At 38.6% G+C, this 144179-nt stretch overlaps 1 protein-coding gene across 4 annotated transcripts; it reads left to right on the forward strand.

The window, feature by feature from the left end:
- The first annotated feature begins 25264 nt into the window (after positions 1–25264).
- Positions 25265–96722, forward strand: GPAM (glycerol-3-phosphate acyltransferase, mitochondrial). 4 transcript variants are annotated; one of them, XM_043985130.1, is made up of 22 exons: positions 25265–25529; positions 56287–56341; positions 57294–57424; positions 57751–57873; positions 60163–60236; positions 63222–63335; positions 67531–67680; positions 70745–70841; positions 71264–71400; positions 72525–72624; positions 74444–74656; positions 77757–77870; positions 78965–79050; positions 79944–80062; positions 82719–82789; positions 83641–83905; positions 84673–84815; positions 86844–86921; positions 90134–90274; positions 91331–91520; positions 91869–91927; positions 92802–96722. In XM_043985130.1, the coding sequence occupies exons 3-22, from the start codon at positions 57323–57325 to the stop codon at positions 92916–92918; spliced, it is 2493 nt and encodes an 830-aa protein (XP_043841065.1). In that variant the 5' UTR covers positions 25265–25529; positions 56287–56341; positions 57294–57322; the 3' UTR covers positions 92919–96722. The 4 variants fall into 4 exon arrangements, with proteins under 4 accessions (XP_043841065.1, XP_043841067.1, XP_043841066.1 ...); XM_043985132.1 differs by lacking the exon at positions 25265–25529 and adding an exon at positions 47841–47862; XM_043985131.1 differs by lacking the exon at positions 25265–25529 and adding an exon at positions 53939–54013.
- The last annotated feature ends 47457 nt before the right edge of the window (positions 96723–144179 follow it).

Below are 144179 nucleotides of genomic sequence, written 5' to 3' on the forward strand. Positions count from 1 at the left end.
TCTTTGTTCCTAGTGAATTCACCAACCCCAAATGCGATTTGAGATCGACTGAGCTCCATGATGGATGTGACAATGTCTACCCCAACCTAGGACTTATTTTGCAGATGAAGAAATTGAGACTGAGAAAAGACATGTCAAAGGTAATAGCTGGAAAAAAAGTAATAGCTGGGAACATCTGAGGCAGGATTTTGAACTTAAGTATTCCTGACTCAAAGTCCAAACCCTCTGGTTTGCCACTTCTGCTACTATGCTCAAGGTATCATTCTGCTTGTTGAGGAGACAAAAGATAAGGACTGAATTAATCCATTCATCTCAATAAGCAGAAGGGATGTGATGTGGCAACAAATACAAGGTAACTGTATCAATACAAGGTAATTGGAGAAGAAAAAGAATATGAACAACTTAATGGGGGAAGGAGAGAGAGGGGATTGGGAAAGGCTTCTGAGGAGGCTGTAACACCTGAGCTGAGTCCTGAAGGGAGAAAAGGATTCAGAATGCTGGAGAAGACAATGAAGTTCATGTTAAGTATTGAGAGAATGTTCAGGGTGAGTAGCACTTAACAAGTCCAATTCCAGCAACAGTCATCTGGTTTAACTGGAGCCTGTGAAGTAAAGCTAAGAAAATGAGGTTGGAAGCAGATGGTGCAGAACCTTAAATAAAGACCAAGCTGAAGAATATTTTATCCTAGAGAGATACTAGGGAGCCACTGAAAGTTTTTGAGCTAGGGAATAACATGGTCAGAACTCTGTCTTTGGCAGCTATGTGAACAGGGGAGAGAGTAGAAGGAGGAGGACTACCTGGGGACCTATTACATGGCAAAGGGCTATGCATCTAAGAAATGTTTTCAAATGTTGACTGATTGTTTGTCTTCATAGAATCATAGAATTTCAGAACTGGAAGAAATCCTGGTAATCATCTAATCTGACCTCATTTGGCAAAGGAAGAAAATGAGGTCAAGAGAAGAAGCAACTTACTAGACTTTTTCCACTTGCTAATGACAAAGGCAAGACTAGAACCCATGCCTCCTGACTTTGAGGCCAGAGTTTGTTTCATGTCACTGTATTGTTTGTCAGATTCTTGTCTCCTTGGATAGAGATTATTTAAGAATTTCTGAAATTGGTCCATGGACCCATAACAGAATACAAAATGAAGAATATGCCATTTTAAAAAAACACCAGGTCGGGGGCAGCTAGATGGCGCAGTGGTTAAAGCACCGGCCCTGGATTCAGGAGTACCTGAGTTCAAATCTGGCCTCAGACACTTGACACTTACTAGCTATGTGACTGTGGGCAAGTCACTTAACCCCCATTGCCTAAAAACAAAAAACAAAAAACAAAAAAAACCCCACCAGGTCAGAGCAGCTAGGTGGCGCAGTGGATAGAGCACTGGCCCTGGATTCAGAAAGACCTGAGTTCAAATCTGACCTCAGACACTTAACACTTAGTAGCTGTGTGACCCTGGGCAAGTCACTTAACCCCAATTGCTTCACAAAAAAAGAAAAAGAAAAAGAAAGAAAAAACACCAGATCCAGGCATCAAAGAGTAGTAATGCCTTTCCTAAATTCCAAGGATGTTTGAGAGTCACTGTCCTCACCACCTTAAGTGTTGCTCATAGTGATATCCTTAGTCTGGTGGCAAAATATCTCCTGCGAAAGAGGTTTGTGTTTGAAAAGGACTGAGCATGATTAAGAATGAGGGTACAATTCTGTTCACGTCTCCTCATCGTGATTCCTGATATGACACATCCAATTAGTCAAACTCTGTGGTCGATTTCCAGACTCTGGTAATTGAATGGTTGGCCCCACTTCCTTTTAAGCAGTTGGCCATGTCAGCAGGGTGCCCACAGGCAAGCAGCCAGGCAGGCCAATGTGGTTGTCCAGCAGTCTTTTGGAACTTATCGATTCTGATTATTTACGATTCCAAAAGGCATTATTTGTCATGCCTGGATGGGGCGATATGAATGATTGTGCAATTTCACAATATAACTTTGACCTTGGTCTACCTATTGAGTGGAGAAGGGGGGAATGGACAGTGGAATAAGAAGACAGTTCATGTTGTCAACTCATGTCTTTGTCAGACTAGTTCCAGGCTTCATGGTAGGGTCTAGGACATAGGCTGTTTAACTGAGAGGACGGCTTCTTTGTTCACTTTATATTAGAGGACCAGAGGTCTAAGATCATTGCTCTGTGGATCACTGACTGAGACTCTGTGCCTTGTTGTACTTCTGACCTGTTTAGCCAATGTGCAGAGTCACCCCAGCAGTAGACAGATGTGGGGCAGCCAATGGCTAGACTCTGATTGTGTACCACATTGAGGGATGAGGGTGGGGTAGGGAAAAGAGATAACTGAATGAGAGGAAGGTGTCAAAGTCAGAAAGAAGATAGCAGACAGAAGTTTCTGTAGCTACAATTTGTCAGTCAACTTGCATTTATTAGGCATCTACTATGTACATATGGAATAACTTCCCCCCAAAAAGGCTAGTGAGGACCACAACACACTAAAAGTAGCAAGTTAGACTTGATAAGCATAGCAGGATAATTTAATTCAATAAACTTTAAGCACCTACTAAGGGCTAAATCCTGAGCATACACATAAGAAAAAGATAGTCCCTTCCCTCAAGGAGCTTACAATTTAATGCTCTAGGACAGAAAGCCGGATAGCAAGGAAGGAGAAAGAAAAACTATTACGAGTAGACTCAAGAACTGAAAACATATAACAATTTGGGACCTTTTAGTGTAGGAGCAAACTTTACTGTCCAATAACTATGCCCACTATAGGCATCGCTTTGATAATAAGAATAATTGTCATTTATATAATGCCCTGAGGTTTGTGAAATAAATATTAGAGTATTATTTCCCTCATTTTACTAATTAGGAAATTGAGGCTCACAGAAACTAACTTGTCCATGGCCATATCGTCAATCATCAGTCAATAAAGAATTTTTAACCACCTACTCTATTCTGGTTAGTATGTTAAGCAATGAGGTTACAAAAAAGAGGCAAAAGACAATCCTTGTTCTCAAGGAACTCACCCTCTAATAATGGGGGACACAACTAGTAAACAAATATGTATAATAAACAAGCTATACACAGGATGGTTAGGAAATAAGGGAAGGAAGGCACTAGAATTGAAGGTTGGGAAAGGCTTCCTATGGAAGATGGGATTTTAGGTGGGACTTAAAGGAAACCAGGGTAGCCAGTTGGTGATGAGGAGGGAGAGAATTCCAGGCATGGGGTACAGAAAGAGAAAATGCCCAGAGTCAAGAGATGGAGTGTTTTGTTTGTGGAATAGAGAGGAGGTCAGTGTCATTGGATTGAAGAATATGGTATAGTTTTAAATAATCACATATGCACAAATATATTATATATTTATTTATAACATATATATAATAAACCAGATGTATGATATACTTTTATGATCACATATATGATATATGCATACATACATACATACATATATATACACAGCTAAGTGTTAGAGTTTGGAATAGAATTTAGGTTTCTCTTCTTTCCTGCCTTTCACTATATGATATGTACTTGAAGTCAGGAGTTTTATTTATTTATTTTTTTTTAATTTTTTTTTTTTAGTGAGGCAATTGGAGTTAAGTGACTTGCTCAGGGTCACACAGCTAGTAAGTGTTAAGTGTCTGAGGCCGGATTTGAATTCAGGTCCTCCTGACTCCAGGGCCAGTGCTCTATCCACTGCACCACCTAGCTGCCCCAGGAGTTTTACTTTAAATTCCAGCCCCAGAACTTATAAATTCTGAGGCCTTAGTCAAGTTTCTTCATTTTCCTGAGCCTCAGTTCCCTCATTTATTCATTGGGGATTATATGTATGCTATCTACCTCACAGAGAGTTGTTGAAGAGAAAGTGCTCCATAAACCTTATAAATATGCAGCTGTGCCCAAGTTCAGAGTATTGCTTGGGTCATCACTGTCTACTCAAATTCAAAGCTCTGAGCCCCTATCACTAGTCCAACTGATGCTTCTATATACAAATTTTTAAGTTTTAAAAATTTTTATTTTTATAAATATCTGAATACATTATTTCATCTGAGTCTAATAAAAGTACTTTGAGATAGTTGCTACAGTTAATATCTCCGTTTTCCAGATGAGAAAACTGAAGTCAAAAGAGATTAAAAGGCTTTCCTATGGTCACACAGCTGGTAAATATCAGAACTAGGATTTGAACCTAGGTTATCCTGTGTCCAATTTTGTTGTTCAGTCATTTCAATCATGTATGACTCTGTGACCTCATTTGGTTTTTTTTCCCAAAGATACTGGAGTGGTTTGTCATTTCCTTCCCCAACTCATTTTACAGGTGAAGAAATTGAGGTAAAAATGGATTATATGACTTGCTCAGGATCACATAACTAGTAAGTGTCTGAGGTCAGATTTAAACTCAAGAAAATGAATCTTCCTGACTCCAGGATCCAGCACAGGTGCAAGCTCATCACTCAGTCCACTTTGCTATCCTGCCTCATCAGATGACACATGGATTTAACACAAGAAGCATTTAATGAAATATTATAGCATGTGATATTTAATGAAAGACAATAGCAGGAAAAAACCCCAAGAAACAGAGTCAGATTTTATAGCAAAGGCTATTGATTTCCATGTTTTCAGAGGAGCACTAACATAGTACTACCCTCCATATCCCATCATTAATTCCAGAGTCCCCCAAACCTACCACGTGAAAGGCAGAATTAGTTTAAACTCGTGGCTTTTGTGCTACAATTTAAAGTCCAAAGCTTCACTATCTAACTAGTTTCCCTTTCATCTTTGACTAAATGGGATAGAAATAGGCCAGATATGCTAAAGTTTCTTATTCTGGTGCCACACTCATCATTGAAGACCAGAAATGATGTAGAAGTTAAATTACTTTCCTAGGATCACACAGCTAAGTAAATATCTGAGGCAAGATTTGAATTCAAGTTTTCTTCGATTCCACATCCATCATTCTATTCCCTTTGCTACCCAAAGGCCTCAAGTATGTATTTTATTTGGATTGTTTTTTCTGTAAGCTTTAAAATTTTTTAAATTAAAAATATATACAAAAATAATCACTTGGGTGAAAACAATGGTTAGTTTTTTTAAAAAAGAAGTTTTGATATATTCTGCTATCTAAAGAGATTCTTTCCCTAAAAATTCTTCATAGGCAAGGTTTAACTGTATATGTTAAAGTGCTAAATTGTGTAGCATAGACAATCAGTTACATTGGAATGCAAAGAAGGAAGAATTTAAGGTGGGTTAGAGTTGTTGAACAAGGCTTCCTGAAAGAGATAGTAATTAGGCTGAGCCTTCCTGGATTAATTACATATGTTTATGAATAACTAGAGGACATGATTGACTAAGAATATCTTCAAGCCCTTCTTCCTCCCTGCTGATTTCTCCCCTATTCCCTTAGGATTTAAATTAAAAAATATATTCTTTGTCCTTGGTAAAGAGATGGATGGAATAACTAGGTGGTATAGTGGATAGAGAGCTGGACCTGGAGTTAGGAAGACTCATCTTCTTGAGTTCAAATCGAGCCTCAGATACTTATTAGCTATGTGACCCTAAGAAAGTCACTAAGCAGGGGTAGCTAGGTGGCGCAGTGGATAGAACACTGGCCCTGGAGTCAAGAGGACCTAAGTTCAAATCTGGCCTCGGACACTTAACACTTACTAGCTGTGTGACTCTGGGCAAGTCACTTAACCACAATTGCCTCACCAGAAAAAAAAGAAGAAGAAGAAGAAGACAAGAAAAGAAAAAAAAGAAAGTCACTAATCCCTATTTACTTCCATTTTCTTATCTGTAAAATGAACTGGAGAAGGAAATGGCAAACCACTCTAGTATCTTTGCCAAAAAAACCCAAATGGGGTCATGAAGAGGTGGACACGACTAAAACGACTGAACAACAACGAAAGAGATAGAAGACTAGAAAAATAAAGTAATGGAATTAAGGCAGGTGTGTGTATGTGTGTGGGTGTGGGTGCAGGCACATGCATGTGAGGATAGAGGACAAGGATGTACAAGTCAGACACTAGTTCATAGACTTTTTGACTCCATTCAACCATCTACACTAATGGCATGCTTTTTGTTGCTTTCTGTCATCACTAAGGTCTTGGGATTATTGATTAATGGTACTATTTCTTGATCATAATATGCCTTGGCTTACTCAGGATAGCATGGGGGTAGTGGAAAGTTGGCTGGAGTGCTAGGGTCACAAGGCCTAGGCTTATGACTAGGCTGTTACATTTGCTAGCAGTGTGACCCTGGGCTGGCTTCTGTAAAGTAAAGGTGGTTGAACCAGATGATCTCTAAGTACCTTTTAGTTTGAACAGTCAATGAGGATGGGGAAGAGGAGAAGGAGGAAGAGGAGGAGGAGAAAGACAAGGCATAACTACAAAATGTTCCCACTCCCCACCCTCCCCTCCATGGCTCTGACATTTCTGAGGATGCCAAATGTGGAAAGAAAAAAAATATACCAGCCTAGCCTTCCCAGAATGCAATGGCACAAATTAAACAAACAAATAAATGTGGAAGACAAAAGAACAAAGGCCATTATTCTAGTGGAAAGATCCATAGTCTGAGATTCAGGAAGCTGGGCTTGAAGGCCTCTCTATTCTCCTTAGTAGTTATGTGATCTTGGGCAAATCACTTAATCTCTTTGATACTCATTTTCCACATCTATGAAATGAGAAATATGGCCTAGCTTATTGGTAAGGGCCTTCCTGACTCTAAGATGCTGCGTTTCTGTGACAAGACAGGCCATGGCAAGGTCCCTCTGGTGATCCCTGCCTGGCTCTGCATCAGACAAAACTATTTGCTTGAAGGCAACTGGAAAGTTAGCTTGGCTTCATTTCTCCATCATTCAACAACCAAGGCGCCATCTTGAGACTATGCTGCATTGGAAAAAAATGAAAGAACAGTACTTTAAAAATGTCATTTGGGAAACAAAAGAGTCAAGACCATTTTGCACTTGAGGACAGAAGAGCACAGAGCTCTGCTCTGACGCAAGGTAGAATTGTAAATACTTTCTCTCAGTAGGAAGAGAAAATTGGCAACCAAATATCACTGATGAGGAAAATGCCAACAGAACTTTCATAGTGTAAATAGTTTGAATTATTTTCTTCCGATCCTTCATCTAATGGAATTTTTTTTTCTTAAAAGCTTCCCCCTGGTGTGGAATAATGCATTCTCTGTCAGACACAATTGATGTGTTGATTTTCTTGAATTATTTTTTCCCCTCTTTTTGTTTTTGTTTCTGGTCTTTCTTGTAAGAGATGGGGTAGCGGGGGCTGTGGGAGAATGATATACATATATGTATGTGAAGGTGATGTAGAAATAAAAGATTTCAATAAAAAACATTTATTTTTTAAAGCTCCCTTCAAATTTATAGTGAAAGGTACTGTTCATCTCCAGAGAAAGAACTGGTGGAACCCAAATGCAGATTAAAGATGCTTTTTCTTTCCTTTCCTTATTTTTCTTGCCTGTTTTGTTTGTGTTTTCTTTCATAGCATGACTTTAATGGAAATGTGTTTTGCATGACCATACATGCTCATCTTCCCTATGGGTGGGGAAGAGGGAGGGAGACAATTTGTAGCTCAATATTTGAAAAAAATTAAAATTCTTTTTACATGTAATTGGGGAAAATATTCAATTATTTAAAAAAGTTTCCTTCCACAAAAAGAAGCCCTTCCCCTAATATACAGTCATTTTATCTGACAGTTGTACAGAAATGTAGACTTGCCGTGATACTTTAAAAGAAATATCTCATCTGATCCTTAGGATAACATTATGAGGGAGACAGAATAACTATTATTAGCCCCATTTTAAAGATGAAGAAACTGAGACACAGATGAAATTAATTGATTTGCTTACAGGGGTATCACAGAAATCAGAGTTGGAAGAGAACTCAAACATAGTTTGCCTTCCACCCCCTATCCACAATCCCTACCACAATATATTCAGCAAGTGGTCAGCCAGCCTTGGCTTAAAATCTTCAATGAAGGAGTTAGAAGGGGTTTTTAGGCATATTTTTTGACCTGATAACAACAGAAAGGTCTTCTGTCTTCTAGGTATCCAGAACATCATTAGTCCTCTTTGAGAGTGAAGAACAAACAGCAATATCCAAGATGTGAGTAGAGAAGTCTACAAAACTATTCCAAACAATCTGACTACTATCAAGTACAAATGATCCTGCCAAAAAGAACCTTGAAAGCATTGCCAAATATTTCAAAGTCTTGGGAAAGGAACTGGAGATCATATGGGCATAAGTGGTATTCTCACTGTTGTTGCCAAATGAAGGCTAGGGATATAGACAAGAAAGCAGGTTTTGGAAATGAACAGCTGGTTAAGAGGATGATGCCTGAGAATGGTATTTGGATTTCTAGAGCATGATTTGAAACACTGAATGACAGACTCCTTGTCCGGGATGAAGTGCACTTAATAAGAGATGTTTAAAATGGGGACTTGCAAATCTAAGCTTTAACCTGACAAAGAAGGGATTGGGAGAAAATTGCCTATGTATATTCACCCTAGTGATTAGTTACAATGAAGGAAGAAGAATAGCACACCCAGAAGTTCACAGGAAACAAAAATCCAAGTAAGGAGTAACCATGCGCTTCAGCGTCTATACATACATGTAAAGAATATAGATACCAGAAAAAAATAGATGCAAGCAAGTTGAACTAGAGGCCATAATGTTGTTCAGTTGTTTTTCAGTTGTGTCTGACTCTTCCTGACCCCATTTGAGGTCATGTTGGCAAAGATACTGGAATAGTTTACCATTTCCCTCTCCAGCTCATCTTAATGATGAGGCAAACAGGATTAAGTGATTTGCTCAGGGTCACACAGCTAGTAAGTGTTTGAGGTCAAATTTGAATTCGGGACAATGAGTTTTGTGACTCCAGGCCTGGTACTCTATCCACAGCTTACCTAGCTGCCCAGAGCCCTAATGCAAAGAGGCTAATTAGGCTACATAGGTAACACTGAGGCTTGATGGGATGATACAACCAGAATATAGAGTTGTATAAGTAAACCCATTTCAATATTCTATGGTTAAGATGAGGATAAGTTGGGGTAGCATTATATATTCAAATATATACATTGCCATGTAGGAAATACAGGCATAAGAGGTAGGAAGCATGGTATAAAGCTTGTGTATGAAAATGAATGGAAACAGAAGAAGCTGTTTTGTCAATAACCACTTGACAGAAAGAGGAAATAGATGAGGAAGGAGTTCACAAACCAAATCAGAAGGTTGAAACAGAGATATGATAAAGTAGTGATGGTAGAAAAAGATTTACATAAATAGAACTACCAAAAAAACCCACCATAGAAATAAGGGAAGAGAAAATATTGCAAGGATAAAGACTGCTCATGGCTCATATTAGCCTTTTTTTTTTTTTTTTGGTGAGGCAATTGGGGTTAAGTGATTTGCCCACGGTCACACAGCCAGTAAGTGTTAAGTGTCTGAGGACAGATTTGAACTCAGGTCCTCCTGACTCCAGGGCCAGTGCTCTATACACTGCACCACCTAGCTGCTATTTTTATCATGGCTGTGTTATGCCGACATAAAATTATTACAACCTATTTTATGATGTTTATAATAAAATGCTACCTAAATTAATTTACAGATTCAATGGTATCTCAATCAAATTATTTGTAGAACTATATTAAAATTATAAACTCATTTTGGAAGAAAAAAGTTCTACAATTTCAAAGCAAACCTCACATTATATTATAAAGAAATGCTCATTGGAACCATCTACAACAGGTTATGAAACAGAAAAGTATATAAGGGGGACATGCTAGATAAGCAAGAAATAAATAGAAACCATCAAAAACAATATTCCAATTTTTGGTAAACCCAAGAACATAAATTACTGGGAGGAGTAATTCTCTTTTTGGCAAGAACTGCATGAAAACTAGAAAGCAATTTGGCAAAAATGAGGTTTAGATCATCATATTACACCATCTGCCCCCCCCCATGTCAAAATGAATACATCACCTGAATATAAAAATGTCACATTACTTTTTTTTTAAATGAGAAGAGAACCAAATCAGATACTATTCAAAATATAACTAGTGAAAAAAAAATTCTTACCCAAACAAGGTACAGAAGAGATCACAAAAGATAAAACAATTTGGGCTACATAAAATTAAAATGCTTTTTCACAGATAAAATCAATGAAGACACGAGACCTGACACTATAGCATGATAAAATATTTCTATCCAGTGTTACCTATAAAAGTCTGTTATTTAAAAAATATACAAAATTAACATGAATATGTAAAATCTAGAACTGTTCTCTAAGGTAAGCTATAAAAATATAAGAAAAAACAACTCAAAAAGATCTTAACAAACTAGAACACTAGAAGACCTAATAAAAATAAATGTAATTTTTTACAAAGGTTCAAAGACCAAATTTACAGGTACAAGAGAGGGAAGGCAGCAAACTGCAAAAGAATATGAATCAACAGTAGTATCTGATAGCCCCAAAGCAAATGTGATCTGGGGTTTAAATTAAGAGGTAAATAAGGAGGTGGTGACTAACCACAAAAGTAGGATCACATTCAGTTGTGGGTACCACATTTTAGGAAAGATGTTGACAAATTTAAAAAGCATCTAGTACAAGGTAGCCAGAATGGTGAAGGGCTTCAAATTCATGGCATATGAAAATTGGTTGAGGTAATAGGGAATGTTTAGCCTGAGGAAGACTCATAGGGAAATGATCCTTGTCTTCAAGTATTTGAGAGGTTTTTATGTGGAAGAAGAATGGGAATTACTCTGTTGGGCCCCAGAAAGCAGAACTAGAAACAATGGGTAGAAGTTGCAAAGAGGAAAATTCAGGCTTGAAATAAGATCGGGGAGGAGAGTTGTAACAGTTGCAAGTATCCCAAAGTGGAATGGGCCACCTTGGGAAGGAATGCCACTTACTAAAGTTCTTTAATCCAAGACTGGATGGTTACTTGTTGGTTGAGGGATTCAGGTATGGGTTGGACTAAATGGCTGTTGGGGTCCATTCCAACTCTAAAATTCTGTAATTTTGTAATCTGAAAGGCAAAGATTAGGAAGGAGAACATTTCAGGCATGAATGATAATTTTTGTGTAAATTCAAGGAGATAGGAAAAGCCATGTTAATTTCATGGAATATCTAGTAATTCAATTTGGAGCATGGAATGTATGAAGGAAAATGATAAGAAACAAGGCTACAGTAAGACTGAGATGTTTATTAACATGGTTAATTATTGACTTCAAAACTTTGCTTTCTGTTTGGACCTTCTATTTTGCCTGCTATTCAGGTACTAAAGCACGGGAAACCTAGTTTGCTCAATTTAGCTTTTTTGTGTGAAATGTGAATCACTTTTGTGAGTTAGGGGCCCATATCAACTCCAAAGCTATTTCCTAAAAAGAATTTTTAAAATTTTATTTATTTAATTTTTTATTTTATGGAATAAAACAAACATTTCCATAATATAGTATAATAAAAAAGATGATTATACATGAAGCTGCAAGTCTATTATGTGCAACTTGCTATTTCTTTTAAATATATAATAAACTTATTCTGTAAATTTCTTTTTTTCACTCCTCTCTCGCTCTACTCTAAAGATGGAGACCATTAGACAAATACACATACATATGTGTAAAATCATTCTATACATATTTCTATTTATCAGTTCTTTCTCTGGATGCAGATAGTGCCTTCCTTCCCTTATATGTCCTTTGTAGTTAATTTGAGTATAATAGTTAAAATGACTTAATCAATTACTCAAAGTTACTCTTAAAAACAATATCGCTATACAGTACAACATTCTCTTGGTTCTTCTCATTTCACTCTTCATTATTTCATGTAAGTCTATCCGTGTTCTTTTCTAAGATCATCAAGCTCATTATTTCTTAGAGCACAGTGGTATTCCATCACAACCCCATACCACAACTTGTTCAGCTGTTTTCCAGTTGATGGGCATCCTTGCATTTTCTAGTTCTTTGGTACCACAAAGAGAGCTGCTATAAACATTTTAGAAAATATAGGTTCTTTTCCTTTTTCCCTAATCATTTTCTGGAAATAGACCTCATAGTGGTATTGCTGGGTAAAAGGCATAGACAGTTTAATAACTCTTTGGGCAAAATTTCAGATTGCTCTCCCAAATGGTTGGATCAGTTCACAATTCCACCAACAATTAATTAATGTGAATACATTCAGTATTTTAAAAAATATTTTCTCCAATTACATGTTAAAACAAATTTTAAAATATTTAAAAAATGTTGAGTTCCAAATTCTGTCCCTCCTCTTTTCTAAAAACAAAAACAAAAACCCTCACTTAATCCTTCCATTCCCACTAACTATTGTCCTTTATCTCCTCTGCCCTTTGTAGCTAAACTGCTCAAAAATGTCATTTGTAGTTTATATTACAAAGGCTTGTATTATTTGGACTATTGATTGAACTATTAGTAAATAACATTTTAATTGGTAATAATTAGATAAGAATGATATAAATGATATAGTTTTATATAACACACATTATTTCACTTAATCCTCATAACTCGTGGGAAGCAATTACTACAGATATTATTATCCCCATTTTACAGGTGAGGAAATTGAGGCTGGGAGAGCTTAAGTGACTTGTCTGCAGTCACATCTAGTAAATTACAGAAATGAGATTTGATTGTCAAATCCAACACTTTTACCACTTTTGTCTCTCTAGGTCAAATAAATCTCATGAGCTAAAAAACCCCATCAAATTATCTTACATCTTGAGATCTGGGATCATGCCTACATTGAATTTTGGGTAGATATAGAAAATAATAGCCAATGTTTTGGCACAGAGAATGCCAAAACATTTCACTTTGATGCATCATCTGTCATGGGTTAGAAAAATGCTTAGATGAAAAAAGCATATGGAATCAATAACTTGTCCTTTTCTTTCTTTTTGCATTTTTTTTTCAGGACAATGAGGATTAAATGACTTGCCCAGAGTCACACAGCTAGTAAGTGTCAAGTGTCTGAGCTCAGATTTGAACTCAGGTCCTACTGAATCCAGGGCTGGTGCTCTATCCACTGTGCCACTTAGCTGCCCCCTCGTTTTGCATTTTGACCTAATTTTGACTAAATCATATTTTCTTGTAAATTGTTATTATAACAAAATTGACAAACAGGAACATTCCCTATACAAAGAAGGGAAGAAAAAGATCACTTTAACTTAACTTTAGATTTCTAAACTGGAGTGGGGGTGGGGGGGAGGGACAGCTAGGTGGTGCAGTGGATAAAGCACTGGCCCTGGATTCAAGAGGACCTGAGTTCAAATCCAGCCTCAGACACTTGATACTTACTAGCTATGTGACCCTGGGCAAGTCACTTAACCCTCATTGCCCTGCAAGACCTTGGGCAAGTCACTTAATCCTTATTGCCCCACCAAAAAATAGAATAAAATAAAGCACTGGCCCTGGATTCAGGAGGACCTGAGTTCAAATTTGGCTTCAGACACTTGATACTTACTAGCTATGTGACCCTGGGCAAGTCACTTAACCCTCATTGCCCTGCAAAAATATAAAACAAAACAAAACAAAAAACTTTGCTTCAACAAAACCCAGCATAGTGCTTCGTAAGTGGTAGATACTCAATGTTAAATAAATGAATGTTTTAGAGGACATTCCTGGTCAGCCAAGAGTGGTCCCAGATGACCTCAGAGGCTTCTTTGAACTCTGAGTCCATAGGTGAGTATAGGTGTGAGCCTGCCAAGGGACACAGCTAATTAGTCAACAAGTATTTATTAAGTTCCTATTATGTATCAGGCATTGGGAATACAAAGATAAAAATGAAACAGTTGTTCCCTTCAAGGGACTTCTATTCATTCTTTCAGGATTAAGCTGAGAATGGAGCCCAAATCTTTTGACTAGTTCTACTACATTGGTGGAATAGTTGAAAGTAGTGGCCTAAAAAAGGAAAACTTCAGTCAAACAATTCATTCCTCCCCCCTCTTCAGCTCCCCCCACCCACCTAGGATCCTGAACAACTTGTTTGGCTGAACTTTAACTTTGTTGGCTGGTTTTTGTTGTTGTTCCCAGAAAGTGTTGGTAGTTTTGTATAGTTTAAGTCGGAGCCACTGAAGGTCAGCTCTGAGTCATATTTATCAAGCATCATCGGATATTCATTCTGTCCTAAGATGGCCATTTGTTCTGACTTTTTCAACCTTACAAACCACTGTGCATTTTGTTCTCTGCTTTCAAGATGCCATCAAGAGTGGGAACACATATAGATTTTCTCCCTAAGGTTGGACTGAGTCATCAAAGGCACAGATGTTCTGAAGATCCATTACTATAATTACTTCACTCAATTTCTTCGGTCAACTTCTCTACCTTTGAGGCCAAATCTGATGTACATATTATAAGAGTGCTTCTGACCTAGCTTCCAAGATAGACTTTGATATGGCCTGGGCTCATTTCCAAACTGGAGCCTCTAATACTTCTCTCAAGTGAAGTAAAATTCATTTGTTCACTTGACGATTTTTAAATACGTCCTCTTCAGGGCTCCCACAAAAGTTTTATTCCATCACCTCCCTGTGACAGGGTAGTTGCTCTGAATTTCCAAAGCTGAGGCCTGTAGTTGGCAAGCTCTGGAAAATTTTGCCAAGTTAGACTTGCTTTGAGTAGAGATGCTGCAATAGGTTCTATGTTTGTTGTTCAAGACCCACCCTAGCTCAATATGTAGAGATCAGCCATCAGGTGATGAAACTTTTGGCCCCAGTGACTTGCAGCAGAGAAGGGATATGCTAATTTTGAATAGAAGCTCATTTGCCAAATATCATGCAACAGCAGAATAGAAAATTATGAAAATTATCATCTTACAAAGTAGAGAGAGAAAAGTAATAGAAGAGAAAACTAGCCTGAAGAGAGTGTGGTATGAGATTTAATTAAGACAGATTATCCAAAGAGCATCTATAGAAGAGAATGGGTAGGCAATAAAAATGCAAAATACAGCAAATATTTCCAGATTACTGTAAGACAAATATGCAAAATGGCCCTCAGTACTATGCATCTGATTCTATAGTAACTGGTAGTGGAGGAAGGTCAGAAAATGGAGCAAAGAGGCCTAAGAATTACAATGTTTAAAAGCTAGACAACTAATTTAACCATTGGTAATTTTAACATGATCTTTGTTCAATGATCAATGAGATGCCACATTGCCATATTCACTATAAATGAACTGCAAGGAAGTTGTATCTAAATGAAAGGAGATAACTTGGCTTGCGAGTTCTCAGAGAGAAAGTAGTAGATTAAAGGTCTTAGAAAAGTTGGTTTCATTCTATGCCCAAAGGCACATGAAAAAACTAATTTCATAAGACATTTGGTGATTTCACATTTCAGTGCTTATGAGAAGAACAGCAACAAACAGTTCACCATGGAGATAATTATTGCTTTTGCATAAACAAGTATTCCAGAGGATGAAGAAGTAGAGAAATAATACGAAGAACTTGGCAAGATCTTCCAAACCAAGCCAATATATACCTGGATAACTAAAGACTTCAGTCTAAAGGTGGGCATAAAGGAGGATGATTAAAACAGTATTAGGGTAGCCAGGTGGTATAGTGGATAGAATGCCAGGCCTGGAGTCAGAAAGGCTCATCTTCCTGAGTTCAAATCCAGTCTCGGACACATACTAGCTATGTGACCCTGGGGAAATTACTTAACCCTGTTTGCCTCAGTTTCCTCATTTGTAAAATGAGCTGGAGAAGGAAATGGCAATCCATTCCAGTATCTTTTTTTCCTGAAGGCCAATGAGGGTAAAGTGACTTGCCCAGAGTCACACAGCTAGCAAGTGTCAAATGTCTGAGGCCAGATTTGAACTCAGGTCCTCCTGAATCCAGGGCTGGCACTCTATCCACTACACCACCTAGCTGCCCCCATTCCAGTATCTTTGCCAAGAAAACCCCAAATGGGGTCATGAAGAGTCAGACACAACTGAAAGGACTAGACAACAACAACAAAATAATGTTGGAAAATATGGTTTACATAAAAAAACAAAAGAAGCTAATAGCTTATAACATTCTCAGAAGTCTCACAGTTCGATGTCATGATGTAAAGGGCAGTTGATTGGGTATTCTCACTGTCTTCTGAAGATTGATTGACTGAGGCACAGAAAGGCCAGCCTTGTTAGAAGAACTGGTTTATATATCTCAAGTATATAAAAACAAGTTGAAACACCAGCTTGACCTTTTCAATGTGTTCTTCTCTTCCCTGGACTTCAAGACAGGAGCAAAACAGAGAGGATTTGTGTCATGGAGCAGAGGAGAAGGAATTCTGTGCTCATGTGTAATTTCCTGCCTGTCAGGAGTAGTTAATGGTTGTGGGCAGAAAACATGTCCGGCTTTCTCTACTTACTTACATGGTCTAAGAGAGGAGTTCGTGGACTACAAATTCCTAGCTGCCTCCTGCCTTTCTATTTCCTTTTCTGAGAATAGTCAGTCAGTCAACAAGCATTTAAAGACTAGATTTCCCGAGAATGTATTTTTCTTACCTGAGATATAGCAGCAGCTATAGCATTGATTATGTCTATAGAGGCACATACTAATAGTGGACATGGTTTGCACACTGTCTGAAAGATTCATTGTTGTGGGGAACTCTCAGTATGGAAATTCCTTTCACTGATGCTAATTAGGTATTCTTTTGTGCCTCATAGTCAGAGAGTTTTCTAGTGAGCTAAAAGGTGAAATGACGTGGTCATGCAGCTATTATGATTCAGAATACAGACTTTTTTTTTACTCCAAACCTGGCTCTCTTTGCAATACACAACATTGCTCTCTAAAAGAACTTTAGCCAGTGCAAGAGTATTTGCTACAAACAGGAGGGCAAAAGAGCTCAGAAACTGCCTCAGTCACCAACTATTTAATCTCTTTGTTAAATGGAGTCAGGGAAGTCAAGGAGAGCATAGAAGAATATGAGAAATACAATCTCAGAAAACAGTGAAAATTCAATTCAATAAACAATTATTAAGTACCTACTATGTACCTATGCTAAGCACTGCGGGGTACAAATAAGAAAAATGAATACAGTCCCTGCACTCAAAGAGCTTACAACCTAATGGAAAAGACAATGCACAGAAGGAAGCTTAAAAGTAGAGGGGCAATGCAGGAGTACCTGGTACAGGGGCATCTTATTCTGCAGAGTTGAAATCAGGCAAAGCTGCAGATGTACAATGAAGTGAACTAGAAGTTCAGTTTCTGTGCTCTATAAAGAAAGGCTTTGTGAAGAGTTTACTACTCTGCCCTCTAGTCCCCCAGTCAGAGGGAAGATGAGGAAGGTAGGATCCAATGCTTGGTTGGTGATGAATTTAGAAATGATGAGCTTTTCTTGGGAGGAACATTTTATTCTATGGAGTGAAACCTGACAGCACTGCAGATGCAAAACCTTGGTGTGTGATTAAAGCAAGCTATCATCCCACCAGCATTGTAAATGAAATTGGAACGAAAACAACAAACAAATGCAAAATGGGATTGATTTGTCACTGTTTCTATATTATTTATTTTCATAGTCAATAATAATTGAAGTATCATGTTTGGTATTTACTTAAAGAAAGGATAATGATAAGAAGACATTGTATGCAACTATTGCAACCATACCATGTTGGGTGGATCTTGTATAGAGCACTTATGGAAAGTTGTAGACAAGAATTCCATAGCATGAAAAGGCATGGCAAAGGCTACCCATATCAATGAATAACTGGATCCATCAAAGGTAAGGTATGATTAAATAAGACATCTCCCTTGCTATAAAGGAACTTCTACTATCTTGTAAGAAGAGGTGACAAGACACTCACCTAATGTGTGTGTATGTATATATATATATATATATATATATACACACACACACATATTAACACATAGACTTAGATTATGCATACATAAACATATGCATGAATATGTCACATATACACAAAGTAGTATGCACCCAAGTACATATATACAAACCCTTTAAAAATTCTTACTCTTTCTTCATCTGATCTCTCACGCACTTATATTCTGATTTGTATCATACTTATCTGTGTTTGTGTGTCCTTGCATGTGTGTGCATACACACAATGAAATATACTTACATATGTGTATGCACATACACACATATGGACACTTGAACCGACCCACAGAAGTGCATGTATTTTATGAATTAATTGAGCATTTATGATTTGCTCCTGTGGGAAATAGAACTGGAGGTAGGGGGTAGAGATAAATATCAGTAGTAAGAAATGAGATTGGATTGTGGAAGAGCAATTTGGAACTATGCCCAAAGGGCATACCCTTTGATCCAGCAATACCACTGCTAGGTTTATATCCCAAAGACATACCCCCAAAAGAGAAAAAGACCTATTTGTACAAAAATATTTAGAGCAGCTCTTTTTTTTTTTTTGTGGGGCAATGGCGGTTAAGTGACTTGCCCAGGGTCACACAGCTAGTAAGTGTCAAGTGTCTGAGGCTGGATTTGAACTCAGGAACTCCTGAATCTAGAGCCGGTGCTTTATCCACTGCGCCACCTAGCTGCCCCCCGAGAAGCTCTTTTTGTGGTGGCTAAGAATTGGAAATCAAAGGAATGCCCATCAATTGAGGAATGGCTAAACAAGCTATGGTATATGATGGTGATAGAATATTATTGTTCTATAAGATATGACAAATGTGATGATTTCAGAAAGACCTTGGAAAGACTTGTAGTGAGTGAGTAGAACCAAGAGAATGTTGTGTACAGTGACAGCAATATTGTTCAATGAAGAACTGTGAACTACTAGTCTCAGCAATACGATGATCCAAGACAAAGAAAGAACTGATATTGATGGGACAGACTGAAGTGTGCTTTTTTTTTTAACTTTCTTTCATTTTTTTCTTTTATTCAATTATTTTTATACAAAAAGACTAATATGGTAATGTTTTACATAATTGCACATGTATAACCTATATCTGATTGCTTGCCACCTCAGGAAGGGGGTAAAAGTGTGGGAAGGAGGGATAAAATTTGGAATTCAAAACTTTAAATAAAAATGTTTATTATTTTAAAAAAAGAAAGAAATGGGATTGGGCGGGCTGCTGTCACCTTAGAACATCTATCTGGTTCAAGCTTAACTAATATTGTGCTTTCTCGGCGACTGGAGTATGTTGAGGACAACATAGACACTAAAGTAAGGGGGAAGACTTTATTTTTGGTAGCACGGAGTAGACAAGATCCATGTAATAGGTATAGAAGACTCCATAAAATGAATAATGCTTGGTGAACTTTAACAGCCTGTTAAACACCATTTTTTACTACATTAATCTGATAGAGCTACTATTTCTCTAACTTAGATGAATGGTCAGCATATCTAGCTAGATTCACTGTCCTTGCCTTGGTCCCCTTGGATGGAAAAAATGCAGATGAATCTCATGCCATAGTCCTGGGAACTTCATCCAGCCCAAGGGGGTTTCCATGTCTCCTGAACTCTCCAAACTGGCCTATTAGAATTGAATAGGGAGAGCTTTGCTGTAATCTGTTTGTATCGTTCTTTTTTCCATTTTAGCTGATTCTTTCTCCCCCATGAGGGTGGGGGAGGATGGGACTATGCCTTCTTATTCCTGAATAATTCCCTTGGTACAGTCGGTGCTCAGTCAGTGTCCTAAAAACCTTCCTCCTTTTGTTTGACAGCATTATAATCCCTCTCTGGAAACAAACTAAAGAGGCCTGTCTTCAGATTGTTTTGCATGTGAGCCACAGGATTTAGGGATACACAGGAATCTTAGTAGTCATATATTTCAACTTTCTTGTCTTATAGTTGAGGAAAATGAGCTCAGAGAGGAGAAATTACTAGACCTAAATCACAAAGGTGGTAAGAAAAACCCAAATCCCTTCATTCCTATATTATTTACTGTACCAAGCTGCTGCCTCATACCATACTATGTGTACTTTAGAAGGAAGCATAGTGCAGTGAAAAGAGCTCTCAGCCTCTCTGAACCAAAATATTGGTAATATAGTTTACTATATCACCACTGACAATTGAATTAACTTATCTGAACCTCAGTTTCCTCATCTATAGAATGATAATATATAAGGACCATTCCAATGTTAAATCTATGATCCTAGCCAGCAGGCCTAACTAGGGAAGGGAAAAGTTTGCCTTTATTGATTTCCCCTCTTCCTTTTTACTTCTTAGCTCCCTTTCCCCACTCTTTGGGGGCTCCTTTTCATAGCCCAATTACCACCTAATCATGCTGCCCTCTTGTTGCTTAAAGCTCCATACTGTGGTATCCCATCCAGGCCAGATCTGCTCTACCCCGAAGCACCCTTACTTTTTTTTTTTTTTTTAAGTGAGGCAATTGGGGTTAAGTGACTTGCCTAGGGTCACACAGCTAGTAAGTGTTAAGTGTCTAAGGCCGGATTTGAACTCAGGTACTCCTGAATCCAGGGCCGGTGCTCTATCCACTGCACCACCTAGCTGCCCCCACCCTTACTTTTTTAGGTCAAGTTGTGAAGGAATTTAAAAGTCAAATGGAGAAATTTATATTTGGTCCCATAAGCCTTAGGGAACCACTGAAGTTTCTTGAGTAAGGGATAAGTATGATACACTATACACTATACACTATACACTATACACTGAAGGAAACTCATGTGGAAGATAGATTGAAGTAGAGAGATTTGAGGTAAGGAGAAAAATAAGGAATGCAATACAATCATTTAGGTGATGAGTGATGTAAGTAGACGGAATGGGTCAGTTGTAAGATATGTTGTACCGGTAGAACTGGCAAGATTTGGTAATTGACTGGATATATGAGGTGAGGGATGAGATGTGTAGAACACTGAGATGACAAACCTGTGAGCCTAGAATACCTAGTGGGATCTTCAGCAGAAATAGGTAATTTCCAAGATGGGGGAGTTTGAAGGGAAAAATAATTAGTTCTGTTTTGAAAATATTAAGTTTGAAATAGTTTTGGATACCATGTTTAAATATTCAGTAGCCAGTTGGTGATATGAGCCTGAAGTTCAAGGGAGAAATTGGACCTGGAAAAAAACACAAGCACAATATGCATATGTGCATGTATATACATACATATGTATAGATATGATTATCTGTGAGTCATCTATATAGAAATGATAATTAAACCCATGTGAAGTTCAGTTTCCTCATATCTAAAATGGAGACAACATCTTTATGACTCATCACAAGAATGTTGGTAGAACTTAGTGAAATTTGGGTGGAACCAAAGTTCTATGTAAATTGTAAGCTATTGTTATTCCTCTTCTATGATCTCAGGAAGGAAACAATGTGATCCAATTCATTCACTGATGGGAACTACTGAGAGCCTCCAAACTGTGGAGGTGTAAGCTAAGGGTAGGCTTGGTATATTTTGTTTTATTTTATTTTATTTTTTTTAAGGCAATGGGGGTTAAGTGACTTGCCCATGGTCACACAGCTAGTAAGTGTCAAGTGTCTGAGGCCGGATTTGAACTCAGGTACTCCTGAATCCAGGGCCGGTGCTTTAACCACTGCGCCATCTAGCTGCCCCCGGCTTGGTGTATTTTAAAAGAGAAACTTGGCCCGAATGATTCTTTTCATGGTTACATTTGAGAATGAGTCACAAAATTAAATGTTCAGGCGATGTGGGGAAGGTGTTAATGGGGAGGTGTGTGTGTGTATGTGTGTGTGTGTGTGTGTGTGTGTGTGTGTGTGTGTGTGTGTGTGTGTGTGAGGGTTGGGGGTATCTTCTACCATACTGACCCTTAAACCACACTGCCTCTGGGTAAAAAGGTTTTCTCATTTTAATCCTCAGATTTCTTCAAATTCACTTTGTTTCTTTTGTGACTAATATGGACTGGGAATCAAACCTTAGAGTGGGTGAGAGGGAACAGATTGATATTTCAGTTCGTAAAGAACTGAACTACCTTCATTTCATGCTTCTGATTTGGAGTAGGTGGAAACGTCTCTGGAAGGTTCTCTGGTGTTTCCACTGTCTTGTTTCCCACGTGTCACTTTTGGGGGAAGGGGAGATGAAGGGGTGGAAGAAAGGAAAAAGACATGAACTGTTCCACATGACAAGCCTTGCAAGAAATCCCTCTGAAAAATCTTTCAGTTTTGGTTGTCCTGCTATTGGGAGGATATCCTTTCCTACCCCAACCCCCAACCCCCAAATCTAAGTTCCTTGTTTCTTTGGAGGTACTGGAGCCCTTCACATCCAGTTTCGTCACTGGATGTCTGGTACCCCTATTGCTTTTTACAGAATGAGACTTCTCTTGTGCTTTCCCATGAATTAAACTAAGAAGTTCATTAGGTAGGAATGATATTCTAGTCAGGGATGGCTAGAACAAAGGAAGCTCAAGAAAGGTGAAATATTACTTATATGGGAAGTGACTGGTAGGTACCTGGAATTCACATTGCTTACCATGCTTAAACTTATGATTAAATAAAAATGATCCAGCCCCTGGGATAGGGGGCCAGGCTTTTAATGGAAACAGACTAGAGGCCAATATTAGACAGGCAAAAGAATATTCAGGTGGACCCATTTTTAACAATTCTATTCAGAGTCCAAATTTCTAGTTTTTGTTAGTAGAGGATGGGTAGGAACATTACAAAAGGGTTCAAACAAAGGTTCTTTTGTTTTTGTTTTTGTTTTTTTTTGCAGGGCAACGAGGGTTAAATGACTTGTCCAGGGTCACGTAGCTAGTACGTGTCAAGTGTCAGAGGCCGGATTTGAACTCAGGTCCTCCTGAATTCAGGGCCGGGGCTTTATCCACTGTGTCACCTAGCAGCCCCCAGAATGGTTCCTTTTTAAAATGGAACTTTTCTAATGCACTCAAATTTTTGTTATAGACAACAAATTCCGTGAAGTGAGGCTAGAAAGAAAGAAGAGACCTTGGCTTTTTCTAATTCTCCTCAGTCATTAACACTTTTCTTCTGAAATAACTGTATTACCTTGAATGTACTTTGTATATTATATCCACCCAGTAAAATAGAAGTTTCTTGAAGGTAGTTTTTTTTTTCTTTTTTGACTATCAATACAATTTAATTAGAGCAACTAGGTGGCACAGTGGATAGAGCACCAAGCCTGAAGTCAGGAAGACTCATCTTCCTGAGTTCAAGTCTGGCCTCGGATGCTTACTAGTTGTGTGACCTTGGGCAAGTCACTTAACCCTGTTTGTCTCATTCATAAAATGAGCTGGAGAAGGAAATGGTACTCCACTACAATATGTTTGCCAAGAAAACCCTAAATGGGGTCACAAAGAGTCAGACATGATTGAAATAACTGAACAACAATTTAATTTAACGCAACTCAACAAGCATTAAGCACCTGCTATGTTCCAGGCACTGTACTAAGAACTAGGGATCCAAAGATGAAGCAGTGTCTTGCATTTGGGGAAAAACAACACAAATACAGATTAGCAAATATGTGAAGCAGCATAATACTGTCAGTCCTTATCCTAATTTGCACTCTTTCTGTCAAGGCAGGTCTCCAGAGGGTACATCTCCCTCTCAGTTTTAGGAGTACCTTTAGGCTTTCAGGAGATTCTTCTAATGCTCTTGGCTTGAAACCCCACTACAATGTGTTTTTCTTAAGAACAATTGCTAATTATATTTATCTTCCCTAGATGACCTATCCAATAATTAGTACCACAATGACATTTACGGTTATTCATTGAAAAGATTTAGCAAAAACTATAGCACAAAAACCATTTCCCTTAATACCAGGGCAAACTGCCTTCTCTACCATCTTGGTCTTTGGAGAGAGTAGACTCACATATAAAAGACACTCAATAAATATTTGTTGAAATGAGTTCAGTCCAATGAAGTTGAAAGAATATTGAATTTAAAGCATAAGCATGCATAGAGTATGGGGTGTGCCTGAGTGTGTTGGCATATTTGTACACAGGTAGCATTTATAACTTAGAGCCAAGAAACTTCAGCTCCAGTTATGACTTATTATCAGTGTGATCTAAGGCAATTAAAGTTTCCATTTGGCCATCGATCAAATAAGAATAATGATACTTGGTGGCAACTAGGTGGCGCAGTGGATAAAGCACCGGTCCTGGATTCAGGACTCCCTGAGTTCAAATCCGGCCTCAGACACTTGACACTTACTATCTGTGTGACCCTGGGCAAGTCACTTAACCCCCATTGCCCTGAAAAAAAAAAGAATAATGATACTTGCTTTACCACCCTTGGTTCTTAAAAAAATATATATATATATATATATATATTCTAATTCTGAATTAAAGAGCACCAAAAAAGAGAACATTTCCAGGTAGAACAGAAGATTATACATGAAACCTAAATTCAACATGTTACTTTCAAAGCTATCCTGGTTGTCTGTGTTTCCTCCTAAATTTCCTTTTGTTTCCTTCTGAGTATTTTAAAGATGCATCATTAATTCCTCTATTCTCTTTCTCTTTTTGCCAATACTATTGCTAGCTTTTTCTTTTCTCTAACCCCTCTTTCCATATAAAATGAGAAGGAAACAATCCTTATAACCAATTAGCACAATTTATCCACACTTTTGCCAAGTCTACAAATTTTTGTCTCTTTCTGTACTTTGGGTCCATCACTCCTTTGGCAGGAGGTAGGTAGCTGACTTCATCTTTCCTGCTTTGCTTCTAAGGAATGAATAAGATAATGTGTGTGAATGTGCTTTGCAAATGGAAAACCCAGATAAAAATGTAAAATATTGCTATTAGGGAAGCTTAAAACCCTTGCCTTTTAATGATCAATCTTAAATAAAGATTCAATATCTCTGAAATTATAACACAAGTCAGTGTCGAAAAGGACTCATTTTACACTCAACTTTTCATTGGTACTGTGATACAATGATATAAAATGAAGCTTAGTATTCCCTATGCTTATGCTATCATGACCTGAACACTACCTTATCATACCACTAAAGAGATGCTTCCCTAGCTGCATGAACTCTCTTTCCTCTGATGGGTTTGCTTTTGATAGGCAAGTGTCTGTTGACCCACATGACAATGTTAAGCACGAGGCTCTGATTACTACACTTGGAATTTCACCCAGCCTGGGATGTATGTGAGGGGAAGTAGTAGTGTTTGCCTCAGAAATCTCCCCACCAGGCCAGGCCAGGCCAAACAAAAGTAAAGAAGACACCGCCTGCTGCATCATTAAATTATAACAAGCCCTTGATATTCTTTCCAGAAGCTTTGGGCTTGTTTGCTCTTCCTGGTGGAAGAGCAATTGTGATTGGCCCACCCAGTGAAAGTTATCATGTCTTATCTCTGGCTGGTTATTATTTGATTAAAAGAGCCTTCCTCCTCCTGCTCAGTTTCAAAACAGAGCACTGGTTGGGGCATTTGCGCCTGGTGAGCTTGCAGTTATCAAAGAGACTTTTGCTGGGGTTACTGGAGAACATTACAAATCCCCGATCAGCTGCCCACCAGCCTGACTCCACAAATAAGCTTCTAGAAGAGCAAGGCCCCTGCTTTTAGGCTTTCCCTGGTTAGTGGTGGTCTCTTCAGAGCAGTGGGCTGGCCCGTTGTGAATTAGACGGTTGCCAAACAAACTCCAAACACTCTCCACATCTGAGCAGCCAGGTAACTTTCTATACTGTCCTGTTTTTTCAGTTGTCTCATGTCAGAGAGGGTGAAGACAATTCTGGTTGGGTTCAAAGGGGTGGAGGCGGCACTTTCAGATACTGGGGACTGAATATAGGGAAAAAATAGAAAATAAACATGGAAATGTTAAATTTAGAAGAGCTTTAAAACATTTCTGGCCATCCAGATCCCCCTTTGGGTTCTGAAAATAATAGCAGTCTGTGTCTTTCCTTGACTGTTGTTCACCCCGGGGAAGACAACTAACCAAATAAACTATGGTCAATTAATTAATCTCTGAAAGGCCTTTGCTTACCATTCTCTTGGCCAACAAACTTTTCTATAACTAGGGTTCTTAACCTGGTCTATGAATTTTTATTTTATTTTATTTTTTTTTGTGGGACAATGAGGGTTAAATGACTTGCCCAGGGTCACACAGCTAGTAAGTGTCAAGTGTCTGAGGTTGAATTTGAACTCAGATCCTCCTGAATCCAGGGCCAGTGCTCTATCCACTGCGCCACCTAGCTTCCCCCTTGTGTTTTTTTTTTTAAGAAAAGATTTTGAGAATTTTATTTCAATACAATTGAATTCCTTCATTATCCTATGCATATTATTTTATTCAAAAACTATATTCTGAGGCATCCCTAGGCCTCAGCAGAATATCAGAAAGGTCCATGCCACAAATAAGGTTGGGAACCCTTGTTTTAAGATTACTGATTTTGTACACATTTCTTCTTGATGCTTTCTTTTCATGACTGCATCTCCAAAAGGGAAGAAAAGATATTGGTCCCTAAAGCTATATTTAATTCTTTATACTTCACCTATCTATGAATATGTGTGTGGGGGTGTGCAAATGTAACTGTTTGCCCTTTGCACTTGTTAAAACACAATCTGAAGTCACTCTGGGAAAAGTTCCCACTTCCAAATTCCCTTTTGAAGGTTTGCTTTCCTATTTTGCTTGAGGATTCTATTTTATATGAGATATTTCCTTTTATTTGAACCATATTCTAAGCTTAATAGACTTTTAGTGGATGAGGAAATTGGTTAGAAATGTATGTTAAAGGCTTTTCTCTGTGATGAAAGCTGGAGTCCTTGTGGTGACCTGATAACTATAACTATGCCAAGGAAGGATAAAGGAAAGAGACGAAGGGAGAGATTCCATATTTTTAAAATTGCTTGTTGGGGGAAGAATGCATATTGCAAATATAATGGGAAGGAATTAGGACTTTTATTGGCATCATATGAAGTGAGGCTTTCAACAAATTCCTCATGCTCTGTGAGTAATGAAGCAATTATTCAAATCATTTTTCTTTTGCTTACTTTTTTCTGTCTTAAGTCTTGTTTTTCCTTAATTTTTTTTTCTTGAATTTCTAGTTGCTTTATCTGAGCTCTAACTAGGTTAAGGGACCTGGGCTATTGACCCAGGGTACTGAAATGGAGGGCAAAGGGATTTTATGAACTTCAAGTCCTGTATGCTTATTGCTATTATGACTTGAACACTTCCTATCTCTCCACTAAATCAATGTTTATTTAGCAGGGTGAGCTTTCCCCAATAGTTTTGAGTTTGACAGGCAAAGGCCTGTTGTCCCATGTGACAATATGAGGCATTGGGCTTTGGAGAATAGGGAGACTCATAAGGCATAAGGAATAGGTCATAGTTAAGAGCTTCTGGAGAGATGCTGTTACTTAAGACCAAACACAGTCCTAGAGAGGGGAGCAACACAGACTAAGACAAGTAGTAGGTGGTAGTTCTCTTCCTTGGATAACTTTCTACCCAAGGTTATGGGGTCTTTAAGGGAACTCAATTCTCCAGGGGACCATATACATCTGTGGCCCTCATTTCCCCAGAAGAGAGGGGACTTTCAGGCGGCATCATAACATATTCCTCCCCCATCCTGGGCAGAGAAGGAATCCAGGCTGCTAAGTTGGGGTGCTTCTCTTCCCCCCATTAAGTTCAGAAGGAAGGTAAGCACAGTTATAAGTCAGGCTTGGAACAGGCAATGGGCTGAGAAACAGTTTTTCAAACTATAATCTACCCTCTTTCCTTCCTCTACTGCATTGGCTCCAGCCCCAGCATTTCTAGCTATGATTCTGGCAAACCTATATCATCTGTGCCATTTTTGTTCAGGGAATTTTTTTAGGTAAAAGGATTATTCTTTCTGATGTGAAATGGGGCAGTGCTAATAACAAGCCTCCTTTGCTAGTAGAACCCCCCAAGATTAATAAGACTAGCAGGTCTCATTTGAAACAGCATTTGTTATTGTTATTAATCAGATGTTTTACCACCAGAAATGACACAACCCTTCCATTTTAGTAACTTCTAGAAGCATAAGCTTAAATGGTGTTACATAGAGATATGCTTTTATAGAACTTTAGGGTGGGATGTGACTAAAAATGGTCATTTGGTCTGATCTCCCATCAAGAATGGCATCCTTGGTAGGTGGTTTATTCAGCCTCCACTGGAATAGGTTCAGTGAAATTCTCATCCACACTCTTTTTCTGTAACTTTTGCCCTTTCTTTTTTAGGCTTGCCTTCAGTTACCAACTGCATGCTGTCTCTGGTAATCAGTCAACAAGTATTTATTAAACACTACAACATGCACTGTGCTAGGTTTTGGAAATACAAAGACAAAAATGAAACAGTTCTTGCCCTTAGGGAGGTTATATTCTATCAGGGGAGATAACATTCATAAATGTATAAGAAATATGCACAAGGCAATTTTTTTTGTGGGGGAGTGCATTTATAGCTGGAGGAGGGTGGGGGAGGGAAGGGAAGGCTTCATGTAAAAAGGTTGATGAGTAATTTGAATGAAACAGAAGCAGAGAAGTGATGGGAGTCCATTCTAGGAATGGGGTGACTATTGACCTTTACTACTAATTATATGGACCTGTTTTCTTCACATCAAGGGGAAAGAGGAGTCAATAATGTTGCTCTCTCACTCCCCTCCCCACTTGGATTCTTAGATTTTTCGGGGCTTTTTTGGTTTGTTTCATGGGTACAGTTAACTCATAGTGTGATAACATCCCACTACCGATGAAGATTGTGTGTCATATAAAATATTGGGGGGAAGCCTGTCTCTGTTCTGTTATTGGGGAATTTAGCTGGGGTTTCTAATATATTGCTTCTTGTAAATTAGAAGTTATTGCACCAGTTTTGGCAGCAAGCATTTATTATTAATTTGACCATATGTAAACCGAGCACAGAATCCCAGGAAGGGGAGAGGCTGGGAAGAGCCAGCCCTGGGGCAAGAAGAGGAAGAGAGCAACGGCCCTCTCCCCAAGGATTTTTATCCTCTCTCTGATAGAGGCCGGTCACTGAACATTGATCCAAGCCAATTGGCCAGTAACATTCAATTCCATTGATTGACATGACTGGGGCGGGGGGGGGGGTGTCGCCAAGGTGAGTTTTGTTAAGCTGTAGTCTTTTCCCAAGGTGGGAGTGGGGGGGAAGAGCAGCTTCTAGATTTCTCCTAGAAATCCATTATTAGTAATTATTTTCTCACAATTGGCCACTTGAATTTATCATCTTAGAAAGTTGCCTGGGACACTGGATGACTTAGTGACTTGTCCATGGTCACAGGGCAACTTTCTTCTTCTCCTTCTTTTCCTCCTTCTTCATCATCACTTCACATTTATATAGCACTTTAAAGTTTACAAAGTACTTTCCTCATAACAACCTTGAGAGGTAGGTACTATAAATATTATTCCCATTTTACAGATAAGGAAAGTAAGACTCAGGAAAGTTGTGACTTGCCTATAGTCACTCAACTAGTAAATAATAGAACATACTCTGAAACTAGGCCTTCTGTCTCTAATATTCTTTTGCTTACATATACCACACTATCTCTCTAGGTGTAAATTGACAATGGCTGAAGGTATGATCATTTCCATAGATATTTAATGCACTTTGTAGGGTACTCTTGGAAACCAAACTGGTTTTAGATCCAAGGGGATGAAGATAATGAGTGGGAAATGATAGAGGGGAGGACAGGTTGGCTTAAAACCAAACCAAACAACAACAACCTTGATTTGGAGCCAGGGAACCTATGTTCTCATCATTTCAGTTGTGTCAGTTATTAGCTGTGTGACCTTAGATAAGTTATCTCACTTCTCTGGGTCTGCTTTCCCATTTGTAAAATAAGAAGTTTGGATTACATAATTTCTAAAGTTCCTTCTAGTTCTAACATTCTATAATTTAAATAAAATGTGGGATGCAGGTGGTAAATATGTTGGATATTTGGAGAAGAGTAAGTCTAGTCTTTCCCAGCAGCCCTTGGAGAATGTTTGGAAAACCTTCCTTTGGTAATTCAGGAGTAGTGACATTTGATTTTGTGAATTAAGTAGAAAGAACACTGGCTCTGGAATCAGAGGGCTTGAATTCAAACCTTAATGTCTGATGCATGTTATATGTATGATCTTGGGTAAGTCCCTTAACTGCATTGGGTTTCAGTTTCATCATTTCTAAAATGAAAAGGTTGGATGAGCTTTTCTCTGTGATCCCTTCCAACTCTAAATCTATTATTTGAGATATGCCAGAATGTAAGAAGTGATCTGGAGAAGGAAATGGCAAGTCACTCTAGTATCTTTGCCAAGAAAACCCCAAATGGGGTCACAAAGAGTTGGATAAGACTGAAATGACTCAACAATAAAATGAGAAATAATGGGCCAAAGGAAATCTTTCTCAAGTTCTAAATAGAACATTGAATCCCAAGATTAATTTTTCCAAAGGGGTCATAATGGGAAAGTGAAAATTTGTGTCAAATAGAAATCTCAACCACATCTTATCTATCTCTCATGAACTGTTTTACCTTTAGAGGAAGTTTAGAACCCAGTGTGCCAGGCTCCAGAGTCAGCCTTGGAAGTGAGATGTTTTCTTGGTTTTCACACTGAGTCCCTTCTAATTAAAATCCTCCATCATTGCTCTGATGCTGTTGGAGTAGCACCCCCCATTCCCCAACCCAAGTCAGCAGGAGGACTTAAGTTTTGTTCTCTGCCAGGCTTGGTTGCTTTTACAGCTTTGGATTTGCCATGAACTAGACCTTTTGTGGAACTGAGGTATAATTGTTATTGAAAGGATGTTTTCACATAATTTAATCCGCAGGCATGCTTAGAGATAAAGATTGCCCCAAATAAGCTGGATTTGAAAGAAAACAGCAGCCATCTTTTTCAGGGCTCTTTGTGGAGCAGGGGTCTCTCAGATGAAAAGAAATTCTAGCTCTGCTGGTATGTGCTATGGAACTTTAATTAACCCGGTGTGGGTGTGAGGAGTTGAAGGGCATATCTATAAAGTTTTGATGGATTTTTGGAATGATTACCAAGAGCAGAAGCACACAGAGATGGTAAAGAAAAGCCTGTGGATACTAGTGCTTCAAAGAAAGAGACCTCTATGAAGCAGACAGAGAATTACAAGTAGAAGGAGATGGATCTTAGAGATCACAGTCCATTCCTATCATTAATTTTTTTTTTTTTTTTACAGATGAGAAAGCTGGGTCTGAGAAGCGGGGCATTGAAGTGATTTGCCTAAAGGTCACACAGTTAATAAGTGTATATGGGGATTTTCTTCTTATCAATCGCTTCCTTGGGGTATAAGCTCAGTAATGGAGTCTCTGGTTCAAAGGGCATGAACATTTCAGTCACTTTATTTGTCTAGGTCACTCTCTTTTATAATCTACTGAGTCATTAGCTCTTCTGACTGCAGATAATAAGGAAACTCTTAATGACATTTTTTAAGTGAGGCAATTGGGGTTAAGTAACTTGCCCAGGGTCACACAGGCTAGTAAGTGTTAAGTGTCTGAGGCCGGATTTGAACTCAGGTACTCCTGACTCCAGGGCCGGTGCTCTATCCACTGTGCCACCTAGCCACCCCAGGAAACTCTTCATAATCTCAAAGTGTTCACCCTGTAGCCTTGAGACACACATGTACAGAAACAGGATCTTTGAACCCTGACCTGGTTGACCAGAGCCAGGAATGTCAATTCTGAGATAGTATTCACATGAGATTATTTGTTGTTGTCATTTTTCAGTTGTGTCTGCCTCTTTATGGCTCCATTTTTTGGTTTGTTTTGAGGTGTTGTTGTTGTTGTTCTTTGGCAAAGATACTAGAGTGGTTTGCCATTTCCTTCTCCAGATCATTGTACAGATGAGGAACTTAGGCAAACGGTTAAGTGACTTGCCCAGGGACACATAGCTAGTAAATGTCTGAGGTCAGATTTGAACTCATGAAGATGAGTCTTCCTGACTCCAGGGATGGCTCTCTCCCCATTGTGCCATCTCACTAACCCACATGAGATAGTGTCTATAATCAATTGAATGTTGCTATACCAGGATCATAGATCTGTGTTGGAAAGGACCTATACTTTTTATGTCTCCAGAATGTCACACTATCGATAAAGGATCATGGAGTTTAGAGTTGGAAGTAACCTTAGAAACTATCTAGTTCAATCCCATCATTTTACAGATGAAGGCACTGAAACTCATGGAACTTAGTTTATTTTCTCAAGGTCACAAAAGTAGTAAGTTGTATTGGTAGGATTTGAACAGGAACACTTGGTTCCAAATCCATTGTTCTTTTCTTTATACCAATCTTCCTCAGCAGGGGCTGATTCCCTTCTCTTGGCTGTGGTTTTCTTACATGGTAGGTAGGAAGAATGAGAATCTCATTTATCCATTCATTCACCTCACTAATTAAATGACAAGGCACTTGGAGATCTTAGGAAGAGAATCATCATTAACTCATATTTTTTTTTAAATAAAGTATTTATTTATTTATTTATTTATTTATTTTTAGTGAGGCAATTGGGGTTAAGTGACTAGCCCAGGGTCACACAGCAAGTAAGTGTTAAGTGTCTGAGGCTGGATTTGAACTCAGGTATTCCTGACTCCAGGGCCAGTGCTCTATCCACTGCGCCACCTTGTTCCCCCATTAACTCATCTTTTACCTGTGTTTTCTTGAATTTTTTCATGTTGACATTTAGAGGATCGAGCTTATCACCACTGACCCCGTGCCCCCATACCAAGATTCAGTGAATCAATTCCTATCAAGAGGCTTACTAGCCAATCCCAATGAAAGCCCCATCTTTTAAACTCTTTGAGTTGTCTAGAATTACTTATGATCACATCTGCACTGTGTGGGGTCCTAGAGAAACAGTAAAAAAAAGTACCCATCCACTTACATTTTACTGGAATTTTTCAGATGGGGAACATGCTTGGTTTAGTAGAAAGGTCATCAGACTTAGAATCAGGAAACCTGAATTCAAATCCTGCCTCTCTCCCTTACTATTTTGTATGTCGTCTGACCTCTCTGATGTCTTTGTTTCCTCTTCTCTAAAGTGATAGTGTTGTGGGGCAGCTAGGTGGCTTGGTGGATAGAGCATTATCCCTAGAGTTAGGAGGAACTGAATTAAAATCCAGCCTCAGATACTTACTAGCTGTGTGACCATGGGCAAGTCACCTCATCTCAATTGCCTCCAAAAAAATAAAGTGATAGGGTTGGACTAAATGATTTTTAGGGTCCCTTCCCGTTCTAATATTCTATTGTTTGAAATTATTCAATAAGCTATAGACTTCTTAATTTAGGTCTGAATCTCCTCCAAGAGGTCATAAGACCAAGGCTATTTGAAGTCCAGAATTGGAAACAACCATCCTTCCTTCTATCAGCTCAGGGCTTAGTGACCCATTTCAGGGTGGGCTAGGGTCTGCTCCCTCTCCACAATGCAACCCACATCTCTTCCTAGAAAAATCCTCAACAAATCATCCCCTCAGTTTCCTCCTCTGTAAAATGAAGATAATCATAGTGTCTATCTCCTAAGGTTGTTGAGAGGGAAAAAAAAATGAGATAATATTTGTAAAACCCTTAGAATGGTCACAGGAATAATGCTGGGACCATATAAATGTTAGCTCTTATTATAATTTAATTTTTATTATTATTACTTCTCAAAGCAGGTCGTTTCTCCTTTACACAAGGTTTAAAGTGCATTAGAACTCTAGGGTAAGTGAAGTAAAGAGCTCTCCATAAAAGGTCATACTTCAATTAGATAGCTAGCTAGGTAGTTAGATACATGATAGATAGATAGAAATAGAGATAGAGACAGAGATAGATAGATAAAAATTATTATATATAAGGTGGCCTTGGAAGTTTTACTTGTGTGAAAGTTTCTGTTGTAATGGTATTTATGTAATAGACTTCAATCTGAAGCGTCTGAGGTTGGATTTGAACTCAGGTCCTCCTGAATCCAGGACCAGTGCTTTATCCACGGTGCCACCTAGCTGCCCCCACTCCTTTTACAATCTGAATGGATATTACTGTATACCCAAGCAAATATTTGATAGACTATCAGCATCTTGAGGGCAGCAACCAAGTCCCCTACAGGGCCTAATGCATAGAAGATGCTCTATAAATGTTTGTCGATGATGATGACATAGTATATAAACAGATTTTGGAGAGAACAATTTCCTGGCACATAGATATGTTCCTGTAATAATGCCTATTAATTATTAATCTTTTCAATTTCTCATTGAATTATTCAAAGGGGATGAATTCTTTTTTTTAAATGAGGGAACAGTTTGCAGACTCAACAGTTTTGTTCAGACTCACTAGTAGAATCTACAGTATTGAAAAAGAGCTTCTATAGGATTGTAGGCAGGAAGAGCCTCCAGGTTGCTGCTACCTTTCTGCAAGCACCTACTTTTCTCTCTGTTTTTGTCATGATTCTGTTCCATATCTTTGGAATAACCTTCCCCTTATCTCTGCCTGTTGAAATCATTGCCAACCTTTGACCAGTTTCTCAAGTGCCACCTCCCTCCTGAATCCTTTCCTAATCCTCTAGCTAGTAGTAATTTCTATCTTTCAACATCCTCCTCACCCCATCTCTGCCCCGACATACCCTGCCTCCTTAGAGCAAATATCAATAAGCATTCTTCCCTGTATTATAATCATGGTATCAATCAATCAATACACATTTATTAAGCACCTTCTATGTACCAGGCACTGCATTAAGTCCTGAGGGGGGTGGGGAATTCTTGCCTCAAGGAACCTACACTCTAACGGGAGACAGTAGGCAAAAAAATACATACAAAGCTAGTTACCTACAGGATAAATAGGACATAATTAACATAGAGAAGGCATTGCAATTAAGAGGGGCTAGGGAAAGCTTCCTGTAGAAGGTGAGATTATATTTAGGATTTAAAGGAAGCTAGAGAGGTGAGTAGTGAGAACAGAGGAGGGAGAACATAAGGAACAGTCAGAGAAGATGCTTGGAGCTGAGAGATGGAGTCTTATTTCTGGAACAGATCACAGTATCACAGAATCAGAGCTGGAAGGAAACTTTGAGGCTGTCTAGTCCTACTCCATTATTTTAGAGACGAAGAAGAAACTGAGGCCTAGAGATTTTTTTAAAAACCCAACATTATTTTTCTCCAATTACATGGTAAAAACCTAACATTTTAAACAAAATTTTTGAGTTCCAACTTCTCTTTCTGCCTTCCTCCCCCCTCCCCCATTCCTGAGATGGTAAACAATCTGATTTAGTTTATATATGTGTAGTTATATGTAGTGATATAAAATATTTCCATATGTCATTTTGTACAAGAAGACTTGAATAAAAGAAAGAAAGAAAGAAGGAAGGAAAGAAAGAAGGAAAGAAGGAAGGAAGGAAAGAAAGAAGGAAAGAAAAAGGAAGAGAAAATAGCATTTGTATGCAGACAGTATCAGTTCTTTCTCTGGAGGTAGATAGCATGCTTCACCACAAGTCTTTTTGGGATTGTCTTGGATCATTGTATTCCTGAGAATAGCTAAGTCATTCACAATTCTTCATCAAACAATATTGCTGTTACTGTGTATGATGATCTGGTTCTGCTCACTCTACTTTAATCAGTTCATGTAAGTCTTCCTAACTTTTTCTGAAATCATCGTTTATCATTTCTTATAACACAATAATATTCCATCACGATCATATACCACAGCTTGTTTAGCCATTCCCCAATTGATGGGCATCCCTTTGATTTCCAATTCTTAGCCACTACAAAAAGGGCTGCTATAAATATTTTTGTACATATAGGTTCTTCCCCCCACCCCTCACTTTTTTTTGGATGTCTTTGGGATATAGACCTAGCAGCTAGACCTAGAAATGTCAAGGTATTTGCCTGGGCTTACCTAAGAAATAAGCAGAAGAGGACCCAGGTCCTCTGACTCCAAATCCAGTTTTCTTCCCACTGCCCCATGCTTACCTGGGGACATATTTGCATATGTTTCCTCTTCCATACTCCCTGAAGGCAGAGACTATATTATATTCATCTTTGTGTCCTTCCAAAGGGTTAAGCACAACATTTATCAATGAATGGTTTTGAACCTCTGGAAATGGCTGCTATTAAAAAGTTAGTCAATCTAAAAGATGTTTCAAAACTTCCCCCTATTTCCCCAAGTTGGCTACTCTCAAAGAAATCATATATACTTTTCTTGTGCTAGGTTATAGCTGTTATAGGATTTGGTAAGGCTTCTTGTTCCAAGTTTTTGATGGCTTTTCATTACCTGCCATGATATTAGAATTATAGAATGTTAGAACTCGAAGGGCCTTTAGAACCTGAGACCCAGAGAAGTGGTGACTTATTCAGTTTATTATTGGCAGAGTTTTATGACTAGAATCCAGACCTCCTCACTCTTAGCTTGCTTTTTTCCTCTTTCCCCAACTCCCTATAATTTATTCCCTATTTTTAAAAGCATTTTAAAAAAGAGAAACCATTTACATTTGAGAATAAGAAAAATACATATGATTGGAAAGAATCATGAAGACAATAACAACTTACAGAAATCAACGAATCCTACCACTTATTGTAACAGATGAGGAAACTGAGATCCAGAGAGGCTAAATGACTTACCCAAAAGTCACAAAGCTAAAAATAAGTGTCAGAACTAGAACCTAAACCTAGTTCTGATTACAAATTCAGTGCTCTTTCCTCTAAAAGCCATGAGATATAGAGAACCCTTCTTTGAAAGAACATTTGCCAGTAATGGTAAAAGACATCTGAATATTTTTGACTAATACTTCTGGGTTTTTCTGGCTGTTAGAGAAGGGGGAATTTCTAATCCTCATTCTTACTAATTGGAGCAGAAAGAGTAGATTAACCATTTTATCTCCTCACAGTAGCTGTGCCTCATACGGCTATGCTCAGACACTATGGCAGGCCCCCAAATGCTCCAGAGCAGTGCCAACCAGAGTGCTTCTGTCCAACAGAGCATGATAGAAACCCCATCTTAGTTTCGGGTCCTCTGCCTGCCCATTACTCACCGTGAGCCCAATCCCCATATCACCCTAGAGACAGGGGAGTGGATATTTTTCTTTAATGCTGAAATTCCATCTCCTAAACTATTTGAATTGTTGAACTGCTGAGTGCAAGCTCAGATTAATCCACTTACCCTAAGAGGTTGCATAAGGTTTTCTGTACCAGATTAGACCAGTGATTTAAGTCCTACTTTTTAGGCTGCAGCCAGACTCTCATCTCACATCCTTAATTTAAAAAAAAAAAAGCAAAGTCTTTCAGCTAGAGGTTTGATATGGGTTAGGGGGTAATTTAATACATCCCTTCCTCTGATGTTGGCTCTTTGGGGCTCACTTAAAAAGTGAAATCTTGAAACAAAATCCTTTAACTGTTGGCTATATCATAAGCATGTGGAAAGGTAGAATGATATAGTTGGAAAGGGTTTTGGAGGTCTTCTATTCCTCATCACATTAAAGGTAAGGAAACTGAGGCTTAGGGAAAAGATGTGACTTGATCAGAGTCAAATAGTTAATGTGAGAATTAGGTCTCGATTGAAGCTTTGCTGACTTATTCCTATGGTTCTTTCCCCATCCCTGTACCACCAGATGTTTACCCAAGAGGTGAATTTGTCTTGAGATCTTCTGATGCAGGGGAACTTTAGTCTGTGTCATGGACCCTTCTGGCAGTTCAGTGAAGGCTATGGACCCCTTCTAAGCATATTTTTATTTTTATTTTATTTTTATTTTTTTATTTTTTTTAGTGAGGCAATGGGGGTTAAGTGACTTGCCCAGGGTCACACAGCTAGTAAGTGTCAAGTGTCTGAGGCCGGATTTGAACTCAGGTACTCCTGAATCCAGGGCCGGCGCTTTAACCACTGCGCCATCTAGCTGCCCCCCTAAGCATATTTTAAAAAACCCATAATTGAAGGAAATGCTAAATTTCAGAGATTAATGAAAATAAAGATGTAACTTTTCCCATCCATGTTCTCAGACTGCTTGGAATCTTTGGACATCTATGGACTCAAGATTAAGATTCTCAGCTGTAGCATAAAGTTAACATTAGAGAAAATGCTATCTCTTACATTAATTAAACTCTCCAACAGTGTCTGAGGGATCATTTTAAGTAAAGGCCAAGAATATAAGTAGGCAGTTGTTCACAATTCCTAGCAAAAAACACTTTTCCCTTTCATTTCTCCTTTCTTATCTAACCCACTCAGGGCTAAAACTAACAATTTATAATAATTCTTTGAACTGTCCCTGACACATAGGGCAAGTGCTTTGGATATAATGGGTGCTTAGGAAATGATTGTTGAACTGAATTAAAAGTGAAGTGTTGGGGCGGCTAGGTGGCGCAGTGGATAAAGCACTGGCCCTGGATTCAGGAGTACCTGAGTTCAAATCCGGCCCCAGACACTTAACACTTACTAGCTGTGTGAGCCTGGGCAAGTCACTTAACCCCAATTGCCTCACTAAAAAAAAAAAAAAAAAAAAAAAAAGTGAAGTGTTGGGGCAGCTAGGTGGTGCAGTGGATAGAGCACCGGCCCTGGAGTCAGGAGGACCTGAGTTCAAATCTGACCTCAGACACTTAACACTTACTAGCTGTGTGATGCTGGGCAAGTCACTTAACCCCAATTGCCTCACTAAAAAAAAAAAAAAGTGAAGTGTCCAGATTGGTTTTTACTTATCAATTTAGGACTTTGCTCTTTTTCTTAGAGGCATGCTCATTGAAACCTTAAAAGGTTTGAGAATTCTGCTAAGGTTTGTACTCTTGTTGACCCTTTCATTCATCATCGAGGAAGAGTATTTGATTGGTATAGGCTTCTTCTATATTAATCAATAAACATTTAAGTATCTCCTATGTGCTAGGTACTATGCTAAGCCCTGGAGATACAAATAGAAAAAAAGAGAAACAGTGCTTACCCTCCAGAAGCTTACAACCTAATGGGGAAAGACAACACACAGAAGGAACATTGGGTGGAAATAAGAGGGCAGTGAAAGTATCAGAAGCAGGAAGGTGAGAAGGTTAGAGTAGCCCCAAATAATGCAGTTAGGTGAGGAACAAGATTTCTGGGCTGTTCTTCCCTCCTTAAATGGAGGTTTTGGAGTTCATGGCTCCACCCTCTAATCAGAGGGACAGAGGCAGTGGTGAGGTAGAGTGCCAGGGTGGATGGAATCTTGCAATATAATGAGGTTTTCCCAACAATGACCTACCTGGGGCATGGTAGAAAAGTCAGAGAAGTCCCAAAATAGTGAAGCCACTTTCAGTGTCCACTTTGAACAGGGCCTGTAAAGAAGGGAGGGAGGTCTCAGAAGCAGGGTCAGAAGGGTAACACAAAAGTAATGCTATGAGGTAAGTAGTTCAAATGGATTAATGTAAAGCCATTTTCACTGATCAGCATCACCATTTTACATATAAGGAATAAGGAGGTGATCCTTTACTTGTACTCTGCCCTGGTCGGGCTACATCTGAAGGAAGGTCCTCGGTTCTAAGGCCAGAGTTTAAGCTGGAGACATAACCCGGTTGGTGAAAGGCCTAGAATCCATACTGTGTGAGGATTAGTTTTAAAAAAAAAATGGGGATGTTTAGCATGGAAAAGAAGAGACTCAGGAGGACATTCATGTTGTGTTTAATTACTTGAGAGGTTCGTATGGAAAGGTTGTTGTTAGTCTTGTTCAGTTTGAACGTAGAGGGCTCCTTAACAATTAGAGCTGTCTGGGCTTGAGAAAGGGTGACCTGGAGAAGTCTTCAAGCAGAGGTAGATGACCACTTTTCAGGCATATTATACCAGGGATTCTTTTGGGGTATGGATTAGACTAAATGGCCAGTGAAGTACCTCAGAACTCTTCAATTTTCTATTTCTTTAATTCTCTGATTTTTAGAGGACACCCAAATGACAATGACCAACAAAGGGATCTGCCGATATTCAAACAATTAGTGGATGTCAGAACTCAGATCTTCTGACCAGCACCCCTGCCGCTGTCAATTGTCCTTTCTGCTGTACCCCATAGCTCAGTGACTCCTTAGAAGCAGACAACTCAGCAAGCATTAGAGGATAGCCATTCCTGGTATTCTAGCAGTAAGGATAGATTTACACTGATTCAGCCATACTCTTTCATCAATCCCACGTGTTGTGCAATGGGAAAATGAGTGGTTTGAGGTGAATCTGCAGACAGCTCAACAGCATGGCAAACCGTTTGATTCAGGGATTGAGTCCGTGACCTTGACCTCATTAAATTATCTGTGCTATGTGGATTTTCAACCTTTCTCCTTGATGTTTGGTATCAGCTACTGTTGGAAATTGGAGATGAGTAGGTGGCCTAGGAAGTCTTTGCTTAGAGGGGTAGCTCTTGTGTTATGTCCCATTCACCTGTCTGCTGGGATTTGATGTAACTTATCACCTTAGCTTTTCTTCATGCAGACCCCTGAATCATCTGAAAGATATTCAAACAAGTGCAATATCTCTTTGAAATATTACCTTATCTGACATCTCCAATGTGAACTAACACTGTGCTAGCACTTAGCGGAAAATCAGCTATTGTAATCTTATAACAGCCCAGGAGAGCTAATAAGTTTCCAGCAACCTAAGCCCACCAGATAATGGTTTTGTCCCCAGTTTCACTCAGAATTCACAGCTCAATTCTCTTCATTAGCATTGCTTTTATGCTTTAGGGCCATTGAACAGGTGTGAAGAATCCAGTGATAGAGGTTTGCCTAACCAGGTTTTAAAAGCAGAATTTCCATGAGATCAGTTGCTCCATCTACTTCCAGAGGGAGTTAAAAGTATTATCTTTAGTTTAAAGGGACTTTCTACTTTACCATTTGGATGGTAGGGGTGGGGATGGGTGAAAGGTGGTCTCCTGGCTAGTCACTTTAGAATTCTTCTGTCCAATTAGAATAGAGCTAAAATATGATCTGCATTTTCCAGGAAGTCTTCCCTGCCTCTTCAGCCCAGACCCAGTGCTTTTTTTCTAAATCACCAAGGTACTTCATCTTTGTACTACTCATTTGGTAGTTTGCATGATTTGTTACTTTTTTGTGAGGCAATTGGGGTTAAATGACTTGCCCAGGGTCACATAACTAGTAAGTGTCAAGTGTCTGAGTTCAGATTTGAACTCAGGTCCTCCTGAATCCAGGGCGGGTGCTCTATCCACTGTGCCACCTAGCTGCCCCTGATTTGCTACTTTTTAAAAAAGGTTTTATTGATGTCCTTTATTTTTACATATTACCTCTCAATAAAGTCTTTTCCATTGATCCCTCTTCTGAAATAAAGAAAAACAATTAAACAAAAATCCTTCGAATGGAAGTCTCCTCTGTCCCTATCATCTCCATACCTTTCTATGAAGGAAGGAAGGGTTTTTATTATCCATTCTTTAGATTGCTCTTCAAGACCTGACTCCCATCCTAGCCATGTGGTCCTGAGCATGGAATTTGATTTTCCTGTGTTTCCATTTCCTCACCAAGAGTGATAACAATACTCATATTACTTCCCTCCCTGAGTTGCTAAGAAAACACTAAGTCTTTAAAAGCTATGTAGACACGGATTGTTATGTTGTTATTTGTATCTCCCTTATGGTACATCACATTCTGATACATTTTGTAGTGAATTGTGTATTTATCCCCTGCCTGTCCTCCAGAAAATGGGGGTCCTGACTCGGAGCCAGTTTCTTATTCACTAGAACAGTCCTTAATAACATCAACTATTTTAAAAATACTAATTGTAAATAGGAGGGAGTGGAAAAGATGCACACCCTTGAGGTAAAATATGGTCCCTGCCCTCCTGGATAATGAGTCTAGAAGGGGATGCAATATAAACACAGGAAAATGAAATATATCATGTTTAATAAGTACATTTGGGAGTTGTGAAATAGAATGCTATGTGATGTCTTGGGGGAAGGTCATTACCAACTGGGAGGAACAAAGAAGATGTTTGGGTTGGGTTTTAAAGGATGGCCAGGAATGTGACAGCTGAAAAGGTTGTAGAAGAGCATCATGTTAAAAAAAAAAAAAAAGCAATAGTTCAAGCTAAAGCAAAGAGAGGGATAAAAAAATAGTATATATTCTGGGGGACAGAGAGAACTCCAGCTTACATGGACTGTATTATGTAGTGAGGGGAGTAATATGAAATAAGGCCAAAAAAGAACTAGTCTCAGCTTATGAAGAGCCTTGAATGCTAGGCAGAGGAGACTGAACTTTACTAAGCAGACAATAGTGAGCTAAAAAAGGTTTTTTGAGCAGTGGAGTATCTGAGGGGGAAAAAAAGAACAACTGTACTAATATTGTGCTTTGAGATTTAGTCTCTTATGTCAGAAAAAATTTTTTTAATTTAAATTAAGTAAATTTCTATCCAAGCCATTTCTAGTTTTGAGAAAGAGACATGCAAACTGGTATAGAACTCTATGCTTTCTGATATGGCTCTCTCTCCTAAGATTTAAGGTAACATTTATAGAAATCTCAAATAAGGAAAAGATGTCTAAAAATATAATCTAGGTTAACATTCTGGAATTGAGTAACCATGTCATTACACCATTTCTTCAGGATTACTCCCCTCAACTAATCTCCGGGGATTCCTCCCCGAATCCAAATTTAAATTCCAAATTTAAAATCCAAATTGAATAGGACTCTAGGAGTATTTCCAGTATCACTAAAGAAGGTACTTCCTAGGGTGTAGACTCTAGTCTAATATCTTCAGGGTAATAACAGTGATTATCTTTCAACTCACCAAATGAAAGGCTTTTTTTGGTCCCCAATCTATCACCTAGTTTTCCAAGAGGTTTCCCCATGGAATCTGGAGAGGACTTTAGAGAAAAATCTTATTTCTTAGTATTTCTAGAGAAATGAAAAAGAAGATTTTAAAAAGTAGACTTCTATAGGAGTTGCATGACTAAATAATAGATTGTTCTGAAAGCTGTATGAAGAATGGTTTGGAGCCTGAAGAGTAGAGCTCTCAGATTCTTGCAACAGTCCATGTGAGTGGTAATGAGTGCCTCTGATTAGGGTGATGAGAAGAGGAGAAGAGATGGAAGAATGTAGGAGATACTGTGAAGGTGGATTAGATAACACATAATAGTCATAATGAATACCTTGGACACTTAAAACATTTTGTTGAATTTACAAGACATTCATAGTCTTACACTCTCTCCACTTGATGTCAAAACAATGACCTAAATAAAGATAAGAATTAAAACAATTCTATTTGGTTTGCTTGCCTGACATTCAACATTCAGTGTGATTGGCTCTGTGTAGTTTTTTCTTCCTACTAAACTGAACTATTGTTTCACTCTTCTGTAGACATAGCGTGATACCAGTGCTATTATTTTGAAGGGACCTAAATTTAGGTATGAGTCACACGTGGCAGAATTAATATAATCTGGAATCTTTCCAGTGGAGCTGAATATACAAGTGTCTCCAATGCCCTTTTCCTATGTGATGCACGAGCACCAACCCTATCTGGTCTTCAAATTATGAAAAAAAAAATAAGGCCAATGAGAGGCATTTAATTGTTTTCTGAAAATCTATTCCTCACCCTGCCAGATGTGCCTCTTTCTCTTTTGATCATGATATTATTAAAAGCACAACACCCAAACTTGATCACCCTCTAAAATATACTTTAAAATTTTCTTCGTCCCACAAACAAGATAAAGTCTGTATTGAGATGGTTATCAGAGGGAGGGATTTGCATGTCTGTAACTGGCAGAGCAACTAAAGAGTATTATTTGCCACATGTGAGATGTTAATTTTCTTCCTGGGGCTTGAGTTAATAAAGGAAGACTCAGGTTGAAAAGCACAAACCAATCCAACCAATCCAATCCAAGCCAATCCAGTCTAAGGCGAACCCTAACCTTAACATTTATCAGGTACTTAGGCACTGTGCTACATATGGGGAGATATTTGTTCAGTGGTTTCAGACTCTTCCTGACCCCGTTTGCAGTTTTCTTGGTGAAGATACTGGAATGGTTTGCCATTTCCTTCTTCAGCTCATTTTACTGACGGGGAAACTAAGGCAAACAGGGTTAAGTGGCTTACCCATGGTTACACAGCTAGTGTCTGAAGCCTAAACTCAAGTCTTCCTGACTCTGGGCCTGGTGCTCTATCTACTATACACCTAGCTGCCCTGGGGAGATAATAAAGTCCACTTTAAGTTTAATGAGTCTCTTTTAAAGAAGAGATTGTAATCTCATTGCTATAGTCATATCCAGTCTAAAGTGTAAGATTTCAAATGTCCCTTTATTTTGTCTATTGACCCTAGAAATATTTCAAATAACTAGATATTTTACTGTGAAGTCCTAAGTGTTGATTTAAGTCCAGCATGTTAATAGCTTCAGCCTCTCTAGGTAATAACCCAATTGGTCCTCTACTGCCTAGAATAGCCAGTAACCATGTCCCTTAGTACGTGCCTGGACTGTGGACATGATAAAGTCATACAGTCAATACTGAATTAAGATAGCAAATTTTCAGTGCTCTCTGTATTCTGGAATATAAAAGCTATTCAGCAGAATTTGTGTAGAGGGAGAATAGTTTGTTAGCATGCTAACTTTGAACCTGATTAGGATTCATTGTGGTTTATTAAAGTGGGACTACTGATTCAGTAGGTAGTTTCAATGTGAAATCTATCATTGCCATGAAAAAAATAATTCATCAGGTATTTACACATAATGTTTATTTTAAGGTGGCAAACTGGAAACCTTATTTTATCTAATACTTAAGCCACCAATGTGGATCTAAATATAATTAGGTTATTATTCAGAGAGTATTTATGTTCTTTTTTTGTTTTTTGTTTCTGTTTTTTAGTAGAGCAATGGGGGTTAAGTGACTTGCCCAGGGTCATACAGCTAGTAAGTGTCAAGTGTCTGAGGCCAGATTTGAACTCAGGCACTCCCGAATCCAGGGCCAGTGCTTTATCCCAGAGAGTATTTATGAAAGGACTTTAGGTAACATGGTGGAGTGAAAACTCAGACCTAAGTCCATCTCCCCTTCCTTGCATATAAAAGAAATACACTAAATAACATAAAATAACAACAAAAAAGAAGATAAAAAGAGAGAAATCCTAAGAAAAAGAGCAGATTGAATAAAAGATTTAAAAAAGAGGCCAAGAAGACTTGATACCTTGATTAAATAATATGATATGGGCCTAAGGAAAATGAGAAATTTCCAGAAGAATGGCATAATACTATATTAAACACAAGTAGAGCTCCCCCTCTCTAGAAACAAGAATGGAACTACCATATAAATACCCAGGATGGTTGAAAAACTTAAGAAGAAGAATTAAAGTAAGATATAAGGTGGAAAAGGAGAATTCTCAAAGGAGACTTTCAAAAGACAAAGAAATAAGTTTAGGACACTGGGAAACTTTAATAAAGTAGTGAATACTTCGGAAAAGGCAAAGATGGATCTCAAAGGTGCTGACATGGAATAACAAATATCAGAGCCTAACTAAAAGGTAGCAAATATGGAAGAACATTTAAAGCCTCTACAAATCAAAATAATTGATATTGAAGACAGATATGATTTGAGAATCCTTTCACCAGTTTTGATAGTATGGCTGACCTAAAAGCTTCAGAGGCACTTATTATGTTCATAGATGGTTAATGAATGTCGCAAAAATAATTTGACATTATGGTTATGAATGTTTGTGCAATTATATCTGTTACTTTGATAATACTTATATTTTTGCTGCACTTAATATATTTCTAAGTGTTTGATAGCACATTATTTCATTTAAATCTCACAACAGGGAGGACATATGATTAGACAGTTATTACCACCTTCATTTTGCAGGTGAGAACATGGACATATATTTTTTAATTATGAAAGTATTTTATTATTTTCCAGTTACATGTAGAGATAGTTTTCAATATTTGTTTTTTAATAAGATTTCTAGTTTCAATTTTTTCTTCCTCCCTTCCTTAACTCCTCCCCTCCCCAAGATAGCAAATAATTTGATATAGGTTATATATATACAATAACATCAAACATATTTCTGCATTAGTCATGTTATAAGAGAAGAATCAGAGCAAAAAGGAAAAACCTCAAAAAAGAAAAACAACAGCACCAAAAACAAAAGAAATAGTATGGTTCAATCTGCATCCATATTCCACAGTTCTTTTTTTTTTTTTCTGGATTTGGAGAGCCTTTTCCATCATGAGTCCTTTGGAACTATCTTGGACCATTGTATTGCTGAGAAGAATCAAGTCTATCACAGTTGATCAACACGTGATGTTGATGATACTGTGTACAATGTTCTCCTGGTTGTGTTCATTTCACTCATCATCAGTTCACGCAAGTCATGGACATATTTTTAAGGAAACAACTAGGATATCAGAGAAGGGGGTAAAGGCAAACAATCCTACAAGATTTACTGACTGAGAGGGTATCTAGGTGGCTCAGTGGATAAAGCACTGGCCCTGGATTCAGGAGGACCTGAGTTCAAATTTGACCTCAGACACTTGACACTTATTAGCTGTGTGACCCCGGGCAAGTCACTTAACCCTCATTGCCCTGCCCCCCCAAAAAGATTTACTGAATGAACCCACAGTACACATTGTAATATAGAATACATCTTTGCCAATTAACTCATAAATTTAAATCTGTAGACCCTTGAACTTTCCAAATAATTTAGAGTAAGAAAGAATCTGTTTTTCTTTGAATAAAATGCGAAAAATGAACTCTCAAAGTTGTTTTTTAAAATATTTCAATTACTTGGAAGAATAAAATTAAATATATAATGTTAATTGAATCCCACTAGTTTCAGAATTTGATTGGCATAATTCATATCACTTTGGATTGGCCTCAAGTTCCCTTTCACTTAGCAAATCCTTTTTCTGTAAATCAGTAAGTACAAATAAGCTTTCAAAGAGAAAATTCTGAATTTTTAAGTGAATCAACTTCTGATTCAAACTTTCTGAAAATCACTCACTCATTGACTTCAAAACAATTTGATATTCTAACTACAAATTACTCATTCAATAAAACAGCTTATCTATTAGGAACCTATATGTCATAGTTTGTTTTGAGTTCAGTATTTCTATACTTGAAACTAATGACATTTAATTTCTTTCCAAATTCTATAATTTGGACTTATTCAGATTGATATAGTTCCCAATCAGTCCTAATTAATGACATTTAGAAATGTTTTGAAATTATTTGACAAAGTTCTGACTAAAGGCAATGCAAAATCCTCCTCTTTTTTCAATATCCACATCCTGAAAATGCTCTTCTCTCTTTGATGAGGTTGGGCTACAAGACTGATTGTCCAAATGTTAAAAGGAATAGCACTGAGGGTTCTCAGGACAATTCAGAGATTTTAAACTACATTTTGCAAGTGTTAATTTAAGGAATCAGTTATGTTCAGCCTGGATAAAGAAGACTTGGTGGGAGTGGTGATGGGGCAGGATAGCTGTCTTCAAATATGTGTAGACTTAGTATATGGAAGAAGGGATAGGTTTATTTTTTACTCTGCTTGTACTCAGAGTGAACAACTATAACCCATGGGGGAGGTGGGAGGTACAGGGAAGAAGATTTAGGTTAAACAAAAAAGACTTTTCTAATAATCACAAAAGTTAAATACTGGAATGGGTTCTTTTGGAGGTAGTGGGTTCCCTTTCATTGGAGGTCTTCAAAAAAAGGCTGGATTGTCAGGTATGTTGTAATTAGGATTCATGCTTTACATAGGGACTGAATTAGGTCACCTATGATATCCCTTTTAGTACTACATCTCTGTCCCTAGCTTCTTTTAGTTCAAAGGGACAAAGAAAAATAAGACTTTATGTTATTGCAATTAGGGATGCAGTTGACCGGTGTGGAAAGGAAAGCAGCAGCTGGTGCTAGTAGCCCTAGGGAAGGTCTTGGTATCTCTCCCACTTATGGGGAAGTCATCCAATTATAGCATATAAATGTAGCAATAGCCTGGTTGGGTTGGTGTTCCTAAGCCATCCCATTTTACTGAGGTGATTGAACTGTGGATATTTAAAAGGGGAGAGAGCAAGAGATCCAGGCGAAGCCTTCTCGCAGCTGCAAATCTGTGTTGTCTAGCTATCCATGTGATTTCCTCATAGGGTCTGTCTGGGCTTGGAATCCTCTGTGTTAGGTGAGTTCTTGGGGTAAGTTTTGTGCATTGGGTTGTGCTAAACTGCTTGGTCTCAGCATACATTAGAAATTTTGATGAGGATAATTCTGTATCACAAGGTCAGCAACAGTGACAAGCTTGATAGCACTTTCTGAAACCTTCCTTATTTTCTTGGGTGAATCTGTATCAGAGACTATAGGCCTCTGACAGTCAGTGGTCATGGGATATTTATGCTCCAACCATGGCTTCATTCTCTTTAAAGTCTGGTAGTTTAAAACGTGGAGTTAATGAGGATAAAAAGTACACATACACACAGCAATAGAATCTGTCCATCATGATAATTTATTGGGACAGCTATATTTTATTTCAGAGACATATTTCTCTTGGGCTCAGAGACTGGATCTACTTGTCTTTGGTTAAGCATTTTGGAGTATCCTGTTTCTTCAGTCAGTCACCTGGACTGCAAGTGGAATAAATTATTTTCTCTCCAAAACAGATTCTGAATTCTGAAAATAGGCATATTCTACTATTACATAAGTCAGAGCATTCTTTTTGATAAGAATACCCTGTTAGCACTACAACCAGTCACCATTTTTATGTGTGTGTGTGTGTGTGTGTGTGTGTGTGTGTGTCTTTTGTTTTATTTTGGGGAAAGTTCAAGACCCTTTTATTTCCTTTTGTACCATCTCCTAATGAACACTGCCCTTGATATTTCTGTGATCACTCTTTGCTGTTTTTCTAAAGGAATTTCTTCTCGTTTTCTAAATTAATAAATTTATTTTCAGTCAAACGGCTACTGAATCAGTTGTATAAAATAAAAGAATTAGATTAAATGATCTCTAAGGTGTTTTCTATTCCTTTTTATAATTCGTTGACAATAAACACCAATCAGAGGGCTTCATTCTCTATTAGTTACCACTCTTTCCTGCTTTGGATTTACTGGATGTCTGGGTCTAGAATTATTGACAGCTACCATCCAGACAGTCCATTACTGGGGATTTCCCCTCCCTTTTTTGAAACATACTGTTGAACTAACCTTAGAATCCTGAATTATAATAGCTTGAATCTTAGACTATGAGATATTGCCCCTTTATTGTGGGGATAGTGTAGACATAATTAGCCCTATTAGGCCACTTTTCTATAGACTAACTGGTTTATTCTCCTGTAAAATAAAGGCGTTGGACTAATTGCAAAAATAATAGCTGCTATTGTGCATTCAGCTTTGCAAAGCACTGTACATGTTATCTCATTTGATCCTCATAACAACTCTGTGAAGTAGGTGCTGTTCTTATCCTCATTCTACAGATGAAGACATTGAAGCTGAGATGAGTTAAGTGACTCATCCAAGGTCAACAGTTAGTAAATATCTGTGATGAGATTTGAACTCACAGCTTCTTAACTCCCAGTTCAATTCAAGAAATGTTAAAAAAAAGTACCTACTATGTGTTGGGTACTGTGCTAAGTTCCCAACAAATAAGATACAAATAAGAAAAAGACAGTCTCTACCCTCAAGGAGCTTACAATAAAAAGGGAAGACAGAATGCAAATGAAGCTGGCAATGGGGTGGGGAGAAAGTGTCCCTTAAGGGAACACGATAATGGTGGAGTTGAATCCAAAGAATGTAGCTGAGAGGGTTAGGTGAGATGTTTCTAAGGTCTCTGCCAGTTCTGACAATCTGTGATTCTGTTCTGGGTTGAAAGGGAGGATCTCTACTCTCCCAATTTCTAGCCTACATGGCTACAATGGGACTTACAACACTCCCATCATTGTTACACAACCACAGTTCTCATAGTGCACTGCAGTGACTTTTAATATGATTCACCACATATTAAAACACTGTTACTCCAATTGAGTAAGGCAGGAAAGTCTCTCCCCCTTCTCCCTGACTCCGCCTAATATCACTGTTCTTTTTTACACAAACTATAATGGAGTATGCAGGTACTGATCCATTTCGAGATGATTGAGACTCAGCTGGTAGTACCTCCCCACAGTCACTTTATGAGGTAGTAAGAGACCCTAACTTGAAGCCTGAGCATTCACTAATGTCAACTGTTTTTCTGGACTCCAGCCTTCTAGAAGGACTTCTACCTTCCAGGAGGTAATAGTATAAACATCACATACCAGACTGCTGATTAGGATAAACTAGACTGGGAGGCAAAGTGTAGCCCAAGATAATCCTGGGAAGTTTTGCAAGTCCCAGGTCCAAGTAGGATGCTACAAGGCCAGGAACAACAAAACAGGCATTTGAGGCATGGTCCTTTTGTATCCTAGTGAATAGAGAGTTGTTCTGGAACCCTAGAAGAGGTAGATTCAAGTCTTTCCTTGGACACATACTGAGTTATTCTGGGGCAAATGACTTAACTTCTCTGTACACTAGGCAACTAAAAACAAGTTGTGAGGAAGTTGCGAACCTATGTCACTAGTTCTCTGTACTCCTGAAATCAGAGATCTAAACCCTATCCCTAAGAGAGTAATATTCATACAGCATTATATATGTCCTTCACCCTCTTTTTTCATTTTATTCTGCACTATACTTATTGTGCTTTCATTGCATAGTAATGCATATTTGCATATGTGGCAGTTTCCCTCTGCTAGGTTGTAAGCACTGTGAATGCAAAGTCTAGCTTTTTATTATCTCTCTCCTAGCACCTGGCAGACATAATAAATAGTTTTCGCCTGCTGGTTTAGGCTCCTGAGCCAGTTCTCTTAGAGGGATTTAATGGGCTTAACTCCCAGATTATTAAGGTCACGGCATTAATATCATCCTAAATCAAAATGAAAAAAAAAAGGCAAGCAGGTGGGGTCAGGCATAAGAAAAAATAATTATAAGTAGTTATGGTTCTTTTTAGGACACCTCGGTAGCACAATGGGTAGAGCACTGGACCTAGAGTCAGTAAAACTCATCTTCCTGATTTCAAATCCAGTCTCAGACATTTACTAGCCGTGTGACTCTGGGCAAGTCACTTAACTCTATTTGCTTCAGTTTCCTTATGTGTAAAACGAGCTGGAGAAGGAAATTCAAACCACCCCAGTATCTTTGGCAAGAAAACCCCAAATGGGATCATAAAGACATAACTGAAGAACAACAATGCATCTATTTTATCAACACCTCGCTGAGAGACAATATTTTGAGTAGTAAGCAACCACAAGTAACACCCAGCATTTACCCTTTCTATTCAAGAGAGTGTACCAAAAAATTGACTAGAAGAGCTTTAGGTAAATTCAATATTTTCTACAATGGCTTAATGTCTATTTTGGTAATATCTCTCTTACTACTTAGTGATCTTTATGCCTTCAAATACTGTAATGTCTTGATCTTCCTCTCACTCATTGTAACATCTTTATTTTCTTTCTTTCTTTCTTTCTTTCTTTCTTTCTTTCTTTCTTTCTTTCTTTCTTTCTTTCTTTCTTTCTTTCTTTCTTTCTTTCTTTCTTTCTTTCTTTCTTTCTTTTCTTTTCTTTCCTTTTTTTTGCATTTTTTGAGGGTTAAGTGACTTGCCCAGGGTCACACAGCTAGTAAGTGTCAAGTGTCTGAGGCTGGATTTGAACTCAGGTCCTCCTGAATCCAGAGCTGGTGTTCTATCCACTGTGCCACCTAGCTGCTTCCTCCCCCCCCCCATTGTAACTTGATCAATCAATGAATCAATAAAACTTAATTAAGTGTCTACTTTGTACCAAGCACTGTGTGTGCTAAGCTCTGGGGATACAAAAAGAAACAAGAGATAGTTCTGCTTTCTAGCAGGTCACAATCTAATGGATTAGATAATGATCTAGAGATAAATAATATGGGAACAAACTTTAAAGTAAGTTAATGATTACAACTGTACAATTAATTTTTCTCTAATGCAATCAGGTTAATTTAAAGGGAGAAAGGCCCACTTGAGTCTGTAAACCTTCATTAACCAGAACAAGTTAATTAAGGATCCAACTTGAACAAGATGAAAAAGTCCTGTCCTTATGGAGTTTACATGCTATCTTGATGATAATTAGAAAGTAAAAGTTGAAATATGATTTGCTTTTCCTTAATAATAAAACCTTTCTATTTATTATCAATGAGTTTTTGCTGAATATTTGTTATATGCAGGATACTGTGCTGGGTATAGTGGAAAAAAAGAAAAATAACACATAGCTTATATTCTATTACCAAACAATCACTGGATATTTGTTACTATGTGCTGGGGATACAACTATAAAACACAAATGTCCCTACTTTCTTTCTTTTTTTTTGGTGAGGCAGTTGGGGTTAAGTGACTTGCCCAGGGTCACACAGCTAGTAAGTGTCAAGTATCTGAGGCCCGATTTGAATTCAGGTCCTCCTGACTCCAGGGCCAGTGCTCTATCCACTGTGCCACCTAGCTGCCCCAAATGTCCCTACTTTCAAGGAGCTTACATTCTTTTAGGAGAAATAGCACACATCCCATCCTACTTTGAAAGTGCAGTTGTTAAAGTGTTTGTAAGATGTGAAGAAAGGGCATAGGTCACAGAATTACAGAATGTCATGTGGAACTTAACTTAGTGAATAGAATGCTGGACTTGGAGTCAGCAAAACAACTTGATTTCAAATCCAGCCTCAGACACTTCCTAGTTGTATGATCCTGTCTCAATTGAAAAATAGAAGTATTGTAAGCACCTACAGGGTTTAGGTGTACATGGTAGCACTTAATACACGCTTATTTCCTTCTCCTTTCCATCTAACCTAAATCTCTTTTGACAGATGAGGGAACTGAGGCCCAGGGAATTTGTGACTTGACAGAGGTCAAACTAGTAGTTAGTAGAAGGGCCAGGATTTGACTTGTAAATATAAATTCATATAACTTTATATAATCTTTAAGGTTTACAAAACACCTTATATGCATTATTTTACAACTCACAACTCTGTGTGGTATGGGCTATGATCTCCATTTTACAGAAAAGGAAACCAAGGCCCAGAAGGTTTAAAAGCCTTGCCCTTGGTTACTCAGTTTGCCAGTGAGGGGCAGATTGGAAGCCAGATTTTCCTAACGCAAAGGTCTATACTCTTTCCACAGTTGCAGTGGATGGAGAGCTGGGCCTGGAGTCAGAGGTCCTGAGTTCAAATGTGACCTCGGACACTTACTAGCTGTGTGACCCTGAGCAAGTCACTTAACCCCATTTGCCTGTTTCCACATCTGTAAAATGAATTGGAGAAAGAAATGGCAAACTACTTCGGAAATTTTTTATTAACCTTTTTATAAGACTTTATGGTTTGGAAAGATCCTTTTTATGATCATGCAAAGTATTACCATATTTGTCATTTTGTACAAGAAAACTTGATTAAAAGAAAAAAAATGAAAGTGAAAAATAGCATGCTTCAGTCTGTTCTATCAATATCAGTTCTTCCTTTGGAGGTGGATAGTATCAATACTCCTTTGGAATTGTCTTGGATCATTGTATTGTTGAAAATAGTCAAGTCACTCATAGTTCTTCATCAAACAACATTGCTGTCTCTGTGCACAATGTTCTCTTGGTTTTGCTCTCTTCCCTATACATCAGTTCACACAAGCTTTTCCAGGCCTTTCTGAAATCATCCATTCTGCTTGTCATTTCTTATAGCACAACAATTTTCCATCATGGAGAGTCGGAAGGGACTGAAATGACTGATTCAAATAGGAAAAACATCAAAGGACAGTCACAGACGAGGGGGTCTCAGAGAGGCTGTTTGCTTCAGTCCCAGTTTTTTCGTTCAGTCATTTCAGTCCTTCTTCACCGGGACAGCATCCCGGTGAGGCCCAGACGCGCACGTGCTGCGGGCGGAGTTTGGGAGCAGCCGCTCTCCAATAAGGGTTCGCCAGAGTGCACACTCCCCCCGTAGCCCGAAGTGCCCTCACTTTGGCCCCACCCCCTAGCCCTGGCGTTCACGCTCACGCTCTCTCTTGCCGGGCGCTCGGCCTCGTGACGTCATCTGGGCGCGACGCCGCATCTGCTGCCCCCGCGACTGCGGCGGCGGCTGCGGCTGCGGCCGAAGCGAGTGAGAGCGCGAAAGAGAGAGAGAGAGAGAGAGAGAGAGAGAGAGAGAGAGAGAGAGAGAGAGAGAGAGAGAGAGAGCGAGAGAGCGAGCGCGCAGCTGCAGCCACAGCTGGAGCCGGAGCCGGGGCTGGGGCCGGGGCCGGGGCCAGGGCCGGAGCCGGCAGCGAGGCGAGGCACGGCGCGGCTGGTGGGTGACTGCGGGAGGATTAGGAGCTCAGCGGGCTCCGGGCTTGGTGCACGTTGGTTGCAGCGCGGGGGTCTGGGAACCGGGCTCCTTTGTCTCTTACTCCGCCCTCTTCCCCCCTATTCTCCCGAGCGGGGTCCTCGCCAACCTGTGAGAGCTGCGGTCAGTCTTCTGCGGCATATTCGTGTATGCCCTGGGTTCTTGTCTCTGCTGTCCTTCCTTTCCCCTCACCTCTCTGAGCCCATGTCTCCCCTAGGGACACGTGTAAGGCGATGCCTTTGACTTGTGTCACCCCCGGGGCACTCGGGGGAGGGGTGGGGGCTGTGCTTTTGACCCATGTCACCCTCAGGGTCTCTTGTGGGGGCTGTACCTTTGACCCGTGTCACCCCCAGGGGTGCTGGGGGGTTGTGCCTTTGACATGTCACCCCTAGAGGCACGTGGTGGGCGGGCTGTGCCTTTGCACCAGGGGACAGGTCTGGAGAACCTCTGATTCGACTCTCCCCCCTCTCCCCCCCCCAAGGGATCCCAAGTTCAATGCCTCTTGTCCCTGGCTTCTATTCTCTTTTGGAAAGGGGACCTCATCTTCACCTCTTCCCTCTGCCCCAGCCACAGGGAGGTCCTCTTCAGAGGGGAAAGCTGGGGTCTGAATTCCTCAAGGGCCAAGAGAAAGAGAGATAAATTCCCATTATTGGGAATTTGAATGAGGGATCTAAAGGGTTTTTTTTTGTTTGTTTTTTCGTTTTACCTTCCTATAGGAATTGCTGTGAAACTTCTCCAAGCTGTTCACCTCACACTCCCTTAGCGATGCAATATTTTCAGAAAAAAAAAATTGTGGTGTGTGTGTGTGTAGAGGTTGATGGCGGATAGAAAAGGGACTCTCTTCATGCCCTTTTCTCTGGAAGCTAGTGTTGAAATAGGTGTTGAAGGTTTGTGAGAATAGAAGGAACAGATGCCTAATATCCTGCCAACTCCTCATGTTTAGAGAGCAGGTATTGCAGGGTTTTTCCCTCCCACTAGTAAATACTTTCAGGCAGGCAGCAACAACTAGAAAGAAGTCCAACTGGGATCTTTCCTACAAGAGCTTATGTGAAGATGGAGGCAGGGAGACATTGCATTCCTCTTGGTACATAATCTTTCACATCCTGGCTTCCCTGACCACCTTCTTCATCACTCTTGTAGCTTAGTTCTGCAAGTTTCAGTAGAACAAAATACTTTTTCCTGGTATCCTGTTTTTGCTGTTATTATATGGGTATATTCAACCCCAAAACTGATACACAAATGTTAAGCTTTTATTTATAGAGGAGCTTTAAAGCCTGATGTATATTTTTACTCTTATCTTCTTTTCTATTAGATTGTTATAGTTACTGTAAGTACTTAAGAACCCAAGTATTATTGGATTAAGGGCAATGACTGCCAGACTATTTTAGATAAATGCCTCTGTGTAAACCTTAACTAAGTGGGCATCGTGATGTAGGTTTAAAAAAAAAAATATATATATATATATATATATATATATATATATATATATATATATATATATATATATAAAATTGAGCTATATTAAAATGACTGATTTAAAAGTATCAGCCAATGAGAAAGATTTCATATCTTATATGTATATTGCTGTGCTTCCCCTTCTTGCAGTCTGTCATGTAAGAAACTCTGTAATGGTAGAGACTTCTGAATATAATTGCTTTTTGGAAAGGAAGAAAGTGAGTGAAGATCTGTTCAGTTCTGGACCCTGCATCTTAAGGAAATAAACAGATGACCAGGATGTTGTAAAAATTATGCCCTGTCAGGATTGATAGAAGGAAGTGGAAATATTTATCCCTGAGATTTGAAGAGTTAAGGAACAGAATAACTGTTCAAGTATTTGAAGAATTGCCATGTAAAGGAGATTAGACTCCTTCTGTTTGGCTCCAAAGGGAATTAGGAACATTGCATAGATGTTTCAGAAAGGCAAACTTCTACTAATAGAAGGAAAAACTTCCTAGCAATCGTAACTGGCCAAAAGTGAAATGGCTTGCCTCAGTAAATTGTGAACCTCTCATTGTAAGTCTTCTAGTGAAGTCTGTGTGACCGCTTTTTGGGGAATGTTGTAGAGGTCATTTATGGGTTTGACTAGATGGCCTTGGAGATTCCTTCTCTCTCTCACTTTGTGAAATCTGTGAAGCTAAACTTGAGATGTTTTAAAACTACTGTGTTTGTAGCTAGGAAAATTAAACTAGTATTGGTTATTGTCTTTATTTCTAAATTATTATTTGTCCTCTCCACAGATACCCATCTCCACACAGAATAGGGAGGAAGAAAAAAGTTCTGCAAAGAAGGGAGGTAGGTACATTTTCTTATTCTTATTCAGGGTCAGGTTTAGTTATAATCACAGCCTTCAGTTTTATAGTAGTAGTGGTCTTCTTTCCATTTACATTGTTATTGTGTTTGGTTTGGCTAGATTTTGAAAGCTGTATTAGCACAATGACTGTTTTAGTTACTGTAACAGCTGAATCAGAGGTTTTGGTCAAGTGAGTTTAGAGGGCAACTTTCAAGCTCTCTTTGAATTCCCTTATCAGGTTCTTTAAGACTTGTCTCCTCCCCCCCCCCCCCCCATAACTTATGAAAAAAAAACCTATTAAGGTGTGAAGGGGGTTGAAACCTGCATTACTGAAATTATGGCTCCTTAAAGTAATGATGTAAGATTTGCTTTATGAAATTAAGTATCCATAATTTACTAGCTTTTTTCCTTAAGGAAAACATTAATTCAAATAAGTAGTAAAATGAGATTTTACCCTTTTCTTGAAACGAATATTTATGTATCCATGTGAATATAGGAAAGTTTCAAGTAACTTAAATTGTAATTTTTTTTCATGTATGTTAATCATACATAGGATATTATTTTTGGTTACAATAGACTTGAATTCTTTTGCCTCAGTAATGTACTTGAGATCAAAACACACACACAGATTGAGAACTGGAAACAGCCTTGTTCTAATCTTAACCATCCCTTCTTCCTGTTTTACAGATGAGGCCCAGGGTGTTTATAACTTGCCCAAGGTCATAGGTAGTGAAAAACAGAGGCAGAACCAAGGTCCTTTATGTCCAAATCCGTAATTCTTGTCATTATATCAGCTTTGTCCTCCTCAAAGCTGTCAGTGTGTCCTATTCACTTGCCATTTTAGAAACCCTGCAATAGTTCATGTGGCATTCTGATGAGGAACAAATGATTGGCAAGTCAATGTTTTATGAAGATATTGGAAATACCTCCCTCATACATAATTTTGTTTTATAGCACATGATTGGGGATTTTAAGTTGGTGTCATGGATGAGTCCGCGCTGTCCCTTGGTACCATAGATGTTTCTTACCTGTCAAATTCTTCAGAATATAGTGTCAATAGATGCAAACACTCAGGTGAAGAATGGGTAAGTTGAAACTTTATTGCTTTGCCATTTCTCCCCCATTCCCTACCCCATGAGGCATAAGATTAATTTTAATTGACAATCAAACAAACAAGGACCTTACAAAAATGAAATGAAAACGGGTTATGGCAGAAGAGCAAAATTATTATACTGGTTGAATTGCTGCACATTGTAACTATGATTTAGTAAATTAAACATTTGTGTTATGCCACAGTAAACAAATAGATTGTTTAGTCTTTTTTTCCCCAGTATTTGATTACTAAATCTTAGAATTCAAAGGGGTATGTATTTTTCTGTTATTCAGACCCTTTTCTCCTAATTTTTACTAGGGAGATTGTGGTTTCAGGCCCACTGTCTTCCGATCAGCAACTTTAAAGTGGAAGGAAAGCTTAATGAACAGGAAGAGGCCTTTTGTGGGACGATGTTGCTACGTTTGTACTCCCCAGAGCTGGGTAAGTCTTTCAACCATATGAACTTGAGAAAGATGTTTTTACATGTTATAATTGAGGTAAATTGATATTTCAGTGTCTTAGTATTTTTAACTGGCTTTTAGCTCTCTATTTATAATTCATACTTTTGATGAAAAATATGTTAAATGGCATTTTCTCTGCCTACATCTTTTATAGTGCTGTTATACCCCAAGGAATAGAGTTGTGTGTGTGTGTGTATCTATATAGCTATATCTGTATCCATATCCATCTCTCTCTCTCTCTCTCTCTGTCTATCATCAACTTTTTAGTGTCTTTTGGAAGAAAGTCAGTTTAACATTGAACAGTAGTAAACATTGTAGCAAGAAAAGTTGTAGCGGCAGAACACACCAGAGATGACTGCAAAGGGCAAACAGTGTTTCCAGTAGCTGCTATGCTATATACTTCCTGTAAGGCCTCCACTCCCAGGGAATGTCTGTTGATTTTTGCTGTAGAATGGGGGTAGGGTGGGAGCAGGATGTAGTATTTGGAAATCTCCCATTTTAGACAGAAATTTGTATGTCAGGGTGAAGACTAAAAAAATAAAAATAATAAAAAGTAAAATCTGTTCAAATTCTTTGTAAGAGACAAGAGCTATGTGTAACAACTTGGGGATCCCTGGGATAGTATTTTAGAAGGATCAGTTGGAGGAAAATGCAGGAATGTGTCAGAGTAAGGAATTCTGAAACTAATTCGACAGTGTTCCAAGTCTGTGGAAAAAGCCTCTTAAGAAATTTGAGTTAAGTTCAAATGTTAAGCTTCTTTGTCCTTGGATACTTATTGAGAAGGAAAATGCTGCTATTCATGCCTTACTTACTGCCTGTAATATGTCTATGTGAATAGATCACTATGCTGAGTGTGAGTTTTCTACTTAATGTCGGTTTGGCAGCAAAAGAAGTCAAAGATGTGACAGAAGGGAAGGGATTTATAGCCATGGAAGCAAGTTGTGTGTGCCACTCAGGCCTCTTCTGAAAAAGCTTAGTGAACCTCAAGAATGGTTCATATCTAAGCCTCTGTGTTCCTTTGAAACCCGAAGGTGTCTATAGCACACAAATTAGCTAGGATTCAGGGAAGATAACAGGAATTTTTTGGAGATAGGGGCCAGTCTTTGCCTATTAGAGCAAGTTGGGAGTCAGAATTTCTTTTGGAGGTACCCTGATAAGCATTGTTAGGTATTGGCCTTCCCTTTTGATGTGCAAGGCATTGGTGAAAGAATATGAAATGAGAAGAGTTTTTACCCTCAAAAATAACAGAAAAAATAAGACGTGTGTGTGTGTGTGTGTGTGTGTGTGTGTGTGTGTCTTTAGCTTTATACCTTTAAGGTAGAAATTAAATTTGCAGTGCAAATATGTAAAATGTGTATTTTTTGTGTGTGTGTGTATACACATAATCCTCATATGCCTAAATCCTTTTCTTATCTTTGCTGATTAGGAGATCAGTTTCAGCTGGGAGAATCAAAGAAGAGCTGACATATGAAGGGTGGGAAAATTTCGTTGGGTAGAGATGGGTAGAAGGTTCATTTCAGGCATTGGGGACCATCTGAGCAGTGGCAAGGGAGCAAGAGAGGACAAGATGGGATTGGGAAATGTTAAAGTGCCCAATTTAACTGGAATGTAAAGTATATGAATTGTAGGAGTAATAGAAAAGAATTTTGATTGGCTTCACCATTGATACAGGCTTAAGGTTTCCTTACTGAGAAGAAAAGTCACTGAATTATTTTAAAATCTACCCATAAAGAAAGGACACCATTTGCCATACTTTTGCTCATATAAATTGATAGCCTGAACATGGGATTTATAAATGTCACCCCCTGATATCCAGTCCATCTTGAATATCCTCTTGATGGCCTTGTGCCAGTGACTTAGACTCTCTGCAACTTCTCCTTCCTTTTTCCTTCTTCTCTTAAAGTGTGTAATTTCCCTTCCTTTTAAAAGGTGGTAACTTTCAAAGTAGTCAAAAGTCAATTTAAGTTAATGAAAGAAGGGCAATAACTTATAATAGTAAGAGTCAGGTCTTTGAGACACAGTTCACTTGCCACTAGGATTTAGGCAAAACTTTTAACTTCCCTCATCCTCAGTTTCCTTGTTTGCAAAATGAGAATAATTCCAAAGTATGTTTTTTTGAAAAGAAGAACTACTTGTTAATAGAAATATTGCTCTTTTGACCTTCATAGCCTTGAATTTCATATTTTTATTATCATGGCAAAATATTGAGGTTATATAGACTTTCTAAACGTTTTTTATGGGGTGGGTTGTCTCAATTTTTCTTCCGTAGGACAAGTTTTTCAACCCAAGTATCCCTTCTTTAGGACTTCGGAATGTTATTTATATCAATGAAACTCATACAAGGTAAAGTGTCACTTTAAGAAAATACATAAATTGTATTTGTTTCAGATTTATTAGAGCTATCAATTACCAAACCTTAATTAATTGTTACTTCCTGGCAGTTAATCAGAATGAGGGGGCTTCTAGTAGGAGAGAGAGACTTTTTGTGGAGGAAAAAACTATTCACCTAAGGGACCAATTGTTATCACCGCTGTAATTTATTAAGTGTACCATGATGTGACATATTAATTAAAGTTTTATGCTTAATTTGTTCATATATTAGTATTCTATCTTAATTGTGTTAGTTTTTTCCCCAGGGAAGCTTGATATATTGTTTTGGTGTTCTCTTCTAGGATGAATATAGGTTATTTAAATTTGTTTAATTTTTAGTGGAATACAAAGTGATAATCTATCACTTGACTAAGGTGGTTCTTGGAATGATTACTTCCAAATTCAGGGCAAATGGGAACAAGCTTGTGGTTTTAAGGAAATGCTTCAAAATGTTGGAGTGAGAAGAAAGGAGCTAATGTTTTTGTTTTGTTTTGTTTTGTTTTTTTGAGGCAATTGAGGTTAAGTGACTTGCCCAAGGTCACACAGCTAGTAAGTGTTAAGTGTCTGAGGCTGGATTTGAACTCGGGTCCTCCGGAATCCAGGGCTGGTGCTCTATCCACTGTGCCACCTAGCTGCCCCTAGGAGCTAATGTTTATGCAAAAATTGAGTGAGAATGGGAGAGTAAGAAGATAGGGCTTAGGGAAAAGACATTAGCAGATAAAATAGACCCACTCAGCTACTCTTACTCTTTTTAAATTAACTATAACTTGGGATGAGGGTAAACAGTTGGTGAAACTTGCTGAAAAATAATTGAAATTCTTTAAAAGCTAGGGGAGAAACAAGGTCATTTTTAAAGTGTCTCCTATGGGCTGGGCACTTTGTAAATATTACCTCATTTGATCCTTACAACAGCCTTGTGAGGTAGGTGCTATTATTATCATCCCCATTTTACAGTTCAGGAAACTGAGTCAAATAGATGTTAAATGACTTGCTACGATCACACAGCTAGTGTTTGAAGTTGGACTTGAACTCAGGTCTTCCTAACTCCAAAACTAGAATTAGCTGCCTTTGAAAAGCTAATATGAGTTCAAATTGTTGAGTTACTTTCTATAGTGACTTTTCATACTAAGAAAAAATAGATGTTTGCTTAGCTTATGAAAATTTAGCTAAATCAGTATTTTCTTGGAAAATTTTGGTTTCCTTTTCAGGCCTCTCCCCCTTTCTTTTTCTTTCTTTCTTTCTTTTTGGTGAGTCAATTGGGGTTAAGTGACTTGCCCAGAGTCACACAGCTAGTAAGTGTCAAGTGTCTGAGGTCAGATTTGAACTCAGGTCCTCCTGAATCCAGGGCCAGTACTCTATCCACTGCGCCACCTAGCTGCTCCCCTCCCCCTTTCTTTAAAAAAAAATTTATGCACAAAAAATAATCTATTGATTTTTATTAGAAGTAATTAAGATTGAACTCCCAAGAAAAGGAATCTCATTTATATAAGTTTTGCAAGCATTTACTGATATTTGGGCATTTTATTTATAATACTGTTCAAGTTGTGCAACTATGCCCAGACAGAGATGCACTAAGAAATAGAAACATTAAATTATTGTCTAAGAAATGTCAGGGTATTTAGCTGCTAGTGGGCTTCAGCAGCTTAGATATATTGCTTAACACTTGGCTAGATAACAAGTTTTTCTATGTAATGTCTAGACTAAGCCTAAAATAAACCATAACAAATTTTTTTCCATTAGGTGCACCCAGTAACCTGGCAGATTGTCCTTTCACCCTTTTGGAATTTAATTTCCTACAAATTTCATATTATGATTGTACTTTCTACCTTGTAATGATATTCCACTAGAAACAGAGAAATGTACTCTGAAAGAAGAATGTTTTTAAAAATTTTTTTAATGCTAACTCTTCAGAATCTTGGGATAGTATCAAAAAGCTTTTGAAAGGAAGAGAAGGAAATGAAAAAAATATAGGAAGGAGTGATGGAGAAAGTGGTACAATACAATAGTAAGGTTTTATTTTCATAAAATTGAGGGTTTTTTGTGTGTTCTACTAAGTCTTTAAGAATTAATTTATCAACAGTGAGAAAAATAGTAACTGCATTGTCAATGTTAATTGCTATGAAGATTAACAGTGTGGAAACATAGAGACAAGATTCTAGACCATGCTGCTCATGATATGTCTTTGAATGATCATGAATTCATTCAGATTCATTTAAAAGCAGATGTCCACTTTTTTCCTAAATAAACTTTGCTGAAATAACAAAGATAATTTCATTGGAAAACTTTTTTTTTCTAATGAATTATATTGCATATTATAGGCTTACTAAGTTCCTTGAAAGTGAAAATGTTTAAATTTTATGGCATTTTGGGGGTTGTCATTTAGTAAAGGAATTTTTAAGCTGGAGTCCATGAGCTTTAAAAAAAATACATATGCAGGGGCAGCTAGGTGGCTCAGTGGATAGAGCACTGGCCCTGGATTCAGAAGGACCTGAGTTCAACCTCAGACACTTGACACTAGCTGTGTGACCTTGGGAAAGTCACTTAACCCCAATTGCCTCACCAAAAAAAAAAATACATACACATATATATATAGCTGCATTTCAATATACTTGATTTCCTTTGTAATTCTATGTATGTTATTTTATGCCTTTAAAAACATGGATCTGTGAAAGTGTCTGTGGGCTTTACCAGACTGCCAAAAGGGTACATCGTGACAAAAGTTTAAGAATCCCTGGTGTAAATGAATACTCATTTTAAATTTGCATAACTATTGATTGAACAATTTCTTGCCTTTGGGTAGCTGTTGCTATTATAACTATTCTAGATTTAGGTGGAAATGAATATAAGAATGAAGCTTACTTTTACGGAAAGGACTTGGGGGGAAGAAGAAAAACCAAAATGATTAAAAATAATCTATTTTGGGTGTTAACAGAATACTTGATTATTTTCATACTGCAGACATAGAGGATGGCTGGCAAGACGTCTTTCATATGTCCTTTTTGTTCAAGAGCGGGATGTTCATAAGGGCATGTTTGCCACCAATGTGACTGAAAATGTATTGAACAGTAACAGGTAAGGGAGGAAAATTTCTACACCCTTCCAACTTTTATAGAGCAGCATTTCCTAAGATTTTTTTTTTTTGGAGGCTTTATAAAAGTTTTCCTAAACATGCTTAGAAAATACAAGCAGAGGGTAAAGTAGATTCTTTGGGGAATAGTAGTCATATAGAGCAGAATGCTGGGATTGTGGATTATTTATTGTATGAGTTTTATAAAAACCACAGAAAAAAGTTGGTTTGGGAGATGTATATTTTCAGAGTTCCTGGAAAGTGTCATAACAGTAATATGGGATAATGCATTTTTCAGTTCTTAGTTCATTCTTTGAGGATGGGAGTTGAATGATCAGAGTTTCACATTTTATGTGAAAATGTTGTAGACTTGTACTTAAATATAAAGTAATAGTTTTTTTCCTTTTTTTCCCCATGTAATTAGTTTTTTTTTTGGATTTTGTCATTTTGTACTAATTAACCATCCAGGGCTGTCCTACTAAAATCACTAGAAAGATTTAAAGCTATTAACTTATCTGAGTTCTTATAGGATTGTTAATGGTGCCATTTATTTAAAAAAAATTAAACCATTTTCCATGGTTTCCTACATTAAATGTAATAGTAATTCAAATAAGAATTTAGAAGTAATTTAAGGGGCTTGATCCTTTGATCAGTGAACTTTCCCACTGGATTTGTAAATCTGTAGACTACTAACTTCCATCACTACTCTCCTTTTTGGGAGGGTAGAGAGTGCCAGTTACAAGCTTTGGTGTAGGGACCTCTAAGGAAGCTCCCCCTACAAATGTTGATCATCAACTATTCTGTAACTGGATTCACACAACCAGTATCAGTCAGACATGTGTCTTTCACCTTTTTGCTCTCTGTCCACTCCACTATGCTGTTCCTTCCCTGTACTTTGTAATTTAAGAGCAATTTGGACTTCATTTTATGGCAATTTAAAAAATAACTCTAATACTTAAAAAGATTTGTTAGCTTCAATTATCTTGAAAAACTGACCTGTCAATATCTTCCTGGTCACATTGCCTACTCCATGCACACTTATTCTGGTCCAGTTTCTTTTCTCATCTTTCTCTTCAGTGCTATTTGTGCCACTTTTGTAAGCACATCCAAGTACTGTTCGAGTCCAAATGTGGTGACTCAACTAGGCTTGATGATGAAAAGAGTATGTTATAAACATTTTGTAGATCTTTTCCATCTTATATCACCACCCAGCTTCATCCTTCAATGTCTTTGGCATTTTAAAGGCAGCTAGTTGGCACAGTGGATAGGGCTTTGAGCTGGAATCAGGAAGACCTGAGTTCAAATTTTGCCTCAGACACTTACTAGCCAGGCAAGTTAACTTCATCTCAGGCCACCTCAGTTTCTTAAATTATAATGGGAAAATAATAGCATTTACCTCCCAGGATTGTTGTGAGGATCAAATGTGATAATATTTGTAAAGCACTTTACACAATGCCTGGCTTATAACAGGAACTTAATAAATGTTTGTTCCCTTTACTTCCTTCCCCTTTGTCCTTGTGATGACTTTGGTTAGAATGTCTCTCCAAGCTTGTGTTAAACTGTTTTTATTCTCAGCTGCCTTTCTTTGTTTTATCTGGCAAGGCTATTTTCTAAACAGGTGTTTTCCTTGGTTGTCATTATCTCTTCCCTTTGCAAGGAAGTCACTTATTACTTGACAAATAGTGTCTTCATTATAGCAGTTGATTTACATCTACTGAGTTTCTGCATAAAACAATTATAGCCAGTGTTGATGTCCTTTTGTTCATATGCCATGTTGTTAGTTCATCAGTAACTTGTTTAAATATGTTAGGATGTTATTTTTTAATTGTACACCGTATTTGTATCTACTTTTTATGCTAGCTTTTCATTTTGAGCTTTAACAAGTTGCTGGATTGACTACATGAACAGAGAGGCAAGAATGACTTTTTTATATTATTAGTGAGTCATTCTTTGTCTTCTAATATGTAACCAATTTAATTTTTTGCGATACCTTGCAACACTTTCTGTGCCTAGTGCCTTTCAATTATTTTCTTGGAGAAGGTGTTTATGTTTGTAACTTAAATGTCTTTGGCCTCTCATTCCTTACACCTGATCCATAATTTTTCAACATTTTCCATTTTCCTTGACTATTTCCACTTTTATGTTGAAGTTATGAAGTTACTAAAAATCAATTTATGTGTTGATTATGTCTTGCTGAGTTTTTCATAGAATTTATCTGTCTTTTTATCCTCTGCAACAGACAAGCTACAGTTATTTTCATTGTCTTTTTGAAACTGCTTATCATAAACACTGCAACACTGGATTACCTGATGTCCCAAATGATATTTCTTGTTGCTTTTGGGCACACGATAAAGCCAACTCTCCTAACCTCCCTTATTTGACTCATCTCACTAATCTCTCTCAGTGACTTCATCAGCTTATGTGAGTTTAAATATGATCTCTACATTGATGATTCCTAGATTTATGTATCTAGCCCTAAACTCTTTCCTGTGTTCCCAGCTCACATCACCTATTAGATTTTCATCTGGATGTCCTGTAGGCAGCTTAGACTCAACATTTCCTAAAAGAATTAATTTTTGTTTCTTTCAAGCCTAACCTTTTCTGAACCTTTCTGTTCCTATTGGGGGCCCCACCATCCTTTCAGTCAACCAGGTTTGCAAGCTCAGCGTTGTCCTTGATGTTTCACTCTCCCTCACCCCACATGTCTAGTTATTTGCTAAATCTTGTCCTTTCTACTTGTATCCAACTTCTTCTCTCCCCTTGTATAGCCACCACCTTCCTTCAGGCCCTTATCAACCCTGCTTATAGGATGCAGATGGTTAATGTAGGTGCAGGGCCTTCTAAATAGTCTTCCTGCCTCATGTCTCTGCATTCTAATCCATTTTCCACAAAGCTAAAAAGGTGATTTTATTTAAATAGAGCTCTGATCATGTCACTTTCTTATTCAGTACATTGTGGAAGGGGGTCCCTACTACTTCAAGTATCAAGCATTTAAAATTTTTTACAACCTGACCCTAACTCCTTACTTCTGGCCTTACTACCTGTCAGTCTTGTTTATGTACACAGCAGTCCAGCCAAATTCCTTATACATGATATTCTCTCTTCTCTTGCAAAAGTCTTAAAGTTGTCCATTCCATGTGCCTGGAAGCTCTTCATCATAAAATCCTTTCCTCTCTTTCAAAGCTCGGCTCTTATACCATCTTCTACATAAAGCCTTGAATGATTCCTCCCTTACTAGTGCCTTTCCCCAAAATCATCTTTTGTTTAATTTGCATATATCTTTATATGCACATGTTGTTTCTCTTGGACAAATTCTAAGTTCTTCAAAGGTAGAAACTTTTTTTTCTGTTTTCCCAGTGCCTGGCAGATAGCAGGTACCTTACAAATTTTTGTTATAGCCATCTTTCTATTTATTTGGCTCTAGCTTCCTTTGAGTTTCATTTAAAGTGGGAATGTCAAATTGAAACAATTTAATTCTTCTAGCAGGGTGTTCACTTAGTTATTGAATGATATTATTGTGGACGATCTAACATTTAGATTAACAATGGAAAAATGTCTGTAATTTTAAAAAAAATTGCATTTAATTTTTAAAATTGACACTATCGGTGTAGTAAGAATAAATTAGGATTTATATCGATTGGTAAGGTTTGCTAAGCACTTGACATGTTATCTCACCCGTTACAAAATTTCTGGGAGGTAGATACTATTATTATTTCCATTTTGTAGATGAGGAAACTGATGCTGAGAGAAGTTAGGTGACTTGTCCAAGGTCCTATAACTAGAAATTTGTGAGACAGGATTTGGTCTCTGGTCTTGCTGAGTGTAAATCCAGCATTTTATTCATGTGCCCCCTAATGGAGTTTTAGAGGCAAAGTAACCTTTCAGAAAGAGAGATCATACATTTTTTTGCAGCTGCCCTTGCAGATAGTCATTCCCTTTCTTTTTTCCTTCAGTCTTTTTTCCAAGAGTGTTTAACAACTACTTGTTGCATTGACCTAAATTAGAATCTTTAGTTGTTACTTGACAACTTTAGGAGTTTTACCGGGAATGCTGTTCTGTTGCTCTAGAAGGAATGTTAACTCTCTTTAAAAACATTCTGAATATTGTTGCATCTTTGTGAATTGAATGAATATTTTAGGAAATGTTGGATATAGAAAGTAGCACAGAAGTAGTTACATTGTCTTTCATTTTTCAAATCAGAGTACAGGAGGCAATCGAAGAAGTGGCTTCTGAATTGAATTCTAGTGATGATTCTGCTCAACAGCAATCAAAATCTATCAGCAAAGTGAAAAAGCGAGCTAAGCAGATTCTCCAAGAAATGGTTGCTAATGTCTCACCAGCAATGATCAGGTAATAAAAATTAAGAAAACAGGTTGTCGACAGAGTTGACTCTTTCAGGTAATTGAATTAGTAAGGACAAAATAAACAAAAATTTTTCAAGTTCCAATAATGTATAGAACATGTGCTAGTTGTCATGGGTGAGAAGATGAAAATTATGTAGCTCCTGTTCTAAAGAAATTTGCAGTTTCTTTTTTTTTCTTTCTTTTTTTTTTTTTTTTTAGTGAGGCAATTGGGGTTAAGTGACTTGCCCAGGGTCACACAGCTAGTAAGTGTTAAGTGTCAGGTCGGATTTGAACTCAGGTACTCCCGACTCCAGGGCCAGTGCTCTATCCACTGTGCCACCTAGCTGCCCCAAGAAATTTGCAGTTTCAAAGTGGGATGCCACACTTACAGAAATATCTGTAATTTTAAATGGAGCATTATATTGTTACAGACATGGATGGCATTTTAGGAGGCAGAGATTTCAGGAATAGGGAACAATGTGAGCAAAAGCATGGTGGTAGGAGATTGTGGGACTTGTCAGGGATAAAGCATGAAGTCTAGTTTGGCTGGAATACAAAGGGAGTAGTATTGACAGTTAAGTTGTAAAAGGAGGAGATAAGCTATTATATGAAAATACATTCCATCCTTATAATCTCTGTTACATGCATCCTCCCTCCTTTCCATTTTCACTGCTATCCCTTTTGTATAGGACTTAACAGTGTTCCCTGCCCTTGAAATGCCCTCCTTTCCATCTCTGCCTCCTGAAATCCCACCTATGTCAATAATGATCTAATGTTCTCTTTAACATTATAGATGATTCTACACATGTTGCATTCCAATAAGTTTTGCCATCTGTAAGTTTGATGCCTCTGCTATAATTTTCCTGAGTATAACTCAAACCAGATTGAAATGTAATTGGGAAATGCTTAATAAAATAAAAATATAATATAACATAGTTAGTATTAAATTATGGTTTTCCAAGTCAGTACGTGGCCCATGGACTGAGATCCCTTTCTATTTGAGTTTGGTACCTGTGAGAAAATAATGGGATTTGGCAGATACTCAGAGGCTCACCTGGAGATTAATCTAAACTGATTGAATTAAGTGAGTGTGATTGACTGCTGATAAGTCTACTTCAAGTTAATTAGATTGTAACCAGGGCAGCTAGGTAGTGCAGTAGATAGAGCACCGGTCCTGGATTCAGGAGGACCTGAGTTCTTGTCTCAGACACTTAACACTTACTAGCTGTGTGACCCTGGGCAAGTCACTTAACCCCAATTGCCTCACCAAAAAAAAAAAAATTAGATTGTCACCACATCTGGCTAGCCCTTAAGAAGGTGTTGTTCTCAGAAGCTATGGACTTTGAACTGAACTCTAGACCACCTTCAAGTCCAGTGAACCAGTGGATTTGGATGACGCCTACCAATCAGCTTGAAGCAGTGTGTAAGGCCTGCCTCTGCTCCAGACCTATAAAAAGCTTCCACACTCAGTTTGAGAAGAGTTCATGGTTGAAGCTGGTCCGTGCCAGAGGACTTGAGGAAGACCCAGACCAGGCTGGAACTCTAGGCTAGATAGGCCTTTTCTCAACTCCACATGTATGCTTTAATAAATGCTTAATGCCCAAAGACTGGTGCTAAAGCTTCTAATTTAAGGCGACCACACATTTAGATTTTAAACATCACTTACCACTGGGTTATAGGATCATTGATTCAGAGTTGGAAGAGATTTTGTAGATTTTTGTTTTTGGTCCATTTGATCCCTGATTTAAAGATGGTGAAATAGGTCCATACAGGTTAAGTGATTTGCCCAGGGTTCCACAGATTAGTCTTGTGGCATAGGATGGAGAGAAAGGAGGAGAGAGTCTATATGCAGAAACATCAGAGAAGGCTACCATGGTAATGTAAGTGCATGATATTAAGGACCTATATGACAAGATGGCATCATATAGATGACGGTGTTGAGAATGGAAAGGAGGGTATATGGATGTAAAAGAGATTATAAGGCTGAAATGTATTTTTAAACAATAGTTTATCCTTATACCCTTCTGCCACAGGACTCATATATATATTTTGACATAGCCTGAAATATTATAAACACACTAGGTGAATGACTGCCACTTGTGTTCTTACCCCAACTTTCTTGCTAACCTCTTTTCTGTTTGTCTAAGCACCATTGTAGCCAGATTTTGGGGAATCATTATTGAATGAGAATTGTCATTTTACAGATAACATTTAATGCTATGAATGGTGTGTGTGTGTGTGTGTGTGTGTGTGTGTGTATAAACTCCATATTAAGGGGACTTTGGAAACTGTTTTGCCTGATATATATTATTAAAGAATACACTAGAGTCATTATTGTGTTTACCTAAATATTCCCTTGAAGTTACAGTTGACTATGGTAGTATTTGCTTCTGAGATCTAAATTATACAGAAATGTAGTCCCATGTGACTGAAATTGATTCTCTTTTAGTTGATAAGCTGTATCACATAAATGACTTTTGGGAGAGCAGAAAAGGCCAGTCAGAGGCCAATAACTTGGACTGAACAGGTGGTCTGGCTTTTGGGGTAAAAATAAGGGTATGTCCCAGGGCAGCTAGATGGTGCAGTGGTTAAAGCACCGACCCCGGATTCAGGAGTACCTGAATTCAAATCTGGCCTCTGACACTTGACACTTACTAGCTGTGTGACCCTGGGCAAGTCACTTAACCCTCATTGCCCCACAAAAACAAAAAAAGTTTGGCAGCTAGGTGGCGCAGTGGATAGAGCACCGGCCCTGGAATCAGGAGTACCTGAGTTCAAATCCGGCCTCAGACACTTAACACTTACTAGCTGTGTGACCCTGGGCAAGTCACTTAACCCCAATTGCCTCACTAAAAATAAATAAATAAATAAATAAATAAATAAAATAAGGGTATGTGATGCCCGTTATGATTAATGAATCTACAAATGGACACATACTGGGTTTCATTGACACTTAATATGCCAATCCAATAGGCCAGTTGTTTGTAGATAGGTTTAATTACAAGTACTTTTTGAACTGGTGTGAGTGACATTTGAGCAGTGGAGCATCTGAGCGTTTTGTTCTCTCCTAGGCTCACTGGATGGGTGCTACTAAAACTTTTCAACAGCTTCTTTTGGAGTGTTCAGATTCACAAAGGTCAACTTGAGATGGTCAAAGCAGCCACTGAAGTAAGAGGATTAGTCTTTTGGTTGACTTATAGTAAGCTTTTTCCCCTCAGCCCCCCATAGTTACTAAAACACTAGTTTGGTTTTTTTAGTTTCAAATATTTTGCAAGGTCCTTTTTTTTTTTTCTTTCTGGGGCTGCATGTCCCTTTTTGTAGGATCCCTCATTATTGGAGGTCTCTTTGGTAGTTGCATGTAGCTTAGATTAGATGGGATGTTAGTTTCATCTCTTAGTGATTGTTAGATGGCAGTTTTCAATGTTTTAATGTATTGTTTAAAGCATTCAGCCATGCTGTTTTGAAAGGATGAATTTCTGCTGGCAATGTTGCAGCCTAGATTGATTTATGTGCTAAATGTTATGCTATAATTTGCCATTTGTATATACCTTTTAATTTAAAATTGTGCATCTTTTCCCCCCTCCAACCAGATGAATTTGCCTCTTATCTTCCTACCAGTTCATAAATCCCATATTGATTATCTGCTACTCACATTCGTTCTTTTCTGCCATAACATCAAAGCACCATACATCGCTGCTGGCAATAACCTGAACATACCCATCTTCAGGTAAGAATCAATGAGCTTAATTTGAAATTCAAAGTAAAACTGCTACAAGTTTAGTTTGAAGTTTTATTTTAGTCTCCTTTATTTTATAGCACAACTCTTATATAACATATTTGGTAAATAGAAACTTGAAACTTCCTAGGGAATATATCAGTGGAGAAAAGGCGAGTAGGAAAGAAAATAACTTTGAATCATTAAACCTAAACTTTAAATCTTCAAAGTGAAAAGCACGACATCTGTATACATGAGTTGTCCTTTATCAGTTGCAAAGAACACGCAGACATCCAAATTGTCAGAGTTCTGTGAGTGACGTGGATGACAGGAGGATGTGAATTTACAACTGTTGAATGAATCAATAATGATAGCTAACATTGACAGAGTGCTTACTGTGCACCAGGCCCTGTGCTGAGTGCTTTAATTGTTATCTCATTGGATCCTCACAGTAACCCTAGAGAGGTGGTGTTAATATTATCCCTGTTTTACACATGAGGAAACCGAGGCAAATGGGTTAAATGACTTGCCCCCAGGGTCACACAGCTAGTAAATGGCTGATTCCTGATTTGAACTCAGGTCTTCCTGACTCCAGGCCTGGTGCTCTACCCATTGAGCCACTTAGCTGCCCCATTAGCATATGGCTTAATAAATTGGTATTGGAATTGAACAATATTGTTAAAATAAATACCAGATTATAACTTTTGATAGTAATTATTTCATCTGGATAGAGCTCTTCTATAAAAATGTTTGTTTTATAACAAAATTTGCCATAGGCAAGCATTCTAGCATTTTATGTCTAATGCATATTTTACAGAAACTCTCATAGGGATTTGACATTTAAATGTAGCATAAATGATACTATCAGTTTTGAGAGGGTAAAGATCACATGTAGACCTCTTTGATTTGGAACCCATCATAACAGAGCTTCAAACGTAAACAGTGATACTCTAAGCACTGATGAAGAGTAATGTCAGTTACTGAAATGAGATATTAATTTAGAAGCTAGAACATTTTTTTATATGCAGAATAGTTCAAAAGATACACACACACACACACACACACAGGTTTTGAAAGATGAAATTGTCCTTTCTGTTTCTTTCCAATGTTAATGATACATTCTTTCATTTTTACAGTACACTGATCCATAAGCTTGGAGGCTTTTTCATACGACGAAGGCTAGATGAGACAACAGATGGACGAAAAGATACTCTTTACAGAGCTCTACTTCATGGAGTATGTGTTCTCTCTAAAGCTACTATGTCAGTTACCTGAGAAGAAAGTTATGAATTGTCTTGAGAAATTTTGATGTTTTTACTAAAGTAAGGTGGGGACAGTATGGTAGAAGGCATAGGAGGGCCTGCCTTGGAAGCAAGAAAACCTGGGTTCAGGCTTGCCTCTGATGTGCCATACTGATTCCAATGCTAGCATTGTACAAGTCTTACGATTTCTTTGTCCCAGTCAACTCTCTAAGACTATGAGTTCCTGATGAGTTGTCAATCTGTATTGCTAAATGGAGTTTTCCACAATGAGAGATCCACACATTGATAATTATCAGTCCAAAGTGCCTTCCCCTCCCCACCAAACTAAAGAAGTGTGAATGTTATTGGACAGATGTGGGTTTTATTATCCTACAGCCCTGCCAAGGCTAGGATAGGACAAGTTGTTCTGCCATTACCTTTTTTTTTTTTAATAAAAGTATTTTATTATTTTCCAGTTACATGTAGAGATAGTTTTCAACATTTGTTTTTATAAGATTTCTAGTTTCAAATTTTTCTCCCTTCCTCCCCCCCTCCCCTAGACAGCAGGTAATCTGATATAGGTTATACATACACACACACACACACACACACACACACACACACACACACACACACACACATGTATATGTATATATATATATACTATATATATATATGGTGTGTGTGTATATATATATATATATATATATATATATATATATAAAATAACGTTAAACATATTTCTGCATTAGTCATGTTATATGAGAAGAATCAGAGCAAAAAAGGAAAAACCTCAAAAAAGAAAAACAACAGTACCAAAACCAAAAGAAATAGTATGGTTCCTTTTTTGGAGATCCTTTTCCATCTTGAGCCCTTTGGAACTTTCTTGTACCATTGTATTGGTGAGAAGAATCTAGTCTATCACAGTTGATCAACACATAATGTTGACGATACTGTGTATGATGTTCTTCTGGTTCTGCTCACCTCACTCATCAGTTCATGCAAATCCTTCCAGGTTTCTCTGAACTCATTCCTGCTCATCATTTCTTACAGCATAATAGAATTCCATTACATTCATATACCACAACTTGTTCAGCCATTCCCCAATTGATAGACAGCCCCTCAATTTCCAATTCCTTGCCACTACAGAAAGAGCAGCTATAAATATTTTTGTACATGTGGTCCTTTTCCCATTTTTATGATCTCTTTGGGAAAAAGACCTAATAGTGGTATTGCTGGGTCAAAGGGTACATACAACTTTATAGCCCTTTGGGCATAATTCCAAATTGCTCTCTAGAATGGTTGGATCAATTCACAGCTTTATCAACAATGCATTAGTGTTCCAATTTTCCCACAGCTTCTCCAACATTTATTATTTTCCTTTTTTGTCATATTAACCAATCTGATAGGTGTCAGGTGGTAGCTCAGATTTGTTTTAATTTGCATCTCTCTAATCAATAGTGATTTAGAGCATTTTTTCATATGTCTGCCATTACCTTTAAAGATATTCTGCTAGCATATGAATATTATCTTTTAATGTTTTAGTTTGCATAAATTAATTGTCAATAGTATAATGATTAGAGTTGACTTGGTAGTCAGGAAGACCTGGGTTTTAATCCCAACCGACACATCTTGCTATGTGAGCTGGGCAAACTACTTAACCTCTCAGTATTCCAGGCAATCTCCTCATAGTTGGTTTCATCATTTTGAGTGAGGAAATGAAACCAATGAGATTGTAGTTCTGTTCTGTGAAAAAAAAAAAGCCTATGATAAGTTTTATAATCTTGAATTAATGTTCTGCCTTTCTGCCTTAGCATATAGTAGAACTACTGCGACAACAACAGTTTTTGGAGATCTTTTTGGAAGGAACACGTTCTCGGAGTGGAAAAGCCTCCCATGCTAGGGCAGGCCTCTTGTCTGTGGTAGTGGATACTCTTTCTACCAATACCATTCCTGACATCTTGATAATCCCTGTTGGAATCTCCTATGAGCGGATTATTGAAGGTCACTACAATGGTGAACAACTGGTAAGAGTATCTTTTAAAAGTTGGGTAAAAAATAGAAGTTTTTTTGAGGGGGGGTGTGGCACTCTCTTAATGCTCTTGGTGTTAATCAGTAATAAGTACTGAACACACCCTCTTTACAAATCAGATGTTTATTAAGCTTATACTGGGTATAGGCACTGTGGAAATAAAGACTTGAGGTAGGTTCACAATAATACAGATAGCGAACACAAGACAATTTGAGGAGAGTGAGAGTGCTAAGAATTGGAAGCATGAAGGAGGTAGCCTTGAAGGCAGAGACCAGTTCTGAAATGCGGGATTGAGAATGTATTGTGGGATTGAATAGGGTTGGGATATAGAATGCCTTGTTAGGGCGATCATCCAGTTTGACTCTAGAATGAATGATCACGATAGCTGAAGTTTATGTAGCACTTTGGGATTTGCAAAGTGCTTTATATAATTTTCCCATTTGAAGTGACAAATCAGAAATAAGATTGAAAAGGTAGATTGGAACCCAGTGGTGGAGGGCCTTGAATGCCAGATGGAAGAGTTTGTATTTTATCCTGCTTGCAAGAATGAACTGCTGACTGGTTGATTGTTTAGGTAGTTCTGGATACTTTAAATAGTGTCAAACTGAAAGGTCCAGGAGTATGATGACAGAAGTAATTGTTAGATTTAGATGATATCGTTAGCAGCTTTGGAGAAAGCAGTTTTTAAAGAGTTTTGTAGTCAAAAGTCAGATTGCAAGGGGTTGAGATAGCAGTGTAAAGAACCCATGGATTTTTTATTTTAGAAAACATGGCTTATTTTTTTTCCAAGCCTGGTTGTAGATGTAGAATTAAGTCTTTGAGGAAATGTTCCCAGAGTCTCACAGTACTTCTAGGCAAGCTTGGTTTACTTCCTGTATTGGTTTTTCTTTATTGGGTCTGTACTCTACAGCTGTTGGGGTGGCAGTCCTGGAGGGACTGAGTATAGAATTATCTCAAGGGTGAGTGGGGTCTGAGGTATGATTGTGACATCATTCATTTTTATATTTGGAGTTGTTTTTGTACAAGCTCTGAATAAATAAGGAGAAAATAAAGACTAAGCCACTACTAAAGGAATTTTATACCACTTTTAGGGACTCGCTTTGGCTCTGATTTAGTTTTAAGGCTTTAAACATTGTTTATCTCCAATTAGGTGCCAGTTTTCTGATATCTTAATGAAGGGCATCGGATCACACAGTTGATGACTCAGAAACTTTAGATATTTAGTGGTTAAACTCCATTCAAAGGTCAGGATGGGGCTAACTACTATTCTAGTCTTTTAGGTTTTGTACATTTAGATGTTGGATCAAACACCGCTGACACTTTTGAGGGATAAGTAAACAGCTATCCACCTAAAACCAAATAAATTGCTTTCAGAGTACTATAGGTTTTTTAATCTGTCATATGAAATTGTTCATTCACCAGCTTGACATTTATGGTCTTAATTTTTTCTTTATCCGATTTTTAATACACTGTCACACATTTGGTTTTTCATTATTAGAGGTACTCTACCCCAAAAACTTGGGATAGCCATAAAAAATGAAGAAGGCCTGGGTTTAATCCCTGTGTTTTTACACACACACACACACACACACACACACACACACACACACACACACATACACACACACACACACAAGTATTTGAAAATAGAGGAGTTGCTTCGACTCTTAGAGTCCCAGGCAAATCCCGACTGCACCAATGGAGAGAATTTTTACATTGGGAGTTTCCTATACTGATGGAATCAAAGATAAGAGCTTAATGTTCAAAAATATTCTGCCAACTTCTAGTTACTTTATATTTTGTGGGTTCTTCACCTGATGATATTTTTCAACTTATACCTTTAGCTTTTTAAAATTAAATTTTTTTTCAGTGATCAAATTCTTACCTTTATCTCTGCCATTTTTCATGGGGTGGGGGGCAGAGAGAGAAGAGGAAAAACAAAAACTCCTAATAAATATACACAGTGAAGCTAAACAAATTCCCATATTGGCCATGTTCAAAAATATATCTCAGTCTGTATCTTTGGTCCATTACCTCTTTTGAGGAGGTGGGTACCATTCTTTATCAGTCTTCTGGAATTATGATTGATTATTGTGTTGAATGGAGTTAAAATTGTTAAAATTGGGGCAGCTAGGTGGAGTCAGGAGGACCTGAGTTCAAATCTGGCCTCAGACACTTAACACTTACTAGCTGTGTGACCCTGGGCAAGTCACTTAACCCCAATTGCCTCACTAAAAAAAAAAAATTGTTAAAATTGGTTATTTTTACAATGTTGCTATTAGTGTATAAATCATTCTCCTGGCTCTGCTCATTTAACTTTACATCAGTTCAAGCAAGTTTTCGTTCCCAGGTTTCTGAAATCCTCCATTTCATCATTTCTTATAGTATAACAGATTTCTATTACATTCATATACCATAATTTATTAAACCATGCCTCAATTGATGGGCACCCTCTCAGTTTTCCACTATGGAAAGCTGCTATAAATATATTTATATGGATAGAACCTGAATCAGAAGGTATGCACAGTTTTGTAACTTTTGGGGGAATAGTTCCAAATAGCTTTACAGAATAATTGGACCAATTTACTGTTCATCAACTACACCTGTTTTCTTGCAGCCTCTCCAGCATTTGTCATTTAACATTTTTGTTCATTTTGCTAGTGAGATAGAATCCTCTCAGAGTTGCTTTAAATTTGAATTTATCTAATCATTAATTAGTTGGAACATTATTTCCTGCGGCTATCAATGGCTTGGATTTTTTCCCCTAAAAAATGCCGCCTTATAATAACTTTGGCAAATGGCTTGTAGTCTTATAAATTTGAATCACTTTCTTGTTAGTCTTTCTCGAAACTAAGACCTTTGTCAGAGTAAAGATGCGAAGATTTTTTCCCCCAGTTAAATGTTTTCCTTCTGGTGTTGACTGCATTGGATTTGTTTGTGAAACCCTTAATTTCATGTGATTAAACTTGTCCATTTTATTTTCATGAGCAAAGCTGCTACTTTGTTCAGACAAAAATTTTATTTTAAGGTTTCTCTCCTTCCCTCCCCCACCCTTTTCCTTTTTTTCTTGACTGTCATTTTTGATTACTTGTTAGGGTAAACCCAAGAAGAATGAGAGTTTGTGGAGTGTGGCAAGGGGAGTCTGTCGGATGTTGCGTAAAAACTTTGGTTGTGTCAGAGTGGACTTTGCACAGCCATTCTCCTTAAAGGTGAGTTGGAAGCATCAAACTACTGTGCAAGATGGAGTGTGAGGCTGAGAGTCAGGACATCTTGATTCTACTTATGGCTCTTCCACTAACCATGTGATTTTTTATCAGCTTCAAGTCATTTACTCTCTCTAGACCTCAGTTTCTTCATCTGTAAAATGAGGAGATTGGGTTAGAGGGCTCATTAGTTCTATTGTCCTAATGCTGGAAATGGGAATGAGAGACAAGTAGTGGATATGGGGAGGGAACCCAAGAGGCAGGGACCCTTTCACCATGGCCATCTTTGACACAAGATTATGTTAGCATGCAATTCCTGATAATAACCGATCCTTAGTTTTTCAGTATTCATATGGTTAAGACTATTCACAGCTTTCCTCTGTTGCACATGTCTACAGATGTTTTCCCAACCTTTTTGCAAGCCTTTATAAGGTGTTTTCTGCATTTGGTTACATGGTATTTCTTTATCAGTCTTTTAGTATATATGACTCATGTACTCAAAGTTTATTGGTGAAATTGTTGTTATCCTGGTTCTCACTGTTAATATTGTGTACCTTTTCTAAATAATAAAAAAAATTGGAATTCAAATTCCCTTTAGGTGATGATATATCAAGTGGGAAAAAATGAATTCACTGAAAAATTCCAACCACTTTGATTTGGAAGATGTCTTAGGTCAGTGCTTCCTAACCCATGGGCTACAGATCCTTGAGGGTGTGAAGTTACTGTGAGGAGTCCATGAATCCAAATTTGCACCAGCTATTCTCATTTTTATATTTTCTCAGTAAGTGGAAACCAATACTATGACTAATATCACTTGTGGTTCCATGGAATTTTTAGACATTCAAAGGAGTTTTCATAGTCAAAAGGCTGGGAATCCACTGAATTAATTTAGCAATGTAAAATGTTAATTTGCATTTAGTTTTATATTTAATTCAAATTTGTCCTTTTTATGGTTCTTTGGAAGACTAGGTGGGTATATTTCTCATTATGCTGAGTGTCACGATTCATTGGAAAATTGTCTTATTCTTAATATATAACTTGTTTTCTAAAAACAAAAATCAGATATCGAAATGAGAGTGAATTATGATGTAATTTTACAGGAATACCTGGAGAGTCAAAGTCAGAAACCTATGCCTGCCCCACTTTCCCTGGAGCAAGCTTTGTTACCAGCTATACTTCCTTCAAGGTAAATTTTTCAGAATATTTGGTTTATTATTGACTTAAAGAATGAAAACAACTTAGAAAAAATTTACAAGTTTCTTCAGTGTTGTCTTTCCCATATAATTTTTGGTGGCCTCACAATAAGACTTTCAATCTCATTATCATCTTGTGAATGTTTTATTATTTCTAGAATATGTTTTTGAACTAAGGGGCTAATTACTCTCTGTGAATTATCTATAGATTAGTATTTGAGCTTTATGTCAGTTGTGGCTTGTTCTAGTAATAGATTTTGCTGCAGTTGAATTCAATTTGTAAAAGAACCTTGCTGTTTTAATTTCATGGCATTTTTCATTAGAGCAATTGAAAAGGCCTTGCTTTAGGGACAACTTCAGAGTTGTTGAACTCTGAAGGTGTTTCAATAAGACCATTGTGGTTTGCTTCTTGTTGCAAATGTTCATTGGGTGAAGTGTTACTGGGACAAATGACACATCGTGATAGTTTACATGTGTTAGGTTTCTTGGGTGTAATGCTGAAAGCTAGATTCATTAGCTTGTTACACAGAAAAGCATCTTGTTTTTAGGAGTAGAGAAATTTTGAAGCAATTATCCATTGGGGTTGATGGCTTAGCATATCTCGTAACTTGAAGTGCATTTTATTTCTTGCTCTAACAGTGTGCATAAGACAAATTAACTTTTTTTAAGCTTGCTTGTAAGAAGGGGAATTGCATACACTATCATACACAGTCACTTTATCAGCTGCTTTTGTATAACTTTTAAGTAACAAGAGGGTGGGTTCAGTGCTAGGAGAAGATGACATGTAGTCATGACATATAAAAACAAAACTTAAAAGTTTATTTTTTTTTAAGTTGTGACTCATTAAATATTCATTTTAAATGTATATTGAAATCTGTTTCTTCAGACCTAATGATGATGCTGCTCATGAAGGTAGAGAAGCTACAGTTAATGAATCCAGAAATGCAAATGATGAGTCATTCAGGAGGAAGTTAATAGCAAATCTTGCTGAGCACATTATGTTTAGTAAGTGAAATATCAAAGCATTTCAAACTGAATTGTATTTTGTTTTATTTCAAAGCTTAATTGATTTAATTTGGCTTTACTGAATCATGTTTCTGTATGTGTTCTTGGAACTAACTTTTTTTTTGATGAGTTAAAAATCATGTTCATGTCCCATATATAAATTCGAATTATACATATAGATTACTATATACATCTGTTTGGTAGGTAGATTTACTTTAGATTTCCAACCAAGCACATCATGATCTATCAATAGTTTGATAAATTCGGTGACTGGGCCTCTTATATAAGTTATAATAAATAAATAGCGAAAATGTAATATTTCTCTTCTCACCTCAGTTTTTCCTGAAGACATCCTACTTGGAGTAAAAGTTAAATGAGGTGAACTGTGTGGGCTTAGTTTTATAGACTATTTTTCTTATTTGCAGACTTTACTCAGGCCCTAGAGCTTTTAGGTCTATTTGACATTAGAGATCTTGTTTTAGGGAAACATGCTTAAAATGACCATAGTGCAACTATTTTGTGCAACCAGATGCCAGAAAATTATGAGACACATAAAAATACAGCAGAAAGAAACTCCTCTTGCTCTCTTTCCACCAACATCACCAGTCAGCTGAATTGTCAGTCACCAACTGGCTAATCAATTATGGTTCTAATGGATTGTTATACCTAGCTGAGTAGTCTGATGCTGATTGATGCAGTAACCTCGAAGGATATCCTGTTCTCACTCCCTTCTGTTCATTTGACAGAAGAAAGCAAATTCTGTACAGCAAGCAAAATGGTACATATTTGAGCTGCACTCTGAGCACATCAGAACAGTAAAGGACACTCTTGAGCCTTCATTTGAGCTTAAACATGTACCTTAGCATATCATAAGTAATTGAGGGAATGGGCATGGGATGGTATGGGGATAGCCTACTTCCAAGTGGGTCATGGACTTCCCCATATGTAGCAATGCTACCAAAATACTCAGGTGTGATTATAGCTCTGGCTACTAAATTACTATTCATGTACAAAAAGATAATAATATATGTATGTAGGAAACATCCCCTCTTCCTCTAGTTGTATGACCTGTGTGTTTTTAGTAACAGAGAGTTTTTCTTGGTTTGCGATATAAAGTCCAATCTTTCCTCTAGTTTTCCCAGCTATAATGTGTTTTTTACGGCTTTTGAAGAAGGCTTTAAATTAATATACATAAAGGAAATTAGGGTGAGTAGAAAATGGAGAATTTAAAAAAGAACTTCTTGATGATGCTTGTAACATTGCTTTTGTGACTTTGATCATCATTAATAGTAAAGGTCTGGAAAAGAATGGAAGGGACTTGGTTTAAAAGAAATTTACAAATAGTTACGTTCAGAAAACAATCTGAAAAACATTACTGGATATGTTATAAACTTCTGATCTACCATTGCTTAGGATAAGTGAAGACTGTTAATTTGATCCATTTGATATCTTGAATACTTTCTGATAATGCCCTTATTTTCCATCCTTGCATGTTCACTTAGCTGTTTGATTTATAATTTATGGGTTTTTTTGCACATTACTCCAGACATTCTTTTATGAATTACAATAATATGTTAATCAAAATCTAAACAGCAGGGTATAACTGGAAGAATGGTGAAGACAGGGAGGTATAATTGAAGTAGATGAGAGTCTGGGGGCAAGTAACATTGCATGAAGGATTAAACCCCCAGTAAGCCTTCTTCCTGTATTGATTATTTTGGAGGGATAGTATGGTATATTGGAAAGAGCACTGGAATTGGAATCAGGAGGCCTAAATTGAAGGCCTAGCTCAGCTAATTTCTAGTGATGACCAAGGCACCTCACCAGTTCAAAGAGTACTATAAACTGACGTCTAGAGGTTATCACTTAAGGTTGTTAAGAAAAGGCTTTGTAAACCACTTAATATGTATGGATTATTGTCATTCATTTACTAAGCCTTACTATGTACTTCATACTTTCTTAAGCCTGTAAAAGGAAACAGGACACACCGCATTAGGATTCAAGGAGTTTATAATCTAAGTGAGGAAATTCAAGTAATATAAATATAATTATGCCACCAATTAGAATATAGGACCTGTGTGAGAGGAGTACAAAGGCCTGTGGGATTGCTTTGTTAGTGAAACTGTCCTTCAATTTGGGGATGTATTAGGGGGGAAACCTCATATTAATGGGAGTCTATATTGGATTTGCTACATGCCTAACTATTCTCTATATTGAAGAGTATTTTATAGCTAGGCTCTAGTGTACACACAGAACATATCAATGATACAGTTAGAGTAAATTTGCAAATGGCTTGTTTCTCATCCTTAAATATTTATTTAAGGCACGGATGTTTTCTAAGTTAAGAAGCAGCTGGTGCTTCAGTGGACAGAACACTAGTTATCGAGTCAGGAAGACCTGAGTTCAAATCCAGCTTCAGATCGACTTCCTAGCTGTGTGACCCTGGGCAAGTCACTTAACCTCTGATTTCCTGACAAAAGGATCTACTTGGGAAGGAAATGGCAAACCACTCTAGTATCTTTGCCAAGAAAACCCCATGGACATCAGTGATCCATGGGGTCATGAAGAGTCAGACATGACTGAAGGACTGAACAACAACAAATGTTGTCCAAGTTATGGTAGAAAACTTTAGCCTTTTTTTTGTTTTTTTTTTTAGCTGCTAATAAGTCATGTGCTGTTATGTCAACACACATCGTGGCCTGTTTACTACTCTATAGACACCGGCAGGTAAGTCCGTGATGTTTTAGAGAAGTATATTATAAAATATTTGTGAGAGTTTTATCATCAATTAACAGATACTTAATTGAACATCTGCTGTATTAGGGGCTGTGAGGTACAAAAGGCAAGAGTAAGACAAGTTTTGGGTCTCCAAGGAGTTGTCATGTTGGAGAAATGCACAGTGTGCATGTGGAACAGAATATAAAATCATGTGCTTTTTGTGTATGATAGATGCTAAGTATTGAAAAAGTTATATAGAATTCATTGTTAATATTCATAGTTGGGAAGCTACTTGAATTTACATTTTACTGTTCTCAAATCAAGGAAAATACCACCCAAAGATCAGATTGTTTTAAAATAGTGTTTTTCCCTTTGTTAATCTTAAGTATTTTTAATCTGTATTCCAGTGACATGTAACTAGCCAATGGACCTTCCATCTGTGACCTTGTGGGTGACCTACACTTTTAATATTTTGCCTGCCTTGTGACCTAGCTCTATGAAAATTTGCAGGCCTTGGGTTTGTTTTTTTTTTAATGTTATTTGACCCTATTTCTCTGTGTCCTAATGGTGAGGAATGGTTGCTCTTTACATAAGGATGACAGGACAAAAAAAACCACTCTTTTGTTCTTTGGGTGGGGCATTGAGGGTTAAGTGACTTGCCGAGGGTCGCACAGCTAGTAAGTGTCAAGTGTCTGAGGCTGGATTTGAACTCAGGTCCTCCTGAATCCAGGGCTGGTGCTTTATCCACTGCGCCACCTAGCTGCCCCCCAAAAATATCACTCTCGAAATAGTTTTGGCATCTTGACTTTTTCTAGGCAGTTACCTTAATTTTGATGAAGCTTTTTTTTTTGTTCCTACAGGGAATTGATCTTTCTACATTGGTAGAAGACTTTTTCATTATGAAGGAGGAAGTACTGGCTCGGGATTTTGATCTGGGGTTCTCAGGAAATTCAGAAGATGTTGTCATGCATGCAATACAGCTTCTGGGAAACTGTGTAACCATTACCAACACCAGCCGAAATGATGAATTCTTCATTACTCCAAGCACAACTATTCCTTCTGTTTTTGAACTTAATTTCTACAGCAATGGGGTGCTACACGTCTTTTTCATGGAGGCCATTATGGGTTTGTAGTTCTATGGCACATATTAACTAATACTAGGGAAGACCAAGTTTTAAGTGTCAGAACAAAACTTCGCGGTTTGAAAAAAAAAAACAAACAAGATAGGTAATTAGATGTTGTCTCTCTGTGGTAGAACTGGGCTGAAAAAAACCTCATATAGTGTTTAATTCACTTAGTCAACAAATATTTATTCAACACCCACTGTATACAGAGTACTATGATGTGCACTGATCGAAATAGAGAGGGAAACAGCAAACCTGTTCTCCAAGAGCTTTCATTTTTGTTGTGAAGACAAAACCATAAGTACATATACAAAACATTTAAATAACAGTGTCAGGTAGAATATGACGAAATACCTACATATATAAGACAGATAATATGTGTAACAGAAGTTAAGAGAAGGGGAAGTTCATAGGAACAGAATTGGAAGGGGCTTCTGTAGCCATCCATACTAGCTTAGTATAGGCTGAAGTGTTTGGGGAAGGCAGGCTTCATGGAGTGGGGTGGGAACCCAGAAAAGATGTGTCTGGGCATGGGGGTGGGGGGGGGTAGGGGGGTGGATTCACTTAAAATTCAATAAATATTTCTCTGGAGACCATTTTCTTAAGTAACATTAGTTTGCAGTTAATATCTTGTCCTATTTTAGACATTTAAACAGTTGGCCAGCTTAGTTATATTATTAGGGCAAAGGGTTAATCTTGTATTCCTTCTCTAAGTTTCTCTTAGAAAAATCAAGCTCCTGTTTCTCATTTTTGCTTTTGTTTGTTTAGCTTGCAGCCTTTACGCCATCCTGAATAAAAGGTGCTCTGGGGGTACTGGGGGTGTATCACCCAGCATGATTAGCCAGGAACAGCTTGTCCGTAAGGCTGCTGGCTTATGTTATCTGCTTTCTAATGAAGGCACCATATCACTAGTAAGTGAACATTTAATCATAGAATCTGCTCCTATTTATTTCCTATCCTTGAAAATGTTCTTGAAAAGATTATTGCAGTCTTTTTCTTAATAGTTTTTCCTCGATTCTATAGCTTTTTATTCCCATCTTGATACAGGAACAAAATTCATTGTATATATTGGTTTACAATCATTGTTTAATTGATAAGGTATATCAAGTGAGTCTTTATAATATTTTCCCTCTAATAAAATCCTATTTTAATGCCTTTTTGTGGTTTGGTGGTGACTAGGTTCCTGAGGGCTATGCCATCAGCCCTTGAACTCTGCCAGCATTCTGGAAATACAGCCTAATGATAGATCACCTTTGGAATCAAATATAAAATCCTCTGTTAATGAAACTTGGCCCGTTCACACTTTTCCAGATTTTATTCCTCTACATGAATTCTATGATACAGCTATACTAGCCTCCTTGCTATTCCTTGCAGTTGACATCCCATCTCCCATACCTGGAATTCTCTTTCTTTTCACCTACTTCCTGATTTTCCTGGTTTCTTTTAAGTTCAGCTCAAGTCCTTTTGCAAGAAGCCTTTTTTGTGTGCCCCTTGTTGCTTAGTGCCTGCTACTCTTGAGATATAACTTTTCTTTTTGCTCTTTATTTTGTATGTACCTAGTTACATGTTTTCCCCACTCAAACACAGGTTTATTGAGAACAATGACCCTTTCCTTTTCCTTCCTTTCCCCTCCTTTTCCCTCCTTTCCTTTCTCCTCTTTTCCTCTTTTGCTTCCTCTCTCCCTCCCTTACTCTTTCTTTTTAACCATTTTTGTATCCTCAGTGCTTCACACAGTGCCTTGCACATAGTAAATGCTTAATAAATGCTTGTTAGTTGATTGTTTGAACAGTGTTTTGTAGAAGAGCATTATACTTAATTTCAGAGAGGTTTATTACCAGATTGCTTGAAAATTGTTTGGCCATAGCAACTCTCAGAGACTGCTAAGTTAGAGAGAGAAGTGTTTCAGTCTGTGTCAATGGAAGGAGTTATATCACCTTGAAGTTTGAATATGTGCAGGGTATTATATTTGAACATATGCTTACATATAATCTTCGGTTAGTCGTGGTAGACTTGTAATGATGTCTTACATTCCCTAATATTTGATGATAATACCATAAATTAGAGCTGGAATTAACCATAGAGATGGTCTACTCCAAGTCTAGCATTTTACAAATGAGGAAACCAAGGATCAGAATAATAAAATTAAACTGTTACCTTCTTATGGAATGTAAGTTGTTTCAAATTGTAGAAATTGCCTAATTTTATTAGTGGGGTACCAGGTTCTTAGAAGGATCCCAATTAAATGAGCAACTGCTGAATTGTTTTATTTTGCTGGTTTGTAATCAGATAAGTATGTGTACTCAAGAGAGACTGTGCCACAGTGATCCACTGGTGGCCACAGAGCATTCTAGACTATATTTTATCTTCTTGCCTTTTTCTTATATAAAATATAATAAGGATCTCATTGGAGAATTCCTTGGGTACTGGTACCTGATTTTCTGGGTGTAATTTGATTTATGTCAGGAAGGGAAGGGAAGGGAAGGGAAGAAGGGTAGGGTTTTCCTCTCTAGGCTGGAAATGGCTGTCTTCTTTTCCCTTATAGATGTTTTTGAATTTTTCACTTCCCTATCTGTAGGTGGCATATAACCACTTGATGTTTAAAATGATATTTTCTAGGGGAGGGTCCTTCTTAAACAAGACAGTGGTGGATATGCTCATTCCAAGAAGCTTTTTGGCCTTATCTTTTTGTTTGGGAGAAAAGGACCCAGGTACACTTGGTGCCATGGGAGATGCTAACCTGAAGAGTTGAACACGATACCTTTCTTTTCTTCTTTTGGAGCTTACATTCAAACAGGAGGGGGGTGATTCTGGGAAAAAAAAAATCATTTGGGAGTATCATTTACTTTGTCTGGTGGCAATAAAATATATAAAGATAATGTTTGTTAGCTATCTGATAAAAACTTTGAGAGTGTTCACTTCTAAAATATTTTTCTTTTCAGCCTTGCCAGACATTTTACCAAATTTGTCATGAAGCAGTGGGAAGATTTATACAGTATGGCATTCTTGTAGTAGCTGAGGTAAGATGAATGATTTATCTTTATTTGGATCTGGCTCCTTGTGCTCTCCACCCTTTACTCTCTGCATCATCTTCTTACCAGCAGCACGATGTAGAGAGGGAAACTCTTAGCCTGGAATCACTTTAGATTGTTAATACTCGTTTCCACAGTATTGTGGGCATAGTCTGAAAGATACCCTGATGTGATCCATGACCTGTAGAACTAGATGTTCTAAGGTGCGATGCGTGCATATATCATGTGTTTTGTAACCGTCCTCTGGCACAAGGGAATTTGTCCTTGGAGGACAGAGGTTCGCCTTTTGACCCTTGCTTATAAGACTGCTCTCAGTACTCAGGCCCCAGCCAGAGACTGTCAAAAGGGAAAGTCCCTATCTGGGCACCTGGTCTATGTCTAAGGAAAGGCCCATGGGTGAGCCAGAGATGTTGAGGAAAACAAACCCCTTAATGAGTTTGAATGCTATGAATAATGGTCCTAACAATGCAGCCCATGTAATGTTCAGTTTTATTGACAAATACTAGAGAAGAGTAGAGGGGAGAGGGGAACCCAATATCCAAGTCAGCTATTTACATCTCAGAGAGTAAAACTCATGTAGGAGCAGTGCTGTATTGGGGAGCACAGAGACATAGGTCCATTCTGGTGGTTTATTTAATTGGCAAGGTTTGGTCCCCAGGATGTGGCATGCTTCAGGGAGGGGAGATTGGCTCCTGAGGAGGAAAGATCTGCTTCTGGGGAGGGGAGAGCTATTCCAGGGGAAGAGAGATGTCCCCCAAAGTATCCTTCTGAGAGTGGCATGCTTACACCCTGGTTTTGGTGGCTGTTGACCAAGAACCGAGGGGATTTTATGTAGGTGGAGGGGGGAAAGACAAACCGGGAGTTGGCAAATAGCATTTTTGGACACATAGCTATATATAGCAGTGGTTTCCATGTATAGATTCTATAAGATACAACCCCCTCAGGAGGAGTCTGTCATGGTGGTCTTATAACACGTGTTCATATGCAATGTAATCAGCTGTTCTTTCACTAAGTAACCTCCCCTTCCTCAGGGTTCAATCAATTTTTTTTTTTTTTGTGAGGCAATTGGGGTTGAGTGACTTGCCCAGGGTCACACAGCTAGTAAGTGTCAAATGTCTGAGGCCGGATTTGAACTCAGGTCCTCCGGACTCCAGGGCCGGTGCTCTATCCACTGCGCCACCTAGCTGCCCCCAATTCTTAACTACTTCCCAGTAAAAAATTCTGGTAGCTATTATCTACTGACCTACCACTCCTTTTCTTTCCTTAGCGTGTTTAGTTCCTGGCTCACAGTCTTTTTCATCTCCATCTCCTGTCCTTATATTAGAGGACTTCAAAACACATGTTGATACTCCCTCAAAGACCCAACCTTCCAGTTCCTCAGCCTAACTCATTTTTTCCTCCGACCTACCTCATTTGCGCCCTGAGTTGGTGTGAGATTTTGCCATTTCCTGCAGATGCTGCACTACTTCCGTGTTCATGAGTACTGAAATTCCCCTTTCTGATCACAGTCTGTTGTCAGTCCACCACTCCTTGTGCCTTACAACCCCAAATCTTGTTTTTGTCCTCATTGTACCTTCAATCCCTTCATCCCTCAGTTCTTTCATAAACGATACACTATGCAGGGGTTATCCTCTCCTCTGTTCTCCACCTTGAACCACAAGTGTGCACTCTCTCCTTATCTCAAGTGCCTTTGCCCCCCTCCTCTTGCTGCTCTTGCCTTGCCAAGCCTAAGCCTGGATTATTCCCATCATCCTTTACCTTCACACCAACTCCCATGATGATGAATGAAGCTGGAGAAAATAATGAAACAATCCTGACTAGATCCACTACAAATTTATGTTATATAATCTCAACTTGGTCCTCGCTGTGGCAAAGGCAATCCTTTGACACCTCTCTAATTGACTCACTATCCCATGGTGGTTTTTCAAAATTTTATCCTTCCTCAGACTTCCCCTTGCTTTTCCCCTGCCTTCTCAGCTGCTTCCTATTTCACTCAAAAAATGATATCAGCTGGGATTTGAAGGAAGCTTGGAGGCAGAGATGGGAGGAGACTATTCACCAAGCACTTCTTCTTCTCCCCTTCTTATCTCATCACCTCCAACTGCTTCTTCCTTTCCTCCTGTCTCACACAAAGAGACAGCCCTTCTCTTTAGCAAGGTAAAGCCCTCTACATGCACAAGAGAACCCATTCGATCCCATCTTTTCCAGCAGATTGTCTCCTCTATCATCCCCATTCTCACTTATTTTCAATCTCTCCATCCTCCATCCTAAAAAAACCTCTTACTTTATCCATCCTTGCTAGCTGTCGTCCCTTATCAAATTGATCTTCCTGAAGTACAGGTCCCACCATGTCACTACACTATTCAATAGACTACAATGCTTCCCTCTCACCTCCAGGATCAAATACAAAATTTGGCTTTCAAAGCCCTTTATCACCTCCTGCCCCATGTCCCCCATTTTAAACCTTGCCCCCATGTACTCTTTGATCCAGCGACCCTGGCCTCCTTGCTGTTCCTTGCATAAGACAATCCATCTTCTGACCGTGTGCATTGTTACTGGCTGCACCCCATCCCAGGAATTCCCTCCCTCTTTCTCCTCCTCTCTGCCTTCAGGCTTCCTTCAAGTCCCAGCTAAAATCCCCCTCTGCAAGAAACTCTCTAGGGCCATCCATCTGTTGATTTTCTCAGTGTTTCCTGTTTATAGTGTGTTTGTACATAGTCGTTTGCTTGTTGTCTGGCCTGTTGGACTGGGAGCTCTTTGAGCACATTGTTCTTTAGCTGGCACATTACTGGTTGGTACATTGTGGCTGCTTATTAATCAATGCTTGTTGACTTGTTGAATGACTGCTTAGCTTTTCTTTTAGTTATAGTTCTCCATGGTAGAATTGATAGGCATGTTGTGGTGAATGTAGGCAAGCATTTTGGGGGGCAGGGTTGACGTCACCGTTATTTTACTTACTTGGTTAGTTTTTCATAGGAATTTTAGGAAGAAATGATACTAACAAGGAAACTGCTTCAAAATAGATAGAGAAGCAGAGAGAGATTTGTAACCTGGATCAGAGAAGGGTTCAGAAGGGACCAACCAACATGTAGGTTAATTTAGTTGGAACTCAAACCTTAAATGTTTTCCTTTTTTCCATATTGTATGTCTGTGTTTAATTAGTGATCTCTGTTTGACTGCTTTACATCTTCCCAATTTAGCAAGATGATCAAGAAGATATTAGCCCTGGACTCACAGAACAGTCCTGGGACAAGAAACTTCCTGAACCTTTGTCTTGGAGAAGTGATGAAGAAGACGAGGATAGTGATTTTGGTGAAGAGCAGAGAGATTGCTACCTAAAGGTATTTTTGCATGAAATTTTGGAGCCTGTGGTAGTGTGATGTTGGTTCCATTAAAAATAATGGCTCATTTTATCGGTGTAAAGGAAATAAGGATTAGAAAAATCAGGAAGATTAGTGTGTGTGTAAAATCTTTTTGTTGATGGAAGGTCTGTGTGTGTGTGGTGTGTGTGTGTGTGTGTGTGTGTGTGTGTGTGTGTGTGTGTGTGTGTGTGAGAGAGAGAGAGAGAGAGAGAGAGAGAGAGAGAGAGAGAAATTTTTACCTAGGTTAAGTGCTGAAGTTTTCCCTTATTCTCCAGGCATGTGATCCTTTTGTGAATTCTCATAGTACTTTGTATCTCATATGAACACTCTGCATTCTGTTTATTTGTGACCAGAGAGATTATAAATCCTTTGAAGGCAAGGACAACATCATAGTCATCTTAATTTCCCATAAGCTATAGAACATTGCCCTGAACAGACTCACTGCTCAGAAAATGGAATTGCAACAAATATAATTCTTTTCATTAAACAATTCTTAAAGCACTTTCTATGTACTTGGCACTCTGCTTTGCACTGGTTCTGTGACAAAAATGAAATGGCCAAGCCCAAGGAGCTTCCTACATTCTATTGAATTCAAGCCTTTCCTTGTATCACATTCCTTATTGCTTGTGAGAAAGTCACTGGTTTCACATCTCTTCCCTTACACGAACCCCAGCAGGATTGGCCCTAGGAGCTGGGCTGGGGAGGTGGTGAAATGGAAGTGTCATGGTTTTGGAATTCAGCTTAGGTGCCATATTGGATAGCCTCTGCTGGCACTCTTTGGATACTTGACTCAGAGATCCTGTTGTTTCTAGTTATTAAGCTTTGGAGTGTCCTACTTCAGTGCTGATGATTTCTAGTAAGTATCCATGTGTACAAGAATAGCTTACTTTTTTGTTTAAATGACAAATAATGTGGTGTTTCCTTTCTAGAGTCATCCTGTTTTTGAGTGGCTGTCTTAAATAGTTATCCAAAGAATATTCCTCTGAGATTCAGTTTACTTTAAAAAAAAATAACTTTTTCTGTTATGTTTTCTAGGTGAGCCAGTCCAAAGAACACCAGCAATTCCTCACTTTCTTGCAGAGGTTACTTGGCCCTTTGTTAGAAGCTTACAGCTCAGCTGCCATCTTCATTCATAACTTCAGTGGCCCTGTCTCGGAACCAGAGTATCTGCAGAAGTTACACAAATATTTAATAACTAGAACAGAAAGGAATGTTGCTGTATATGGTATGTCACTTTTTTGAGAGGGGGTGAAGTTGGTGATAGAAATGGGGAAAGTAACTTTTAAACTTTGATTTGTGAATGTGACTTTAGACTGCTGGAGCTAGATTTGGACCTTAGAGACATCCATCCCAACACACGCATTTAACAGTTGGGAAGCTTGAATCCCAGAGATAGGGGCTTGAATTGTTTAAGAAAGATGATGACAGTGGCCCAGCTGGGCACAGAGCTCTTGTGATCCCTATGACAGGGCTCTTTCCCTTCCACCATGCTGACTTTCTGCTGATTCTGGAAATCTTATGATACCATGTTCCCCTCTTAATCTCAATGTCTTCATTCTCCTTCCACACACAGCTGAGAGTGCTACATATTGTCTTGTGAAGAATGCAGTGAAAATCTTTAAGGATATTGGGGTAGGTATCCATTTCTGATATTGCAAAAATTTAGCTTTTAGTTTCATTCCATGTGTATTTGGGTATAATTATAACTTAAGCTACCCCGGCAATGGTTGGGAGTGGTGTGTATATATGCTTTTTCAGGGTAACAAAAGACATTGGTGGATGGTGGTGGGTAAGGATTATTTTATAGAATATTTTTTGCCCATGATCTCTCTTATTTCAAATGCTCTTTCCAAGGCATTTTTGTAAATAACAAATCTGTGTGTCTTTAGCAGCCCACAAAAACTTGGCTAAATCAGCAATTACATTTGGTTTACATTTACTTTTAAATTATGGGTATTTCTGTTAAGTGAATAATACCATGTGGCCTTACCTTAGACCTGCTGCCATTCAGTCTTATATGTAAAACTCAGTGAGGGTTAAGGACTGACTGATGGTGGAAATTTTTGAATCTATTGAAATTTTAAACTGCTATTTTCAAGACTGGGTTATGAATGTTATTCCCTCAGGACTGAAAATTTCTCTGTTTGGGATATTTTTTTCTGGATCTCTTCCTTGCCTGTCATATTCTTCTGTGTATTATACTTTCTACTTGTACATGTAAAATGGAAGCCCCTTGAGAACAGGGAATAGGTCATTTTCCATCTTTCTATTCCCCAGTACCCAGCATAGTGTCTTACCATGATGGAGCACTGATAAATTCAGCAGAATTTAATCAAAGTAATAGACTGGTACAGAACTTGCCGTTCAAAGCAGGGATTCACATCTCCTTTACCTTTGGCGTCTTTGTGGTTGTTGAAGTGGCCAGGCCCCCAGGGTGGATAGAAGGCCAGAGTGGAATAAAGATATGAGATGAGAAATTAACATGATCTGTTTCCTTCTTTCTCAGGTTTTCAAGGAGACAAAACAAAAGAGAATATCAATTTTGGAACTCAGCAACACTTTTCTACCTCAGCATAACCGGCAGAAACTCCTGGAATACATTTTAAGCTTTGTTGTGCTATAGAAGAATGGCCGCACCTTTGCCTAGAGAGAAAAATACAGGGGCTGGGGAGGGGGGTGGAGGGGGGAGTGTGAGGCCAGCATCGTCTCCAGGATTTCACTGGCCCAACAGTTTGAGGTGCCATTGTGTGGTAGGACCTTATCTGACTGCATCCACTGGAAGACAAGTGCCTTCTTCCCTCCATGGATTTGTGATAATCCTCATTCTGCGGTAATATAATAACCTACAGTTAACACTTGGATTTAGCCTCAATTTGCAGATGGAAATCAGTAGACTGAACAATGAAATCTCAGTAAATTATTTTGAATTTTGTTGAATAGCTTCATTTTAAATAACTGCTTTTAAGGTCTAATTACTGTGACTTTTGCAAAAATGTAGTGATAAGCAAAAGCCCCAAGCTTGTTTAGCAAACTTAGTACTTTCAGCAAATCCATCAGGATTTTAGTGCTTTTAAAAATAAGTTAATCATCCAATTCACTGACCTTTTTACTACCTTTTAAAAACCAGAGTAATATTATTTTTCACATATGCACCTTTCATTCAAAAGCTCTTTAAAAATTGAATGGGCTAATGCAAATTGTTGCTTGGGATCAATGTTGTTTTCTTTGGCGTCTGCTATAGAAGCTGTTTTAGAGCTGCATGAAACGAAATAATAGCTTAGGTCAAGAAATTAAAATCAATATAAATAATATAGCAGGGAATAAATCAAGTAGGCAGAGTTCAAAAGAAGCTGGCCAAGTATCTTTCACTTTTGCAAAAAGTGCCATTGAGTTTTTATTGACCACAGTATACAACTGATTATTCAGGTAGTGTTCAGGACCTCCTGTTTTATATCCTCCTTCACAAGGTATGCACCTTTCACAGCATTGTGTCTCTGCTTCTTTCCGAAGTATGAAGGAAATTGCCACCTTCTGGATTGTCCAGAACTGATTTATTTCTGTAGCATCCGGGTGCTTTTTGGAAAGCTCCCACCCAGCCATGGATTTAGCTTAACTTGGCTTCTCTTCAGGTGATAAGATCTGAGTCTGTGGTGCTGTGGCTGGAGGGCCACTGCTTTGTCACTGCTTTTGAAGTCATTGTGTGGGGGACAACATTTAGCTTTGTGAAAAGTCTGTGGTTCTTCCAAATTACAGGAAAATTACATGCCAAAACCCATCATGTTCAATTGTTACTGAGACTACACAGTGGCAAATAATTATGAAAGGTTGTCTGTTTATAATGGGCATGTGCCATTTTGTCCGCTGACAGCATAATTGTATGTTAATTGCACTAATATTGATGTTCCCTTAAGGATAATGTGACATTATAATGTTTTGTAATGGCCTTCTGCTCATTATCTTCATGCTATTATGAAATTAAGAGTTTTCCCCCAATGAATGTAATTAAATCTAATGTAAAATTACTAAGACTTGTTAATACTGACAACTTTGATTTTAAATACTATTTAATAGTATCTCTTGAAAGATCAGGGATTTTTGGATACATGTTATTAACTGGCATTGCACAAAAATTTTCACTTAAAATGCCCAGCAATGATGCTGTAATCTTGTAATCTTTCTTTTTTTTTTGGGGGGGTGAGACAATTGGGGTTAAGTGACTTGCCCCCCAAGGTCACACAGCTAGTTAAGTGTCAAGTGTCTAAGGCCGGATTTGAACTCAGGTTCTCCTGAATCCAGGACTGGTGCTTTATCTACTGCACCACCTAGCTGCCCTGTAATCCTTCTTAAGAGTAAAATTGCAGGTTAAATCACGACTTAATCTTTAATAATGCTCTCTGGAAAACTAAGCAAATGATGATTTTGATAGTAAACTAATCTGAAGTGTCTGCACTTCCTTTTGGTCCCCTTGTGTTCTAAATCACTGTTGGAGGGGGCAGCATGATGATGAAATTCATATTTTAACATTCTAGTTTATCAGCCAGGCTAGCAAGGAATGAACACATGTACATTAGGTAGGACACTACTTAAATACTTAAGGGAACTTCCTTTTGTTCATAGTTTTGCTTTATCATGGAAAGCAGACCTTTTTATTTTTTATTTTTTTAAATCTATCTTAGAGGATTTGGGTAAATCCAGCAAATTTCACCCTTTTTTTAATTCCCCAAATTTCAATCCAAGACTTTCCCAGCTCTGTTGTACTTTGCTAATAAGCTGATATGGGAAGGTCCACTGCACAATCACTTTAGCAAGGATCTGCTCTATACAACCTGAGCCTGGGTTTTTTTGTTTGTTTGTTTGTTTTGTTTCTTGTTGGTACTTTTGGATCCTACCCTTCCATATCTTTTCTAAAAGTCCTGTCAGATGCTTTGGAAAGTGCAGAGAATGATCTTACCACTTAACTAACTCACTGTGAGCATAAATAAATATGCATGCTTTTTGTTATTAACAGGTGCTTTGAAAACTTTTTTTAAGGAAGAAAAATCTCAACCAAAGTTACACTAATTCAGAGATTCTGACACCAGAGATAGTTTAGAATAATGCACTATTCATTGCCTCAGTTACTGGAATACATTTAGTTAATTTGTAGTGAAACTGCAAAAGACAGAGCTCCATCCCACTTGACTATAGCCAAAGCATACTCTTTGCTAACAGAGATTTTTTCTGTGTAATATTTTCTTAAAGCTGGTGGCTTCCATTTAACGCTAAACAAACTAGGTGCTTGTAAATACTTTGTTATGGTTTACTATACCGCATGCGCTTATGTCAATCCCAAGTGCATGTTCTCTAGGGGAAGACTGTGAACAAAGGACAGACCAAGCAATATGAAACTTCACTCTTCTTAATGACAATGTCCTGTGTAATTCAGACTAGCAGGGAAAGAAGCACTTCTTTCTCTCTTAAAAAAAACAAAACCCAACAGAATGAAATCTGTTGAACTAGAACAGAAGGTACTTTATAGGTGTGAGAAGGAAGGAGTTGAGATGCGTGAGGAGAATACTATCTAAATCTTGATTACTGTGAATTTAGATTATGAGCAGTTTGGAAAAGATTTAATGTATATTTTAGACACTTTAAAAGATCAGTGATAAAAGATGAAATCACACTGAAACAAAAGGTAACTTGCATGTTTTTTGTGATCATGTTGCATATAATGGGTGTTATTATGTGAGCGTGTGTATTCGTGTGTATATATGTGCATATACACACACATCTGCACACTTTTATATTTCCCCTGGAGCTAAGAAGCACAGAAAACTATTGAGATGGTGGGTTGCTAAAGAGAGAAGCCTTTCTTTTGGAGGGTTAGCCTCAAGTCTGGTTCATCTGAAAGATCTTGGATCTCTATAGAAAGTAAAAGAGCTGTTGTTTTGATTTGGGGTAAATGGATTTATTCATGATAAGGACCTAGAAGTCAATATTGGCATGGCTGAATGCAGATTGATGTGAACAAGTAGTTCTAGAATTGAGATAGGATGGAACCTGTCCATTGATTTTTGCTGATTCTAGTTCGGAAAAGTTAGAATGTAAAAATCAATTTTTTGGTTCTTTTTAGGAACTGGAGACTTGGTACCTTGCATTTTAGTTTAATAGAAACTAATGATTACATTTTGAAAGAGAAATTTTTGATCTTGTTCTAATATCCTGAACTCTGAAATGCCTTGATGGCAGTTTTTAAACTACTTGCCTGTTTCTGTATATAAAAACAAATTAATATTGTAAAAAATATTGATAGAAAATGTTGTAAAAATAACTGTGAGTCTGTGAACTAAACTAGTTTGGAAATGTTAGCTAATTTCTATGCCTGTTAAATGTCATGTCAAAAGCACAGAAATGTAGTTTTATTATAATAAATTACAAAATCACAATGTTCCTCATGTCTCTGTACTTTCTTTTTGGGAGGTAGAAGGGAGAAGTTAATTGCAAGGGGGTAGGATAGGGAGTGGAAGCACAGCACTGGGAATCTTTTCATATTCCCCTTAGTTTTATACAAATCATTAAATTGTTAACATTTTTTTTTTTTGAGTGACCACTAATTTCATTGGCACTAGAAACTTCTAGTGTGCAATTTCCCCCCACCAATACAGATTTGGCAGCACCTTTGTAACTTACAATCTCAGTGAGTTTTGCCTGGTGGCATAGAGAAATTGTGACTCGTGATAAGTTAAGAAGTAGTATGCATCAGAAATGACTTGAAACTAGGTTTTCCTGATTCCAGAGCTGGATTTCTCTCTTTGCTATATATCTTCTTTTGTCAGAAACAAATATACTTATATTTATAAATGTTGCATGTACACTACAGATAGGTGTAGCTCTCCAGGCAGTTTTGCTGAAATTTTAGATTTTGCTATGTATGCATAACTATTGAAAGGCTACTAATGACCTGGCCAAAAGCAATAGCTTTGGCCATAGTCCTTATTCTATAATGCTAAAAGTGTCAGAATATTCAAGATATGAGATTTTTCAGTTTTTCACTAGGATTCTTTTGAATTTGTACCTTCCCACTGAGTAAAAAAAAAAAAATTAACTTATCCTAATCTGTAAATTTTATAACTGTAGGCTAGCTGGAAAATTATAGCTAGTTGAAAAATTATAACAGGCTTGTAATTCCCTTCACGGTCGCCATTCAAATGTAAAAATACTTTGGGCCCAATCTGTGGACTTTTGACTGGCTGGCTATCTGACTGCTATTAATTTAGTATGGGCCATTTAAAAATTCCCCCACAACTGCTTCTTCCAAATTGATAAGCAAACACCTTTTTTTTAAATAATCAAAGCAGGGTTTATAAAAATAAATGTAAGAGATATGGGTAAAGAAATGCTAAGTTATATGACCTGACTTTTAAACTTTCTCTCCCACTGTTGCTGCCGCTTGCACTTATTACCCAGAGCTGCGTCTCTCGCTTGTGGGTCTGCTGGCCCCTGCCACTTTGGCCTGCAGCCACACCTTGCTCAGACTGGTTCACCTTCAGTCCTCTCCAACTTTCTCAGTCCTCTCTCTTTCACTCTTTAATTTCTCTCTCACTACATCTTCTAACTGCAAGCCCCCTTCTTCCCATACTGTTTCTCTGGCATCCTTCCCTGTGTCTCCTTAGTGTCCTCCTCTCCATACCATTTCCTTAGTCTTCTGTGTCTCCTTAGCCTCCTCTGTACCGACCGACCTTCTTCTAGCGTCCCCCCTGACCATCTAACTTCCCCCATATATAAAAGGCCTCTCTCCTTGGGAACCCCGGGGCCAAGCCCCCACACACATAGAGCTAATTGGTTAGCTGCTCTAGGGCTGTGGCTGGGGTCTCAAGAGGCCATGCGTACCATGCTTAGGGCTTGAGGGAGTTGTGTGTACCATGCCCAGGGCTCCAGGAGGCTGTGTACCCCGCTTCGCACCCGGGGCTTCTGCATGGCCACACCAGGGGCTGGCAGGGGCAAGCCTGGGATCTCCAGGGCAGATCCCCTCAGGGCAGAGGGAGCTGGGTTTTTTTGAAGCTGCCCAGCCTGGCTGCTCCAAGGCCCACAGGGCTTCTCAGCTCAGCTGCTGAAGCAGAGGGGGAGGGGCAGCCCATTCGGGGAGCCTGAGGCCAATTTTAATCTCAGCCCAAAGGCAGGGTCCCCAAATCATAATAAATTCCCACACCACAGTACTCATGCTTATATTTTAAGACAATACACAAATAGGAAGGATAGGGAAGCTAAAGTGTTGGTAGTCTCAATGGTTATTAACGGTTGTTCAGTTGGCATTGAATGAAAACTTCCCTCAAAAACGGATAGAATCTATCCTGTATGAATTCATTTTTAGTGGTATCTTTGCTCTTGAAAAATCAAAGTTCAGGTCACATCAACATTGACATCGAGGACAGAGAAGAAAGCAGAATAAACTTGTACAGATGTTTCTATGTTGACCCACTAAAGACTATGATGCTCTCTCTCCCTTGAACCACCACTGAATGATGATAAATCACAAATAAAACCTCCTTTATGTTGAGATAAATTTCTCATTTATGAAAGGCCAAGGAAAAGGGAATAAAGGGCTTTGGGGTCCATATAATGGTTACCTTTTTTGAGCAGGTCTCAGTCCCTATAGAAGTGTGTGTGTGTGTGTGTGTGTGTGTGTGTGTGTGTGTGTGTGTGTGCTTCAAAGCATTAAAAAAAAAAATTCCATAGGTGATATTGCCGCATCCTTTACTTAGTCTCCATACGCATTGCTGTTGTCTCCCTGTCCCTCTCTTGTATTATCTCTTGGTTGTTTTCTGTGCATCAAGGCCATGCTCTGTGAGCCTCTCTGATTCAGGCTTTTTTTGTAGGTCTGCATTTCTTCTGAATCAAAACCAAGTAACCACACATTCTTGTGTTGCAAATGCAACTGGTCATTTTTACTATCTGAGGTATTAGACTTCAGATTTCCAGGCAAGTTAGCTGCTGGTTGTCAGTATACTATCAGTGGTCATCAACAACTTGAATGCTTTCTGGAGTGATGCCCTCTTGTCCCAAAGGGACTTGGCATCTTTTTCCACTGTGATGCTGTTGACCATGGAACGCTTTGTTGAGGTGCTAGAAGGTTCCAGTTTTATGGCTGAGAACTTGGGTAGGTTGATCAGGATTGAAAGACCAAATTGGTTTATAATCTGCCAGGTTTTTGCTCTTGGTTCATAAAATTAAAAAAAGCCCCCAACCCTTTGCAAGTTCCCACTCTCTACTTTGTCATTAAAATCTTCAAGTATATTTGCTTTATAACCAATATTTTCACCTTCTAGTCACCAATTTCTTTCTTAGCCTCATGCTTTCATTAAAACTTTTCTTGAAAGTCATCATTGATGTCTTTACCTTTTCTTCAGTGCTCATCCTAGGAAAAGTTAGAAGTGAGGGATGTGGATTAGTTTTAGGTTCAAGGACTCAAATGCAGAGGGACAGTGTTAGGAGACATGGGTACTCAGAGCTGTATTGGTTTCTAAATCTGCTGGCTTCAGCTGAGTAGGGAGGAGTATGACTAACATGCTTCAACCATGAGGAGAGCACAACCTTGGGCTGATTATTTGTGTGGGACAAACCATCTCTCCTTTGACCTTGCCCTCTTCCCAAACCGCCCTGCCCCATTTTGGACCTGTTGTTTCTAGATTTGGATCAGAAACCACCTGACCTCCAGATCTTTGTGGATTTCTGGCTTTGCACTTTGGAAATGTTTACTGGTCATTCTTTTAAGTTTCTGAAGCTAGGAATTTTTCCATTTTACCACAAACCAAGACATGGAGAGACTGGTTTTATCTGAAATAACATAATAATAAGTTGGAGAGTTTGGGCTAAAATCCCTGTTTTCTGATTTTTTTGGCTATTATATTTTCTCCTCCTCCTCCTCCTCTTCTTCTTCTTCTTCTTCTTCTTCTTCTTCTTTTTGGTGAGGCAATTGGGGTTCAGTGACTTGCCTAGGGTCACACAGCTAGTAAGTATTATGTCTGAGGCCGGATTTGAACTCAGGTCTTCCTGACTCCAGGGCCAGTGCTCTATCCACTTTGCCACCTAGCTGCCCTTGGTCTAGTATATTTTCTTAAAATTTTTTTTTTTATTGATGCCTTTTGTCCTTTACAAGCTATAGTAATTTCTCCCATCTCATGCCTCATCTCATTGGCTCCCCCATTGTAACAAATAAAAATAGTGAAATAAACTTGATCAACAAAATAACAGCATAAGCAATGTTCCCATTTTCATAGATCTCACCTTGATCATATAGAATTTCACCATTTGTTCCCTGGGCCAAAATTAACCCAAGTTCAACTACCTTTTAGTGCTGTTTTTGTTTACATAATAGTGTGAATCTGTTGTTATGGTTCTGCTAACTTTGATCTACACTAGTTCATATAAGTCTTCTAATAATGCTCTGATTTCTTCATAAACTACTCCTTAAGGCCCAATGGTAATCCATTATTTTCTTATGCCATAGATTATTCAGCCATTCCCTAACCGATGGGAACCCATTTTCCCCCCTAGTTTTTTGCTATTACAAAAAGTGCTATAGACATTTTTGTGTACTTGTGACCTTTTTGTCTTTCAAATCCTTGAGCTAAGATATCTTGCTTATCTCACCCAGATACAAGAATAATTCAATCTGTGAGGGGCATGGCATTGGGGCAGAGAGGATTTGCCTTATCTATTAGAATTTTAATTCAGGTGTAAGCTCTGCTTTGAAGCCTTCCCTAACCCATGTAGCTGGAAGTGAACTCTCTCCTCATGTCTCTCTTAGTACTCACTTTATTTAGACCTCTTCTTTGAACTTACACAAATTAACTGATATAAATTTGAATGTATGCACCTTTATTCTCTTTCTAGATTGTGGACTTCTTTGTACTTGAGCCTAGTACAATGCCTAGAATATAGGCGGGAACTTACTAAATCTTTGTGGAATTGAATATATTTTCATAAAGGCATGCAAATGATGGCTCTTATCAATAAAGGTTCTCAAATAAATGTACTCACAAGGTGTGCAAATGATGCGTTTTGCTGTAGTCCTTGCCCAGTCATAGTATTTGTGGAGTTCATTTGATTTAGAAAAGACTCCCAGAGCTTGAAAAGTGCTAGAAAAATTGCAGAGGTTTCCAGAAAGGGGCTAACAGCCCCATTAACTTGTTTCATTCTATTGCCCCTAATATTTTTTATGAGCTTTCTGGAAGAGTGAACAAATGACACCTAAATAAAACAGAAGGTATTAACTTGGGAGATGTATAGAGCACATGCAAGTCAGGACACATCCTGACTCCCTTTGAAGTCTATCAAGGTATTTACTGGGTTGGAAAATACTATTGGAGCAGAGGGAAAGATGTGGCTGCAGGCCTTTTCTCCAAGGCCAGCTCAGGCCAACTCAGATTTCTGTCCGGCCTGTTTTTTTGACCCCTGTAGAGTATTATTATGTTGCCTCCATTGGAGATCTTGATGAGCCCAATTCTTTGAAAAAAATTTCAATAATAGGTTTGTGACTGACTCCTTTTAATGAGATTCTGGTTGGATGGGGTGCTAAGATTCCCCATCAGATGCAAGGTTTTTAATGGAAAGTTTGCTTCAGACTCTGAATGGAGGAAACTACTGAACTTTTACCTAAAATTGGTTTTGTAAGAGGCTTCTGGCTTCATTAACTTCCCACTGCATAATATCTTTCCCCTAAAGGCAAGATGCAGAGTGAATTAATTTTGAAAGTTGGTCTAAGATAGGCAACTCAGTATAATTCTTGCCAGTGGTGGTAATAATAATAATAAACAATAATAATAATAATAATAAACCTAATTTTTGTGGCAATAGCTTCATGTACAGGCTATTCAACATAGTTATTGTGCTGCTTTGGTTTTTGAGATCCACTGTGTTAGTCAACATAGCTTAGCTGTTGTTTATTTCCATTTCCCCAATGACAAAATCTTGTTGGTGATTAGGAATATATTTTCTAGAAACTAGGGAAATATTGAAGTAGGAAAGAAATTCAGGTTTCCCTACATTGGAAGGAATTGGGATATATTGAACACAGCAGGGCAAATATGGGCATAGCAATAAAAGCCTCTGGAAATTCCCAGTGAACCTCACTTGGTGAAGTGGTGATAGTCCTGAAAAGCTATGTGTAAATCAATGTCTTGAAAATGAAAAATAAAGTGTCAAGTCTCTGGGATAGTCACTCACAGCAGCATGACAGTGGATAGAGGAAGTCATTGAGACTTGGGTTTCTATCCTATCTCAGACACCTGTCCAACTATATAGTAAAGGGTTATTGTGAAGATCAAGATCACTCCTTGGAGTGTGGACATGTTTTGAAAAGCATAAAGCAATTTTGTGAATGGAAAAATGCAAAATTATTTTTCATAAGTTACAGAGAAGGTGCTGATCTATGTTGGTGGAGGGAGTCTTAAAGAAGTACCATAAAATTAGTGTTTTTGAAAGCAAACACACTGTCCAAAGAAGATTATTGAATTGCCTTTTCCATCTCATCTGAGAACACATGGATAGGTTTGGGGACATGGCCCTAACATTATTATGCTAAATCCAGGAGCAAAGAGTTTACCAATCCAATGGTAAGCTTTACTATTGGGCTGGTCCTTCTTTCCCTTTTACATATGCATATTATCAGAGTTGAATGGAAAAGACTTGGAATTCTAATCCCATACAAGCATCACAACTATGCTTTTGCCAGAGACAAAGTAGTATGAAGGAGGGTGCTGGGGAACTTTTCCTCACATTATCAGAAGAGACCTTTAAGATTGGGTAGCCCTATCCAACATTTCATAGACAAGGAAACAGGCCTGAAAAGTGACTGCTCAAGGTTTTGCATCTAGGGAATGGCAGAACTGAGATTATGCCATGGTCTTCATGACTTGAAAATTAAGATATCACCTTGCTGCTGTCATTGGTCCTCTTTGAGAAGGAAGGATGAACAACAACAACAACAATTATTGTTCATCTAATTCTGATATTTTTCTATGTAGTTCAAGTTGAAATGATCTTAGGACAAATTATCTTCCTATAATTTTTTCATATTTAATGTTCTGAGGATTATAGCAGAGGTGGATACAGTACTGCTTCTTGTAACTGAAGCATTCATTAGGATATGATTTTATCTTCTATTGGCTCATTAAAATCTTATTCAGGACCATTCCAATAGCAGATAGGATGATGGGGATGACATAAAAGTTCATCCCCAATACTATATTCAGTGTATATGCCTATATAATTTTGGTCTCCTTTACTAGGTTTCTATAGTTTGAAAGCTTTTTCATTCTGCATAGTTGGGCAATTGAAGATTTGGTATGGTAAAATCTATTAAAGGCATTGTTCTAATGTTTCTGGATTAATGTTATGTATGGGTGAGTGTGGGCAATAGTTTTGTCTATGATAAACACTCTGAGTCTAATAGGATTATTTGTTGAATTCTCAAGATTATTTTGAAATTTATATCTGTAGTATGGGGGATTTATCATCTTTTAATTTATGAAAGAGGCAGCTAGGTGGCATAGTGGATAGAATGCTGGTCCTGAAGTTGGGAGGACCTGAGGACAAATCTCATCTCAGACAGTTACTAGCTGTGTGACTCTGGGCAAATTACATCTGGGACCATCTCTAGTTGTCCTGGTGCCTTTGCACAGCCCTTCCTTACTTAAATCCAATCCAATGCAAGTCATGACATCTGTCATGGTCCTCTTCAAGAATGAGGGACAAACAACAACAATTTATGAAAGAAAGCTTCTGATGCATAATTTTAGCCTCTATTAATAATTGTTATTACTTCATTCTTATTATAATACTGATTCCCATTCTTAACCAATACTCCACTTTACTGAGGGGGAAATTGAGGATCTATGATAAGCGCAATCAAGAAAATGGGGAGACTTTTTGGAAGGTATTTGTAAGCCCTTTAAGTACCTTTTTTGTAAAGGTAACTAGAAATAGCAGTGAAGGACAGCAGGCCTAGTCCTCATTTGGGCAGATAATTTCTACTAAAGTCTTCCTCAAATGCCTTATCAGGCCACGTATGATTTTGTCACTGAAATTCTGGCAGTAGATTATATGAAGCTGGAAAAGCTTAAACTAAGACAACAGATTCATAGGATCTCAGAGATGGAAGGGACTTGGGAACCAACTATTCTGAACTGTCCTTGAACAATGTGGACATTTATTTTGATTTGGGGACCCTGCCTTTGGGCTGAGATTAAAAAGCCTTAGACTTAGATTTTGTCACTGAAATTTCTGTGTGAGGGGCTGGCGCCCCTCCCCCTCCACTTCAGCTGAGCCAAAAAAGCCCCGTGGGCTTTTCAGGATGCCAGGTCAGACGGCTGGGGGAAAAAAAAGTCTCAGCTCCCTACTCCCTGAGGGGAGCTGCCCCGGAGATCCTAGGCTTGTCCTGCCAGGCTCTAGCATAGCCCATGCGGAGGTCCCAGGCATGCAGCAGGGGGCACAGGCCCCCTGAGCCCCGCTGGGCACAGTCCTAGTGCGGCTGGCGGATTAGCTTGGTGTGTGTGGGGGCACAGAAAGCCCGAGGTTTGAGGGGAGAGAAGGAACATATATACAGAGCTAGCGAGACAGTAAAAGGTGGATGCTGGAGGACAAGGAGGACGAGGAGGATGCAATGTGGCCGAAAGATTAGGAGGATGGACAGAAGGGGGGGCTGCTATAAGGACGTTAAGGAGATTGAGGTTGTGTAAAGAGAGGGGCTGATGGAGATGGAGAAAAGGCTAAATGAGAAGGTGGGGGTGTGAAAGATTAAGAGAGGAGAAGACTCTGGAGACTAGGGAGAGGTCGGTGAGAAAGGAATGCTAGAGACACTGAGGGGTGGCGGACTGATGGAGGAGAGAGAAGGCAGACAATACAGGAGGTTGGAGAAGAGAGGGGCTTTTCAGGGGTTCATCGCTATGGTAATGAGAGAGCAGTAAAAGTGAAGCAGGGGAGCCAGAGTGAAGGAGTGAAGGAGTGAAGGAGTGAAGGAGTGAAGGAGAAAGTTGGAGAAAGCTGGAGCATTCCCTAAGGCAAGAGGCAGACAGGTTGTATAATTTGCGTTTATTAACCATTATAGTTTACATTGATTTTTTTTTTTTTTAGTGAGGCAATTGGGGTTAAGTGATTTGCCCAGGGTCACACAGCTAGTAAGTGTGTGTTAAGTGTCTGAGGCCAGATTTGAATTCAGGTACTCCTGACTCCAGGGCTGGTGCTCTATCCACTGCGTCACCTAGCTGCCCCCTACATTGATTTTTATAAATAAATTCTGCTTTGATTATTTAATTAAGAGGCTTCCTAATCTTTTGCTTATCATTTTGGGAGTGGAGCAGTGTGGAGGAATTTTTAAATGGCCCATACTAAATTAATAGAAGTCAGATAGCCAGTGAGTCAAAGATCCATAGATTAGTCCTCAAGTCAAGTTAGTCCCCCCAGTGAGATTAGGCCCTACCAGCAAGTTTGTAAAAATATCTATACATTTGAATGGCACCCCAGATGGGACTTATGGCCCAATTATAATTTTTCTAAAGTTATAATTTTTCATATAAGCACAGTTATATAATTTTTCAGATTAGATTAGTTAAAAATTTTTTTTACAAAAAGAAATTACCCTACAGTATCCCTGAAAAGTGGCCTCTAATTTTTGTGAAGACCTTTAATGAGAGGAATAGCAATTCTACTACCATTTGAGGCCACCCATCATGTTCCAATACTTTTTTCTTGACCAGCTAGGCAAACTAAGTAAGACAGGCTCTTCAATAGCAGGTTGGTGCTGGACATTATCACTGAAGGGCAACACACACACACACACACACACACACACACACACACACACACACACATTCACACATACACACACACAGTGAAATTAGTTGTATCTTAACTGAGAGGAAATGACTGGGACCTTTGCTCCAAATGCTTCAATATATTACTAAGTATAGACAGCTGATTCTTGTAATGACTGGGTCATTACAAGAATCAGCTGTCTATACTTAGTAATATATTGAAGCATTTGGAGCAAAGGTCAAAATGAACACCAATATAAAAGACATGATGTACCATTAATTCTATTTAAACAAGCTGTTGATTCTGAAAAATGTAAAATGAATAAAAGCAAAGATATTGGTACTTTTAATTGCTATTTTCTTTCTTTTTTTTTGTTTTTGTATGTGTGTCAGGCAATTGGGGTTAAGTGACTTGCCCAGGGTCACACAGCTAGTAAGTATCAAGTGTCTGAGGCTGGATTTGAACTCAGGTGCTACTGAATCCAGGGCTGGTGCTCTATCCACTGTGCCACTTAGCTGCCCCTGCTATTTTCTTTAGAGGCTTCATACTATTAAGAATCGGTGGCCTTGGGGCAGCTAGGTGGCACAGTGTATAAAGCACCGACCCTGGGTTCAGGAGGACCTGAGTTCAAATCTGGCCTCAGACACTTAACACTTACTAGCTGTGTGACCCTGGACAAGTCACTTAACCCCAATTGCCTCACCAAAAAAAAAAAAAAAAAGAATCTATGGCCTCATTCTATCCACTATGCCACCTAGCTGCCCCCCAAAGAGCATTTCTTAATGTGGGCTTATCAATATTTAACATATTAGAAATGGAAACATCTTAATGTTATTATGAAAATGGTTTTGATTGTATAGTTCCCCTAAAGGGATTGTGGAAGCCCCCAGAGATTCCAGTGCAACACTTTGAGAACCTTTGGATAAGTGTGATTGCCAACTAAACCAGATTGTTCTGATAGCATTTATAGGAAGGGGGAAAACAAATGAATGTGAAATGGAACAGATATGTTCCTCACTGATTTATTCTCATAATCTCAACTCAAAAGAAACCTCTTCCATAAATTCATCTTGTTACCTCTAGTTATTAATGTTCATTTTATCCTCAAATTGTTTTTAGTTCGCTGAGTAAATTATTTTACTTAGTCGAGATTCCTTTCCATAAAGTGTAAGCTCCTTCTGGGCATGGGCAAATTTATTTTATTTTATTTTGTATACCTATTACATTTATTTGAATCATGGATGATAATGGAACCACCACATTTGAACCCTATCACTTGCAGACCTGATATCCTAGATTAGGGTTTCTTAAACTTTTTCCATCTGTGACCCCTTTTTGCCCTAGAAAATTTTACATGACTGCAGGTATATAAAATAGGTATGCATAATCTTTTACTCTTGTCAAAGTTTTCGAGAACCCAACATTCAGTTATGCCACCCCATAGGGTTGTGACAGTTTAAGAAGCTTTGTCCTAGATGAGTAAGTAGCAATGGTACTTAGGAGAACCACTTTCCTGTGTGTACTTGACCAAAGTGCACACAGGAAAAATCAATTCTGGGGCTGATATGATTTTGAGGGTGCTCTAAGATTGATTTTCAAGATATTTCTAAGATAGTAAGCTTCCAAAAGAATAGAACAGATCACAAACAATAAAGGGAATACCAAAAGTCTTAGTGCAGTTTTTTTTTTTTTTTTTTTTTTTTTTTTTGCAGGGCAGTGGGGGTTAAGTGACTTGCCCAGGGTCACACAGCTAGTAAGTGTCAAGTGTCTGAGGCCAGATTTGAACTCAGGTACTCCTGAATCCAGGGCCGGTGCTTTATCCACTGTGCCACCTAGCCACCCCCTTTAGTGCAGTTTTAAAAACTAAAACCACTAAGCTAGATCCCAACATCGTATGAACTAAGGAGACATCAGCAAATAGTGACTCACAAGATTGCTTCTCCACTGCTAGAAAATCTTTAAGGATTTTTTTCTTACTGATGAATAAATGAGAAGGGAGTGGGTAGACTTTTAAAAAAAAAAACTTTTTTTTGGGGGGGGGGCAGGGCAATGAGGATTAAGTGACTTGCCCAGGGTCACACAGCTAGTGTCAAGTGTCTGAGTTAAAATTTGAACTCAGGTCCTCCTGAATCCGGGCTGGTGCTTTATCTACTGCGCTACCTAGCTGCCCCCACAGGTAGACTTTTGTAGATAATTCTTAGCAGTCACATAGTTGCCCAAAAGGTGTAGGTAGAGAAAACCAGATCCCCCTGTGTTTATATGGAAACCATTCAACAAAGTAAAATACAGGCGTAAAGACTCTCTTCTAACATGGCATTTCCCATATGTTAAGGTCATATAAGACTTCTTGTTAGGAGAAACAACTGAAATAACTGTTTAATGATTATTAGATTATTAATATTCAACAAGTTGTAAGACAGAAACATGTTCAAATACATTCACTTTTCTAGCTTTCTGTTGAAAATCCAAATAAGTATTCTTTATAGATGGGAAATAGATCTTTTTGTTTGTGAGTGACTTTGTGCTGATTGTATTAAGCCACATAATACCTTCTCCTCTAGGAGATCCTTGGCTACTCCAAATAAATTTATTTATCCACACAAGAAAAACTAAATGGATGAAGAAAGTTTGATGCCCTGATTATGATATGCTCTTTTTTTTTTTTTTTTGCAGGGCAACAGGGTTTAAGTGACTTGCCCAGGGTCACACAGCTATTAAGTGTCACGTGTCTGAGGCCGAATTTGAACTCAGGTCTTCCTGAATCCAGGGCTGGTGCATTATCCACTGTGCCACCTAGCTGTCCCCATGATATGCATTTGAGTGGATGTCCCAGGTATCCTCTAAGGAAGATTAATTAAAAGATTTGGACAAGACTGTTACAGAATTAGAATGCATAAATATACTCTTATTTAAATCTGTGGAGGCAGATTTTATGGTCCCATAAAACACCTAAGTATCTCAAGTCAACAAAAAAAATGACACCCCCCCCAAATCTAAGTATTTCTCTAGTTATTTTCAAAGGCAACTCATCTGCAAACAAACATTGTCCTTAGCATTTAATGACTTCATCCATTTATTCATGGATTCATTTAATAATAACTATTTGTGTGCAAGGTACTAGGAAACAATTAGATTTTGAATTAGGAGGGGCGTTGGATATCACCCAACCCAGCCTTTTTGTTGTACAGATGAGGAAACTGAGGCTACAGAGGTGAAGTGAATTTCACAAGGTCATATAGCAAAACTAGGATTTAAACCTATGTACTCAGATGCCATATCCAGAGTTTGCTCTTTGTGATAGCATAGAAACTTTCTTGAGAAGTCATGTAGAAATTGAGTCCACCTCAGCTATACTAAAGGAGATTTTAGAATCCTAACAATTCCTTTTGTAAAACAAATAACCCTATAATGTGTCATTAAAATTATATATGGATGGGTCAGCTAGGTGGCGAAGTGGATAGAGCACCGGCCCTGAAGTCAGGAGTACCTGAGTTCAAATCCGGCCTCAGACACTTAACACTTACTAGCTGTGTGACCCTGGGCAAGTCACTTAACCCCAATTGCCTCACTAAAAAAATATATATATATATGTATCTGTATACACACATAAATATAAATTTTTTATTTATATTTTTATTTTTAAAGCAAACCTAGTCTGGAACGTGCATCTATAATGAGAACGCTTGATGCTGCAGCAATACACATTCCTCTGTTGTCCACGAGGTGGTGCTGTCACTTCATATTATTTTCTGCACAAAACAGGCAAAACTATCCAAGAAACCAAATGTTTCCCTGGCTAACTGGGCGTTGTGAGGCTGACTCAGCTAGCTGGACTTTAGATTGACTTTAATGGCAGCTGATATTAATCTTAATAATGCTACATCTTTACTGCCTGTCAGAATACAATATGTAGTACAGTTCAGAGAGCCCCAGACTGGGAGGCAAGAAGCCTAGGTGCTAGGCCTGGCTTAGCTACTGATTTGAATAGGTGACATTGGGTAAGTCACTTGAACTCTGATTCATACTCTGTAAAATGCCAAGGTTGAACTAGATGATAATTCCTCAGATATCCAGGACTAAAATAAGACCCAGGATTCAGTTTTCCAAGTGCTTCAATTTAAAGCAGTGAAGTGAATAGGGAAGCTGAGTTTTGAAAGAAGGAGAGGAATATGAATCAGCATTGAGGATGAAGGAGTATCTGGTGATTTGCAAAGATAGGAAATGGGAATAACATAGTATGCTTGAATGTGAATAGTGTGCAAGTGAACTGCATTGTGACAAGAATTTAGCCAGAGTGGTAATGGCATGTTGGGGGAACAGTGAGAAATGCTTTGAGTTAAATGCTATCACTGTGAGACTTAAGGTGTAGGTCCCTTGGTAAAAGCTAATTTTCCTTCCAAGTGATGTATTGCTATACTTGGAGGTTTGGTTCAGTCCCTAAGATCACTTGAATGGGTTAAGATTCCCTCAAATAGCTCTCTGCCCTTGCCAAGGGAAAGCCAAAGTGTTGCTGGAGACCCAGGAAAAATTCCCAGGGCGCTGGGGCAAGCTTCACCACGTTGCTGAGACAGGGATGGTGATTTGAGGATGCAGGGGTAATGGGAACAAAGTTATCCAAGAAGGGTTACCACGTCTTGGTGTTCTACAGAGCCCTTTAGAAATGGGTTGCAGAGAATTGGAGTCTCTTTCTTCCAGCACTGATTATGCTGCATCCTGAGAGAAATGGTAACCACGGGGCTCTCACCAATCTTGCATAAGAAGCCAGCCTCTGATTCCTTCCAATAACTTACTGCTGTCCTCCCAATAGGATGCTTGTCAGCTCGGGATCTTGACATATAACCCAAGCCAAGGCCCTCTCTATGATTTGTAGGGTGCCTTTTGTCCATGGTTGAGAAATGATGAAGGGAGGGGACCTGACCAAGTAAAAATGGGACTATTGGTAAACATAAATTTGAAAATAGCTGTGGGGGAAGCTAGGAAAATTTAGGCAAGGATCAAAGAATACAGTAAAAAACAACATTTATTAAGCACCTACTATAGACTGAACACGGTGTGTTGGGCAAATAGGGATACAAAGAAAAAAAATGTGGATTGCTCTCAAAAGAACTTACATTTTATGTAGGATGGAGGCAACTTTTAGCAATAAAATTGGCAGCCTCTCTTAGTAGCCAGAATGCTGGATTGACAATTAGGAGAGCTCTATCCATTGGTATTATATTACCTCACTTGATCTGAGTTTGTGAATCTGCCAAATGGGGAGAATGCTATCTGACATGTCTAACTCACAGGGGTTGCTTTGAGACTCAAAGGAGGACTGGAAATGGTGTTTCAGAAGCAGCAATCATGAGACACATGAAGGGAATCATATTATGAAAAAAAATTCATGTCAATGTTTCATTAAGTAGTCAACTTTTCTTGGCATGTAAAATACCTAAGGTATTTAATTCTTCTCTGGTATTTAAAATGAGGTGCACGTTGTTTGTAGCAAGTGCAGTATCCAGCTGTATCTAGTCAGCTACATTCTGAGGAGAGTTTGAGGGCCTAGCAGTAAGGGAGGAAAGCAGTTGCTATGGGAAAAAAATGGCAAGAACCTTTGACTCTCAGTCAGCTTATTGTGATGTGTCTTGACTTTTCCCATTTAGGGATTCTTCTTTTTCTGGATGGGAAGAGGTTTTATTTTTCCCTTTAGAATCTCAGGGAATGTTAGAGCTGGTGGGAACCTCAAAGATAATGAGATCTAGGAGCTTTATTTTGCAGATAAAAAACCCAAGGTCTAGATAAAAGATGTAACTTGTTCAAGAACACCCAGTTGGCTTCTGGCATTGAATTCTAGTTGGTACCTTGGGATTACTGATGTCTGTTGCAGGTATTTGAGTGGTATGATTTCAGAGGCATATGGAAGGTTTTGAAACCTCCCCATCTTTCTTCCCTAAGTGATGCTGGAAATTTTTCCTTTAGGGGTTCTTTATTTTTATTTAGATCAAAACAAAGGCTTCATCTGTTAACTAAATGCAGGTAACCCAAGGGAGAAAACACATTAAGTCTTCTCAGTCAATCGCACCTCAGTGTGATTAAGTAAGTATAGAAGATCCTTTTCTGAGAGTAAGTTAGGCAGTAGAGATGGAAGGAATGCATGAGTCATGCACGGTCCTTAGAACTGGGAGGAACCTTAGACATTGCCTAGTTCAGACTTTTTGGGGGATTTGTCTTTCTTTTACATTCTTCATTTTTACAGATGCAGGAATTTAAGCTTAATACCATGTAGAGAGTAAGAGTATTGGTTCTTTGGTGTAGGGAACTGGGGCTTGGTTCTGGAAGGGTGGTCTCTGTAAGGGGAAAAAGGTACAGAAATGGGTGCCTGTGAATGAGGTAGAAGGACAAGACAACCTCATCTGCTCTATAATTTAAAGGAGCGTCCCTTCTGCTCAAGGAAATCTCCACGTAACCTCTGTCAGATAAGAGAGCTATCCTAGCAGCTCTCGTTCTGCACTGAATCCAGAATTGTTCCTTTTGCCCTGTAGAGGGCGCCAAAACACCTTGCTCAGAGCCCCAGGCATTGATCTACCCAGAGCATTCACACCCATTGTCCATAGCCTTGTTCTAAGAGACAGACTCAGGGCCTTGCCCTGGGCTATCAGGGTCCTTTAAGGCCGACTCAGGTGCCCGGAAGGCAGTGTGAGATAGTGGAAAGAGAATTGGTTTTGAGTCAGAGGACCTCGGTTTAGATCCTGGTGTGTGAATTTAGATAAGTAATTTACCTTCTCTGGGCTTCAGTTTCTTCCTATGCAAAATAAGGAGGTTGATCTACATGATTTTCAAGCCTCCAACTCTAGATTCTAGGGATAGAATCAGTGGCTCTTTACTCCTCTCTTGCTCTCCTCTCTGCTTTGGTCCCCACTGGCCATCCCTGCCACAAAGCAATCTGCTTCTAGGGACAGAGCTCTGGTCCCTGCGTCTGTTGGGGGAGAGCACTTTGCATATAATGTAGAGGAAACCATACCATGGAACGTGTGCAGTGTTAGACCTGGCCTCTTCTAGTGGGCCACATGCACTTTGTCTCTCCTTACTTCTCAGAGCTTACAGAGAGGGTAGTTCTTTTGTCATGGGTATCAAGGGACTAACCAGTGACTGGTGGTTAAGCATATCTTTTAGTGAGGGAATAATTCCAGCTGTGGCCCAATGGAAGGGGCCAGGATATAGGGCCATCTCATGCATGCTCCATGAGATCTTCCCTCCCCTTCACTAATACAGTTCTCATAAGATCATGGAACTTCTGGCTCAATTTCTAAAGTTACTCCATTGGACAGATAACAAATCTACTGGAAAACTAATTATTAGTTAATGAGATCTGGAAAGGTAGTGCTTGGAGAGGGAGCAAAGGTGCAGAAACAGAAGCCTGTGGGCAGGGCAAAAGGACAAGAGACTTCACCTGATTCACAATTTAATGGAAGGCCATTTCTGCTGAAGGAGATAGGTCAAGGACCTATTACTATGTCTCTAGGCCTTTGCTAAACATCATGGGGATACAGAAGCTTAAGTTTTGGCCCCTTCCTTCTAGGAGTTAAAGTCTAGTTACATGGCATACAATTACGAAACAAGAGAGAACAACATTGGACAATACAATTAAGTTCTAAGGTATCTTTTATATATTTGTATCACTGAAGTTCATAGAAGAGGAAGAGACCATGGAGAGATGCTGTGATCAGAGATGCCTTTAAAATGTAAAACCTGAGAGAATGTGGGCTGTAAAGAATGAGTTGGTTTTGGAGAGTTGGGGAGAAGATGACATTTCAGGCAGCAGGTTCTTTCAGCCAATATCTCACTGTAGCTCAAAACTGGTCTGATAACCTGGAAATCACTGGGCTTTAGTCTTGAAATAGGTTTTATTTGTGAGTATTTCATTTATCTATCTCTCTATCATTTATCTATTCATTCACTCATCAATCTATTTATTTAGTTATATCTCATTCATTCATTCATTCATCCATTCATTCATTCATGTATGTGTGTGCAGGTGAAATGTGTGAGTTTGGAGCTCTTGGGATGAGCCCATATCTTTCCCCCCCTCCACAGGGCAATGACAGTTAAGTGACTTGCCTAGGGTCACACAGTTAGTAAGTGTCAAGTGTCTGAGATTGGATTTGAACTCAGGTCCTCCTGAATCCAGGGCCAGCGCTTTATCTACTGCACCACTTAGCTCTCCCAAGCCCATCTCTTTTCTTGCCAGAAAAGAAAGATGTCATGTTTCTCTTGGCATGATACTCTATCTCCCATCTCTATGGCATTGGCAGAACCCCACGCTTAGAATGTTCTACCTCTTCTCCTCTGCCTTTTTGTTTCCTTGGCTGCCTTCAAGTCTTGATCCAAATTCCTGTAGGGGGCCTTTGTACATCCCTCTAAATTCTAGTGAATTCTTTAAGATTACATCCCATCTACTCTGTAGGGATAGTGTATAGGCCTAGTTATCAACTCTGACTGCCTGGTTATTAATTGTTGTTTCCCCCAATTAGAATAGGAGCTTCTGGGGGCAGCTAGGTGGCACAGTGGATAAAGCACTGACTCTGTATTCAGGAGGACCTGAGTTCAAATCTGGCCTCAGACACTTGACACTTACTAGCTGTGTGACCCTGGGCAAGTCATTTAACCCTCATTGCCCCCCCCCCAAAAAAAAAGAACAGGAGCTTCTTGAGGACAGGGACTTTAAAAATGATTTGTACACTTTTCATTCTATATCTAGCACAGTGTCTGGCACATAGCAAGCACTTAATGGGTATTTTTAAATGGATGCCCCTGTACCAAACTGAGCCCTGACTTTTCAGGAGGTAGCTGGGGCACTCTGAGGCACATGGCACCACCTACCAAAGCATTAATGATTCAGAAAAGTTTTGATTATCCAGAAGACAAACCAACTCCAATGCTCTGGAGGCAGGGCAGGGAACTTGGGCAATCCAGCTCAAACACCATTCAGGAGCATCACCATCCCCCTAAGGGTTAGACTACAGCACTGCTATCAAACTCAAATACAAACAGGGTCCACTAATTGGTACATAAGGATTCCTGAAGCATCAGATGGACTTAGTTTTAAAATGTGATATGTGTTACGGTATTTTCATTCATTTTCTTAAGTATTTCCTAATTACATTTTTATTTGGTTTTACCCAAGGGATTGGTGGGGCCACACATGGGCTTCATGTGTGACACCTCTGGCCTACAGAACCCTCCCAAGCCTTCAGAATCACCAGAGACAGAAACCATGCTCAGGATGGCTCTAGGGAAACACATTTTAATTATTGGAAAATGGATGAATTAGGGATCTTATCTAGGATTTACATAGAGTCAGTTTGAAAATCTTCAACTATTTAGCTTTAATAACTTAGGCCATTGACCTAACAGTGGTTGAATAAGTGTGATGGAAAGATGGAGTCAAAGTTAATTCGAATCAAATCAATGAACATTTATTAAGCATCTACTATGGGGCAGGTACCATGCTAGGTGTAGGGGATAATCAATCCCTTCCCTTTAGGAAGTTACATTATATAGGAGGTATTTGGGGGAGGGGAAGTGCTGGGAGAAGTTACAACATATAAATAGATAAATACAAAGTAATTTCAGAGGCACAAAGTAGTAACACTTGGGTAGGTGGGTTTGTAGAAGATTCAAAATTCCAGACTAAGCCAAGTGCATTTTATCTTGGAAGTAATAGGGAACCACTGAAGATTTTGGAACTGGGGAGTGACATACTCAGACCTCCATTTTAGGAACTTGGATTTGGCAGCTACATGGAAGATGTATCAGAGAAGCAAGAGACTTGAATCAGAGATGCCAATTAGTAAGCTATTGCAATTGTGACTGCGTGGTGAGAAGTAATGAAAGTTGAATGATGGGAGCTTTGAGAGTGTTGAGAATAAATTGACAAACATTTATTAAAAGCTTAATATGTGCAAAGAACTGTGCTAAATTTTGGGAATATGGAGACAAAAGTATGATAGTCCTTGGTCTAAAGGAATGCACATTCTAATGAGGTAGATAAAACATATGGGAGGTATATGAAAAGGGAACAGATGTCAGAATTGTGTAAGTAGAACTGAAAAGAGTCAGAAAACAATTGGATGGGCAGAGGAGGGGGAAGGAGGTTGGGAGAGTGAAAAATCAAGGGTAATTCTGAGGTTGTGATGGTTGGTGTCTAGAAGGATGGTGCTATCAACAGAATTAGGAACATTTGGAAGAAGTATGGGCTTTGGGAAGAGATAAGGAATTCTGATTCTGTTTGGGCATGTGTTCAAGATGATAGGAAATATAGCTAGAGAGATCTAGAAGGAAATTTGTAATTAAATTGGGGATGGGATTTTTATAAAATTTTGATATTAAGATTTCGAAATCACCATTTTAGATGGGGACAAATGAGCTCATGGACTCTGAGTAGGGGAGAGAGAGAGAGAGAAAGAGAGAAAGAAAGAGAGAAAGAGAGAGAGAAAGAGAGAGAGAGAGAGAGAGAGAGAGAGAGAGAGAGAGAGAGAGAGAGAGAGAGAGAGAATAAATAGAGGGAACAAGATGTCTTGGGAGACATCTTTTCCTTGTGGGTAGGAGGTAGATGATGATCCAGTAAAGGAGACTGAAGAATGATCAAACAGGTTTGAAGAGAATCAAGAGAGAACACTGCTATAGATACTAAGGGAAGAGAGAGACAGTATACAGAACGACAGCACAATTAACAGTGTAAAAAACTACAGCAAGGTAAAGTATAATGAGGACTAAGGAAAAGTAATTGTATTTATAATAAACCTTGGATTGGAAAAGAACAGTTGGTCAAAAGATGAGGTCAGAAGTCAGTTTCAAGGGGTTAAAAACTGAGTAGAAATTGAAATTCAAATGGGGGTGAAGTTGGGAAAGAAGAGGTGTAGGATTGAGAGGATTGGAGGTCTTAGGCACTATAGGACATAGAGATAATAGCAGTAGATAATTAGAGATTGAAGATGAGAGAAAGAGGAAATACCTGAGGTGGCCAAGGTCTGGAGCAAACAGGAAGAGATTCATCCATCTATTCAACAAGCATTCATTGAGCACCTGTTATGTTTCAGATATTTACTAGCTGTGTGAGTCTGGGTAAGTCACTTACATTTCTATTTGCCTCAGTTTCCTCAACTGTTTTGTTTTGTTTTTAGTGAGGCATTTGGGGTTAAGTGACTTGCCCAGGTTCACACAGCTAGTAAGTGTTAAGTGTCTGAGGCCAGATTTGAACTCAGGTACTCCTGCCTCCAGAGCTGGTGCTTTATCCACTCTGCCACCTAGCTGCCCCTTAGTTTTTCCTCAACTGTAAAATGGGGATAATGATAGCTTTTACCTCCCAGGGTTTTTGGGAAGATCAAATGAAATAATAATTATAAAGTGCTTAGCAAGGGGCAGCTAGATGGTGCAGTGGATAGAGCACCGGCCCTGGAGTCAGGAGTACCTGAGTTCAAATCCGGCCTCAGACACTTAACACTTACTAGCTGTGTGACCCTGGGCAAGTCACTTAACCCCAATTGCCTCACTAAAAAAAAAAAAAAAAAGTGCTTAGCATAGTGCCTGTCAAACAACAAGCACTATATAAATGTTAGCTATTATTGTTATTGTTGTTATTGTCATTGTGCAAAACCCTAGGACCAGAGGAAGTGCAGCAATGGCTATTGCTGAATCAGATTCGCTGAATCCCTATCCTATTTGGGGGAATATTTGTAGCTAAGAAGTTTCTAACCAGGTTGGGTACAGAATAAAAAAAAGCCAAGACCAAGAACTGGGCAGATGAATCACATAACTCAAAGGACCAGAGGTGTGTATGAGTAGTCGCATCTGAAGCAGATGTATTAAAACCAGGATTCCCAAACAAGTCTGAGAGAGGACTAGCAAGAGGTAAGGTCTAGTGCTCCTGCTGTAGTAGTTTGGTAGTAGGCATTCAATAAGATGTTGGGTTAGAGTTACCTCAGTTTGTTGGGCTTAGTTTGTTATCAGCACATGTTTTGTGCCAAGGTATAAGTAGTTGGCCTTCCCCCATTAGTTTCTTTAGAATTATTTCCATCTGGGTAATTTTTTCTCTCACTATCCTTTTTTTATGTGTGTGTGCGTAAGTAACTCAAGTCTACACTGTTTTAGGCAATTGACTAGTCTGAAAAGATAGGGTAGTTCTGCCTTAATTTAGGCATGAAGATCAGTATGCATACAGGGTATCCCAAAAGTTTTAGTGTGGTTTTAATCTGCAATAGCTTAAAATTGAAACAATTTGGACACCCTGTTTATCTTGTGTGTGTGTGTGTGTGTGTGTGTGTGTGTGTGTGTATACACACATATATATTATATACAGAAATATATACATGTATAAATTTTGTTGAGGCCCTTTGCTGTTATATAAAGTAATTTCTGATTATAGCTAGCTTGTCCCCATCCCCAGTCCAACCTTTCCCTTGTAACATGGAAACTAAAGTTAAAGCTAATATAGCAATAGAACCTGACAGAATATTCAATTGTGAACCCATTCCTTCATACTCCCCCACCTTTGGCAAAAAGAGGGAGGTTTGTTTCTATCTTCTCTGAAACCAACATTGAGAATTACAGTTCACAGAATCATAGATGTAGACATGAAAGAGATATTAGAAGCTATCTAGTCTTCTATTCCCACCCACCCCCATTTTATAGGTAAGGAAACTGAGGCCAAGGGAGGTTAAGTGGAATTTTAATCTAGGTCCAATCATCCCAGGGCCAATGTCTTCTCCACTTCACTAGAGAGCATGAGAGTTCAGCTTTTTTAAAAAAAGACTTTTTATTTTCATTATTGAAGTATCTATCTATCTATCTATCTATCTATCTATCTATCTATCTATCTATCTATGTATATATGTAATACACACATCTATTGTCTTTATTTTTCTTTTTTCACTTTGTATCAGTTCTTATGAGTATTCCTATGTTGCTCTGGATTGTTCATATCTGTACTTTCTTTTTTTTTATCTGTACTTTCTTACTAGATAATTAAACATTTTTAAAGTGCCTGCATATAGGGCATTATTCTGGGGAATATCCGTAGAAATAAGATTATCCCTGTTTACAACAAGCTTGTATTTTATTGAAATAATATTCTGCTATGATAATTTCCTAAATTTTGTTCATCAATTTCTCCAGTTGAGGAACACCCATTTTGTTTCTCCATAGTCACCAGAGAATCATCCCCCAAATCTACCTTTCTGTATGAAGTATCAGTGCTTATTGTTTAGGAGTGGGTTGATCTGTGCCTCTACAAGTTAGGTCTTGGTTCTGAGCACTCCACTCCCTGGCTCATCCTGCCTTCTTTTGAAAGTGTTATAATTCAATGGATGCCAGTCACATGAACTAGGCATAATGGAGTTGTTTTCCCAAGGAAACAGACATGCTGAAATGCTACAATCAGTATTGATCATAACATAGAACAAATTCCAAAATAAGTAGTCATTAAATGGGAGAATAAATAACAAAACGATGATTGCCTACTGAGTGGCCTACACATTTTTCTGCTCTCCTAGATTACAGAATTTTCTAAGAATAGTTTCAATCTGGACCCAGGAGTTCTAAGACCCAAAGTTTGAGTTTTCCCTTGAGAAGGAAAAGGAGTGTGACACTGAAATTTCCATGGGGTATTTAACTAATTTTTCCCTTAGGACTGGCCATCAGGGGTAGACAAACTCTGAAGTTAGGGACTCTGGTCACTCAGAGCATGGAAATGTAGAATGTAGAGTCTGGTGTAAGTGAGAATTCAGAAGAGTAGGTACTTCTCCAGTCTTGGCTGTATGGTTACAGTAGGGCCCTCTAACTTTGTTTGATTGCAACCAATCATAGAGGAGGGAGAGTGAAATCAGCAGCTGGAGGAGTAAGGAACCATGCCACTATTATATTTCATTGTATTCTCTTTTTCTTTGACTTTGCCCAGTCTCTGCTGCCATTGCTACATCTCTTGATTTTTCACTCTAAAGGCCAGTGTGTTACTTGAAGGTGGGAGGGAAGGGTAGCTGCAGAGCAAGGGGTTTCACAAACCAAAAAAAAAAACCATAAGGGGATAACAGAGGAAGATTTAATACTAGAAAAGTTGGTCTTACAAAAAAGGCAAAAGAGAGCATGAGAGGAAAGTACTTTAGAAACCAGCATCTTGCCTAGCAAGCAGCCAAAGCAGGTGGGTAGTCAATGGAAAAATGATGAGCTACTGATTAAGTCCTATTAACAAGGCTGATGGCAGTGAGGAAGAACCACCTGTAGCTAGTTTAGCTGAGTAGCTGCTATACAGGCTCAAGAGGTCCTTGAGCAATGCACTGTAGATGCAAGCATATCACAAATCCATTCGGCAGTATTCAATGGAGAAAAGCATCTCTCTCACCAGGGCCCTGAGATGTGAGAAGTAATAAAATTTCTGCAAGCAACAAGCCAGATAACTACATTGTATACAGTGTCCTGTTTCCATGAGCAGCATTTCTGTAACTCTGGTTCTTGGCTCCCCGTTCCTTTAAAATACTATTTTCCTTCATAGGGTTTTTATATTTCACCAAGTACATGCAAAACACTGTGCTAGATAATATAAAGATAGATGGATCAGATACATAATGCCTGCCAGCATGGAGCTTACAGTCTAGTAAGAGGGATAACAACTGCATACAAGTAAGTAACAAGGAAGAATGTGGTATGAATGAGTTCTGTCTCCTTTCCTGGTTTTCTTTCCTTGGGAAAAGATTGAAGAAGAATCTTACGGATTGTTTTCATATTGGGTAAGGCAATGCAGTAAGGAAAGGTGTGACTGTATGTTCTGGAAGAACATAGTATTTTCCCTTCTACCAATGCTGAGACTTGAATTCAATCAGCATGTTTTGGCAGGGAAACAATGCCACCATTGCTGTTGTGCTATGACTGGTCTCTTACAATTTTGCAGATGTGGAGCAATCCAATACAAAGGACATTAGGGAAAGAGTCAAGTAAAATTCTCATTGCAGAGCATCAGTATAGCTGAAGGGTCATTGGATTCTTTTCCTCTTCAGAATATTAGTGAATTCTGTTGAGATTCACTCCTAGCCTCAGGAAGGCAACCCATTGGATATGGACTATATGTGTTTCACTTTAGATGTTGCATGTGTCTGAGAGAACAATGCATGTATAAAGCAGCATTCATTAAGGACTTACTATGTGCCAAGCACTATGTTGCCAGTACTGAAACATTCATCTGCATGAAGCTCTGGTCACTGTTGGCACCAATAGGGAGTTGAACTGTGATGATTGTGTTTCTCAGGAACAGTAGAAGCAAAAATGCTCAATTACTACCTTCTGAAACCAGCCTCACCTTTTACAGTGTGGCCAGTTGGGACAAAGGACAAGGCAATTTCCAGGAGGGACTGTTACCCTTGTTCTTCCTGTTTGGCACCCCCTTACTTTTGTTGTAAGTTCTGAGAGTAACCTCTAAGAAAACCATGTCTCCTTCTACTATGACTTAAGAGGCTATAAATCTGGAGGCTCTTTTGTGGTATTTATAGTTGTTTCCCTTCTTTTCCTTGTTGCTGTGTGTGTGTGTGTGTGTGTGTGTGTGTGTGTGTGTGTTGATCTACTGCCCTTTGCAGGGGGAGGGGGTGGCTATCAGTTGCTCTTGTTCAGAAATGTCAGCTGCTACTACACTTTGCAGGTTGGATAATTCCTGATACCTTCCTTTGTTGTCTCTGCCTCTTTTACTGTGTATTCTTCAGGGTTTATGCTGTGTGGCCTTTCCTTAAATACACTAAATTAAAGGAGACATTGCTTTCAGACTTAGCTGGCTTATCTATGAAGATCTGTTAAGGAGGATAAACCATAGATTCCTTATATCAGTCTCTGGTGGATAGTGTTTCTTCACATAAAACATACACTTAATGGAAGGAAGCATCTTAAACACTTCAAGTAGTAAATTTCCTGGAACACATGGTTTTTTTTTAATGTATGTCTTTTATTTATGCTCTATGAATGTTCTATGAAAGGCAACTTATCAGCTCACCAGTATCAAAGGAGTTCCTGATGCTGGTGTTTATAGAAGCAGGGACTTGATCTGTGATTTAATTGCTATAAGGAGCTCCTGGGTGAGGAAATATTCCTTTTATCCATTCAGGTCAACCTCTTTTCTGCAACTTCTAGTTTTAGGGAGCTGCCAAGAGCCCTGAGAGTATAAATGACTTGTTCAGGGTTACACAGCCAGTATGTGTCAGAAATAGCACTTAAACCAACATCTTTCTGGCTTTGAGGATACCTTTCTATACACTCTGCCATGTTGCATTTACTACCATGAGATACAACTTCTAGATGTCAGGGATCAAGAAAGGTTTCTTGAAGAAGGTGGCTCTTGAGTTAAATCTTTAATATTGGGAAGGCTTGAAAGGCAGATATTGGTGGGGGATCATATTACAGGTAGAGGGAACAGCATGAGCAAATTAATGGAGGCAAGAAAAGCCTCGACTAGTGGAAAACTAGTTTGACTAATATGGCCCCAGCCCTCCATTTCAGACTTTTGCTGGAATAGTACTGTTAGGGTTAAAGTTCCTTCTTCACTGATCCTTATTTCTCTTTTCTCATTAGAAAATTGAGAACATATTTTATTTTTACTAATCCTATAGCTAACAGGGCAGTATTTCATAAGTATTATACTGCATCTTTGATTCAAATTATAAAATGGCAGGACAAAACCAAGGAATGGTGAGTCTGGCATACAGTACCCAAAGGAGAAAAATGTGAGATAAGTTTGGGAACCAGAGATGCCAGGAAGCAGTCCTGCAAACTCCGAGGGATATTTCAACTTCTAACACAAGTCAGCATTCACTAAAGGATAGGAAAGGGCTCTGGAGAAGTTGTCAGGGATACCGTTATCCTATGAAGTGACTGGGCAGATCATGACCTTTGATCTTCAGTTTCTTCATTTATAAAATGAAGAGGTTGAACCGGATAATTTCTAAGGCCCCTTCCAACTCTAAATCCACGACCCTGTTATCCCACATAAGAAAAGCCCTCAAGAGCACCAGATGCACTTCACTGTTTTGTTATGTGGAAATCTTAGTTCTCTTGCTTTTCTTTCTGTCAAATGCCTCTCAATCTCTTTGCTTTAATCTGCTTCCAATGGTCAGCTTCAAAGTAGGAAAGATGCCCTTATTAACAATATGGAAAAAAGCTGTTGTCTATCTGTTATCATAGCTCAGCTGTTCTGCCTCCCTGATTTGTAATAGTCATAGGGTGAAGTCAGATAATGGAGGGGAGTTTCAACTTTATTTCAAGAGAAACAAGGAATGATGGCAAGATTTTGAGCTGGGGAACAATGTGATCAAAACAGTACAAAGATGAATCCAGCACTTTGTGTTGGAGGGGGAAGAGAGTAGTGATGAAGAGACCAACTAGGAGTCTACTGAATTTCTTAGGGGGTATGAATGAGGAGGAGGACATGACTTAGGATGTAACAGTGGTCAATAGTAGGAGGCTGTGATTTGAGATGGCAATGAAGGCTAATCAAGAGGCCGATGTTGTTTATTGGTAAGAGAACTGTATTTGAGTCAATGTCTGGCCTTCAGACCCAGATTCTGGTTTTAGTGACTGTATGGCTTGAGAACTATCTCTTTAAACCTTGATGAGCCTCAGTTTTCTGACTTATATAATTGAGGTGTTTGGGCTCTATTTCTAAAGTCCTTTATAGTTCTAATTCTTATAACCATATGGCAAGATTTGATATTTGCCTGGCTCATATGGGGTGGAAGAGTCAGGGAAAAGAGCCAAAAGTTATTTTTTCTCTATATGTTCCAAATGCCTGAGGCAACATACCTCAGAGTCAGGATGGCCAGGTTCAAGTTTTGTGTTTGACATGTGCTGGATTGTGTGACGCAGGTCAAGGTACCTAACTTTTCAGTGCCCTGGGCAGATCCTTAGGAATACAAGTTATGGAATTGTTGCTGATCTGCATTGATGGAAGGAGTTTGCTCACCAGAGAATTCCCTGCCTATGCTGATGAAATCACAGATAGAGGATGCAAAATCCCCAGTGCTTAAAATGGTGTCTAGAACCTAGCAGGTACTTAATATTTAAGATCGGTGAATGAATGAATAAAAAATGGAAAGATGACTCTAAGTTTTCAAGTTTGAGTAACTGAGAGGATGCTAGTGCCATTGAATGACTGGGAAATGGAAAGGAGGGGCTGTTTTGGAGGCAGGAAGAGACAGCACAGTCTGTTTTGATATGTTGAGTTAAAGGGCCAGTGGGATTTCCAGCTAGAGATCTGTGAGAGGAGTTGGAGGAGTGGATGCGGAATTTAGGAAGGTGGCTGGGGCTGGAAGATATACATTTGGAGGTCATTCTCACAGATGCAAAGCAGGTATGTTCCCTACTGCGCATGACAATGGAATCAGCCTCTCTCCAGCTAGAATTGTATTAATATCTTCCATTTCCTGAAATCTTGCCTGATGGAGCTGGTCTGTTTCCAATTACTGTACCTACTCCTAATTCAATAAAAACAAACTGAGAATAGAGCTTTCAAGGGAGCCACTGGCACTGCTAGATTGCCTTAAAGCTTTTATCTCATTATTAACAAACATTTTTGTGATGAACTTTTGACCAAGGGTTTGTAAAAAACCAAAAATGCCTCTTTAACAAGGCTGCTTCATTTAGACCCTGTTCAACTCCCAGCTTCTGGGTATTTTTGTCCAGAAACAAAAAAGAAATATAAGACAAAGAGATCAGAAGCCATAATTTGTACTATGCCCCAGAATGACTCTTTAGTCATGTGGTGAACTTGACTGAATGCTTACTGGGTTTGCAGCCCTGAGTGGAGGTGTTTGTGTAGTGGAAAAAGATACTAGAATTAGAGCAGAGGATCACACATTTGGACAGTAGGGAAGGTGCTCAGCAGCCATCTCTATATCCTATGAGGAGGGGTCTTTTCATTCTTTAGACTTTTATCCTCAGCTCTAGTAGAGGACCTGGCACAAATTAGGTGCTTAATAAACACATGGATTGCTAGGATTAACTTAGTCTAATCCACACATGAAAGGAATACTCACTATAACATACCCAACAATTGTTTGAAGACCTTCAAGGAGGAGGAGCCGATAACCTCTTGAAGCAGCTCATCCCACTTTGGGGGAGTTCTAATTATTAGCACATTTTCTTCTGATACAAAATCTAAAACTCTTTTTAAACTTCTACCCATTGCTCCTGCTTTTATCCTCTGGGGCTACACAGAACAATTCTAGGTCCTTCTCCACTAGACAATCCTTTAGAACTTGAAGGAAGTTATCATATTTCTCCTAAATTTCTTCTCCAGACTAAACATCTCTACTTCCTTGAACTGAGCCTCCAATCATATGGATTCAGGCCCCTTTACTATTCTATTTGCCCTATTCTTGTCACTTTTCAGCTTATAAGTATCTTTCTTAAACTCTGGCACTCATAATTGAACGCAATTTTGTTGTTCAGTCTTGTCTTACTCTTTGTGATCCCATAAGGAGTTTTCTTGACAAAGATACTGGAGTGGTTTGCCAATCTCTTCTCCAGATCATTTTTTTTTTACAGATGAGGAAACTGAGACAAATAGGGCTAAGTGATTTGCCCAGGAAGTATCTGAGGTTAGATTTGAACTCATGACGATGATTCTTCCTAATTCCAGGCCCAACACTCTATCCACTGCATCCATTTAGCTATAGGTGAAATCTGATAAGGGTGAGGACATTTGGATTATTTTGAAAAGCCATGCTTTTTATACTCTTGCCCAAGATCACATTACCTTTTTTGGCTGCCTCATCATATTGCTGATTCATTGTTTTTAGAACTGTTGCTGTCTAATCCTGCCTCCCCAATCTTCTCCTTGTGATAGTGTTTTTTTTATACCCAAATGAAAGACTACATTTAGTCCTATTGCATTTTATCTTATTAGACTTCACCCAATGCTCAACTTATCAAGATATATTTGGATCCTGACTCTGTCATCTAGGGTGTTAGTTAGCCATTACAGCTTTGTGTCATTTGCAAATGTGATGAACCTGCCATTGATGCCTTTCTGCAAATTATTGATAACATGTTAAATGACACATAGTTAAAAGTGGACATCCATGTGTGTGGCAAAGAAGATCCTTTGTCACATTGACATTGAATCATTAACAACTACTCATTGAGCCAGGCCATCCGACCATATTTCCATCTTTGGAAGCATAGAAAGAAATAGTTTATCAAAAGCTTTGCTAAAATCCAAGTAAACTATAACCACAGCATTCCCCAATCTACTAGTTTAGCCATCCTATAAAAACAGGAAATATGATTAGTCTGGCACGATCTGTTTTTTTTTTAAAAACCTATATATTTTTATTTATTTTGAACATTTTTTTCTTTTAAAATTTTGAGCTCTAAATTCTTTCCCTCCCTTCCTTTCCACCCCCCACCTACTGAGAAGACAAGCAAAATGATAACAATTATACATGTTAAATCATGCAAAACAAATATTCAGATTAGCCATGTTGCAAAAACATGAAAACAAAAGAAAATTATACTTCAGTTTGTACTCAGAGTTCTTCGGTTCTCTCTCTGGAGGTGGATAGCAATTTTTTAAAAATCTCAAATCCTTTGGAATTGTCTTGGATCATTGTATTGATCAGAGTACCCAAGTCTTTCACAGTTGACCATCATTACAACATTACTGTTACTGTGTACAATGATCTGCCAGTTCTTGCTTTGCAATCAGTTCACATTGATCTTTCCATGTTTTTTTTTTGTGTGTAACCACCCCCTTCATTTCTTATAGCCCAAGAGAACTCTCCCTTGTATGCCTCTTTTATTTGAGAAAAATTTCCCCATTCTACCTCTCCCTTCCCCCCTTCTCCCATTGCATCCCTCTTTCTTACCCCTACATTTTTTGAAAGATGATCCTAACATAATCAACTCACACTCATTCCCTCTGTCTATGTAGACTCCTAACTACCCTAATAATGAGAAAGTTCTTAGGTGTTACATGTATCATCTTTCCTTATAGGAATATAAATAGTTTAGATTTGTTGTTTCTCTTATGATTTCTCTATCATGTTTTACTTTTTTATGCTTCTCTTGAATCTCATCTTGTTTTTGAAGTCAAATTTTCTTTTCAGCTTTGATCTTTTAATCAGGATTGCTTGAAAGTCCTCTATTTAATTAAATATCCATTTCCCCCTGCTAGTTGGGTTTTCTTGTTTATAATCCTAGTTCTTTTGTCTTCTGGAATATCACATTCTAAGTTTTCCTCTCTTTTAATGTGGAAGCTGCTAAATCTTGTGTTATCCTGAGTGTGGTCTCACAATATTTGAATTGTTTCTTTATGGCTATTTGCTATATTTTATCCTTGGCCTGGAACTTGGCTATAATATTATTTTGATATTTCATTTTGGGATCTCTTTCAGGAGGTTATTGGTAGATTCTTTCAATTTTAATTTGCCCTCTGGATCTAAGATACCAGGGCAATTTTTCTTATTTCTTGTAATATAGTCTGGGTTCTTTTTCCTTTTCTTTCCTTTTCTTTTCTTTTTTTTGCTGATGGCTTTTAGGTAGTTCAATAATTCTTAAATTATCTTTCCTTACTATTTTCCAGGTCAGTAGTTTTTCCAATGAGATATTTTCTTCTTTTTTCATTCTTTTGACTATGATTGTTTCTTGATGTCTCTTGGAATCATTAGCTTTTACTCACCCAATTCTAATTTTTAAGGAATTCTTTTCTTCAGTGAGCTTTTAAATTTCTTTTTCCATTAGACTAATTCTGCTTTTTAAGGAATTCTTTTCTTCAGTGAATTTTTGTACTTCTTTTTTCATTAGTCCAATTCTGTTTTACCCAGGAAGGTCCTTGTTCCCCTGCAGCTGCAAGCACTAGCACTCCTCTTGGCTCTGGTACTGTGACCAGGTTCCCTGCTCTCTTGTAGCTAGCATTCATTCCTGTCTGTTTTGGAACAGAGGCCAGGGCCCCTGTTCTCTTGTGATCTGCCACAAGCTGTCCTTTCCACCCTGGAAATGAGATCTAGAACTGCACCTGGCCAATAGAGTTGCCCATCAGTGCCAACTGTAGCCAGTGCCAGCAAAGGAGCCCTGGTAATCCCTTTCTGACCATTTGTGTGACCATCTTATTCTTTATGGGTTGAAAGCTCCTAAAGCTGCTGCTGGTATTCCCTCCAAGGTCCACCACTGATACTCCTGCTGTGCTCTGTGCCAGCCTTCACCCTTGTGTCACAGACCTCTCCATTGGATCTTTAAAGTTACCTTAGGCTTCAAAAATGTCTTACTCTAATGTTTTGTTTGGAGGGGAATGTTGGGAGAATTCACCTGGGTTGCTGCCTATACTCTGCCATATTGGCTCTGCTTCCATGATCTATTCTTTTTTTTAATAATAAAAATATTTTATTATTTTCCAGTTACATGTAAAGATAGTTTCCAACATTTGTTTTCTTTTTTTTTTCTTTTAGTGAGGCAATTGGGGTTAAGTGACTTGCCCAGGGTCACACAGCTAGTTAAGTGTTAAGTGTCTGAGGCTGGATCTGAACTCAGGTATTCCTGATTCCAGGGCCGGTGCTCTATCCACTGCGCCATCTAGCTGCCCCTCCAACATTTGTTTTCATAAGATTTCTAGTTCCAAATTTTTCTCCCTCCTTCCCTTCTCTCCCCCCTCCCCAAGACAGAAAGCAATGCAATATAGGTTATATATGTACAATCACATTAAACATATTTCTGCATTAGTCATGTTGTGAAGAAAAATCTGAACAAAAGGGGAAAACCTCAAAAAAAACCCAAAAAACAAAAAGCAAAAAAATAAGTAGAAATTGTATGGTTCAATCTGCATTCAGAATTCACAGTTCTTTTTTCTGGATGTGGAGAACATTTCTATCATGAGTCCTTTGAAGTTGTCTTGGATCATTGTATTGCTGAGAAGAGCTAAGTCTATTACAGTTGATCATCCATGATCTATTCTTGATGAAGCCATGCTGGCTTTTGGTTATCTGTACTTCCTTTTCTAAATGTTAATCAACAATTTAATGATCCATTCTAGAACTTCCCCAGCAATCAAAGTGAAGCTCACTGGTCAATAGTTTGCAGGCTCTATTTTCTTTCCTTTAATGAAAACAAGGACAAGATTTGCCCTTCTCCAATATTATTCTTTTTTCTCTTATTTTTCATATTCTTTCCTAGATCATAGACAGTGTTTTAGATAACACATCTGGTAATTCTTTTGGGATTCAGGAGGTAGTTCATCTCAGGCAAGTGACTGGAATTCACCAAACTAAGCTGGGTACATTATTTTATACCCTTACTCTTCTTGAGTATAAACTTCTTGTTAATTATTTTTGTTTTTCTTCTTTCCAGTTTAAAGGTCATTTTCCTTGGCAGATAAAACAGAAATAAAATTAGGAATTGAGCACTTCTGCCTTCTCTGGATTTTCAGCTATCATCATCCTATCTAACCCCAAGCAAAGGTCTGATCCCTTCTTTGATCCTCCTTTCTTTCCTCTCAAGACAGCTAAAGACTACAGACATTTTGCTGTCCTTAGCCTCCCTCTCCAACTTCTGCACATTCTCGTTCTTTAGTACTCTCGGCACAATTTTTATGAAACTATGCCATGCACTTATATACACACTGTTACTTACCTTTCCTTTAACAGTCTGTATATTTCTTCTAAAAATCTGAGTTGTTTTTGGTTACCTGTTCAGTCACATTGATCTCTTCAGACAAGTCCCAGTTTTTCTCCTCACTGGAAGTATTTCTCCTTGTTTTCTTCAGAATTTCATTCTTGATCACCTTCTATTCCCCTTAAGTTGACTTCCCCTGTAGCATATTATGTCATGGGATCCTAAAATCTTTCCTTTAAACTTTTTGCAATCAGTTTCCCCAAATCGAGGATGCATGTCAGATGATGCTTAGATTTTCTCTTCTATCACAAAATCTAGGAGGAAATGGTCGCTTGTCCCAAGGGATACCATTATTCTCATTCCAACAGCCAGGGTGCTGTTGAGAATCAAATAGTGAGAATCAAATCCAGGATAGAATTACCCTTTTTTATTCCTCCAATTTCTACAGAAAGACCAAGAGGATTGGGGAGCTCTCCAGAATGAAATCATGAAGCCGTTGAGAAAACCAATTCTGATGTGGAAGAAAAGGGTGAATTGTCGAAAGGGACCAATGTAGATGCACAGATTCCTTGAGATCAGTAACCTATCACAGGGCCTGGTACACAGAAAGCACTTAAGAATGCCCATCAAGAACTGATGTATAGTGAAGTGAGTAGAACCAGGACAATTTTGTGCACAGCGACAGCAATATTGTTCAAAGAAGAACTATGAATGACAACTATTCTCAGCAATACAATGATCCAAGACAATTGCAAAGCACTAATGATGAAGAATACTATCCACCTTCAGAGAAAGAACTGATATTGATTGAACACAGACTGAAGCATGCTATTTTTTCACTTTCTTTCATTTTTTCTTTTATTCAACTTTTCTTAAAATGACTAATATGGTAATGACTTACATAGTTGCACATGTATTACCTATTTCTGATGGCTTACCACCTCAAGGAGGAGAGAGGGGAGAGAGGGAAGAAGGGATAAAATTTGGAACTCAAAACTTTAAATAAAAATGTTTATGATTTTTATAGAAGAGTGCCCATCAATTGGAGAATGGCTGAAGAAGTTGTATATGATTGTGATATGAATCCTACTGTGATATAAGAAATGAACTCTATGATCTTATCAAAACATAGACAGACTTGCACAAAATAATGAACAGTGAAATGAGTAGAACCAAGAGAAGATTGTATACAGTAACAACAATATTATTTTAAAAACAACTTTGAGTGAATGTCATTTTCACTATTATAAATACCCAAGATAACTACAAAGAACATATGAAGGAAAACATTTTCTGCATCCAGAAAAAGAACTGAAAAATAGAAATATGTATAGAATAGTTATGTCAAACATAAATGTGGATAGAGCCAGATTAAAATGTAAATGGGAAATAAAAATATAATAGAGCATATTTAATGTTAATACATGGTTTGATTTTCTAAGTTGATATGGTACCCTAGGAATCCTTATTTATGGTTCAGTGGTTTTATTTCTATTTGAGTTTACCACTGGTGTAGTGGCGAGAAAGTTGGATTTGGAGGTAGAGGACCTTGGCTGGAACACCACATCTGATGTATACTTGTTGTTATATGCTCATGTTGGGTAATTTACTTATCTTTTTTGGGCCTCTCAATATCTAGAAAATGAACACAGTTAGATTAGATGATCTCTTTAAGCTATAAACTTAAAATACTATAAGCTTATGAGTCATTTCTGACTCTTTGTGATCCCATTTAACATTTCTTTGCAAAGATACTGGAGTGGTTTTCCATTTCCTTCTTGAGATTTTTTTACAGATGAGGACACTGAGGCAAATAGGGTCAAGTAACTTGCCTAAGGTCACATAGTAAATGTCTGAGGATGGATTTGAATTCAGGTCTTCCTGACTCCAGGCCCAGCACTCTATCCATTGTACTACATAGATGATGGATATTGGTAGAGAGAAGAATAATCAAAGAAGAGATACGAATGCTGTTTAGAGTAGACAATAATAATGACATGATGGAAAAAAGGAAGAACAACTCAGGTCTTAGTTTACGTTTGATCCTTAGACTAAAAATGGATGGTACCTAGAAAATGCTTAAGAAATTTGAGTTGACTGATGCCCAAGATATATAGGGAGCTAGTAGGACAGCATCATGATGGGTGTATGTCACCAGGCCCAGATGACTTTTAACTTCAATCTCTGAAAGAACCTGATAATGTGATTATTGAACTGCTGTCAGTGATCTTGAAAGATAATGAAACAAGGAGAGGTGTCTCTGGCCTGAAAAAGAGCAAATGTCTCTTAAAAATAAAATAGAATTGGGGCAGCTAGGTGGTGCAGTGGATAAAGCACCAGCCCTGGATTCAGGAGGACCTGAGTTCAAATCTGACCTCAGACACTTAACACTTAATAGCTTAAGTGACCCTAGGCAAGTCACTTAACCCCAATTGCCTCACAAAAATTAAAAAAAAAATAGAATCTAGAAACTATAGGACTTTGAGAATGATTTTAATTCCTGGCCATTTTTTTTCTTTTTTTATTTATTTAAAATTTAATTTTTTCACCAAGTACATGTAAAAACAATTTTAACGTCCATTTAAAAACTTTGTGGTACAAATTAAATTCCTCTCTCCTTTCCCTCCCTTAAGAACACAAGCATTTCAATATAAGTGTAGTCATGCAAAACATTTCCAGATTTGGTTATAAAAGAAATCAGACAAAAAAACTTAAGAAAAAGAAACTAAAAAATATCCTTCAATCTGTATTCAGACACCATAAGTTCTTTCTCTGGAGATGGATCACATTTTTCATAAGTCCTTCAAGGTTGTCTTGGATACTTGCAGTGCTGAGAATAGCCAAGTCATTCACAGCTGATCATCTTGCAATATTGCTGTTACTTTGTATAAAGTACATCTCACTTTGCATCAGTTCATGTAAGTCTTTCCAGATTTTTCTGAGAGCATCCTGCTCATCATTTCACATTTACTATTGCTAACTGAATTTCCCTCCATCCTACTCTCTCCCCATGTCATTTGTTCTATTCTTTGTCTCCTTTCACCCTTTCCCTCCTCAAAGGTGTTTTGCTTCTGATTGCCCCTTCCCTGATCTTCCCTCCCTTCTATCACCACCCCCATCCCTATCCCATTCTACTTTCCTGCAGGGTAAGATAGATAAATATACCCAATTGAGTGTGTATGTTATTCCCTCTTTGAGCCAATTCTTATGAGAATAAGGTTCACTCACATCCCACTACCTCCCCCATCTTCCCTTCTACTCTATAAGCTTTTCCTTGCCTCTCTTATGTGAGATACTTTACCCCCATTCCACCTCTCTATTTCCCTTTCTCCTAGTGCATTTCTCTCACTCCTTAATTTTATATTTTTAAAGACATCATCCCTTCATATTGAATTCATACCTGTGCCCTCTAAGTATATTCCTTTCAGGTGCCCTAATAATGAGAAAGTTCTTATAAGTTAAAAGTATCATCTTCCCATGTAGGAATATAAACAGTTTAACCTTTTAATATCCCTTATGATTTCCCCTTTCCTGTTTACCTTTTATGCTTCTCTGGAGTCTTATATTTGAAAGTAAAATTTTCTATTTAGCTCAGGTCTTTTCATCAAGAATGCCTGTAAGTCTTCTCTTTCATTGAATTCCCATTTCCCCCCTGAAGGATTATACTCAGTTTTGGTGTGTAGATGATTCTTGGTTGTAATCACAGTTCATTTGCCCTCCAGGATATCATATTTCAAACCTTCTGATCCTTTAATGTAGAAGCTGCTAAATCTTGTGTTATCCTGACTGTGGCTCCACAATACTTAAATTGTTTCTTTCTAGCTGCTTGCAATATTTTCTCTTTGACCTGGGAGCTCTGGAATTTGGCTATAATATCCCTGGGAGTTTTGATTTTAGGAGGTGGATTCTTTCAATTTCTATTTTATCTTCTGTTTCTAGAATATCAGGACAATTTTCCCTGACAATTTCTTGGAAGATGATATCTAGGCTCTTTTTTTGATCATGACTTTTGGGTAATCAAATAATTTTCAGATTTTCTCTCCTGGATCTATTTTCTGTAAAAATATATTAACTGGTCCCTAATCTGTGAACTCCTGGCCGGCTGGCTATCTATAGGCTTTTAGCTGGGAAAGCTATAGCTGGCTATTAGCTGCCTAAACCAGTCTGTAAGGGATGTTAAAAATTCCCCACTGCTTCTCCCAAATTGATAAGAAAAAGATCAGGAAGCCTCTTTTTCAATTTAATTACAAAACAGGGTTTATTTATGAGGATAAACTTAAAGATAAGGATAAAGCAAAAAATATAGGACCTGAACTGCATTTTGCACTTCTCTCACCTGAGGGTATGCTGGCCACTGATGCTGCTGCAGCCGTGCCTCACTTCAATGGGTTTGCCTTCAGTCCTCTGCAACTTTCTCAGTCCTCTCCCTTTTACTCTTTTTCTCCTTCATTCCAGCTCCCCTGTACTTCTTCTCCCACAGGCCAATCTTCTGTCACTTAACTTTCTCTGTAGCTTCCCCCTCTTTTACTGTCTCTACCTTCTCTCTAGCTCTCCTCCCTCCATGTCTCTACCCCGCAGCCTATATAACCCTTATCTCTCCCAGAAACCACGGGCCAAGGGCCGCCCCCACCCCTCAAGCTAATTCACTGGCTGCACCCAGGGCAGGTGTCCAAGACCGGCAGGGGCACTAAGCCTTCATGCCCTGTGTGTCTGGAGTCAGGGCTGAGTGGAGGAAGCTCCGGCATGGCTGAGGCCTTTCTTGCACCTCCCCACTGAGCAGGATGTGGGCATGCAAGGCTTACGTGCCTGGGGTGGCTTTGGGGAGACCAGTTGTGCGGGGGACAGGCAGCCCATTTGAGGCCAATTTTAGCTGCCTACATTTCCAAGTTAGTTGTTTTTCCAGTGAGATATTTCACGTTGCCTTCTATTTTTTTCTTTTGGTTTTGCTTTATTGTTTCTTGATTTCTCATAAAGTCATTAGCTTCCATTTGTTCAATCCTAATTTTAAAGGAGTTATTTTCTTCAGAGAGCTTTTGTACCTCCTTTTCCATTTAGCCAATTCAGATTTTCAAGGCATTCTTTTCCTCATTGGCTTTTTGTACTTCTTTTATGATTTGGCCTAGTCTATTTTATAAAGTATTATTTTCTTCAGTATTTTTGTGTGTGTGTCTCCTTTACCAAGCTGTTGACATTTTTTCATGATTTTCCTGCATCACTCTCATTTCTCTTTCCATTTTTTCTTCTACTTCTCTTACTTTATTTTCAAAGTCCTTTTTGAGCCCTTTTATGGCCTGAGACCAATTCATATTATTTTTGGAAGCTTTGGATGTAGGAACCTTGACTTTGTTATCTTCTTCTGAGGGTGTATTTTGATCTTGTCACCATAGAAACTTTCTAGGGTCAACATTTTTTTCCATTTGCTCACTCTTTGTTAAAGTGGGGCACTGCTTCCAGGGTGGAAGGTGCACTATCCTAAGCTTCAGGGGGTTTGTGCAGCTGTTTTTGGAGATATTTCTAGGAATTTGTAAAGTTTTTAGTTCCTCCAAGGTGGTATGATTTTTTTTTGTGTGTGTGTGTGAGGCAATTAGGGTTAAGTGACTTGCCCAGGGTCACACAGATAGTAAGTGTTAAGTGTCTGAGGCTGGATTTGAACTCAAGGTACTTCTGACTCCAGGGCCAGTGCTCTATTCACTGTGCCACCTAGCTGCCCCCAAGGTGGTATGATTTAAGGATAGGTATGTTTACTACTCTCCTGGACTATGCCCTGGTCTACAAGCAACCACAGGTCTTTTCTGCTCTGGAAATATGAACAGAGTCCCACTCCACTGTGGCTGCCAGCTCTGGTATGCTTGTGCTCCTCCCCTGCCTGGGACCACCACCCAAGCCTTTGAATGGGATCCAAGCATGGGCAAAATAACAGAGTCCTGTCTCAGTACTAGCAAAGAGATCCCTGTAATCTCCTTCTGGCCAATTGTTTGATGTCCTTAAGGTCTGTGGGCTGAGTTCCAGAAGCAATTGCTGCTGCTGTTGATTCAGAGACTCCCAAGGCCTGCTCCTGGTTTGCTGTGGCTGGGTCTAGGTCTGAGCTGGCTTGGCTCACTCTGGGCTATGCTCCACTCTCATCCTGGTACAACAGACCTTTCCTGCCAACCTTCTAAGTTGTCTTTGGCTGGAAAATTATTTCAACCCATCTTTGTGGGTTCTGGTGCTCCAGGAATCATTATTATGGCATTATTTGAAAGTATTTTGTGGGGTCTTGGGGAGAGCTCAGGCAAGTCACTGCCTTTCCTCCACCATCTTGACTCCAACCCCCCCCCCCCCCCGCCCGGCCAATTTTTGGAATGTATTATTAATGAAAATGGCTAGCAAATATCTAGAAAAAAGTAATGATTAAGAAACCCAACATTGTTTTATCAAGAACAAGTAAACTGTCAGAATAGCCTCATTTCCCTTTTGGAAAGTTATTAAGTTGGCATAGGACTTGAATGATCTAGACATAGCTAGATTTCAGGGAAGCATTTAACAGTGTCTCATTTAATTCTTGTGGAAAATATGGATAGATATGGTTTATGTGATGACATAGTTAAGTGGATTTGTAATTGGTTGAATGGCTCGACCCAAAGACTCATTATTAATATTCAACATGGGTATGGTGGGAGACTTCTAGGGAAGTTCTACTTATCTATCTATGTATCTAATCAGGCCATTCATATCAATGACAGATTAAAAAATAAATATGGCACATGTATTAATTTGCAGATGACAGAATTGGCAGGAATGATAGCTAACAAATTGGATGACAGAATTAAGATACAAAAATATTTTTAACTGGTTAGAACTATGGAATTAATAAAATAAGATTGATTTAATGGGGAGAATTTGAAATCTGACATTTGGGTTCAAATAACAATTTCACAGATATAAGATATAGGAGACTGGCCTAAGTGACAGTTTGTTTGAAAAACAGACAGAGGTTTTTAGTATATTACAAACTCGCCAACTGCAAGAAAAGTGCAGAGCACAAAGAAAACCCCTCTTCATTGCCTTCATAGACCTGAACAAAGTGTTTGATATGGTTAACAGAGGTCTTTTCAAAATTCTCTCAAGAATTGGTTGCCCTTCTAAACTCCATAGCCTCATTCACTCCTTTCATTGCAACATGCAGGGTATTGTACAGTTCGAAGGCAACACCTCTGAAGCATTCAGCATAAACAGCTGAGTCAAGCAAGGATGTGTGCTTGCTCCCACGCTGTTTGGAATTTTCTTCTCCATGCTGTTGCATCATGCTTTTAGTTTGTCAACTGATGGCATCTATCTGCATTCCCGGTTGGATGGAGGTCAATTCAACATTTCGTGTCTGAGATCCAAAACCAGAGTGAGAGGTAGCACCCTTAGAGACCTGCTTTTCGCTGATGATGCTGCACTTGACTGCCACTCAGAGTGTGAATTGCAGACCTTGATGGATTGCTTCTCCCAAGCTTGCATGGACTTTGGCCTAACCATAAATCTTAAAAAGACAAAAGTCATGTGTCAGAGTGCTATGACGCTTCCATTGATACACATTGGTAGCTACCAATTGGATGCTGTAAGTCAATTCTCGTATCTTGGCTCTATTGTCAGTGACAATTTGTCACTTGATTCTGAGATCAATCAGAGGATTGGGAAAGCTACTTCAACCATGGCCAAGCTTGCCAAGTGTGTCTGGGAAAACAGTAAACTGACAAGATGAACCAAATTTGCTGTCTATACAGCATGCGTCCTGAGTACCTTATTGTATGGCAGCAAAACATGGACTATGCATACTAGACAAGAGAAGAAGCTTAACAGCTTCCACATGCACTGACTTTGGTGCATCCTTGGCATATCTTGGTCATATAGGATCACCAACACAGAAGTGCTCCAACGCGTGCAACTTCCAAGCATCTACACGCTACTGAAACAAAGACGGCTGCGCTGGCTCAGTCGTGTGCACTGCATGCAAGACGGGTGCATTCCTAAAGATCTACTCTATGGCGAGTTAGCCTCAGGCCAGAGACCTACTGGACACCCCCAGCTTTGCTACAGAGATGTATGCAAGTGAGACTTGAGGGTTCTGGGAATAGACATCAACAGCCAGGAGGAGATGGCCAAGGAGATGGAGTTCAGTACTCAGGAGCAGCTTGCATGCAGCTGAGATGGGCCTTCAAGCTTGGGAGGAAGAAAAACAAATGAGACGCAGGAACCGACAGGCAACAGAGAATGCAGTTTTCTGATGTCCTTGTTGTGGTAGGAGCTGTGGCTCCTGTATCAGACTGCACAGCCACACTGTGGCCTGTGGCTCTTCAAGGCGCTGATCCATGATCATCCGTGACTGGTGGAAGCCTACTACTACTACTACAAACTCAATAAGAGAGAGTATAGTGTGAAATAAAAATAAACAAAGATAATCCAATCTTAGGCTTCATTAAAAGAAGTATAGGTTGAGACAAGGAGGTGATAATCCTTTGTTACTCTGGCCTGGTTAGACCCCATTCATTGTATTGGGTTCAGTTCTCTATAAGGTGTCAAATACTTGGGGCTGCACCATTCCAGAGTGCTACCCCAAACAGATTAAAATGTAATTGGCAAAAATTTAACAAAATAAAAAACATAATAGAACAAAAATGTTGTTAATATGTGGCTTTCTAAGCCACTATGTCCCTTGTAGGGATCATTATACATGGTTTAGTGGCATTTCTATTTGAGTTTGATACCACTGTTATCTGTGATATTTTAGCAAGTTTGATAAATGGGAAAGCATTCAGAGGAAGGTGATTTTGATAATGAAGGGTGACAAGAAATGTCATATGAAGATTAGTTGAAGGAGTTCAGAACTTTAGCCTGAATAAGAGACAACTTAGGATGGGACATGGCATCTATCTTCATGTATTAAAAGGATTTTCTAGGGAAAGAGGAATGATTATTACACTTTTCTGCTTGGACCCCAGAAGGCAAAACTGGGAGCAAACAATGGAAATTAAACAATGAAATTAAACAATGAAAGTGAAATTAATGCTTAGAGTACAGAAAAACTGCCTACCAATTAGAACTGACCAAAAGGAATAGATTGTTTTGAGAACAGACCTCATTAGAAGTCTTCAAGCAAAACTCACTGCCTTTTGGGCATATTGTTGAGGTGACCCTTGTTTAAATGTGGGTTGGACTTAAACATTGAGATCCCTTCTGAATTTGAGATTCTGAAGACTCAGTCTTTTTAAAAAAATTTATTATTATTTTAAATTTTATTTAGAATTTTCCCCAGATTACATGTAAACAAAACCCAAATTTTTTTCACATTGATTTTTTTGAAACTGTGTTCCAAATTTTCTTCCTCCCTCCTAAGTCATACATGTGCAGTAATGCAAAAAATCTTCACATTAGTCTGGCTGTGAAAAAAAATTGATGAAATAATTTTTCTTTTCTTTCTTTCTTCCTTTTTTTTTTTTGTGAGGCAATTGGGGTTAAGTGACTTGCCCTGGGTCACACAGCTAGTAAGTGTTAAGTGTCTGAGGCTAGATTGGAACTCAGGTCCTCCTGACTCCAGGGCCAGTGCTCTATCCACCACACCACCTAGCTGCCCCCGAAATAATTTTAAAAAGAGGAACTAGCAAAAAAAATTATACTTCAATCTGTATTCAGATACCATCAGTTCTTTCTATGTTGATGGTTTGCAATTTTCATATGTCCTTCTGATATCTTGTTCATCATTTCTTTCACAGTTACTATTGCTAAAAGAAATCATGAGGGATATTAAAAGGTTAAACTGTTTACATTCCTACATGGGAAGATAATACTTCGAACTCATAAGAACTTTCTCAGTAAGGAATTCACAGAAGACACAGGTCTGAACTGAATATGAAGGGATGGTAATTGTAAAGCATTTATTTTTTGTGTATCCTTGTTCTTTGTGGAGCAAACAGGGTGGGTTGTCTTATGTCTGCGGCCCAGATTTGGGCTCTGGGCCTCCTGGGCCTAGGGCTAGTGCTTTGTCCACTGTGCCACCTAGCTAACCCATGATGACATCTTTAAAATAGGGTTGAGGGGTAGGAGGAATAGACTGGGGGAGGAGGGAGGGGAGGGGTAGCCCACATGAAGGAAACAAGAAAAAAGCTTATGGAGGGGAGGGGAAGAGGGGGAAGGAGTGGGGGAGTGAGTGAACCTTACTATCATCAGAATTGACTCAAAGAGGGAATAACATACATACTCAAGTGGGTATAGTAATATATTTTTGCCCTGAGGGAAAGTGGGAGGGGAGGGAGATAATGGGGTTGGGGAGAAGAGGGGAAGGAGGGAAGGGCAGATTGGGGTAGAGAGCAATAAAAAGCAAAACACTTTTGAGGAAGGTGAAGATGTTCTGCATAACTGCACAAGTATGACATATTGAATTGCTTGATTTCATAGGGAGGGTTGAGGAGGGAGGGAGGAAGAAAAATTTAGAACACAGAATTAGCTCAAAGACCATAACCTCATCAGAGTGGACTCTCACCTGGCCTGTTCGCTGGTCTGAAGATAACCTCAAGCCAACTTGCTAGTTAAGCAGCCAGCAGAGCACTGTAGTGGTTTCTAGCTTTGACGAGCCTGCGTCCCTCCCCAACCTGGGCCTCTGGCCACTCAGAATTTCTTCCTGGTTTCCTGCTGGGGTGGGACAGCTGAATTCCTCCCTAGGTCCCACTGATACCCCTGCAATTCCCCCTCCCTCCCCCAGCTAGCCATTCAGCCCTCTCATCCAACCACATGCTCAGTTCCAGAAGACACCGGTGCTGCAGCTGATTCAGAGGCTCTGGGATAAATTCCTCTGGTGCAGCTTGCCTGGGGTCTTTGTCAGTGTGATCGTGGGACTGGACTTTGCTCGTAGCCCAACACGGCCCCCTTTATCTATGGCTGGAAAATAATCTCATCTCATATTTTTGTGGATTTTTCTGCTCCAGGGGTTCTTTTATTGCTGTTTTGGGGGTAATTGTATCAGGAGCTCTGTGCATTTAATGTCTTTCCTCTGCCATCTTGGCTTTGCCCTTCTTTCAGCTTTCTGAAAGCTTGTTGTTTCCTTTTTGGTTGTTGCCTATATAGGTTCAGAGATTTGAAGTATAGGTAGTACAAAAATCCCCAAATAGATGATAGACAGGGTATGGTTGCAGAGATGAAATTTCTCTCTAAGTCACCATAGCCTACCCTTTTCCTCATCAAATACTCAATGCCTTCTTGCTTCTTTCAAGTAATACCTGCTCCTAAAAATAGTCATTTACACCAGAATGTGAATATGTATACTTTACCTTTCCTGGAAAATGGGTGGCATAGTAGATAGAGTGCTGGACCTGAAGTCAGGTCCTTAGTTTCCTTAGTTCAAATCTAGCCTCAGACCCTTACTAGCTGTGTGACCCTGGGCAAGTCACTTAAGCCTATTTGCCTCAGTTTCTCCTCTGTAAAATGAGCTAGAGAAGGAAATGGCAAACCATTCCAGTATCTTTTCCGCAAAATCCTCAAATGATATCTTGAATAATTGAACATGACTGAAAAATGGCTGAAAAACAACATCTTTCCTAATTTCAGGGTCATTTGATAATAACTGTCATTAGTGAAAAAATTCTGAGCTTTGGTAAAAAACAAAAGTTATTGACTTTTTTTTTCATAGTAGGAGAAAGTTTCTGGAATCCTGGAAATACAACTGAACATTCACCACTTCTTGCTCTTCTGAGAAGAGCATCAGGGCCTTCCATGATATCTAGTTGGTATGATGAAGGCCCCTAGATCCAATCTACCTTGAGTATTTAGATGTATTTTAAAATCCTGCTCCAAAAGATATAATTGCTTATGTGTTCACAGAATCTTGTAATAAAGGGAAATTGAGGCATCATCTAATCTGCTCCATATCTATTCAGTAAGTTCTCTGTAATGTTTTCCACATGTGGTCTTTTACCTTCCATTAATAAGTCTAAGGAGTGTAAGTATGTGTGTGTGTGGGGTGCAACCATTTGACACCATTGGCATCCCATTCTACTTTTGGAGAATTCTAACTATTGGCAATTTTCCCTTAGTTTGAATAAAAACCTGCCTCTCCAATTTCTTTCTACTGCTTTTTATTTTTTCCTTCTGAGGCCAAACAGGACAAATCTAATTCTTCTTCAACATGAAGACATTTCAAATACTTGAAGTCAGCAGTCATGACCCACCCCCTTGCCCAAAGACTTCTCTTCTCCAGGCCAAAACATCCTGAATTCCTAAAACCAATCCTCACGTGGCATGGTCTCAAGACCTTTCATTATCCTGTGTTCTCTCATCCACATGGTGCAGTTTGTCAATGCTCTTTCTAAAATGCAGTGTGTCCAATACTGAGTACAGTCCTCTAAATGTGGCCTGACAGGATGGAGTACAATGGAAAGCAGTGTTAATCAGCTATTTAGTCCTGAGAGCTATCCTACTTCTGTTGACTCATATTAAATCCTTTTTGTGAATAGGTGTTCAATCCCTTTCATGGATTTTTAACTCATGCAAAATAGAGACTGTGAATTCTATTGGTAAATAGATTTTTATTATTATCTTTTGTCTTTATGTCATTTGTTTCTCATCCTTCATTCTTTGTTTTGTTTTGTTTTTTGCAGGGCAATGAGGGTTAAATGACTTGCCCAGGGTCATACAGCTAGTAAGTGTCAAGTGTCTGAGGCTGTATTTGAACTCAGGTCCTCCTGAATCCAGGGCTGGTGCTTTATCCACTGAGTCACCCAGCTGCCCCTGCAAATATGTTTTGATGAATCAAACAGGGCTCTAAAATATTTTCAGTGTAAATATTTCATTGACTAAGGGGTGTTTCAGGTTGCAGATCCTTGCCTAGTATGATAGACAATTGATAAAACAAACCATTTTTCCTCTAAGAGGAGAGGAAGAAATTGATACCTGAGTAGAATGGAAGAAGGGAGGGAGAGAAAAGCAGGGTGAGAGAGAGAAGAAAACAAAAAGAGAGAGCTATGGTACAACTGTTAATTTCCCCTGAGGAAATGCACGGGATTTTTGGTTCAGTCAAGCTATTGTCAATCAAGATGGATCTTTTAAAAATATTATTTTAAGAAAAATAATTGTTTCCATTTGTAAGCACTTTCAACATTACAAAGTACATTCTTTATGATTATGAAATTTGAGAATCAGACTAGATGCCACCTATGGGCCTTTTCAGCTCGAAATCTATGATTAGAAGCTGGGCAGAATGTGATATCATTGGGTCCATTTTACAGATAAGGGAAATCAAAGCTCAGAAAGTTGGAATGATTTGCATGACCATTCTGCAACTGAGTGTCAGGGCTGGGGCTTGACCCAATTCTTCAGACTCCAAGTCCAAAATGTTTCCTTTCACACATCTCTGACTCCCTCTATCAAACATAAATGTCATTCCTTGTGTGCCAACTGTTCACCTCCAATCCAAACTCTGCTTGGGTAGGTTATAGCTTGGCTGCAGCCACGTATTGGGAACTGAGAATAGCACCAGGGCATACTGATGTTTTTTTTTTTTTTTTAAAGCAAAGGAAGGGGTCAGCAGTAAAAAATTAACTTGACTGTGTACTCACATTTCCACAGGCTCCAAGGAACATTTCTCTCCTGCTCCTGAAGAGGGCCCATTATTCACTCTAACCTGACATCTCTCCTTTTCACCAACTCCCACACAATGTTTTTATCCCCCATTTATTTGTGTTCAGTATTGAATAAGATATAAAAATGAAATGACAGCAATTAGTCTGGAATTTTGCCAAGTGAGGGATCTTATTTTTTTTCTTTTGAAGAATGCCTTGGTTTCTTCATGTGCTACATGAGGGGGCTGGATGAGATGGTGTCTAAGTTTCTTCCTCCTTTTATTTGGTCTATTAAGTCTATTAAGCAATCTCCTATTCTCAGGCTCAGCATACAAATGAGTCAGCATCTACAGCAATTAGTAATATCATCCTTGATGTTTGGTTTAAATTAGTAGGTTAAACAGGCTTTTAAGGTGATAAGGTTAGGAGAGTAACAGCTTCCTCCCCCATCAGAATGAGCTATTCTGACTCGGTGCTTGCTGAATAAGGTGGCCACTTTCAGGAGGAATTCATCAATGCCTGAAAAGTAGGCATTTTCATAAAGAAATGCATTCAGCCAGACATCAATATGTTGTTATTATGTGTGAATTGTATATATCTGTTGTTTCTTTCAGTTGTGTCTGACTCTTTGGGGTTTTCTTGGCAATGATACTGGAGTGGTTTGCCATTTCCTTCTTCAGCTCATTTTACAGATGGGGAAACTGAGGCAAACAGGGTTAAGGGCAAAAAGCTTGCCCAGGGTCACACAGCTAGTAAGTATCTGAGGCTAGATTTGAACTCACTACAAGTCCGGCATGCTATCCACTGTCTCACCTGTTTTTGGCATCAACATAAATATCATTTAATGTGTGGTTTGTTCAATAGAAAGCATGCTGGATTTAGACTTGGGGGACCTGAATTCAAATAAG

Source organism: Dromiciops gliroides, chromosome 2 (genome assembly GCF_019393635.1).
Source record: "Dromiciops gliroides isolate mDroGli1 chromosome 2, mDroGli1.pri, whole genome shotgun sequence".
Lineage (NCBI taxonomy): Eukaryota > Metazoa > Chordata > Mammalia > Microbiotheria > Microbiotheriidae > Dromiciops > Dromiciops gliroides.

What these genes read in the sequence shown, in the direction of transcription:
- GPAM (XM_043985130.1), top strand. Translation starts at nt 57,323, where the DNA reads ATGGATGAGTCCGCGCTGTCCCTTGGTACCATAGATGTTTCTTACCTG. An exon ending in TTTGTACTCCCCAGAGCTGG is followed by an intron (nt 57,874 to 60,162) that starts GTAAGTCTTTCA and finishes TTTCTTCCGTAG; the next exon opens with GACAAGTTTTTCAACCCAAG. An exon ending in ACTACAATGGTGAACAACTG is followed by an intron (nt 74,657 to 77,756) that starts GTAAGAGTATCT and finishes ATTACTTGTTAG; the next exon opens with GGTAAACCCAAGAAGAATGA.